We start from the raw sequence: 144,179 nt of genomic DNA, 5'->3' as shown, positions 1-144,179 counted from the left end.
AGTTTTCTAAAAGTCCTTTTATAAAACTTGAAAAATTCAACCAATAAGATTATCGGTTGCATTTGCTCAAATGTAACTTATGAGCTTTATTGGTTGAATTTTTTGAGTTCTATAAAAGGGATTTTATCAAACTTTTATAGTGTAATACCGGCCTTACAATATAATTTTCTTTTATAATATTTATTTTATGATATAAAACAAATCAGCTTCAAGTCACACAACGCGTTGATCGAGCACTCTGCTCCGGTCTGATGAGTCAAGTCATCGTGTCGCGCAGTCTTCCCACTTGGCCACTGTTGGCGACAGTCTTTGGTGAGCCGCCGCATACTCATACATTGCAACAATAAAAAAATGCGTGCTTGCATAAATTTTCCCATCATTGAAATATTATAATATCGTTGTTTTACTACTGCTATACTACTACTACTTAACCGTGCATGCACTTCGTGCACATTCCTCAACAGTGTTTCCTCTAACGAATCGGCATATGCCAGAATGTGTGTTCTGAGTCCATGTGTGGCCCTAACGTATTTATGTTGTCGAATTGCGCTTGTTCGTATTCGTGCTGCCATCTATCTTACATTTTCTGAAGTAAAGATGGAAATGCTTGAATTTTCGTGTTATGTTAGTATCGTGTTGTAGGTCTGCCTGCTGAAGAAACAGGCGGGATGTAATCGGTTTACTCAGTTGAGTTGGGAGATGCTGGGGGTCTGCCTGCTGCATGCGGGGAGACTTTCAAAAGACTTTCTTAGACAACTCTCTTTGTTATACTACTACTACTTTACCGTACATACACCTTGTACGCATTCCTCCGCGGAATTTTTAATGAATCCGTACAATCCGGAATGTGCGTTCTGAGTTTGCATGTGTGTAGGCCCTTAAGATATTTATTTTATAAAAGTTGTGCTTGTTTCTTGTTCTTGTTGGGGCTGCCATCAGTCTTCTGTACTTTGAAGTGAAGTTGATGAGGGTCCAGTACGATGCCCTCTTTATTTTATTAGTCTTCCTTTAGTAATGGCTCCTCCTCTTCCTAACCGGATCATGGCCCGCCGCTCTGTCTCAATGAAGAGAATTCCCGGGCGTGCGTGTGAGCGTTGTGAGCCTGGCATGAAGTCTGCTTCTGTGCAATGCTTGCTATGTGTAGTGCTGCCATATGCCGTCAAACTATGATTGAAGTGTAATGACTGATATCGTTGTAGGCCTGTTACTTTCTATGGCAAGACTTCCAACGGGGAGATAGGCCCCCATTCACGCCTCGAACCACAGAAAACCAACTTCAGCCGACCAACCATTGGGGCAACGGTGGGGGGTTCGAACCAGGGACTTTTTGTTTTCTTGCCCACTGGTGGTGGTCTTGTGGTGCTTAGTGCTCCGAACGTTACATCGCTCTTCCACCATGGCCCAAACCCTCTGGGTGACCAGCTTACATCCCTATGGGACGGAGCGGGGGTCATGGTTGGTTTCGGGTCCTCGCGATACGAGTCCGTCACCACCACAGCGGCTTTTAGTAATGGCTCTCTCAACAGTAGACAGGCCTTTAATATGATACTTACATATCACGGAGATTCAAGTATTCGTCATTTCACTTCCAAATATGTGAGACAGATGGCAACACTACTAGAACATAAACACTTATATGTATATGTATCTATCTATATGCCACTGTATCTGTGCGTTATGTTATTTTATTTCCTATATATTTTATGTATTATTATTGTTATTCTCGTATAACAAAGTCCACCACGGTGCAGCCTAATTGGGGATAGGCTAAAATTGCCCGACGGCGAAAGAGCATGGACCATGTTCGGTTTAAAAGAAAGAACATAAACACTCATACCATACACTTAGAATGTAACACCATGCGCTTCCGGCATGTAATAATCTGTTGGACATTCTCCAGAGGAATGTTTGCAAGTTAAATGCATGGTTAAGTAGTGGTAGTGCGCTAACTGCAGGCAGGCAATTTATTCTTTGATTATTTATGAAATAATTGCTGAATTAAAATATCATAATTTTATGCTGCTTTTCCCTCACGCACACACAGATGGTCCGTGATGTCACAGCTTTTGGTCGGCATTGGTAAGGTGACTTGATAAGGATTTGCTATTTAAAGTGGCTATAGGTATTGGTGTATGCGGCACCTCAGTACCCTCGTCTCAGTGTTCTTGAGCACGTTAAGGCCTGGCCCTGTCCACACATTTGACTTTGCGACCGGACTGCGTCTTTCGAACGTCCTTCACTGGTGCGTGTTTCTTGAATGTTGGTCTTCAGTATCTTGAGGCATGAAAGAGGCCTTGATACGACGCGAACGGCTTTCCCTTCTTCAGGAGCTTGAAGACGTCTTTCATTCGCTGTAGCACCTGATAAGGGCCTTCATACTGTGAGTCCGAGAGACTAGGTCGACACTAGGTCGATCTGCAAGAACACATGAGAGCACCTTGCGAGGTTCTTGAGGATGAAGATATATGTAGAATCGTGAAATGACACCGCGGTTTTTGGTCGGAAATCTTGAAAAACGTTCGCCTCTACCTTTACTCGTAGGTTTTCGGATCTCTCAGTTGTGTTGGAATCTCGAGGGATTCCTCCGAAAGTCGAATGGTTGAGTCATGCACCAGTTCGGATGGACTCGCCTGGATATCGTCTTTCAGGGAAGCGTGGAAGCCTAAAAGGGTTATCGACAGTGATTACCTGAAAGAACTAAGAGACTTTATCACATTTTCTAGAGGATGGTGTAAAATATTCATCAACCCGTTGGAAAGCCCGTTAAAATTATAGGCCTATATAATGCTACCCATACATCTTTGGGGGAAAACATTTGGATTTGCCAATACAAGCTGATCTTCCATTTGGAAAATCTCTCCATCATAGACGTAAAATAATTGAGAATATTGGAGTGGAGCTCCGGCAAGCACGGATCCACTCCCAAGAGCCGAATACAGTAAATATGGGGAAAATTCGTCGGCCCGTAAAATACGGGATGATCAGGTGGTCAAAACGACCAGGTTGACACTGTCTATTCACAGCTGAAAATATCTGCCCTGGCTCATTCGAGCTGAAGATGCCTGCCTCCACTCCATTCACAGCTAAAGATGTCTACTTCAGCTCCATTCGCAGCCGAAGATGTCTTTTTCTACTTTGGGCTTAAGATGTCTGCCTTCACTCAGGCGTTGATCAAGAAGACGGGGGTGGGAGTGCGATGGGAATGATCCCCCCTCCCAAGAGGCGAATAAAATGGAAAATTTTGTGTGTCCCGTAAAATACGTGACGATCAAAAGAACTTGCACAATTCACCTCTCCCATCATAATGCCCTGGATCCACGCCTGAGCTCAGGCCCAATTTCTCAGTAGATATTATGAAGATGTAGCAAATATTCGAAGGGGGGAAACTCAAGTCAATGGGGTCTAATACGAATTCCTGCCTATACTTTCAACAGACCCACAACATGATACTCGCAAAATGTAATAAGCTAAATATACAATCCAATGTGTGTTATCGTAGCAACCGTTATGCAAATATCTTATTGAATTTTCCACCTCTATATATTTTGCTCTTGAATATTTTCAGAATACATTGCAAAATTTCAGAAAAAACTCATTGCACAATCAGTTGTCGGAAGCGTTGAATCTGATTCAACCCAAAGTGATCATTCAGATCATAACTATGCAAACTTGAGCTCACCGATGTATGTCTCCAGTGACAATTTTTGTTTGGAAAATTCATCATCGCCTTCGACTAATGCAGGCTTTGCAGAATTCAATGATTCACCCATGAGTGTTGATTCACCACCTTTTAACGATTGCTTTACCAAAGAAATTGCACTTTTGACAGCATCGAATCCACTGACGCCAATATCAGTTGAAGTGGCGTCAACATCAAATCAAGTGATACCAACAGCATCAGGCAGTAAGTAAAAACATCATGAAAAATTGCTGACTCGAATTTGAAATCTGAAACATTTTTTTTTTTATACAGAGTGTTCTGTAAGTGCTTAGCACGGCCTTATCTCATCAGCCGTCCGTCGAAGAGGTGTGATTCCGATTTAAAAAAAAAAAAAATGCTCAAAATTCGTTTAAAAATCACCTGCACCAGTTTTGAGAGTGAAAATACAGTGTGTAAGAAAATTAAAAAAAAAATCTAAATTTTTATACGGTCCCCCCTGCGCTCTAACTCCCAGTTAGAAAGTTGTTGCCCTATCTCTCCTGATGCCAACAAAAAAATATTCCATGTTTTTCAAGTGCAATATTCACAGAGACATTCTAATTCGGAAAACGGAGGAAATTTGGGAAAGAACAGCGTGCTAATTGCGGGGTTTTTTTTCGGCGTGAAGAAATTTCCGAACAAGTACGGGATTTTTTTCTTCCCGCCGGCTGAGGTTGCCGGAAGCATTTTGCGGTTTGTGTCGAAAGAATACTTTTTCTATTATCTTTTACCTTATTATCTCACACTAGGTCTGGTAACCACGACACGTCGTGAGAGGTGGGCTTTATATTTCCTTTATAAAGACCCCTCCAAGAGTGGTTGGCCACGCCCACTGGCACATACGCATAGGTCTACTTCGGGGGGAAAAAATCGGATTGATTTTAAATTACTTAATCACTTGTCACTTACCAACTAAACGACGTGTAAACGGTCCTTACCATCTGCATAAATTTTAAAGTAGTATTTGACAACCTCAAATTTAGTTACCCACTTAATCACTTATCGCGTGTAAACGGGGCCTTAAATCTGCACAATGCGGCTGCATGCAACCGCAACATAATGATATCGAGATATATAATCTTTTAATCTAATTAGTACAAACTCCCAAGCTCTATTGTCGAATCCCCGCTCTCTATCACTAGTTTTTTTGTCCAATATCAAACAATATCTTTGTCATTTTCAATCGCATTCACTTTGTATAGGATCCCAGGGCAAACAATATTGCGTAAATAAATAAATAGACACACAATCTAGTTCAGTAACCCCTAAAAACTAGATTATTTATATTCCATGCTAAAACAACTCGAATAAGAGCTTTTCCGAAGAAAAAAAGAATTTAATTAAAATAAAAAAGTAATAAGTGAATCAAATTTTAAGATTTCTGAATAGGGAAATTAAGTATATACCCCTTTCTGAACTTGTCTGTTATTCCTAATCGTAGACATATGAATGAAATTGAAAAAATGAAATACCTGACATTTTTCTGCGCAGAAAAAAAATTTAAAACCCATCAGGTAATTGGTTAACCCTTGACAACTATAAACTACTAGTCTCATAGACTGCCGAGTAACACTGATTTAAGCTTATATGGGTTAAGGAAGTGAAATGGAGGAAAAAGGATACGTTTGTATTATGTCTATTGATAGCATTGCGAAAAAAATAGCATTTATTTGTTCAGGATAATCCCATGGTCACTTATATAATGTTTGAATTGGAGTAGCATGTTAGAATACTGCTGGCATGGCATTAAAAACGTAAAATAATATAGGAAGGTTGCATACAAAAGAATTTATCAAGAATTCATAGAGAATTCGCATTTAAGTAAGAAGTGAAAAACAGTAAGTTAAAATAAGCATAAAGCGTACATTAAACACAGAAATAGAAAGTTCGGAATGGATGGAGAAAAAAATTTCCAGGTCGAGGTCTTGGTGGTCTTATGGTCACGACTATTATGATTGTATTTTCATAATACTATTATGATCACATGATTATGATTTATTTACCATATCGCTCAACTTAAATATTCAAAACCTGTTTTGTGTTATTGAAGACGTTTTTCGGAAATCTTAGACTTTTCTAAGTTGTTTCCTTATGCTAGACATGAATGGATCAAAGAAAATTTCATTGATGCAGTACATGTTGAGAATTTTTGCAAGAAGCATTTCAGATACAAGTTTTTAAGGTATTTGAGGTTTCCTTGGGGTCTTATATTGGTTATGTAGTGCTGTAGTGGTGGGTTGGTAAGATACGGAGTTAGAGATGGGAAGAGTGCAGGGTACATGAGTTCAAATTCCTCCACCTCCAGGAAACTACTTTTGCCGCTGTGGTGGTCGAGTGGTTAGAGTGACGGACTCGCGATGCGAGGATCCGGGTTCGAACCCCACAGTGGTGGTCGGCTGAAGTTGGTTTTCTGTGGTTCCCAACTTCAAGGCGCAAATGCGAGCCGATCTCCCCGTTAAAAAGTCTCGCCACAGAGTGCAACAGTCCTACAACGATAAATCATTCAATCATAACACTTCACTCATAGTTAGAAAAACTGGTGGCAGATGGCAGCACTACACATAACAAGCATTACAGAGAAACAAAAAAACTTCACGTCAGGTTCCACTACACGTACACGCACATTCCCGCATGTACCGATTCGTTGGGGGCGGCGGGGGGGGGGGGTTGTGTAGCAGTAGTAGTTAGGGCCTCCAAAAAATGGCTCGGGGATCCATGATGTTCTTAAGTCAGCCACCTCGTTGGGCGATTTGCCTGTTGTGGCGTTGTATTTGTATTAATGAATCAGTTATTTTTCATCTTTTTTTTGTTCTCTTATTAGTCTCGGCAAATTCTAATATAGGCTCACCACCGCTTGCTTGCGTGTACTTCATAGAAAATGAGAATGTTTGTTGATACCAACTGGATTTGCAGTTTATTACTTTTTTTGCGTTTTCTGTTCACCTTTTTTTACTTAATTTTATAATTTGAAACTTGATCGTTTTCAAGTACTTCGGTCAAAAAGCTCTCCTTTCTTTTTTTTATTTTTTCAGAGTGAAGGACCTTGAGTTTTAAACTAAAAAAACAAGAAAAAAAAAAATCTGAAACATGTTTTGCAGTTTTTCATTTAAGGAATCACATACCTCTTAATGTGGGAGAAAAATTAAAATACCATTAAAAATACCATTTAACCATTGATTTATTAGAAATTTTTTCACATATTTTTGATTAAATATGCCATCCTATGCTGGTATAAAATTTTACATGTCTCTTATACTTGATTTTTTTTTCAATTTTCAGAAAAATACATTAAAAACAGCGTGCGTGCATGATAAAATGACATGACATCAATATAACCATACAATATTGAAATTAAAATGAAGAAAACGGTTCATTTCATAAAATGAACTAAAAGGTTTCAGATCCATCTATAAATATTTGATTTATGAAAAAAAAAAATTTTTTAATTTTTTAAAATTTAAATTTTAAATTAAATTACAAATAAGAATGAGTCAATGCAATTTCAATCTATTAGTTCATTTTATGAAATGAAACATTTTCTTCATTTTAATTTCAATATTGAATGGTTACATTAATGTCATGTCATTTTATCATGCGCGAGCTGTTTTCACTGTATTTTTTTGAAAATTTTCAAAAAATAAGGTATTGAAAATATGTAAAATTTTACACTAGCATAGGATGGCATATTCAATCAAAAATATGTGAAAATCATTTCTAATAAATCAATGGTTAAATAGTATTTTTATTGATATTTTAACTTTTCCCCATGTTATATAAGAGGTATGTGATCCCCATTACCACTTTACGGTCAAGAACGTAATATTGCGTCGAAACGCCAGTGGAATAAAATTCAAACAAGTTCTGTCTTTTTCTTTCCTCTCTCCTCATCATCGTAAAGCTTTGTTGCAACGCTATGTTTATTTTTTTATTTTTTCCCCTCTTGGTTTTCTGTATACCCTGTGTGATAGCAATTTTTTTCCACATATATTTTCCCACAGGTAGGGTGAGGGTGGAAAAGAAAAGAGAAATCTACTTTGTGCGTACCTGCATTCTCTTATCAACTTATCTATTATATTGCTTTACTCTTATTTCTTTTTTTTTCCTTCTCTTTTTCCATTTTTACTATATTTATCACCGATTCGTCAAATAGAGGAAGTAAAATTTCTTGTCGATCACTTTCAAGCGAAACGGTTAAAAGTTCTGACCAATAATCTGCCATTTTTGAAGAAGTTTTCGTATTTTCAAATCTATTCTGCGTTTGTTTACGTAAGCCTCAGCTATGGTATGTCGAAGAAAAATCGCTGCGGTAAGCTGAGTAGCAGATATTGGTAGCTAATTATTTAACTTTTTCACAAACTAAACCATACTAAAGTCTGTTAAGAAATGAATTTCACATCTAAAATTCTCTGAAGAGCTACGAAATTTCTGAACGACAGCGGTTTTGTACGAGGTTTAGATTGATGTGCGATACACACCGCTACCAGATTCACAACATTAGAGCTCCTTCTGGACAAAAACTAAGAGTTGATGAGCGAAAAAAAAACATGCGTCGAGATGCTGGGATTTATTCGCTTTTCACCTGTGAAGAAAATCGAGGTTGAACAGCAAAACATTTCTTTGGGGGGTTTTCACCACGATTTTTTGCAAAACGCACCATTTCGCACCATTTTTCAAGGCCCGTGTTCCTTCAAATACAAATACAACGCCACAACAGGCAAAATGCCCAACGAGGTGGCTTGAATATAAACATATTCAGGAAATCGAGTCTTTCTTCAAGCTCAAGCCCCGTGTTCCAACAAGATCACTCGTAGCTTTTCTCTATACCTCCTCAACCAAGTCTATGTTCCTCTGTAGATATGTGGTCTCGAAAACCTTACGGAATCCTCCAGTTCAGAACGAACTAAGCCTGAGAAAAGCGGAAGAATGACTTTAGGAAAACGCGAAGAAACAATTTCAAGAATGAAACTTTGCATTCTATTCGATTTTTTGACCACCGCTGAACAATATTCAGAAAACCTAAGCCGCTCGTCAATGAGCATTCCCAAATCGATGACCCTAGTTGAATCCAGGATAGTATTTCCATTCAATTCCTAAGTAAAACTTGAGTTGTTCGAACCAAAATGAGCGACCATGCACTTATCAACACTAGAGGTCATACTCTATTCATTAGCCCATGCTACAATCATGTTCAAGTTCACGTCTGGGGGATCTCTCTATCGCTTCGATTCTCCACTAGTCCCGTTATCTTTGCATCATCCGCGAATTTGCTAAAAATCCCATCGATACCCTGATCAAGTTTATCGATAAAAAGTGGAAAAGGTATTGGACCAAGGACACTTCCTTGAGGGACTCCACTTTTGACACTTGTCCAATCGGAAATTTCCTGTTCACCACATCCGTTGTGACCTATCTCTCAACTTTTATACAGTTTTGTTTAATATGTGCCTTTACATGTTTCACAATCTAAAAGGTGTTGGTTTAGAGCCAAATCAGAGAGCCATTTGAGTGGTCATCGAGAACATTTTCTTAATCCTGTATAGCACTTGCTTGGCATTTTGACTCACGAAACGTATAGAAATGGTATACAGAAGTATGGTACAGCTGAAGTTCTTGACTTATATTCATAAATCGATTCAACGTATTGTTTTTATTGTGAAATTGCTCTACTTGATTATTCTCACATTGTATCGTTGTATACTTTTAGCTCCGGGAAACTTCACTGGCGATTGCTTTTCAATTAGTTTAGAAGAAGGATTCGATGAATTTTGCAAAAATCTGCCTCTGGTGTGTACCTATTTCATTTCACTGCAATATATATAGGGTGGTCATGAAATAACTGCCGATTTACAAGCTTCTATCAGCCGCGAAAATCAACTAATGCGAATGAAATTCTAGGTATAGGTATTTCTCGGAGTATAAGCTCAAGAATAGCCCCCCAAGAATAGCTCTCCCCTCCCCCGTTTTGGCACCAGTGGCTCAAATTACATGTCAGCATACGATAAAAAAAAAGTAGTCATTTGCTACCTTAGGTTTTCCATCAGAGAAAATTTTTGTCTCTTGAAATTTTGTCAATCAATCCTCTCAGTTTGATGGCTTTTGGGACTCTGTTTACTTCAAGAATTAGGATAAGGGTTCTTAACCTATGGATCGCGACCCAAACTCGAGTCGCAGGGCTTCCGAGATGGGTCGTTCAAATCCATTAACAGTCATGGGCTCTTGAGCTATGGATACCGACAAAACTTGATTCGCAGGGTCCTCCGAGATGGGTCGTACAAGTTCTCTTGCAGCTAAAGATTCTTGACCTATGAGTCACAACCCGAGCTTGATTCGCAGGTCGTACAAAACCTCTTACAGCTGGGGGGGGGGGGGGGTTGAACTATTGATAATAGCCCGAGCTTGGTTCGTAGGTGTTTCCGAGATGGGTCATTCAAATCCACTAACAGCTCTTGAGCTATGAGTCCCAACTAAAACTTGATTTGCATGGGTTTCCGAGAAGGGTAGTACGAATCCTCATACAGCTAGAGATTCTTGAGCTATGGGTCACAACCCGAGCTTGATTCGCAGAGCTTCCGAAAAGAGTCTTACAAATATATTTACAGCGAGCAGGGCCGTCTTAAGAGGATCATGGGCCCCCGGGCAAAGTGGTTTTTCTGAAGCTCTACCAGGTAAATTCTAGAAAATTTCAACCAAATCTCATTTTTGTGGGGGGGCCTTTCTTCTCTTGAGGCCCGCGGGCCGTGCCCGGGTGGGCCCATGCGTTAAGACGGCACTGACAGCGAGGGATTCTTGAGCTATGGGTTACAGCCCAAACTTGATTTGCGGGGGGTTTCCGAGAAGGGCCATTCAAATCCACAGGCAGGGTCTCTTGAGCTATGAGTAGTTCCGATCAAAACTTAATTCTCAGGGGCTTCCGAGATGGGTCGTACAAATACACTAACTGCCAAGGATTCTTGAGCTGAAGGTCAGTACCCAAACTTAATTCGCAGGGAAAACCTAGATGGGTCGTTGAAGTCCACATACAGTCCAGTTATAAATGCACTTGTTGCGTCACTGGTTTCTCTAATTTCGCAAAAAAACAAGCAGTTCCATGGGTCGCGAAGCTTATCTTGCTGTTGAATTTGGGGTAGCGGCTGAAAAATGTTAGGAACCCCTGAATTAGGGTAACTGGTGATTATTGTTATGCATTTCATCCATATTTTATGGTAGAGTACATAAACGCACAGTTTCAACTATATCAAATTAGTTTTTCACGCCTGTTTTGTGTTTTTTAAATTTTACTTTCGCTCTTTTTTCCTTGCTTTCAGGTTGATGAAGGGTCTTGTGGTTGCGGTGATCTCCCTCAGATGGACCAGTTCAAATGGGGCCCAGACACCAGTAATTACGGCATTGAAGAATATATGGATTTCTACGATGTTTTGGATGAAAATCCAATGCCTGCTATCGATAATTTTCCTCACGATGAAGGAAATCGGGTAAGTTTGAAGCTTCAAAAGTGATTTTGAAGTACTTTGGTAAGTTTTTAGAACAAGGGTCTTCAACGTTTCAGACATTGCGGTCCAAATTGAACTTTCCACGAAGCACGGGGGCCAGTAATTTCATACGGTGATATTCTTAGTTGTTAAACCAGGTTCCCAAAATTTGCTGAACTTTTATTTACTATGAATTCATTTCGTTGAATTTGAATTTTTATTCATTTGCAAATAGCTTCCTTTTATTAATTTATTTATTTATTCTTTTAATAAAATTGATCCTTTTAATTAGTTAATTCTTTTTAATAAATTGTTTCTTTTATTGAACCTAAAATTTGTCCCAATTATTCTAAAATTATTTTTTCGATATATAATTTTAAAAATTTTCATTTATTACCATATTATTACTTTCAAAAATTGTTAATTTTTATTCCGAATTATTACCTTTAACCATTCTGAAATTATTCTTCACAATTCTGAAATTACACTCGATGATTCTGAAATTACACTCGATGATTCTGAAATTGCACTTTACGAATCCGAAAGTACTCTTGATGTTTCTGGAATTAATCTTGACAATACCGTAAATACAATTTACGGTCTAATTTCAATGACTTTGAAATTAGTCTTGGCGATACTGATATTATTCTCAGCAATTCGGAAATTATTTATATCAGTAATTCTGTAACTAGTTTTTCATATATTATAAATTTTTATATCAATTATAAAAACACTTTTTCAATAATTGTTTTTTCAATGTGTTTCTGTAAATTTTGTAATTATGTATACCTTTCGGATGCCGAATTTGGTCTCTCGACATATAGTCAAAAAAGAAAACTTTGGCCTCAGAAACTGTTTTGGCTCCGGGTCTCCCGAATTTGTTACAACGGCCCTTAAAATGTATTTAATGCACAGCATTAATATTGAATCTGGGAAGCATCTCACAGCTCTAAGTATAGATTTCAGTTGGCCAGAGCTCTCTCTTCAATGAATTTTTTTTTTCGAATTTAATCGTTTTTCTATGTAAAGTGACTGATTTCTGAAAATGGTTGACGGGCTACAGCAAAGGAGCTCGAAGGGCCCTATTTGGCCCATGGGACATGGGTTGAAGACCCCTGAGTTAGAATGATTCCCATAAAAAATAAACCCAGAAAATGTGTAAACACTTTAGATCGTATTACTGCCTATATTTTTTCCCATACAGTTTTGCGTTGCAACCCTGGCATACATGAGCCTGACTTTTTTTTTGTTTTCAAATACTATAGCAATGTAAAGTGTTCACCCTATCAGACCAGAAATGACCCGGGCTATCTGTCCCTTCCGGGATGTAAGCCTTTTACCCGTGTGAGTTGGATCGTGCTAGGGAGGAAAGTGTTCACCCTGGGCAGAAAGTGGAATAAAGTGTGGGGTTGCATCCTTTCTTAAATAATATACCTCACCAATTAAAGCGTCCGGTCAAATAACGGTCTATGTTGCATTTTTGCGAAATTGGTTTTCTAACATTCCATACACCTTCCATTCAGAGCCGCCCTTACCAGACGCGAAGCCCTGTGTGGGAATGATAGCTGGGCCCCAGAGGCATGTTAATGAATTTAGGGCCCTTAGCCCAGATTTTATATATTCTACGGGAAGGGGGGGGGGGAAATCCAAACAGAATACGCAGAAAATTAATACATTCAAATACAAATTAATACAAAGTATACAGGAATGCTGAAAAATTTCCGTACAAAAAATTGTAGGCACAGTTTAATTTGAATAAACAAAATAATTTAATGAAATTTTCTTACAGAACAAAATTTCAAATTGATGAACGAAATAATTTCAAAACCAATTGAAATTGAGGCCTAATGAAAGAAATTGCCTGAGAACTAATGTAAATTCAGAATAAAGAAAAAAATAATTTCTCAGACCTGATGAAAATTTAGAATTCTGGAATTGAAGAAAATTCAGAATAAATGAAAGAAGTAGTTCCACAATTGATGAAAATTCAGAATTCCAGAATTCACTAACATTTAGAATTTCCGAAAGAAATTACCATTGACGTAAGGGCTGGGGCCCGGAACGACCGCACTTGTCGCACACCTATAAGGGTGGTTCTGCATCCATCGCATGGTTCTAAAGTAAGGTCTTACAGAAACCAGCAGGCAGAGACAGAGCCGCTGTGCGGTCGTGTGGGCATCGTTTTGAACTCTCATCATGAGAATCCAAGTTCAGACCCTGTTGGAAGCACAGTGGTGGTCGGGTGAAGTTGGTGTTTTGCGGTTTCCCAACGTTGAGATGTTAATGCGAGCCGGTCTGTCATTCAAAAAATTCTCTCCGCAGAAAGCAGGCAGACCTGAGGACCTACCTAAACATGATACTTAGGCCTTCATAGCATGAAAAGAAAAAAAAAAAATCAAGCATTTATCATTTTTACTTCAAAATGTGGAACTGAGATGGCAGCACCAGTATGGCACATAGATGGCATACACGAAACCAGCACAACTCTAACAACATAAATATGTAAGGGCCATGCTTTTGCATACACTCACACAACATGTTCCAACATGTTAACGACCTATTCGTTAGAAATTCCGCAAAGAAATGTGTGCGAGGTGCATGTACAGTTAAGAAGTAGTAGTAGTAGTAGTAGAAACCAAGAAATATACAGCTAGAATCCATAGGAGGCTTGAAAAAACAACATAGACCGTTGTTCAGTCGAACGCTTCAATTAATTAAACGAATATGAATATATAAAAGAATTAGTAAGGTATGATTTCTTTTCGATCACTTCTTGTGTTTCCACCATTTTACTCAATGGAATGAACTTGTGTATTTTTTAATAAACTTCATGCTGAGATTAATACAATTAATTAACAAAATTTCATATTTTTCAGACGAATTCTATTCTCGAGAAACCCTGTGCAAGTGAAATTTCAACTCATGTGAAAGGTATGTCAGTGCATTTGACTTTTAGTGTGCTCCCTTCACGTCCTCTGAATATTACAATTAGATCCCTATAGCGCATATAATATTATAATTATATGCACTAAAAAATTACGAAATATGCTCCAAAAATATGCACTAAAAATGCCAAAATATGCACTAAAAATGCCAAAATATGCACTAAAAAAATGCCAAAATATGCACTAAAAAAATGCCAAAATATGCACTTAGAATACCAAAATATGCACTTAGAATGCCAAAATATGCACTGAAGGCAAAAATAGGCACTGAAAAAGACCAAAGCATATATTAAAGAAACCACAAATTATGCATAAAAAAACTAAAAATATACACTATAAAAAAAATCCTAAAAAATTAAAAATTCCGGAATATGCATGAAATATGAGAAAATAGCAAAAAATCACCATACAAAAAAAAAACATATATTTTCAAATGCATTATTACCCATTTCTTAGTGTATATATATTCATATTCATTTATAAAAAAAATATCTCCCACATAGTATGTATATACCGCATATATGCAAATAACTTCTACATGTGTCTTTCTGTGGCATTTTCAATTTCCAGTTTGTTGTAGCTGCTCAGCAACAAAATACAAGTAAACAAAATAATTTTGACACTTATTTCTAAGAAAATTAGTTTCTCTAGAAATAGCCTTACAATAAAACGGTTGATATATTGTTGAAAATATTGTATTACAAACATTTCTACTAAGGTTACTAATTCACTAAATCCCCCAAAAAAACCGATGTTATGAAAATATTATGAGCAATATTTATTTGAAAAATTATAAAAAAAACAGTGAGATTGAGCTTTTTAATGAACTTTCAATAATTTGCACTTATTCTGAAAATTTTTTGATTTCATTCATTTATATGCATTAATGCTAAAAAAAGACCAAAATATAAAAATCCATATCACATATGCATTTGCTGCATATGCAGTTGCATGCGACTGAGGCACTAATTATAAGCATAACAGACTTGGAATGTAATTCAGTTACAAAAATAATAGAATTGATAAAAACACTTATTTTTGAACATTTTTTTTTAAAGGTTATTAATAATCTTAAGATTATTGGAAATCATTATTAAGATTTTTAATGCGTAAAATGCGATTGGGGTTAGGCTTCTGAACTCAGTAACACAGCCCTAGAGGGTTACTGGCATAGATTGTTGCTTAAAAGTAAATGAAATCATACCTTGGCTAACGAACACCTCGGTTTACGAATTTTGCTTCTAAGGAATATTTTTTTTCGACGTCTTCCTGCCACGGCTTATGAATGCAGATTCAGCTGACGAATATTTTGGTGGATGTGGATGCACGAGCTAACACAAAACAGTCATGTCGTGAGCTAAATTATCGTACTAATAAAAAGAGTCCAATGAGTAACTGTTACTTGAGCAAAGATTAATTTATTTCCATCTCGGAATTGCTTTCCAGATACACCTCTCTTTGTCTTTTGGAAAAGTTTTGAGCCATTTCATGTAAAATTAACTATTATGCTAAAAGAAAAATGTATTAAAAAAAAATAAGAAAAATCCTCATACAGATTTGAATGGTTAGAGTATGGTAAGGACCTTAACGCCGTACTGAACAGTCTGGACATTATAGGAACTTATCTATTCCATTTTACTTGTTTAGCTGACTATACAGCGTGGTTTCATAATTCTCCATGGAGCCTTTCATTGGCAAACCGTTGGTTGGTCTTAAAGAAATACTTTTAATTAGAAAAAGTATCTGCAACTCAGATAGTTCATTGATGTTGTAAGGAATTGTATGCTATTAAAATAAAAAATTAATTTGGTGTTAATTATAAGGGTGTGGGCGGGGTGCATGTGTGGTGTAGCAGTAGTAGGTAGGGCCTCCAAAAAATGGCTCGGGGATCCATGATGTTCTTAAGTCAGCCACCTCGTTGGGCAATTTGCCTGTTGTGGCGTTGTATTTGTATTTACAGACTGAAAAATTGGAATAGGCAAAAAAAGGTATTTATGGCATTTTGTCTTACATAACTTCCTGTCTCTGTCAATAACTATGCAACCCCTTGCGATATAAATGACGTATCTGATGCAGTGTTTGCCAATACTCATCTTGGCGTGTGTGATTCACGCATCAAAGTTCAATTTTACCCTTTCAAATTTCATATAGCGGTGAAAAAATACTCTTTAAAATTTGAAGTGTGTGTATTTTTTTTAATATACAGTGAAACCTGTGTATAACGATACTGTCTATAACGATATTTTCTTCGGTCCCGGTGGAATACTCAGTGTATTTTGAATCTGCCTACAGTGACAATCTCCTTTTAGACGCACCTATAACGATAATTTTACCTCTTTAGAAAGCTAGTAGAACATTATATCCTGATTTTTTTGTGTTGAAAAATAACACCCCATGGTCCAGAATATGAGATAGCAGAGCTCATGTGCTGCTGCAATCTTTTGTTGATGCAACAGTTTTTGCAATCTTTTGTTGGTTCAACAGTCCTGTGCCCCCTTTTAAGGATGTCATATCCCTAATAAACACTCTTCAGGAGTTCGAATCAACATAAACAAACGTTTCCGATGTGCATCTGAACTCATTAGATGGGCTCAAACATGTGTATGTGTGCAAGTGTCATTTGCACCAACAAGTAAACAAACAAAATTACAAAAAAAAAATTCCTGTAATTTTATTTTATGTACAGTATACCGTTAGTAAAAAATTTAAACTACAATTTTCACTTTGAAGTTATTAAAAAAAAAGTTCAAATCATTGAAAGTAAGATCTCAAAAAATTTAAAAATACTGTTTTAAATAAGCGAGTATTTGTGAGATGAATCAAAATAAGCGCAATAAAATTAGTTAGTACTACATATATGTTGTATCACATGCACACATTATATGTACATAGACATTGGATGCTCAAACTGTCTACAACGATAACCTGTCTAACAATATATTTTCTAGATCAAAACAGTACCGTTATAGACGGGTTTTACTGTAGTATTTTACTCTGTTTTTAAAAATAAAAAAAATACCCCTCATTTCACAAAATTACTCCTTAAAATTATGGAGAGGGTACTACCACTGATTTGATGTCTACGCGTTATTTGAATACTTTTTTCATGATTGGAAGTATGCTTGCTACCAGGATTAACGGTTCGCCGCCAATAAAATGCGACGAGGGGAATTATGGGATCGCCCAGTATATATTATAGCACACCACTTCTTCTCTGCTGTGTTTCACGAATTGCAAAGCATACGTAATGTAAAACCAAATGATTTGTTCGATTCTCCATCTTCTTTTGAATTCTCCTTCATCCAGTTGTGAAGTTGTTTATGGTTTGGTTATTATTATTATTATTTGGTTACTATTATCTTGGTTTCTTGTGTTTTTTTAGTGTTTCTTTTGGTGTTTGATGAAAGTTATTTTGAAATTTAGGGCGATTTCTTTAACGAATTAAACGCTTTTCTATAGAAACATATGCAAAATCGCGTTTCGGCTGGCGGATGTGGTTTTGGAAGGAATTGTTTTCGGTATCACTGTAAATTATCTTGAATTTATTTGAAAAAAGAAATACTTATATATATAACGTGCTATTTTCTTTCGTTTTTCAGCCAGTAATTCTGATGTCCAAATCGATAAGGTGCAAGCAGTTCCTACATCGACCCTGGAACCGACAATTCCTGAGGCTCAAACTGCTGCAAATAACCAGAGGGCTATCTGTAACATATATATCATTAATATAATGCCTGGCAATGAGTGTAGGTCCTGCGGGGACCCCAGACACCGACAGTCTTAACTTAGTCTTAACACCAGCGCCGTCTTAAAAGCATAGGCCTACCAGCATTGCATGGGGCTGCCAATGCAGAGGGGAGACCTCATGCAAACTAGGTCTGATTGAAATTTTTCATAGTAAGCATATAAATTAGAAGATAGGAATTTCTAGTCAGGTATGGAGGGCCCAGAAAAAAGGGTCCACAATGCTCTTAAGATGGCTCTGGTTAACTCTTGACCACACATTTATGTGTGGTCATTATGTGTTGACCACATATTATAGAATAATTATTATTTAAAATCAAAGATCAAGCTTGTGTTTGAAGGTTTGAAGGATATCACATAGAACATTTTGATTGCTGAGGAAATAGTATGGTCAAGTATTTGCTTGATAAAAAAATCAGATATAATCTTATTTAACTAAATACATCGTATTTACGATGATTTGATCATCGATTATATGTAAAAATCGTGTGAACTTGGACTTTGCTTCGATTGATACTAGTTTGAACTCTTTGTCAATGCTATCAAGGGAAACGTGTTTTTACTGTAATTTGTTGCTTACGGAATATATATATATGTGTGTGTTTATTTCTGTGTTGCAATGTCTTGATATAGTCATATCTCGCTATAGCAGGGATGTCCAAGCTGTAGGCTCTGTATGCTGTTTTCAAACTTGAAGGCGATCTCCCATTTTAAATTTCTCATCTTCCTGCAGACAGATCTTCAACATGCTACTCACATACAGTAGAATCCCGTTTCAACGAATACCGTTATAGCGAAAATCTCGTTGTAATGAACACTTTTCCAATCCCTCAAATAAGTTTGCATACAATGCAAACAACCTGAAATTCCTTTATAACGAAATTTCGTTATAACGAAGTGATTCATCCGGTCTCTTGGAGTTCGTTATAACGGGATTCGACTGTAATATGAAAATTCGGGCATTTGACATCTTCACTTCAAAATATGCTAGGCAGATGGCAGCACCTTTAGAAACCACACGAATAACTGTGACAACATAGATACAATTAGGGTTACACATACACTTGGAACACACTTACCAGAGTGTACCAATTTGTTAGAATCTGTTCAGAGGAATGTTTACGAGTTGCATGTGCGGTTAAGTAGCAAGCAGTAGTAGTTGGCTATACGTGGCCAACACGAGGACGCAAAATTACAAAAATGGATGATCTATTAATATTTTTGAGGGTTTCAGTTTTTTGCTACCAAAGGGTACGAGAGCGATATTAGTTCGTTTCACTTGACTATTTAATGGTCAATTCGACTTTGGCGTGCTCCCATGCTGCCTGCCATCAGCTACTGTTATTCAAGGAGTGGCCCAAAATGGGTTTTTTTCTGCCCGTAAAGGATTTCCTCCCTCTCCCCTTCTATTGCGACCTGGGAAACCTATAACAAAGTTAGCAGGCCTTTCTATACTAAATAACATCCCAATATTTTGCTCCTGCCAGATTTCTTATATGCTTGGTGTAATTTTACACTGCAATAGCAAAACTCAAAGCGTATCAGATGCAGCAAGCTTTATTCTTATCTTGATTCGGTAACAATGTCCTTTGTTATAGCTGGGTTTGAGTAAAAATTTTTGTTTCTGAAGATTCATGTAATGATAGGTATGTATCGTATTGTTAACTGGTGTGAAATTCTAGAACTAATGTAGATCGATAAAAATGATTTGTTAGAAATAGTGCAATCATTATTTTCTGAAATAAAAGGGCTTATAACAAAAAAAAAAACATTATTTGAAGTGTTCTGGTATATTTCGAATTTAATGATATGTCATATAATTACTTACGTCATAAATTGAAATGTGTATATACAACCCGCTATTTAAAAAATTTCAATTTGCAAAATATTTACCCTGTAACATTTGGATGAAAATTCACCGAAATATCACGATTTTAAAATTATTTTTCTTATTTTTTTTTAAACATTTCAATGTTTATTTCAAATACCTTTAGTTATTTACACTTTAAAAAAACAGAGTTAAATTATAAACTTCGATATCCGTTATCTCTTGGTGGATTTTTATCCAAATATTACTTTTATAGCAGTACAAAAGTCGTAGACTTCACTAATTGGCGTTTTTTTTTTTTTTTTTGGGGGGGGGGGGGGCTTATAGAAAGGTATTTATTTATTTATATTTTTTTATTTTAGTTTAAGATATATGTCATAAAATTACAACATATAACATATTATTAGTCGACAAGAGGCCGGGGCCTGTATAGTCGACCTTAGACAATTTTCTATGATCAAACTGTAAATAAAAGAACAGTGCTAACTGTGTTAAAGAAGTAGCACTTTCAGTATTCAGAAAATACATTTAGCATCAATCAGTATAAATAATAATTATAAATATATACACACATTCGTAACTATATACATTTACAAATACAGTACATTAATTATATTTAAATGCAATTTTCTCATATAATACATTCAAATTAGTTTCTTATCTGATGGTGAGTTAAAATTATGGCGCACGCGCTGGCATACAAGTGATAAGAATTTCGCTATTGGATATTAAAATATACGTCAATATCATCCTATTGATAAGGTTAATTTGAAAATGGCTATTTTAAATTTTGTGTAGGTAGGTAAATTTTGAATTTCTAAAGGTAATGCATTACAAAAAATTTAGGAGCCAAGTAGTAAAAATGTTTCCAGAAATTTTTTTTCGACAGTGTGGTATAATGAAAATTTAAGTTGGTCGTCGCAAAGGTACATTATTATTTGCTATACATAATGATTTATTCCGATATAAAGTGAGAAGAATTCGGTAAATAACATTATTTACAGTATTTAGTTGGCTGCAGTTACAGTGATCTTAGTGGGCTCTAGCCCAGAGCGGCAAATTTAAGAGATGAGTGCTCAACAAAATAAATTCGCAGAACGGGAGAAGGGCGGCAAAATTTGTGTAGCCTCACAGGCGGTAAAACCAAACCCACCTCTGCCTGGAGAGCGAAAGATTATTTCAGTGAGTTTTACCTAGCGAGTTTTCAAACATGAGAATGACCGAAATAAATAGTAAGGGCCCAGATCAATGATTGACCAAAATAGTGACCCTCTAGGTCACTATTTTGGTTTAGAGAGCAAGAAACCAGGCAGGTGAGCGACGAAAAGAGTGGTCTAGGTACTCTTCGGTCTACTCTAGAGAGCGTGCAAACATGTGGGTTAGCAGAACAGTTTGCAAGCGTGTAAATGACCAAAACAGAGACCTAGAGCAGTGGTGCGCAAACTTTTTGAAGCGCGACCCCCTTTTAACCAAAAAATTTATTGGCGATCCCCTACATGGGTTGACCATATGTACCGGTTTTCTGGAACTCTGATTTTTTTTGCCAATAAATGTGCTGCCCCAAAAGCACTTTTCGGAACGATTGTTTCGATCTTAATTAGGCGATATTGACTTCCAAAGATATTCAATTATTTTTAATATCATATGAATATTTACTTTGTTTTTCGATGTACTACTAAGGTTTAAAGACATAAACTTTAAGGTTTTAAGACATGGTTTAAACTATAGTCACAATTTTTTGATAAGAGATCGACACGGATTGGTTAAATTCAGGTTTTTAACCAATCTAAGTTGATCTCCTATCCAAAAATTGTGACTACAGTTTAAACCATGTCCGTGTGAATACGGCCCTTAGTGTCCCTTATGCAAGATGCAATGGTAGCGAGGTGTATGCTCCTTCATTTTTATATTAAGAAACAATCATCCGATTTCAAAATGAATCTACTTGAAATCGACCATTAACAAAAATTGTCCATAAAACGTAAACATAATTTCCCCCGTATATTCACATATTACTTATCATTCTATTATCTGTGAATTCATTTAATTTTTAAGAAATATATAGAAAAAAATAGTTTGAAATCAGGTGATTCTCTCCAAGTCACCAGTACTAACTTGATATCGCCCATCGCCTGCCAGAAGCACAAATGTACAAATTTCCCTTTTTTTTATCAGCTGTTTTGATACCTTGTTTTGCTATCTAAGTTGTGCCTGAAACGCGAATGTGCATCGCTAATGAAACACACGCTAAAAAACATTTTAGGAAAATAACTTCCATAGAGTATAATATGAGTAGAGTAAACATTCAAGCGTCATTTCCCACGTTCTTTTTTGCCACGTTCTTTTCTTTTTTTTCACGTTCTTTTTTTTCATTGCACATTCGCGATGCTGGCACGACGGAGCTGATGTATTGATAATTGCACAATAATTTGATAAAATTACATTGGCAATAACATACATGGTAGTTAGCTCCGCTGAATAACGGCATTCTTTAGTTTTGACATATTTTTAAATAAAAATGAATTTCCTATTTGTAAGTTCTTATTTTGAGGAATCTCTCGCGACCCCCCCCCCCCCCCACGTTCATTGACGTGACCCACGGTTTGCGCACCACTGACCTGAAGAGTGAGGGGTTCAGTCATTGCCACCGTGACTCACGGTGGTAATGGTTCAGTGGGTAAGCAAAAGGGTGTACAAGCATGTGAGTGACTAAAAAACAGATCCGTATTTATAGGGGCAGGGACTGTGTGGGCTGAAAATTTGAGAAACGAATGGTCATAAAAATTAGACCTGAACGTAGAAGGATGCTGAAACTACAAATAGTTAGTTTATCCAGGGGTAGTGAATTTTTGTGAGGGAAAGGAAATTCATCACAAAAAGTGAAACGCTTTCTTTTTTCCCTAGAAACCCGTTCCATAGAATAACTGATTATGTGTGACTAAGTTCCTAGAAACAGATGGATTGTGGTTGTGGTAGTGCTGGGGTGGTGTCAGTAGACATTCGGTCGTATAGGAAAATGAAGTTGTGCGGAGAGGTTTGTTGCCTTATTGCCTTTGTTACAGCTTATTGCCTTTTCAAACCCACCGTGATGCCGCACCCCTTGCATATTTCGCACGCGAATGCAAGCTTGGTGACGTCACAGTGCGAGCTCCTGATTGGCTGCGCTGTCATAACGCAGAATACATGCAGAGCACTTCACTTTTTTTTTAGTACTCTTTATTGCAGTACTAAAGATTTTGCATCAACAAAGTTACAAAGTAACTTTTCGTTTACTTTGTTATTATACGTTGCTTAATAGTCCTATACAACAGGAAGTCCTAACTACAGGAAGATATAATCTTCCTGTAGAGTGGTAGATGAGGAAAATTTTGAAAAAAACCGCTTGAAGAGTTCATTTCTCTTGCCCCATTTTACTGGCAAACCGTTGATCTTAGAGGTATACTTCCAGTGTTTGTATATAAAAATTTTATTTCTATATTTTAGTAACTACACAATCCCTTGTAACATGAATGACGTGTCTGAGTTCTACACGTTATTCGGATACTTTTCTAATTAGAAGTATACCTCTAGGACCAACTGTTCGCCAGTAAAATGCAACAAGGGGAATTACGGAAGCAGCCCTGCATAATTTCAGATTTTTTTCTAATATTTTACATATTTAACTTTTCTTTTATGTGATAAATTTTAATCAGCTTCCGATTTGCATCGTGATGCATGATTTTACAAATTTCACACTGTAGTCATAGTTAAATTTTACCATATAATGGCAAAGTGGATATAAGTATACCCTCGGTAAAATGCCACATTTTTTTTTTCGAGAAAACATAATGACATCTCAACGCATGGACTCACCCGGGGCACTTACAAAGCCTCCTAGTTACTACTATCTAGGAGGATTTGGCACGTACCGGGGCTTCAGTCGTGGGTAGGGGTGCTCTGATAATGAGATCTGATTAGGATTTTCGAGATTAAGCATGTGAATTGGTAGACAGGCATTTCTAGTTAAGAGGGTAGGGGCGCTCGGAAAAATTCAACTTTCCCGGGGGCCCATGATGCTCTTAAGGCGGCCGTAAGAAGAAAGACCTCTCACCAATTCTGTTTAATTATTTCTTTCATTAATTCTAGAATTATTTCTTTCATTAATTCTAGAATTATTTCTTTCATTAATTCTAGAATTATTTCTTTCATTAATTCTAAAATTATTTCTTTCATTAATTCTAGAATTATTTCTTCTGCTAATTCTAGAATTTCGTCATTCAATGTTTCCAATCAATAAAAGAATGATCGGCGGGCCACGGCAAACAGCTTCGAGGGCCAAATGCGGGCCATGCGTTGAAAAAACCTCTGCTCCAGAAGAATTTTATGATAATTAACATCATTCTTCGAAAACACTTCACAAAAAAACGTTAGAAGAATTTTATTAACGATAGAAAATATAACGTGTACAGTACAATTATCGCAACCACTGAATTAGAGCATTGACGAATCAGTCTAATACAAAGCATACAATCGAGAAATCAAATACAAATCATTTCTAAATACGTATACAGTACTGTACAAAAGAACATCATGGTTTGAAAAAAACACGGTCTGCAGGTCTGGGTTCGGAATCAGAAATATAAATGTACATTTACAAGGAAAGGGTCCCGAGGGGACGTCTTCAAAAAAGTTTTGAAAAAATTACCACTGATCCTACTCATTAAAATATGCACTAAAATATTTAAAAAAAAATCTGGTGGAATTACTTTGGGTCACTCAAAAATCAAAATGTAAATATATTTTGAACGCCAATAGAGGCCAAAATTGGCACGACATTCGGATGATCTCTCTTTGACGAATAGGTGACGTATATATGGTAGCCTTGTCCTAACCTAACCGCACGTTAGAAAAGGGAAAAAAAGAGAAAAAAAAAGAAAGAAAAAAAACAAGAAAGTGTAAAACAGTATAATAGATGTGCAGGTAGGAGAGAGTAGTAGACTAAGAGAGTAGTAGTAGATAAAGTAGATTTCTCTTTTCACCCTCACCCCTACCAGTTCTGTTTCACTCTTGTGTATATAGTAGAAAGATACATCATATCACTATCAGAGTATTCAAAAAACCGAAAAGGGAAAAATATAGGGTTGCTACAAAGCTTCTAAGGAGAGAGGAAAGAATACAGAGAGAACCTGTTTGAATTTATTCCACTGGCGTTTTGACGCAGTATTACGTCCTTGATCCTAAAGTGGTTAACAACCTGCAAACCCTAGAGTGTTAGAGTGAAGTCATTCAAACAAAACACGGTCAAGTACAGCACAAAGACAGAGAAAAAGAAAGTTACTGTATGTAAACTGTTTTAGAACAGAGAAGCTGAATTAAAGAAACGAAAAGAAAGTGAAAAGATAGATATCGCCAAGCGGCACAAGAGGCAATGAGTAGCCAGCTATTATCATTTTAATAATTATTTTTGGCTTTCATAATTACATTCCGCCGCTAACTTTTTTTTCTGTTTTTATGTGTTTCTGGGTGAGATGAATGTACTTGAATTTTTTCGTAATTTTTTGAAGACGTCACCTTGTTAGTTGTACCGAACACACACACATAAATAATTACCACATTTTTTTTTTTAATTTGACAAATAATTAAAAGACTAGTAATTTTACGGAGAGTTTGCATCCTCCTGATGACAAAAAATATCTAATAAATTATAATTTCAGGCACTTCAAAAAATATACAAGCACTAGCCAATCGAAATTCTGAACGATTGTTAGCCATGATAATATAATCAGAATGTTCTCAGTTTTTGTTACGTATTCGTAACATCTCGCATTGTCCTGCGATTGGTAAGGGGTTTTTCAGGGCAAGGTTAAGCAAATCGAAGGATTCCAAAAATAGAGAGGTTTCAAAACGCATGCCCTGAATACAGCGAGTTCAAGATAAGTTGGATTTTGGGAAGCTACCAAATCGAACGAATTTTAGATGCCGGTGTTTTCCTTTATGCAATTATTTAATGAAAGTTTTTGAAGTCGGGTGTATTGTTGTTGTTGCTATTATGAGAATATAACACGTTAGAAAATACACATGAGATTAGCTTTCTCACCTAACATTCCCCAGATAAGATCAGCTTAAATCTTGGGGTTTTGTTGGGGAAAAAACATTGTGTGAAATGGAAGCAAGTGACAAAAAAATTGTCGTTATATCCGAATTAATTGCTTTTCATCGATGTTATAAGCAAGGTCAATTAACATTATTCTCTATGAGAATCAGTTAGTACAGCCGATTACGGACGTTATAGATAGCCAAGGTGTCGTTACAACCAAGGTCATTATAACCGAGTTTGACTGTAGAAGCCGGGCGGTCAGCGGTCTTGTCTGTCTGTCTGCAGATGCATTTACGGATTGGATTGGAACTCTTCAGTTCCTTTTACGAAGTTTATAAAAAATTCCACCCCCACTCCCCTTCCCTGGCCACACACGGTCTTGATCTTAATAAACGAGGTTGTATATGTTACTGCCGTTGAATATTGACCTATTATTATTATATAGTTTTTTCTCTCAAACTTCTCTTGTCACATGGAGCTAATCTAATACAGCCAGATATCACACGCTGGCGATGAAAAAAGTGGATTTAGCACTTACCGGACTATCTTACATCAGCACATCGAACTTTTTCCAGGGATCTTCGACCGCTTCGCGAATTGGCCTGCCAAAGCCCGAATAATTTCTGAAAATCAGACTTTGGCCAAACCTCTCAACCATTTCGCGAATTGACCGCCCACCATGAGCCGCACTTCGGGATTTGGCAGTAACATATATAGCATTTGGTTGAATCAACTTGGTTATCTAAATGTCTTGTGTGTGTACGGATTGTTTAACGTTGTATGAATGAAGTTATAGTGTCGAAATAATAAAACAGCTTGCTGATCCAAAAGGGGGGGGGGGGGATTGTGAACGAAACAAACTGCTGTGTGATCCCGAAGGGAGACTATGATCGAAACAAATTGCTGATCTCGAAGTACCCCCCGTTGCTACGTTGCATGGATGAGCTCGTTCGAACAGCTTGGTGATGTGGAAGGAGGATTCACATCGAACTAATTTGAAAATCTCAAACGATGGATTGTTTCAGTGGTGTCGGAGGCTGTGGGGAGCTGGAGCACCAACAATAATTTGTGGCAAGAGTTTGAGCGACCCAGAATTAATTCAGAAATCAAAATTTCCTACATAAAACTCAAAACTCAACGAAGGTTGAAACACATCCGCCGCTCCAGATTGTTTACCATTGGGTTATGATGGGTAAACTCGCTCATCAAAACAGCTTGTTTGATGTCAAAGAAAATTGCGTAATATTAAGTGGATCAACTCGCTGATAGAAACAGCTTGCAACGGAAATAATATTGAAACAGCTTACTGCTCTCGAAGAGAGAATGTGATCGAAAAAGTTTGCTGATGTCAAAAAATATATTGTGAATGAAACAATTTGCTGATTTCAAAGAAGGTTGTGTAACATCGCGTGGATCAAACGCTGATCAAAATAGCTTGTTCTTCTCAAACTCGAAGAGGGATTGTAATCGAAACAACTTAACCTACTTGATATAAAAGGAGATTGCGTAGCATTGCGTGATTCAACTAGCTGATAGAAACAGGTTGCTGATTTCAAAGGATATATGGGAATCAACACAACTTGCTGTTGTCAAAAAATATATTAAGATCGAAACAGCTCGCTGATGTCAAAAAAAATATATATATAGTGATCGAAACAGCTTGTTGATTTCAAAGGAGATCGTGTAACATTACGTGAATCAAACGCTGATCGAAACAGGTCACTGATTTAAAAGAAGATATGATGATCACACACACACACAAAACAGCTTGCTGATGTCGAAAAGATTTTGCGATCGAAACAGCTTGCTATTGCCAAAAAATATATTGTGATCGAAACAGCTTGCAGATTTCAAAGAAGATTGCGTAACATTGCGTGGATAAAAACGCTGATCGAAAAAAGTTGATCTCGAAGAGGGATTGCGATTGAAACAGCTTGATGATTTCGAAGGGGATTGTGAGCGAAACAGCTCTTGCTGAGATTTCAAACGAAGATTATTTCCCTTTAGGGATGGATAAACTTGCTGATGTCTAAGGAGATGGCGTAACGTTAAGTGAATAAACTCACTGATTGATACAGCTTGCTTGATCTAAAAGGTGATTGTGCAACATTTCGTGGATCAAGTCACTGATCGAAACAGCTTGCTCAATCTCAAAAAAGATTGTTTAATATTGTGCGGATCAAAACAGGATCGAAACAGGTCACTGATCTCAAAGGAAATTGTGTAATGGACATTGTGTAGACGAATTGACTGATCGAAATAGCTTGTTGATCTCAAACGATAGATTGTTTACCATTGACGACGGATCAACTTGGCTAATCAAAAGACTTGCTGTCTGCAATCTCTAAGGGAGGGGGGGGGGGGATTATTGTGATCAAAACATATTGCTCATTTCGAAGGTGATTGTGTAGCATCGCGTGGATGAACTCGGTGATCTAAATAGCTTGCTTATCTCCAAGAAGGTTGTGGAAGATTAATCGTATGTTATATTAGTGCATCAACTAATCGCTTATCGGAATAGCTTGTTGATAGCGGAAGATATTGTGTAACATAGATCACGCTAATCTAAGCAAGACGTCAAACAAGACCACTAGAGAGTGAATGGCCAGGGGGACCACCGAAAAAAATATTGTCAAGAATGAATTTCCCCAAACAAAGTTCATCAATGAGGAAAAACAAATTAATGTGTTCCAAAATTTCAACTTATCAAGCACTCGCTGTGAACCTGCTCAGTCTCAGATGTAATGCTGAGTGACTAGTATTGGCACGCGATGAAATACCAATATGGTAGCTTCATAAAATGTGTTTTATCTATATTGGTATACCATGCATTAGTTGATTATATGATCTGTTAAGACTGTCAGGTTTGGGATCCTGAACTTATTGTTGCAAATGCATGCAACCAGGTAAGAGCAACAGAATACTCGAAATGATGTAAAATTTGGGAGGTTGCACCATATTCATGTCGCTGCTCTGCTGTTCAGGATCGCCAACTGAAATAAAAGAAGCACATGTCACGAGAGGTAAAAAAAAATTATAGATTAAATTCATTTATGTAATATAAAAAGGAAGTCGAATGCATATCAACCGCTTCACGTACGAGCACTTGAGAACAAATTTGAACTATCTCTGTTTGACGAATCAGCGATAAATCTGGTAACCTCGTACTAACTTAACCACGTTGGAAACAACGTTAGAAAAAGGAAGGAGGAAGGAAAAGTATAATAGAGAAGGTAGATAAAGGAGTTACGTCAGTCTCTTTTCACTTTCACCATACGTGTTCTCTTTCACTCTTGCATATATATATATAGTAGAAAGATACAATATATATGTGTGCGTGGGGGGGGGGGATCATTAACAAGAATATAGAAAGAAAGGAGTGAAAGCAAAAAAAATTCAGTTGTACAGGGTTACTATAAAGCTTCATGATGGTGAAGAAAGAGCGAGGAAAGAAAACACAGAGAACTTGTTCTAATTTATTCCACTGGCGTTTGGACGCAATATTACGTCCGTGATCATGAAGGGGTTAAAAGATTAAATTAATGTTTAGTTTTAGTAACAGAAAACTACGGCCCGTGAGAGTTAGATGCGGCCCACTTAGAGGTTCTATACGGTCCGCAGCGGATTTAAAATAATTATAATAGTTGTGTATACATGCAGGGCATCCATAATTAAAATACCCGATTTTAAAGTAACCTACAGGTGAAACCAGTCATCAGAAAAGTGTGAAATTTTGTGGAGGACCTCACTAAGCGATGGGAATTTGTTTCGGGGGAAAAACATTAGTTGCACATGTCGCCACCAGAGTTCGTTTCACTTTGAATACCTGTAGTAAACATGTAAATTTATGTGATGTCACGCAGCAGCTGTTATAAAACCTAGAAACATTCGCGGAGATCTTGTTTCTCAATGTGTTTGCTGCTCACAATGACGATAAGTTTACGAAATCGCGCTTTCTCGGTCAAATTGTTTTACCAAAATAGCAGTTCCGCAGTAAGTGCTGTACGGAAATATAGGACTTGGAAGAGGATTCGAAAAGGTAAAATGAATGTTAAAAACCTTCTGAGTATGGTAACGAAATTTGAAACGACAGGATCGTTGGCTGTTCATCCCGGAAGAGGAATAAAATCCGTTTCTATAGACGCAGTACAGGAGGTTTCGCTTCAGGTGTAACAGTAAAGAGCTTCAAATTCTCGTGGTAGCACTAGTGTTAGGCGTGTAGCACAGGCGTTGGATAGGCTTCGTTAAACTTTCCACAAGATCATGCGGAATATTCACCGATATTATCCGTACAAACTCTTTCACTTGTGCAGCAGTTGCTTCCACATGATTGTGACGCTCGATTCCGGTTCTCATTGCAGTTTCTAGCTCGCGTTGAGGTCGATTCAGAATGGCCTTGGAATATCCTCTGGACAGACGAAGCGCATTTTCACTTGGATGGTGCAGTCAATACTCACAACTGCCGAATTTGGGAACCAGAAAATCCGCTCGCTTTCTTAGAGGTTCCGTTGCTTTCACCAAAAGTGACGGTATGGTGTGGATTTACTGCATCATTTATTCTCGGTCCCTACTTCCACGAGGAGTTACGTTCAACAGGTCCAGCGACATGTTCGATCACCGGGAAGCGATATGCATTGCTGTTACAGAACGAAATTGTTCCGGCTCTTGCAGGCACAATCTTTATTCAAGACAGGGCTCCTCCACACATTGCAGTGTGTTAAGAAAATGCTCTTAAAACACATTTTACAGAAGAACAGCCGGCACTTCCCTAATCTATGGCCTCCCCGATCCCCGGACCTTAACCCATGCGATTTTTGGCTTTGGGGACATTTGAAACGTCTGGTAAGTCGTGACAATCCAAGATCTTTACGTGACCTTAAGTGCAGCATTGCACGCCACGTGCTGAACATTTCTCCGCGCACACACTTCGGTCAGTTGTGGAACATGCCTTCCTGCGATTTCACATGGTATCCGAAAATGATGGCCATCATGTGCAACATGTTTTGTTGCAGTAACAATTGTAAAAGTGTATTATTGCTAAAATTGTAAACGCTTGCCTAAATGTGTCATTTCTTAATAAAACACCCTCTGGTGGCAACATGTACAACTAATCCTCTCCCCAAACAAATTCCCATCCCTTCATGAACTCATCCACAAAATTTCACAATTTCTGATGACTGGTTTCGCCTGTAGGCCACTTTAAAATAGGGTCTTTTAATTATGGGCGCCCTGTATATATATAGCAATAAAATATAATAATTATACTATAAACTTTTAAAAGAAAGAGGGAATTTTCAAAATAACATTGAGTCCAAAATTTTTTTTCATTTTTTCATCTTTTATTTTTTTGGCCCGTTCCAAAAAAGTTTGCCCATTACTGTTTTACAGTATATGCCTGCGTTGACCATTTTCCTCGAGAAAAAATACGGGATATTGGGATTCAAAACGCTGGACATCGCAAACTTATGCCAAAAATGACGCCAAAAACATAAGCAAAAGTGGCAGAATCACTGCAAAAATCGCCAATGGAAGGGAATGAAGCATTGCTTACAATTTCAGTGGATTGAAATGAATTCTACGAAATAAAACGTAACATAAACAAATGTGTGAGATTCCTCTTATATTCTTGTTTAGTCATAATTATCACAGTCGTAATTATCATAAAAAATTTATGCGTTGGGAAGATAATTTTAATCCTCGATTTCAATAAAGTATACTAGTTGGCTTCGTTGAAAATAAGCTAAAAACGAGACATTTTTACAAAAAAATGTCGGGATGACCAAAATTAGGTGAACATGGGGTAAGCGGGAGATACGAAACTTGTGATCATCCTACGTATAGTCCCCACTTAAGGAGATATTAGCGAGATGCTATGAGATTTCTTTGGGAAAATTACGGGTAATCGAGGTCCTTTTATGAGAAAATATATGCGCTTCACTTCAATGTTTGACCATACGTCCCGTTCCACGCAGTACTGTCTTAAATTTTGTCCCGAATCGATGACATGCTGTTTAGTGCGAGGACGATACGTTCGTACAAAGAATTATGCATTTACGAATAAAATAATACATACTGTATCAACTTACTGGCCCGTTTTGCATTCCGATATACAGTATATAGGAAATTATGCACTGTAAAATTACATACAGTACCAGTGTGCTGACGTGTATACGTACCTAAGACGTGTGATGCTTCACAACTACGTATTTGCCCACACGCATCTTTCATCTGGAAATTGAAATTGCGTAAAATTAATCAGTAATTTGCGTGTCTACATAAATCTTCGAAATAAATGATAGGAGCAGGTACAAGATGGATACTATCGACCGCCCAATGATTACACACGTGATTCCTTGGAAAAACTAATATAGAACAGTGTTTTCAGTTTTTCGACTTGACCAATAATTGTGAAGTTATAACACATTAAAAACTTATGACATCACTTTCGAATCCTGCTAAATTCACCAAACGTATAACTCGGCGTTTTTAAGCTGATAGCAATGTTGTAACCCTAAAATAATCAAAAAAGCAAAAGCTGTGCAAACCAGTTCCTTTTCCTTGCCCTTTCCCCTCGTCGAAAGATTTGACTTAACAGTGAAGGAAAGAAAATCACCATATTTTGGCAAGATAGTAGATCACGTTTGGCTACCACTTCACAAATCTGGCGATAAATTTGCCAATATAGTGGGGCGAACGTAACCTGTAATAGCAAGGTTAGCATCACGGTTAGCAAGAGGAGAAAGCACCAATCGTGAAAGAAAATAACTGAACTTCTAATGGGGGGGGGGGGGGGGAGTTGAATATTTCAGTCCATTTGCAATTAGCGGCAACCCGCTGCACGGGGGAAAATTTGGCGAGTTCGGTGGGTGTTTGGCGAGTTAGAAAACTGACACGTCACAAAATTTCGAAATGCTATAACTCCCTCAATATTCGTCGGATCCTAAAACGGAAAACACTTTTCCATATTAGTTTTCACAAGGAATCACGTGCATAATTATCGGGTGGTCTATAGTATATCTGTATATCTAGAGTACTACTACTAACACACACATGCACCTCGTCCATATTCCTCTACGGAACGCCTAACGAATTGGTTCATGTTGGAATGTGGGTGTACGTATAGTGAACCTTCAGTGAAGTTTGTTTCTGTGTAATGCTTGTTATGTGTAATTCTTGTTATGTGTAAAGCTGCCATCTGCAATCAAACGATGAGTTTTTTTCTCAACTCATAGTGAGTGAAGTGTAATGAATGAATAATTGTACCGTTGAAGGGCTGTTCCTCTCTGCGGCGAGGCTTTTTAACGGGGAGATGGGCTTGCATTCGCGCCTCGAAGTTGGGAACCGCAGAAAACCAACTTCAGCCGACCACCAGTGCGTACAGCGGTGCGGTTCTCAACCTTTTTTGACTGGCGGAGCCCTTTTTAGTGAAAAAAATTCTATGACGGAGCTCCGAAGGCCTGTTTTTTAATTATTCATCAAAGTTAATGATTTATTTTTATTATTTAAAAATATTTATAATTATTTTTTTTAATCTACAGCTTTTTTATTTTCCTCGAGCGGTTGCGGGGCCCCAAGGGTTCCACGGAGAACCGATTGAGAACCGCTGTCCTAGAGTAAGTACGTTTACTGGTTGGTGGGTAGTCTTTGACTGGTATGAACCCCCCCCCCCCAGAGCTTCATTTTGCCAGTAAATAGTGCTGTCTTAACGAGTTCGGACGTCCGGGGCCCCCAGAGCTCCGATTTAAAACATTTGGGAAGGAGCTGACATCCAAAAAAAGGTCTGTGAAAATTCAGAATTAATGAGTGAGATAATTTCAGAAAGAAATTAAGTATAATTTCATTAGAAAATTTTAAATTATATAAATTCGAGTTTAAAAGTGTTTCCCAAAATATAAAGATAAAATCGACCCCTATATGGGGTATGAAATGGCCAGGGGGATGGAGTAGCTGTGGATACAATACAGGATCTTATGGGTTAGATCAAATTTTGGGGGAGAAGTATTAAGAAAAAAAATTGAAGAAGGTGGGGGCGGTAGGATCAAAAAGTTTTGAACCTCTGACCTAAAACCGAGTCCACATCGGCCTCGGACTCTGAGCAAATCTGCGCAAAATCGGTTTTAGAAGAATAGCTACGCAAACTCGACCATTAAAACTGTTCGCATTGCAGTAGCCACACCTTAAAACCGATTTTTCCACTGGTTGAAGCTGCGTAGCGCTGGCTGGTGGGGATCCGGCTTTTGATTACCCGATACTTGTCACCGATTTCGTACTTATAAGAGAGAGAGGGGGTATTAGAGCGTGGGGGGGGGGGGTACCACTCCAATATGTATGGGTGCTCCGCTGGTGATGGTGGGCACAGATGGTGCTCGTGATTCGCAAAGAAGTTGAAAACTCCTTGTACTAAACGTATATTGCAGTAACAATGAATAAATGTGTGTGTGTGTATCATGTGAAATAAATGTTAAATTACATAAATCCATGGCCCCCACAGAGCATAGGGGGGGGGGGATGACAGGGCTCTAGCCCTGGGGACCGGGACGATTATCATCCTTATTTTGCTTTTTCACGCTATAAATTAACTACAGAATGGGCCCGTTAAAAGTCTGACCGAGTTGCCCGCAAAAGATCCCAGCCTAGATCCTAGGCCCCGCTATAGGATGTGGGGACCATGCAGAAATCCGTATACTTTTAGTAGTAATTTTATACAAATAGTTTTACGAGATATCGTAGAAGAAAATTAACCACAGTCGGCCACGCTTAATCGGACATCAACGATTCCAGCACACAATATCCGATTAAACGCGGTATCTTATTATGAGGGGAACAATTGAATTGCCATTTCACAACGTTGGTATAGTTTGTACATTGAAAACTGATGGAAGATCAATATTAATAAAGAGCTTTTCGAATAAATCACGGGAACCAAAAATAAAATGAAAATTATATTCAATTACAATGATCACAATACCCCTAAAAGTTTTACTTTTCGTTAAGAAAGTTAGCGCCCTCTACCGGCTCAACAAATGACAAAAATACAATAATTAAATAAACGAATTGAAGGCAACTTGAATATTTGGAGGCCTACACTGCACCTGCTCTCAAATTATATGTGTGCATTCATCTTAACTTAGTGTAACATATTTTCCCATTAATTCCAAATGTTTCATTCAATGAAAACATGTGTAGTGGTTGATGTGTATTAACAGTTGACGCGTGAAGCGTAAGGAATAAATTTTGGTTGCAGAGGATTTTATCCGTTTATCCGTTATCCGATTAAGCGGGGCCGACTGCATTATTATTCGTTGAGTTATTGAGGAAAGGTAAGAAACGTTCGAGCTCACATCAGGATTTGAATCCAATTTCTCGTCGAATGTATCCGAACTTGACACTACGTAATCGTTCATCATCTCTTCGATAGCATTATATCCATCCAGTATATCCATCTTGATACCATTATTGCTCACAGGTGAATAATGGCATAAGGGTGATATGTCCTATAAAACGATATAAAAATCCATGGATTATTTTAAGAAATAACCTTGACTTAAGTATGCAACTTGGTTCTCTCTCTTACTTCAAATACCCATAGAAATACGTAGGCGAATGCTTCTTCCACCCAAGCATTTCGAGGAGTAAAATAAGCCTCCGATGCATTTCTATAGATATGGAAGCTTTTTCTACACTTTCAGGAGCACGCACATCTACGCATCTTCTGCTCACTCTTGAAATGTGTAGGAGACTTCTATTTTCCTAAAATTTCAACGGAGGCCTGCTTGCTCCTAGAAATGCTAGGGTGTGGTTATGTTCCTTACGTTTCTCGAAATGTGTGGGAGTCTTCCATATTACTAGAAATGCGTCGGAGACTTGCTTACTCCATCATATGCGTAGGTATTGGCATTTCAAGAGTGCACACACACCTATGCATTTCTTCTGCGCACTCTAGACATGTGTAAGAGGCTACCATATTGCTAGAAATGCATCAGACACTTCCACATCCCCAGAAATAGATGGGAGACTTTCACATCCCCAGAAATAGATGGGAGACTTTCACATCCCCAGAAATAGATGGGAGACTTTCACATTCCTCGAAATGGATCGGAGGCTTGCTTACTTCTCGGAATACGCAGATGTACGCACTCTTGAAATGTGTAGAAGGCTTCCATGTCTCTAGAAATGTGTAGAAGGCTTCCATGTCTCTAGAAATGTGTAGAAGGCTTCCATGTCTATAGAAATGTGCAGAAAGCTTCCCCATGTCTCTAAAAATGTGTAGAAGGAGGTTTCCATGTCTATAGAAATATGTGTAGAAGGAGGTTTCCATGTCTATAGAAAAAATGTGTAGAAGGAGGTTTCCATGTCTATAGAAATATGTAGAAAGCTTCCCCATGTCTATAGAAATATGTAGAAAGCTTCCCCATGTCTATAGAAATATGTAGAAAGCTTCCCCATGTCTCTAAAAATGTGTAGAAGGAGGTTTCCATGTCTATAAAAATGTGTAGAAGGCTTCCCTATCCGAAATACGTCGGAGGCTTCCTTATTCTAAAAAATGCGTATATGCGGGCAATCTCGAAATGTAGAGCAGGATTTCATATCACTAGAAATGGCCAGACTTGCGTGAAAATATATCGGTTTTGCGTACCCATTAAAATGTGTAGAAGGTTTCCATATTCTTAGAAACGCGTAGGAAACTTTCTGACTCTTTCAGGCATGTGTTCGAGACTCGGTCACCCCTAGAAACGATTCAGAATCTTGCTTACTTGTCGAAAACTTCCTTATATGTACTACTAAAAACTCTTCAGGGACTTATTGACGAAGCGGATAACAGAACTATCCAGAGCTATCGGGGTAATTCTTAGGCCCTCTACACACGGAGCGATTCCTTAGCGAGCGAACCACGATCCTCTCACTCACTTCTCAACTAAATGAGTCGGAGATCGCTAACGGCGAGATTGCTTGGCAATTTTTACGCTTGGCGATTGCCGAGCGAGTGATTGGTGTTTCGAGCGACGTGAAAAGAAGTACGATTCTAATCGAATCACCCAAATCGTCAGGAAAAAAATGGAGGTTTTCAATCTGAACTTCTTCAGAGGTATCCAGAATTATATGACTACACAAGGCCCAGTTACTCCAGGAAGGATGCTGTTGAGAAAGCCTGGAGCAAAATAGGCAAGGAAGTAAATTTGCCAGGTATGTAGCATTTTTTTTTCATATAATAAACAATACTTAATCATCGCAGTGAAGCTGTTTTTTCATTGTTTACATACAGGGTGATCAGCGAATAAACCCTTATTTCAAAATTAAATATCTCTACAACAAAGATCAATAGAATTATGCGGTAAACGGTACGTTTATTAGCAAAACTGTAAGAATGTTGTACAGAAATTTCGAAAATTTAGTTTTTTTTTCAATTTTTCAAAATTTAAAAAAATAAAGCAAAACTGGAGATTGTGTTGTTCCGAAAATCCTCATTTGTGTGAAGAGAAACCACTGCATTCGCCTAAAGTTACTGCATGGGCTGCGGTATGCGCCATGTTGAGTTGCGCCTATTTATGTCGTTGAGATGAACACGAAACAGGTGCAACTCAACAACATAAATACGTTAGGGCCAAGCATACACTCAGACCACGCATTCCGGCATGTGCCGATTCGTTAGAAATTCCGAAAAGGAATGTGTACGAGGTACATGTTCGGTTAAGTAGTAGTGGTATGCGCCATGTGTGCTGACAAATTGTTCCAAAATTGTAACGTAACGTTCAGTAGTAATCGTTCCTCGCACGAAGAAGGGGCCGATAATGCCTCTGGCGCATACCGCAGCCCATGCAGTAACTCTAAGCGAATGCAGTGGTTTCTCTTCACACAAATGAGGATTTTAGGAACAACAAAATCTCCAGTTTTTTTTTTTTAAATTTCAAAAAATTTAAAAAAACTAAATTTTCGAAATTTCTGTACAACATTCTTACAGTTTTGCTAATAAACGTACCGTTTACCGCATAATTCTATTGATCTTTGTTGTAGAGATATTTAATTTTAAAATAAGGGTTTATTCGCTGATCACCCTGTATATGAACATGATGAAAACTGGACATATCTTCATGACATTCAGTCAGCATGGGATGAATTTTTATTTATTTTTTGGCTTAAGAAAGTAGGCTTTGTTTTTGATGGCAGTCCGTGAGAGAAATTCCAGCCGGGAGGGGGCCTAAAGCACGTGCTTGTATGCAATGTTATCGTCATTAAATTTTTCGCTAAAAATTTTTTAAATGTGATTTTTTACTTTAATGATTTGATAAATGAATTAGGTGGGCATAACAATTTCCTCGTTACATTTTCTTAAAATGTTTTTAGAAATCCCAGCCCTTTTTTATTATATTAATGTGTTTAAAAATAAATTCAGTAGGTCCTCGATAAGTGACTACCCTGATAACTCAATATTTGTGATGACATTCTTATAGTTGGCACAAAACTGAATTCAATGGGGAGAAACCTCTCTATATATACTCAACACAAGATGCTTAAACCCTGTTTAAGTCAACTAAACTTTGTGCTGTATTATTACCATTAATTTTTCAAATTACCTGTGCATTGGTTTCATTGTGTTTACACGCAGTGGCGTCGGAGCTGGGAGTGCTGTGGGTATTCCATCACTCACGATAATATATGGCCTGGATCCTAGCACCGACAAAATTTATTCAAAAATTAAAATTTCCTGTGTAAAGCTCAAGGCGAGCACCCACAGGTTTGAAACACTTCTGACGCCCCTGTTGTTTGCATTGATATTCTTCACACCTGGGAATAGGGTCACTTCCCACTGTTTTGAACCTGAAAAATAAACCTGTGGACTACAAGTCACAAATAAGTAGTTCGATTTTTTTTAAACACAATTATTGTCACATGCCATGTTTTTTTCACTCCAATTTCAGATTATTTGGAAACTTTTTGCAAAAAAAAATATATATCATTTTGTTTATTTGATGATGAGATAGAACTGTACACATACACATAATTATGCATGCATACATCAACGTTAGTGAGGGCGAGATGAAACAAAACCCCGCTAACTTAACATCTGCTTTGTGTCAACACGTTAATGGACACGCCAGAGTTGTGGAAGTTCCACTATTTACTGACATGAAGGCCAAATTAAAAAAATGTTTAACACTGGAAGATGACTAAAATTGAAGGAAAAACAACACCAATGCTTTTTAAAGATCAAACAAGTGTTTCTGTAGTGTTTATTTTGATTACAAACAAGGTGCAGGAATGCTCAAATCTTAACAGTAGCTTGATAATATGCATATGCCGCAAGGTTGTCACTGTTGCTTTCAATGGTTGTGAAAAATAATGAGATGCTCAAGGTTGAAGGGATTTGATTGAATCCAAACGCCCATCCTACCTGTAAGCTCAAAAACAGGGCTAACCCTGGACAGGGAAGGAACGTGCGGCCGAACCATGCCGCAAAATATTAGCGGACGTTTGATATGTGCTGCCGTTATTTGCAACTTTATTTGTGTTTGCTATCATGTGTGTAAGTCAATGGTTCTCAAATTGTGCTGCGCCAACCTTTGTCATGGGAGTTGACATGTTCAGTGCTTTGAAATAGTTTTTTTTTTTTACTATTCTGGGAAGCTGAGGGGTAAACGTTGTCGTGGCAAAGGAGCCACGGATCACAAATGTTTGAGAGCTACCGGGATACATAATGAATTAATCGAACCAAACCAATAGCTGGCAGGAGTGGCTGGTCTTATTGCGAGAGGCTTGAATTTCTGGGTTTGCCCTCTCTGGAATGGCGTAGAATCTGTGGCGTATTTGGGGCGGGGGGGGGGGGGGTTAGCGGGCTATAGCCCAAAGCGGAAAGTTCAGAGGGGTGGCAAATTTTGTATGACCTACCACAAATCCACCTTTGCCGGAGAGCGAAGGATAGGTCAGTGAGTAGCCTAGAAAGTGTGCAAGCATATAAGGGATGAGCAAAAGAGTGACCTATAGAGCATGTACACGCATGTGAATGGCGATAAGAGTGACCTAGAGTGGGGTGGGCGCAAACAAGTGAATCATCAAGTGACCTTTGACCTTGAGTATGTGTGAGCACGGAACTGACCAAAAGAGTGAAATAGAGAACAAAGGACTGGATCAGTGAGTGACCAAAAGAGTGACCTAGAGTATATGTAAGCATGTGAACGATCAATAGTGACCAAAAGAGTGACCTAGAGTATATGTAAGCATGTGAACGATCAATAGAGTGACCAAAAGAGTGTGTAAAAGCTTTTAGCTGGCCTTACCAAGCCGAGGGAAGAGATGTGGCACAACACCTGAGCTAGCCACCGCAACACGAAGGACCTCACCCGAGCCACAAGCTGAGAAGAGTAGACTTGGTCCAGGACCTGGCCATGGTAGAGGGCTCACTGGAGCCACCAAGCTGAGAGGAGAGATGTGGCCCATAACCTGGGCTGGCCACTGCGACACGAAGGGCTTACCCGAGCCACAAGCCGAGAAGAGTAGACATGGTCCGGGACCTAGCTTGGCCACGGTAGAGTCCTGTTCCCGTTAACGGAAAATTTCGACCTGGCTCCACAATACAAATATTTATTATTACTTTCCCAGTGTAAGTGCATTTCATGCCTTCTGGGGTGGTTGTAAATAACATGGAAAAAACAAATGTTATGGCAATTCAAAGTGAAAGAGAATACTAACCTTGAATGGATCATCTTCACACAGCTCCGAATCAGAGATATCCAAACCTATTGATAGACACATGTATCAGAAATCACATTTTTGATTATGATATGTTAATATACATCAATTACCTGTACCTTTAATCTGAAGTCATTATAGTGAGATCAGTGGCCCGCGGGATTTCTAGTTATAAGTTTGGTGCGGACAGCAAGATGTAGAACTGTGAGTTTAGTCGTGTGTGCCTCTCTTAAGTATTTAAGTTTGAGTTTGTTTGTTTTTTAATTTCTTTTTTTTTTTTAATCCCGTGGGATTCACTTTTTTTTAGTTTTGCGGCCCGTGGGATTTGAAATTTTGTGAGTTTGGTGGTACGCAGGATTTCAAATTCTGAGTTTTGTCGCCTGTAGGACTCATTATAATGATTTTAGTCTGAGCCCCAATTAAAGATGTACGAAAGGAGCGATGACACATGGCCTCGCAATTACGGTAATAATTGTGGAAAAAAACATACGTAGGCGCCAAGTTGGCGAATTCTCAATAATGAATTTGGCTACTTTTCATACTTTTTTTCTTTTATTCAAACACAACTCCGGTCAATTCACGGACAATTTACTACAGATTGAGTATGTGTACCTAACAGTATGAGTGCGTATATAAGAGTGTTGTGTGTGAATTTTTAGTGGTGCCATCTACATTAAAGATTCTGAGCTACTTTTTATACTACCTTATAACTACACAAGAGCTTTAGCTATGTCAACCCATTCCTATGCCCATTTATGAAAATAGCAATGGGTGTACAGCCATGTTGATTGCATTAAAAACTCAAAAGAGTTCCCAAGATGGAGAAGATGCGACGAATAGCCGGCGCTTCGAAACACTGTTCACGGTAACGGTACGTCAACCCTAAAAGGACACGGAAAAACTATATTTGAGTAGGTCTATATAAATGGTTTTCTTTGAGGCCAGATACCGAAATAAAATTTGGTTGTTGGTATCATTACATTATTCAATATGGTTAGTTTACCAAGAATTTGCTTCATCCCCCCTCTTCGTGAGAATAACTTTTTCAAAAACAAAATTCAAATACAGTCGAATCGTGTTTTAACGAATACCGTTATAGCGAAAATCTCGTTGTAATGTGAAAACTGTATTACACTATGAAAGTTTATGAAACTTCTTTTATAAAACTTGAAAAATTCAACCAATTGGTTGCTCGAATGTTGACCTAATCCAGTGATGGGCAAACTTTCTTAGAAGCGGCCGAAAACAAAACAAAAAAAATTCGACGCAAAAGAAACATTCGGACGTTGATTCATACCGTGTTCTCTCCACATTGTCCCGGCATGCCGTGAAACTCGAGGGACATCAGCTTTTCGAATGTTAGTGTCTAGTCTGTTCCCGGCATGCCGGGAAAAGCGAGGTTTGACAACTTCGCATACAAGCTGTTGGAGATAAATTTGTATTCGCCTACATGTCTGTATTAGACATGTAGGCGATAAATATGGTAGCCTTGTTCACACGTCAAAAAGAGAAAGAAAGAAAGTAGGGTAGGGAAGAACAGTACAGACAGTAGATAATGAGATGAGAAAGTTAGAGAGATAAGGAATATACAGGAACGTGCTTTTTTGCCGTCTCCTATGTGTTAAGAATTAGTTCTGAGAAAGATACATTATATGGGGGTGCCGTGAAGAACAAGGGGGGGGGGAAGCTGAGGAGAACAGAGAGGGGGAGAAAACACACACACACAACTGTTTTATAGGGTTGCAATAAAGCTCCGAGGGGAAAAAAAGAGGTGGAAGAACAGTCAACTGGATTTAATTTATTTCACAGGCATTTGGACGCAATCAATATCACGTCCCTAATCGCAAAGGGGTTAATAAGGACTATAAGCATTTAGCCAATTCAATGAATTTTTAAAATAAAGATACGGCATTTATAAAAGAATTTTTGCGTGACTCGAATATTACGGCATGCCGGAAAATACCGGTGTCCCCCTATTTAACGGCATGCCGGGCACGGCCCGGGGGCCTCAAGAGGAAAAGGGGCCTCACAAAAATGAGATCCAGTAAAAATTTTCAAGAATTTATCAGGTAAGGACTCAGAAAAACCACTTGGCCCGGGGGCCCATGATGCTCTTTAGACGGCCCTGACAGTAGTTTGTGAGTGAGTGACAGAGTCGTTAGTGTTGGTGAGTGAGCAAACTAGTGAGTAAGCGATTGGCAGAATGAGCAACTTAGAGAAAGAGTAAGTGATCTAGTGATGAGTGGGCGACCTAGTGATTCAGTGTCATAGTGAGCGACTCAGTGGTAGACTAAGTGATCTATAGAGAGTGAGCGACTCAGTGGTAGACTAAGTGATCTATAGAGAGTGAGCGAGTAACAAAATGATTAACCCAGTGAATAAGTGCGTGATCTGCTGATTGAGTGTGTGACAGAGTGAGCGACCTAGTCAAGGGAGTAACAGAGTGAGTGACGTAGTTAGTGAGTGAACGAGTGACAGAGCGAGCAACCAGATGATTGAGTGTGTAACAGAATGAGCAACCTAGTAGGTGAGCGACCTAAAAAGTAAGTGACCTAGGGTGTCAATGAGCGACCTAGTGAGTGAGTGACTGACTGACCTAGGGAGTAAATGAGCGACCAAGAGATCAAGTGAATGGCCGGCCTACTGATAGTGATCGAGTGACAGAGTGAGCGACATTGGGAGTGGCCTGGTGAATAAATGAATGACTCGGTTAGAGCGAGTGAGTGATATAATGAGCGACCTAGTGAGGGAGTGACAGGGAGCGACCCAGTGCGTGATTGATAGAATGAGCTACCTCAGTGATTGACTGAGTGACCTGGTGAATGAGCGAGGGAGGGAGATCTAGCCTAGTGAAAGGCTGGTTTCGTTCTCATTCATTCACTACTCACTCATTTACTTGCCCACTCGTTCATTCATTCACTCATGTCGAACGTGGAACTCGTGTCGAACACTGATGTCGGTGAATTGTTCGGCAGTGAATTTCTTCAGCAATGAATTTTCTATTCGGCGAATTGCTGGCGGTGAGTTTTCCAAACGAAAATTTTAAAATTGACGCACAATTTTACTTACATTCAGAGGAACCTGATGATAATGATGCCGTTGATGACGGGGTTTCAGCCCGTAAATTTCCGTTGAGGTGAACGTCATCAGGAAGGATGTCACTTTCAACAGGGGAATCCTTAAACTCAAGAGACTTGATACGCCAAAGATATTCTGTGAAAAGAAGTTGAAGAATTACTTTAAAAAATTCACATAAAGAAATGCCAGTTAACAATGCCATGTACAGGATGGGCAAAAAGTCCGTAGAAACTTTAAAAGTAAATAAAAACCTAAAAAATAACCGAAATAAAAAACGACTTGCAGGGTTAGCATCGCTTGGTCACGGGAATTTTTTTGACAGGAAAAAAAAAAACTAAAAAAACAGCCGATAAGTGGCGCTGATACGTGCGACTTCGGTGGAAATATGAAAATGAGACGGTTACAAGAACTAGCACTCCTAATCCACAACCACCGTGGTAAACCGTGTATGTGGACCTGCTGCACTCTGCCGTTGCTGGATTAGTGACTCGCCTGCAATGTGTTATCCACTGTGGTGGTGGTGGTCATGTCGAACACATACTGCTGTAATAAGGGATTTGCGGGCATTATGTTCGTTATTTGCGTATCTCTTCTTTGACTTGTGTATGTCAGTGCCACCTATCGGCTGTTTTTTTTCCTGTCTTAAAAAAATTCCCTTGACCTAGCGATGCTAACCCTGCAAGTCGTTTTTTTTTTTCTGTTATTTTTCCGGTTTTATGAATTTTTAAAGTTTCTACGTACTTCTTGCCCACCCTGTATAAACATCAACATATACAGGGTGTATACTGGCGTAGATCCAATGTGATGTGTCGGGGAGAAAGGGAAGGTGACTCGTTTCGCAGCTTCCCGTATTTCACGGGACTGACGAATTTCCCCGTATCATTCGGCTCTTGGGAAGGCGATCCTTTCGGGATCAGTGCCTAAGTGGAGGCAGACATCTCAACCTGCAAATCAAAGCTATTCAGCCAGCTTTAACTTCAAACAGAGTGGAGGCAAACTCATCTTCAGCTACGAATGAAGTGGAAGCAGGCATCTTCAGCTGTGAGTGAAAACCGTTTCAGACATCTTTAGCTGAGAATGAAGCCGAAACAGATATTTTAGCTGTGAATGGAAAAGGTTTCCGAATACACCCCCTATCCTTCGGGAACACTTCGATGTCTCACCGAGACGTGAAGCGGGTTGCGTGCGGTCCTTAAATATTCAATGTGAATGGAGTAGTTACAGTCATTTTCAGCTGAAAATGAGGCCGAGACATATATTTTTAGCTGGGAATGGAGTAGGGGCAGATACACCTTCAGCTTCGCGCAAGCAGACATCTTCAGCCTGTAATAAAGCAGAGACAAACATCTTCCACTGTGAATGGAGTGGAGGCAGACATCTTCAGCTGAAAATGACGGGGTATTTGACATCTTTAACAGTGAACGGAGTAGAGGACAAATATCTTCAGCTTCGAATAGATCGGAAGCACACGTCTTCAGCCTCGAATAGAGCGTAAGCACGCACCTTCAGCCTTGCATGAAGCAGAGGAAAATATCTTCAGCTGCGAAGGAGGCCGAATCAGACACTTTCAGCAGCGAATGAAACGGGGCATGCGTGGATCTGGGATGATGTGTCGCGAGGGAGCATTTTATTCTGTAGCTTTATTGGATTGTCCTGCATTTTACGGGACAGACAAACTTGTTCATATTATTCAGTTCTTGGAAGGGGCGATCGTCCCCCGTCGCCTCTCTCTGGATACGCGCTTAGGTGCATATCTAACTCCTCTCGCAGCAAATTACTGTCGAACCCTTGATCTTAGAGGCATACTTCCAATTAGGAAAAAAGTATCCGAATATAATATATAAATTATATGTATAAAAATTTAATAAGAGCCAAATGGTCCGCATACATCTCCAAAAAACCTGAAAAAAAACTATGAAATTTCTGCTTTGGCAGAATCATAATCACAAGCGCAGTCTACTGCATTTGCACTATTAAATATTTGGCAATACATCTATGATTTCCTCTTCGTTTAAAAACAGTTAAGTGAATTTTTTTGACAGGATTTGGTGGAAAAGTAGGGCACATTTTACCAAAATGTAGGAAAAGAAGGACCCCTGCTTCATAGTTGTTGAAAAATATAGTGAAATTTAATATAAATAAGTGTGAACATACTCTCAATATATTTTTCCTTGATTCTGTAAGATCTTTTATGTCGTTCACGAGGAAGTTTTTTTAGAAATTCTGATCCGTCTAGAGCGGCAATGAGTCGTCTTCTAGGATCGGATCTTTCATTGCCTTTTCTCTTGCACGATTTCACGTAATCCTGGAAGAACAAAAAAAACAGAAGTTGCAAAACTACAAAACTACGCTCATCCTCCATTAAAAAACTGAGAAGTTGACGATCATCAATTCATTTAATCATTCCTGATAATAAATAATCACAATCAATAAAGCTAGTTACCCGAGACCGAACAACTGGCTTGTAAATGTACCCAGCTGTTTCAGCTCGAAAGGAAATCTTAGGATTAATCATTAGGGCCACACCCTAGTCTATCCTAGCTCAATACGTTCCAGGGCAAAGTGTTCTGGAAGCAAATGTTCACCAAGGAACATTAGGCTAGTCCAGCGTGTAGCCAGCCTATGCGACTACAACGGTAAAATTTTCAAACATGAGTGAAGTGTAATGTTTGAAACTGCTTTACACAGAAACAAGCTTCATGTCAGGTTCACAGCATGGACACGCATATCCCAACATGTAGCAATTCGTTAGAAGCTCCGCAGAGGAATATGGACGAGGTACATGTGTGGTTTTATAGTAGATTCGTTAGAAATTCCGAAGTGAGTGTTGAATGTGTACGAGGTGCATGTACGGTTTAGAAGAACATTTGACGATATCGCCAATGGTAAAGCAGCCACATTACTCGACCATAACCAACCTTGGAACATATTCGGCGAATCTGGACACAAGTACGGCCTCGGCTTTAAAGATATTGTACTTTCAACCAGCTTTCTTCCATGTCTGTTCATGGGCGAGTAGTGTGGCCACTCCACCATTGGTAATGATCGTAAAATTCGTCAAATGTTAGAGGCTGGAAGCCCTGTAGAGCTAGAAAACCCCCTGAAGGGAACGACCAGCCCTTCCATCCCACACATTGGTCGAAGAATGTCAACAGTCACAGCATGCGTTAGCATATTAGTATCGGAGTATGTAAACATTCGCCAAAGAACATTTGAGACAGGCTGGACCAGTGTGTTGCCAGCTTATGCCGCTGGTGCTTCATTCCAACGGGGGGGGGGAGAACATTGGAAGCAGATATTTGTGAATGACCATTGGACCAGGCTAGACATGAATGTGGCCCTAAGTTTAGAACGGGCAATGGCTAAAAATTTATTTCGGAGGGGTGACTAGTATTTCGTAAGTGGGGGGGGGGGGGGGACCGAAGTGATAGAACAATAAATTTAACCATGTTCTTCCATAAAAATCAGTCATTTTGACATTTCTGGGAGTGGGGGTGAAAGCTCGCTACGGCCTTGCTTTAGAGATGGTTCGAATCGCAAACCATCGAGTTATCACATTGATTCATATGAAACTTACTGCCCACGAGTAGTAACGCGACATCATATATGACGGGAAAATTGGATAATTTTTGACCAAATGATGTCCATCAAAAAATATTTACGTTTCGACGTCATTTTATATCGTAAGTATGCATATCATGAAATTACGTGATTTTTCAGTCATAACATGACGTAAAATTACGTGATTTTTCGATCGTAGTATGATGTAAAAGTAAGTTGTTTATGCGCACTGTCTTAATAAAAATACACAAAACACATATCAGAAGTCGATTTATAAGGGGGGGGGGGTTCATTTTGCTATAATCTAAGCAGTTGCAATCAAAATGCAGTGGGTTACAAAATTGTAATAATCATTCTTGCAGCTAGCTATATACTGAAGGGTCATGGTCAAACAGAATTTTGAGAACACGGATTTAAATACCTTCATTAAAAAAGAAGAGGCAGGACAAAGCTGAGTCTAGCCGTTGTATTGGGTTTTTATGGGTCATTATTTTGGAACGAATTATATATATTCAACGAACTGGTCGCATTAATGCGTAGCCATTATAACTATTATGTAACTTATACCTATTTTTACTGTACGGTGCGTGAGTTCATGGCATGTGAGAAGGAATGATAACGAAAAGCACTGACATACCGTGAAGATTCTTTCATGTTCTTCAGTGAACGATCTGTTATTTTTTGGTAAGCAGTCGATCTCGAATATCCCTTGATTTCTGTCTAACCAACGAAAATTGATGTAATTCTTTGAATGGGCCAGAGAAATGAAATGAAGTAAAATAGACTCCCGCACAGGCATCGCTGATACCTAGGATTAAAAAAAACATAGATAAATAATTACATAGAGATACATACTACATGCAAGCGTGTCAGCTCTTACAGCTGTCCCATAGTTTGTTAAACGGTGCTCAGTCTTTTGGAGTAGGAAGTGCGCAACCTTTTCAGTCCGAGAGCCACTCATGCGGTATTGTTAGATTCGGGGCACGTATAAACAAACTTTACATTCCTAGATACGTTATGACGAATTTAGCTCCTCGCATGATTGGTCGTGTTTCTTTCCTCTCTCTTCATCATTGCGAAGCTTTCTTGCAACCCTATAATTTTCTTTCTTGGTTTTTTGTATATCCTGATAGTGATTTTTCTTCTACATATGATGTATCTTTCTTATGAGTGAAAAGGTAGGCCCTACCTTTCACTTTGACAGTGCTCGTGGGACCACTCAGGGGAGAGTGAAAAATAGGCCCTACCGTTTACTTTGACAGTACCGTCTTAACGCACGGGACCACACGAGCATGGCCCGGGGCCCTCAAGAGAAGAGGGGCTTCCCACAAAAATGAGACCTGCTTGAAATTTTCTAGAATTTACCAGGTAAGGCCTCAGAAAAATCGCTTGGCCCGGGGGGCTCATCATGCCTTTAAGATGACCCTGAGGGTGAAAAGAAAAACCTACTTTGTGTACCTACATTCTCTTTTCAACTTATCTGTTATATTGTTTTACTCTTTCATATGTTATTTTTCCTCTTCCTTTTCTAGCGTGCGGTTAGGTTAGCACAAGGTTACTATATTTACCGATTCGTCAAATAAAGAGCCTCCGAATTTCTTGCCAATCGCTTGCAAGTGAAGAGGTTAAAATGGATCTGGCGAGTTTTTGGGCGTAATCCAGTTTCACCAAAAGCTTCGCCCCTCGTGACGTCTTGCTATCTTTCTTGCTCGTAGTAACCAATCAATTCGTACTAATGCCTCATGTTATTCTAAGAGTGAAAGGATTGTAATCACGCATCCGAGACCAGAGACTGGAATATAAAAAGTGACCATATGATACTGCGCACAATCTGGGACTGTGCCGGGGATCACTTAAAATGATCTGGTAATCTTTCTGGGGTCACTTAATTGGTTTAGTAACCGGTATATATATGTGGTCATCCAAGATATGCATATATCGTGTTGTGTATACTTATGATGCCTTTCTACAGGAACACCTTTCTGTGGCCGAATGGGGACCCTTGGCGTGCCTAATTTTTCCCCGGAACGGAAGTTGTGCATCTTTACTTTAGAGAGTGTGGGTCATTTTTCATAAGCTTGGAAACGTACCGGGGGCCGCTTAAGTGACCTGCAAATGGGCCATGGGTCACTTAAGCCAGTGGTTCTCATCCTTTTTTTCGTCCATGGCCCCCCCCTTCAACCATTTCTCATTCCTATGGCACCCCCTCTTGCGAACACGAATAATTTTCTACCACCCCCCCCCCCTCACCCGTTTTTCCATTAATAGCCTGAAGTATATAAATATGTTTGAATTTAATTTGATTAATTTTTAATTTATGAAAATAACGAAAGAGCAAAATGAACGTAATAGAATACAGTAAAAAAAAAAATAGAATAAATTATTTTCAATCAATGATAAATTCTGCGCTTGAAGACGACACAATGTCATCAAGTTACTGTAAATACAAATACAACGCCACAACAGACAAAATGTCCAACGAGGTGGCTGAGAAAAAGATGCCCATAAAAAATATGGATGTCATATATTTCAAGAATACAGCAACAAAATTAAAAATGCAATTATAAACAATATATGCTAAAATACTATACAATGCCCATAAAGAATACTTATGGTTGTCTTATTCTAAGTATGGATAGATTCTCGATTTACCCCAACATGCTTATCGTATTTCTTTTTAAACGTGTCAATTGTGTTACAATTTACTACCTCCGGGGGGTAAGCTATTCCATTTATTAACAACCCTATTAGAGAAAAATTCCCTGCGACACCATAACCTTGCATTGTCCCTCACCAATCGATACTGGTGTCCCCTTGTAAAAGCAGTCGATTGGCGGTGTACTAAAAGTTCATGGTCCATCCTATCCATCCCACTGAAAATTTTGAACACTTCGATCATATCTCATCGACACCTGCGTTCATCCAATATAAACATATTCAAAAAATGAAGTCTCTCTTCATAACTTAAGCCCCGTGTGCCAATAAGGACACGCGTAGCTGTTCTCTGCACCCCTTCAACCAATCTATGTCCCTCTGTAGATATGGTCCCCAAAACCTTACAGCATACTCCAGTCCAGGACGAACTTAGCCTCGAAAAAGCGGAAGAATGACTTTAGGTGAATGCGAAGAGACCTTCTTTGCAATGAAACCTAGTATTCTGTTCGATTTTTTGACCACCGCTGAACAATGTTCAGAAAACCTAAGCCGCTCGTCAATGAGAATTCCCAGATCGGTGACTTCATTCATTTGCCCATTCTGCAATCCTGTTTAAGTTGGTCTGGAGCAACTCCCTATCGTATTGATTTCCGATTACTCCCATTAGCTTCACAGCATTTGTGAATTTGCTAGTAATCTTATCGATAAAAAGTGAAAAAAGTATGGGGCCAAGGACACTTCCTAGAGGAACTCCACTTGTGACGTGTGTCCAACCAGAGAATTCCCCGTTCACCATAACTCGTTGCGACCTATCTCTTAACCATGATTCTATCCAATTCAGCAAGTTGCCCCCAATTCCAATCTCGTGTAAACGCTTCAATAGTTTACCACGTTGGACCCGATCGAATGCCTTCTGGAAATCAAGGTAAACAACATCTACATTTTTGCTCTTACCCAAAGCCTTAGTCACGTGATCATAGAAGCAAACGAGGTTAGTTACACATGACTTCCCCCTTCCTGAACCCATGCCGATTTTCCGACAATACATTCTCGTATATCCACTTCACAAACTGCCTTTTGATGATAATTTCCAAAATTTTCGAGATGAAGCTCATCAAACTCACTGGACGATAATTGGACACCGCTTCTCTACTATCCTTCTTAAATATCGGAACAACATTAGCAAGTTTCCAATCCCTTGGGACGATACCCTCAGCAACAATGCTCCTATATATCTGTGCGACTGGCCCCAACAATTTATTAACACATTCCCTGAGAACCCTGGGATAGATATCATCTGGTCCTGGTGCTTTGCTTGCACATACATTTCTTTGAAGATTTAGGACATCCACGTCTTCTACTTGAATATCGTTGAGGGTTTTATTACCCCAGGCAACACCCGTATATCGAATATCATTATTTCCATTAAAAACCGACGCGAAAAAGTCATTGAAAACACTAAACATGCAACCATTGATCTCTAACCTAGAGAATCCTATCGAGAGGGGCCAACCGTCCCCTTACATCCATTATTGATGTATCGAAAAAATTATTTTGGGTCAAAGACAATGTTATCTGCCAACCTAGATTCAACTTCCTTTTTACTATCCCTTATCACTCTCTTCAACACTCTTCTTTTATCAGTAAACAATGATAGGTCACCTCGTCCACTTTTATACTCTCTGAATGCTCTTTTCTTTTCAAGATAAAGGTTACGCACGCTATCCGTGAACCATAGAGGGTGCGATGTACAAATACGCTTTTTTCGAACAAAGGGTATGACGTCGTGCAAAACAGGGGACAGCTTCGTACTAAATTCTTCCCATTGACTTACCACCCCTACTGATTCCAACCGGTCTTTGAAAACTTCCTCTCAAAACATCAAAGTTGGTTCTTCGAAAACAAGGAACCAGTCTTTTGTTATCAACCTTACCCAAGGAAAAGTTAGGGAAATCTGATTATACGATGATCTTCCCCCACCGAGCATGTTCGAGAAAACTCTTCCCCCACCGAAACATGTTCTTCAAGATCCTCAGAACTAGTAAGAACTAAATTCAAAATAGCAGTACCCCTAGTGGCTTCTGATACATGCTGATACAAAAAATTTTCGAGCACCAACTTAAGAAAGTATCTTCCATACTGATCTCTAGATGAAAGGTTCACCCAATCAATACCTGGGTAATTGAAAACCCTAGTATGAGAACCCTCTTACGCTTACACATGTAGGAGAATTCATCATGGATGAAATTTGTATTACTTCAAATTAATTTATTTTTGTGTAAATGATTATGGTTTCGTTGACAAAATGTCAGTTGTAGCTTCCAAAATACGCATTCTTGTAGTGATAAAAATCGCAAAAAGTGGTAGCAAGCAGTTTTATCAATTTTATTCTCTTCATGTGGATAAAAGTAGTATATAATGAGGGAGTAGCCACACAGAAATGAATCACAATTGAAAAGTTCAACCTTTCACATCGTTTTAAATAATGTATCAAGGATATAGGTTCATGTTGAAGCCCTACTATAAACTTAAAAAAATGAACCAAAATACGTGTGAAAAGTTTTTAAATATTTGTTTGAAACATTCATATTCCAGAGAAATCATGTGCGCAGTCACAAGGCCGGATTAACCATTAAGCAAAATAAGTACGTGCTTAGGGCATCAGTACTAAAGGGGCACCACCAAAAAGATATCATATGGTATTTTCTTTTTAATGCACGGATTTTTTGTTCAATATCGATCATCCGATAGGAGATCCTAAAATTGTAAGAACACTTGATTGTATAGTTGAAGATCATTATCACAAGAATGGCACGAAAGATGAGAATCTAATAATATTGCAAACTAGACTTCACATTATTGCCAAGTTTTTCGATTAGCTTTTCGCAATTTTCATAAAGTACGCCCAGCGCTGTCTCTTAACATTATCACACGCCCACATATAAAGCGACTTTTCTGGAAGAGGCACTACTACCTACAGCTAAAAATTCCTACCTACCTACCTATTTGCATATTTACTCTTGAAAATCGGAACCAGATCTAATTGTCACTTGGTTGCCAGAAGTGACCAGATGGGCCCCATGCAGTAAACCAAGTTCTACAGAATAAGGACATGATTTTTGTGGGTCATTAGTGGATCAACTGTGCAGTTTGATCTATATAAGTAAAAGAAATGCTACCATGTGTAAATTAGGAACTTGAGAATGTATCTAAAAAGAAAGAATACCCAATATATATATAACGGTGATTCGTCAGAAATAAGATACCTACTGGCAGGGCCGCAACTAGATACTTGGTTAGCCGGGGCAACCACTCACTTAGGCACCCCCCCCCCCCCATAATGCTGAAGGATAGGTTGAATGGTTAAATCTGCGCCCCCCTTTTTGATGCGCGCGGGGCATCCAGACTCGCCTGCCCCCCCCCCCCCAACTACTTGCGGCCCTGCCTATTGGTAATATTATGGCCGTTCTAAGATTCAATGGTTTCTCCTTGGAGTGTTGTTACATCCTTTATCTCATCAACCGTTCGTCGTAGTGGTATGGTTCTAATTTTAAAAATTCTCAAAATACGACCAGAAATCACCCTGTATGAGTTTTTAGGATGAAATTACAGTGTACACAAAATAAAAAAATGAAATTTTTATACGATCCCTCCCCCCGCCCCCGTCCTCTAACTTCCAATCAGACAGTTGTTGCTCTGTCTCTTCTGGGCCCAACAAACAAATTACATGTTTTTAACTGCTTTATACCCTGAGATATTTAAATTCAAAAATCGGAGACAAGTCCGGGCTTAAGAGAATTTCACGACTAAATGCAAAAAAAGAAAAAGTGCGGCCTCCTCTAAATTTTTATGTAGTTGCTCCCCGACTTACAAACTTTTCGAGTTACGAACATAAATCTTGAAGGGGAAATTTTGTTTTCACGAAAATAACGAATTCTATCACACTCATTTTTTTTTTCATTATTTCAGGAACGCGTTGATGGTCTGGATCGTAATCAAGCACGATCCGTTGAGAGAGAACGACATTTAAATTAAATTTACAAAATTCATAGATTATTAATAATAATTAGCACGTGGTCCACCTGCTGACACTTCATCGTGGCTCGAATCGTATTGAACAGACATGAAGTTTTGTCATACTTTTAAAGCGCTTCATCATCATCCCTTTATCAAATATACGTTGCAATTCGATAACTTTGATCATTTTTCGAATTTTTTATTGCTATTTTTGCGTAATTAATGTAAATTAATAGAAGTAAAGGAATCAAGTACTGGAATTCCATGACCCTCACAAGAGTGGGGCTGACAGGCAGGATCGTCGTAATAGCATCATAGGCCCTACCTGAAAAATTATCGAAAAATTCGTAAATTTAATCTAGTAACCCTATCTGAAGACCACATAATCCGTGTTTTCACTTATTTGTTCGATCATCCATATTGTCCGAATGTTTTTGTGGAAAGAAATAATTATTTTTTCTACATAAAATCGATTATTGCAAATGTACGAATTTTGTTACCGAAATTTTCGTCCCATAAAAAAATTTCATGCCAAAAAATGACAAAAATAACTCTTCCCTATCTCTCTTTCATCATCTCATGAGTTGCCTGAAATTTCGAGATTAAATGGCAGCACCAACAGTATATAAATCAAGCCTCTGGAGAGAGTATGACGTCAGCGGTCTCCGCCTTGGCATAAGACGACTTCATATACGTATTAAAGCCGGGTTTTCCTAAGAATAGGTTTGTTGCGCAGCGTGAACCGAATTAGACTATTTCGCGCCGACGGAAACGAGTTACATAATCACGCTACGCGTTTGTGTTTTCCTAGCGAGGCGCATCAGATCAGGGCGACTATATAAAGTATATGACTTTGGCATCGGTTACTCTGTCGTCTGCATGCTCCGGTTTGAAGGGGAGGAAAAGAAAACACAGAAGAGTGAAGAGAATATCGGCAAAAGCGCGGCGAACGACGCATTTGACTCCTCCAGAAGCAGTCGGCCAATCACGCCCGAAGTCGGCCAATCACGCCCAAAGCGCTGTCGTCAGGCGTATTGCGCTCTGTAGGAAAACAGCCGTGCTGATTTTCTTACTGGTGAGTGGACGGCGTGTCGCGCTGGGCGAATCACGTTGCGCACGCCACAGCTCCTAGGAAAACCCGGCTTAAGGAGTTCTCTACCTTGGCAGTGCTGAGAACTGCCCTCCCCAACATCTTTCGTCGGAACATCACGTGACTCGGCGAAAACAAACACGACCCCCCACTGTTATTTTCTTATGGCACAAATAAGAGTTTAAAACAATAAATTAAAATATAATTTCGGCATGAAAGAAAGATAATTTCAGCATTAATGGAAAAAAATATTCTAGCATTAATGTAAGAGATAATTACAGCATTGACAAAAGTGATAATTCCAAAATTAGTGAAAGAATTAATGAAAGAGATAATAATAAAATTAATGAAAGATAATTTCAGAATGAAGGAAAGAGATAATTCCAAAATTAATGAAAAAGAGAAAATTCCAGAACTAATGAAAGAATATTCAAGTAATAATGAAGGAAAATTCCAGAATTAATGAGATATAATTTCAGAATCAATGACAGAAATAATTCCAGCATTAATAAAAGAAATAACTTCAGCATTAATGAAAGAATATTTAAGAAATAATGAAAGAATATTCAAGAAATAATGGAGGAAAATTCAAGAAATAATGAAAGTAATGGGATTCCGGTATTGAATGAAAATAATTTAATCTTTTTTCATCTCTCTTTAGATGAGTTCTTCTCTCTATCCTTTTTTTAAATCTTTAAAACCCAATATTTAGAGACCGAACTGTACATTTCTATGTGCAAATTGCCAGGCGGGAAGTTTGTTTTCACCGAGTCCCGTAATTTCTTTGCATTTGATGTCGCTGCAGTCGCGGTGGCTGGATGCTCCCTCCAGTAATATATAATCTCCGTCGTCTGCTTCTCTACAGGTTACTTGTTTTGGGCGTCTCCTTGTGTCCTGAAAAAATTACTGAACTGGCAGTTTGAACTTCCAGTTCTGTTTGTGAGCTTTAGCTTGTAGGGAACCGACTTCTTGTCTGTCGTCTGCTCATTAAGAGGCTCTTTGTTTTGGACGTCTCCTTATGCTCAAATAAAATAACCGAAATTATAGTTTGAATTTCCAGTTCAGTTCACGAGCTTCGTTTATAAGGAACTGAGCGGAATAAAGAATATAGTTAGTTTTTTTTACTTTAAACTTCATCATCACCACATGAGTCGCTTTTAAATTCGACATTAGATGGCAGCACATTATAGTAATGTGCTGCCATAGTAAAGTGCAGCGTAGAAAAATTCACTTTTTACGATCTTACCTGTCGTTTGCTTGTGTGGAGGACCTTTATTTTGGATGTCTCTTTGGGTCTTGAAAAAATTACTGAACTGGAATTTTGATCTTTCAGGCCAGTTTATAACCTTTGTTTATAAGGAGCGTAGCTGAATGAAGAATTTAGTTTTTTATACCAGAGCTTCGTCATCACCACATAAGGCACTTCTGATTTTGAAAGTAGGTAGCAGCACCAACAATATTTTTAAACTGAATGTCTTGTAGTGTATTCTATAGTATTAAATATTAATTTTAATTCCCTTTTAAAATTGTTAGTGCCATTGTGAATTCGCGGCAAATGCTACAAGGCAAAAAAAAAACTGCTATTGGCGGACGGCGTAACAGTTCGAGTTTTAGCCGGTATATACGGTTTTTGTCATTGCGTAACGCAGTGACAAAACTGTTCATGTGAATATAATGATGATTCATTATCAGGATTTCAAGCCCATCGGGAAATATAAATGTATTAATATTTAGAAGGGGCCATTCAAGTATTACGTAAGCAGATTTTCAGCCATTTTTGACGCCCTTCCCCCGTCCCCGTCAACAAAACACTGATCGCCCTCCCTCCCCTGTCAGCAAAATTTTGTCAGCAGCTTAGAATATTTCATATCTTCAAAAATGGGGGGGGGGGGGGTTTGATGACATAAGCAACCTTCAACCCCCCCCCCCCCCCCACCTTGTCATCAAAAGTCAGCAAATCCGAAACCCGCCCTTGCCCTTAGCAGTTTGTTGACTTCAATTTTTCGATACGGTGAAAATCTGATATTTCGTTGGATGACAAGTTACCTTCAAGTGGCTTTTTGGTTCGTAATGTGGCCGCTCTCTCGCAGGCGAACGAAGCAACGTGCGAGTTGGCTTAAAAACACAACACAATATTTTTCACATAATAGTCTGTACTATATTTAATATACAGGGCGCATAGGTAACGGGGCATATGGCATTTTAATGGAGAACCATTGGTCCTAGAGGCATACTTCCAGTTGGAAAAAGTAACCAAACTCAGATATTTGATTCATGTTAGCAGGGGTTACATAGTTATTAAAATGAAAATATCAACTTTTCATGTTCAAATTCTAAAATGGCGTATGACCGCATTTAAAGCAATTTAAATCCGTTTATTTGAGACTCACTGCATCTGCTGATTTCTCAGAAACGTGTAATAAATTCTCACGTAATTTAATTAACACACCCTGTGGCCCAAAAACCCAATTGGAAAGTTGTTTCTTGGTCTCCAACAAAAAAATTCATCGTTTCTAAGTGAGATATTCACTGAGATATTCGAAGAAGGTTGGAAAAAAACCATTAAATGCGAGGAAACCATTTTACCCGCATTAAATGCTGTTTTTTGTCCCGAATTTCCTCAATTTTTCGAATTAGCATATCTCGGTGAATATTGCTCTTAGAAACGTGAAATTATTTTAGTTGCCATCGGGAAAGACAGAGCAACAACTTGTTAATTGGGTTCTTTGGCACACGGGGATGGTATAAAAAGTTTTTTATTTTTATTTTATAACTATACAACCCCTTACAACATGAATGACATATCTGAGTTGGGCACGTGATTCGGGTACTTTTTCTAGTTGGGTAATACCCAATGGGTATGTCTCAATGACTAACGGCTCGCCAGTAAAGTGCCATACGCGCTGTTACCCATTCAGTCTGCATATGCACGTCAAAAAATAGTTTGAGACGAAATACAGTCGACTCTCGTTTTAACGAATACCGTTATAACGGAAAAAAATATTATACAAAGATACGCATTGAGCGGGTTGTGGACATTTCAAAGTGAAGACGTGAGAATTTATTGAACTTTTCTGTGAAATCAGCAGATGCATTGAGTCTCAAATAAACGGATTTTAAATTGCTTTAAATGTCGTCATACGCTATTTTAGATTTTTTTTTTCTAATGACCACAACATTGTTCTTGCAGGATAGGAAAATGTCCGGGCCGCTTGAGTGCTCTGGAAATGTGCCACGCATCACTTAAATAATCTGAGAATGTGCCGCGGGTAACTTGAGTGATGTAGAACCGCACTGGGGGCCACTTAAGTGCTCTAAAACTACGTCACATGTCACTCAAGGGATCTCTGAATGTGTCACGGATCGCTTAAATGTTCTGGAACTGTGTCTCGGGTCGTTTAAGTGATCTGAAAATATGCCACGGGCGGCTTAAATGTTCTGGAATTGTACCACGGGACACTTAAGTGATCTGTAAACGTGCCGCTTAGTTCATTTTTACAAAATTAGGTTTGAAGAGGGCAGGCCGCATCAAGTAACTCCCAGGGCCGCAGGCCAAGGAACTTTATGTGATTTATCATTATATGGCTTAGAGGGTGGGTCGCAATGAATTTATTAAAGATAAATTTTGAGTTCATAGCCTTCAAATAACATTGAAATTAAACGAAATTGATTGTAATAACATATAAAGGTATTTTCTTCTGAAATTTCAATTACAAAAAAAATTATTATTTTTTCTTTAAAAAAATAAATTTTTGATCTTGGGAAGGGGGCACGAGAGAGCGCCCCCCCCCCCCGTATACGTCTCTGATCCCACCAATATGCGTTAGGTTTCAGAGGAGCAGAGCTGATAACGAAATTTTGCTGACAAGGTGGGGGGGGGGACAAAAATGGCTAAAAATTTTCTTACGTAATACTTGAACGGCCCTTTACGGTTTCTTGAGTTATACAGCAATGTAGTTTTAAAAAATTTAATTTCGTGGTATTTTTCCTCATGTATGATTTGGTCTCTTGGATGGAGTTCGTTATAACTGAATTCGACTTTATTTCTTTTAAGTGGGGCGCAATGGGTTGGCACACCCCTCCCCAAAAATTCATAAAAAAATACCCCAGAGCAATCGTTCTTTATTCAATTTTTATAAATATATTCCCCATCAGACCACTCAAGTTTAGAGTTGCCGCGAGTTCGATACCCGGTTCGTCCTTGTCAGAAAACTTTCCTGACATACAGAGTACAACAAAAAATGGCGACTTGACCGCAGCGAAAAATTGCTACCGCAGGGAGTCCCCCATCGAGAGACGCAAGTTCACCATATCTACACACAAAATGTTCGAGAGTCCAGATTCTGCGCCCTGATTGGGCGAAACGAAGGCTGCCGGAGCGCTGTCTGTTTGGCTACTTTCCCTTTGCTTAGCTAGTTTTTCTTCCCATGTCGTGTCATTCTTTATCAGTGATGGTAACTCGTGGGAAATTTCCCATATTCGTGGGAAAAATTGGCCAAAATTTGGCCAAGTGGGAAATTTCTTAGCATTTGTGGGAAATTTTGAGAGTTCATCAAGCAAAAGAATTTTTTGAAAAAAAAAAATATTAATGCAGTGCAATATTTTTCTATTGTAAAATATTTGACTAATTTTCACCGGTAGATGGCAGCACAGTTTTTTGGAATGAGTGGGAAAAATTTAGTCAAAAGGGAAATTTTTGCGAGAAATTTTGCTGGGAGAGGTTACCATCACGTTCTTTATACATTTCTCTCGGAAAATTTTCTCGCTTTATTTTTCCCCTTTTCGATTTTTATCTTTTAAATTTTTAATCTTACGCTTAATTTTATTAATTTAACAAAAGGCGCTTCTCAGGACCAAATCACATTGATCGCAATGGAGGAGCTTCCTAGTAATTACTGTTATAAAGTAATTAGAAATGACGAGGAGAGAAAAATCGTTGGTTTTAGAGTAAAAGATGTGACAAACAAAGAAACCGCTATGGAATTGACTTTATAGCCTTTCCGTTATACCAGGGGTCTTCAACGTGTGGTCAACGCTGATCATTTTCTGAAAATAGTTGGAAACATTGAAAAACGATTTATTCCAGAGAATTAATTGAAGAAATAATTTCGAAATCAATGAAAAAAGTAATTTCAGAATTTATGCAAGAAGAAATAAATACTGTAATTTCGGAATTTATAAAAGAAATAATTCTAGAATAAATGAAGGAAATAATTCTAGAATAAATGAAGGAAATAATTCTAGCAATGAATTGAAGAAATCTAATATTTAGTTAAGAAATTATTCCAAAACTAATCGAAAATTCAGAATTAATGATAGAGATAATTCCAAAATTGATGAGAATCCTGAATTATTAGAATAAATAATTCCAGAATCGATTCAGAAACAAAAAATGTCCTATGTGAAGCTCAAGACATGTTGAAACACTTCTGACACCATGGGGTCGAAGGCTGTAACGAGATGCCTTTGAATTTCTCTATAGATTAATAATTTAAAACTCATCTCGCCTATTGCTTGCTAGCACCCGAGCATGGGCGGAGATACGGGGTTTGGGGGGCATGGGGGTCATTGCCCCCCAGCATTAAAGATGAAGTCGACTGATCTAATCCATATATGTATAGATTAATTGACACATCATCATCATCGTGCCCCCCCCCCCCCCCCAGACTTCCAAGTCTATCTCCAGCTATGATGCCGAGTGCGCTTTGCCCACTGATCCACCTCTCCACGCATTGAGCCCATGATGACCCCACACCCCTCTGGAAATGTCGGGACCCTAACTAATGGCCTTGAATACAAGTGAACCTAAACCTGGATGAAATGAGTAATTTTGTGAGAAGCGAAATGATCTTCTATAGCAAAAGAAATGAAATTTCAAATTTATGGATTCATTATTTATTATTTCGTGAAGGGTTCGTTTTTCGGATACGGAATTTTGTGAAGGGTCCGGAAAGCGGACCCAAATTTTGGATGAACAGTAAATTTTTGTGCGCCACATTCGGCTAGGAGACCTGGGACAGTGCCCCGATTGCCTCCGCCTAGTTATAGGTTCTTGCGTATTTTTTTTTTTCAACAATAAATATGATAGAAAATCAAGTTGTTTTTTTTTAATCCAAGAAATGCACACGGAAAAGAATCTTTTTTTCTCCCCAGAGAAGGGAGTGACAAGTCAGAGGAGAAGGTAACGTAGCAACAGGGCCGCAAATAGGGGGTAGCAGGCGGGTCTGGTGTCCCGGGCGCTGAACCAGAAGGGGGTGCCGAATTCACCCTTTAACTGCTTCTACATTACAAGGAGCGCCAAAATGCCGACTTGCCCCTATCTAGTTGCGGCCCTGCGTAGAAATAACAGGTTTTTGAAGAGTTAATACGTCACAGTGCAGGATAGGAAGTGCATCAGCATAACTTTTTTATCAAACATTGATGAGGAGGCATTATTTGATAAAAGATTTCCCACCTGATATTGGTTTACTGTCAAGTATCTCAGATGATAATGAAATAAATGTATCATCAATATGAACCAACAAATCCAGTGATGTGTCAGTCGAGCCCGGATATAGCGAAGTGCCACGTGAAAAAAATTCGACAGATCCGATATTCGTAAAAACCGATACAACTTAAATATTCGAGTTTAATGAAGAAAACTGAGTCCTCAACCTATTCGCGATGATGGAAGAGGTGGTCCTCGAACAGAGTTAAAAATTCTTAAAAATTAAAATTATTTACTTATGTATCACAAACATTAAAGATGTTCACGTAGCTTTTGAATAAAATGTTAATACCCGTGTACTGCAAGTCAGTTGTTCTCAAAGTGTGAGTCGCAGCTTCTATGGGTGAGTCACCAGCCTTTATCAGAGCCAAGCTATCTATATTGATGTGTAACTGTTCAGTAATTTGAAGTAGTACTTAAAGTATTAAGAGAGCCGTGGGTAAACCGTTGACTGAGACAAGGGAGCCATGGAATCATGGCTGTAAGAATTGAATTGTTATCAATATTTCAATGGTTCTAACGTTTACAAAGACTTTCTTTCAAACCTAGCAAAACTGCGGTCTATCGTCATGGGCAAGTTACTACCGAATGAGTTGTGCCGGAAATGTGGGAGTGTACCTAACAGTCTGATTGCTTATCTAGTGTTGTCTGATTTTCCAGTGCTGCCATCGATATTTTAAATTGTGAGTGAAGCGTAATGATTGAATATCTGTACTGTTGTAGGACTGTTGCTCTCAGTGGCGCGACTTTTTAACGTGAGATCGACTAGCCTTCAGGGCTCAAAGTTGAAAATCAACCAACGCTGTGGCGCATTGGCTTACGAAGAGTGAGGAACTCTGACACAAATCTGTAGTTACGTCGATCCTTCTTTGAGTGGTTATATGGGAATGAACAGAATCAGAGCGTTATCTAAAGCTAGAGATCGCCATCTAGCTATCGCGTTGACAAAACACACCTGAAGTCGATTCTCGCAATAGTACGGTAGTGCTTCAGAGAGATATTCGGGCTTTTTTCTTGAAATACAACTTTCGATTTTATGGAACTTAATCCATTGAAAAAAAAATCGATCCTCCAGTGTGGCTCCCCTAAGAAAAACTTGGAAACAACCCCGCCCCCTAAAATTTGCGGACTCGTAGATTGTCACCCACGACATGTAACATTCATTGACCCATCCAACCCCAATCTTGCTATAACCCATGTCTGTAAAACTTAAGATCATCATAAGGCCCCGGGCATGGCCCTCACATCCTGAAGCAGGGCCCCTAGGCTGGGATCTTTCACGTTCCCCTTTATGATGAATTTATAGTTGAAAAAACAAAAAAATGATGAAAATCATCCCGGGCCCCAGGGCTGGAGCCTTGTCAGCCTACCCCTTGTGGGGGCCACGGCCCCAGACCAAGCGATATTATAGGGCTCCCACTACCTGATTGCATGTACCAGAAGTATAGGGCCTAATTTACATATAAATACTTTACTTTCGGAAATATATCATTACCATTTCATATTACCATTTCATATATACCAACCAAATACCATAACCCAATTTCATATTTTCTTACCCCTCTATTTCTCAAACAATCATCACTCGAACTCCCCCCCCCCCCACCTTGTCATTAAAGTTAGCAAACGCGAACCCCCACCACCACCACCACGAGTGGTGATATTACTTGAAAATATGGGACCCCTTGTATTCCATATATATAAATATGACCATTCGTTATAACGATATATTCCACATTATTTTAGTATTGCATTGCAGGTTCACTAGGACGGAATTGAATTCGTTATAACCGATAAGCATCCAATTGTTTGTTTCTGTTTTTGTAGGCTGATGTTCACATATACGGCATTAAGATATTTGTAGCTCCCACTGACTACCTTACAACTCATTTTCTAATTCCTTTATGAAATCATAAAGTACAGCCTATACATAAACTTCAGCAATTGAAACTGCAGTATAGAAAGCATCAGCATTAATCTTTTTTCAAATATAGGACGAGGAGGCTAACTTTGATAAAATACAACTTGATAAAGAGCGACTTTTATCGAAGTTGCCCATTACACTATGAAATTTTTTGTCAAACGTATTTTATAAATGATCTTTGACAAAGAACTTTCATAGTGTAATACCGGCCTAAGACACGCATTGCGAAGGTTGTGGGTTCGAATCCCACTAACTCGACTGAGGTTTTTTTTGTTTTTCTCATTACAATCTTCGTTTTTTTAATGTATGATTAAATGTGATTCATTCATATCACCAGTATCCAATCAAAATAAACATGCTTTTATAAATAAATGTTCTATTTATATTATGTCTGACATGATAGAATCAAAACAGGATGAATCTTACTTGTTTCTTTAAAAATCATATTAAGTTATTGTCAATAGTACACGCAGCCCAAGAAATTTTAAGGATCAAACCCCCGTTAAAGCAGAAAAAATACAAATAGAAAAAACATAAAACTTAATTGTTTCAATATTTAAATTGCAAAGGTGATTAATAAACTAAAAAAGTAAGGGTTTTAACGCAGATCTTGCATGAATAGCGAGTATGAAATCCATGTTTATAATTTTTTTGAAAGAAAACTCATTTATTCTTGATGTATTATATCCTCGTAACAGAAATGTTATGTTAAGTTTACGTAACAGAATGCACTTCTTTCAAATGTTCTCTGTAATCACAAAATGTTCTAAACTTTGCACACAGAACAGTTCTCTTCAAAGCAAGAAATGGAACCTTCACATAAAATTTTGTGGACATTTCTCACGTGTTTCCTTAATGGGGGGGGGGGGGGGGGGGATTTACTTTTGAAATCCTTTTTTACAGACGCCACAAATTTCTCTCGCCAACATGACATACAAGTCCTTTATATATTCTAGAAACCTTGATACAAGTCGCCAAGCAGGACAAGTCACCGCTAAGCGAGGAAGGGAGGGGGATCTCCCTTTTTGGTGACGTCAAAATGATGCTTTTTGATTGGTTGCTGGTTTTGGGTCTACCGCAGGCTGCAGACGCACGTCCCATCGAGGGGGTTATGCACCAACCTCTCGATGAGTATAAGAAACAAGCCTGCCGTTCGGAATCGGCAATAAATTGTAGGTCCCGGTCTAATTAGCCCTCGTGTGCAGAAAATGACCGCGGTGCGACAAAAATTATCAATGATCAGACCAGTCCATCAGACCACCACAGTGAAGGTTGAAGATAGCTTTGTGCTAAACTAGATGGCTATCCGTCTGTAATTGCATGAAAACGATGGGGTTTTTTTACAAACAAGCTTTCATTTTTCACCCATCTACTTCTTGGATTGCATTTACTACCAGCACTCAAAAGAATGTCAATGAATGGTCAACAAATTTTATGGCAGCCCTCTTTGAATGAAAAGTCTTCGAACACACACAACTTTCTGTCTTTACAGTTACTCCGTTTTGCTTTAAACCTCTTCTATAGTTTGTGTCAGGGCCTACTGTCACACACCCCCCCAAGTCGTAAACCTACCGAGATTACATGCAACGCTTTTTTTTATTTCCTTCCTCACGTTAATGGTACTTGAATAGCGGAAAAATTGCGAAAAATATATTCTATGCATTTTTTGTTTGAAATTAAATTTTTTTCAGTCAGAGTGACTAAAAAAAATTTAATTCCACAAACTTCTTCGTGGCTCCCGTATCAGTAGTCGTGGCTCCCCTTTTGCCAGATTTTCATCCGTGGCTCCCTGGAATATCCTAGGGGGGCTCCCTGAGGCCATATGGCACCGGTTGACAACCACTGACTTAAGCGATCTGTACATGAGCCGCAAGCTGCTTTAAATCATTTGGAACTGTAGAGGGGATCACTTAAATGATCTGTGAAGCTGCTCCGCGGATCGCTCAAGTGAAATGCAAATATAAAGTGGGTCACTTGAGTGTCACTTAATCTGGAGTTGTGTCGCGGGCCGCTTAAGTGATCTGCAGACACGCCACTGGTCACCGAAGTTATCAGGAACTAAGACGCAGGTCACTTAAACGATCTGCAGATGTGTTCCTGGTCACTTCGAATCAGAGGTCTTCAACCTTTTCCTAGTCGCGAGCACTGTCAGTATCCATCATCAAAAGAAAAGCACCCTCAGTGTAAGTTAGAAATACGTAAGCCTGAAACTCAATATGATTTTAATCTTATAATGCAATTTGTACAATTTTTAATTGGTATGGTAGTACCAATTTTTAATTGGTATGTTAACGAGGTAAGTGATCGTGATCACGAAATCGGGGACGAACATCGAGCACTATGGGTATTTCAGGAAGCACCATGGTTCTCGGAGCGAGAGATTGAAGATGTCTGCTTTAAATAATCTGCAAATATAGTCCTGGTCACTTAAGTGATCTGAACCGTAACGCGGCCACTTTTGTGATCAGGAGTTGCTCCGTGTGTCACTTGAGTGATCTGTAAACATTTCGCGGATCACTCAAGTCATCTGGTAATCTTTCGTGGAGCTACTTAAGTGGTTTGGTAGACAGTCGCCGGCTCACAATCGAATTTTTCACGATTTTCGATTTCTTATACTCTCTTCTATACATCAATTTTGAAAATTTTGAAAAACGGGATAATCTTTTTACATGGGACTACTCAGTACCTCCTGGTTCTAGAAGGCCTCCGTACAGGTTGCCATTAACGCAATTCAGACTACCTAGCAAGTTTGCCACATTTTGAAACACAGCATCCTATTTCGTTTCTTCTTATTTTAGCGTAAAATCTTCCTGGTTGGCTCACAAATACCGCATAGTGATTTGATATTTGACATAGAAATCACCAATTGTGAGGCCGATAAGTTCTTTTCCGCACAACGATGATACTGTCACGAGCATGGAATATTTTCCCCCGAATATTCTGAGGGAAAATGGACTACTTACCGACTTCACAAGCAGCGTGCGGAGGCCTTCTATCTCTAGTAGGTGCTGTACTACTAGGCTGAAATTTAATATCATTTCAAGTGTCATTTCAAAATATCCACAAGCACGTTGACATTCACAGCGAAATAGCGCCAATGTGGGATAAACGCGTTTCGACCGAATAATACTTGTATGAACAATGATTTAGTGTTCATTTTTACAAAATTAGGTTTGAGGGGGCAAGAGTTCCTCCGAGCGCCACATTTGGCTCGCTGGAGCATGGGTTGAGCATGTATTTTTTCACTCGACAGTGTCAGGGCCACCAGACGCGGGACCCGGTGAGAAAATAATTTCGGGGCTCCTTTGCCCCTATTTTATATATTTAGGGGGAGGGAATCGGCATCCAAAAATTCGTGCATCAACACAGAATTGACAAGAATGCTGAAAAATATCTACTCATCAATAAAAAAATCTCAGAATTTAGATAAAAATTCAGAATCAATGAAAGAAAATGTTCCAGAATTGATGTATATTCAAAATTAATGAGGAAAAAATCCCAAGAAATGTGAGGAAAATTCAGAATTGATGAGAGGAAAATGGCAGAAATAAGATGAAAATTCAGAATTAATAAGAGAGAAATCCTGAATTAATGAAATCTCAATGAGAGAAAAATCCCCAAATTTAAAATATATTTCATCTAGGGCCTATATGTTTGGTTTTTTTTTTTCAATTCTGCTACCGTAATCTACTACCTTCTGGGGGCCCGTGCGACCGCACCTGTCGCACACCCCTTGGGTGGGACACACCCCTCTGCACATGGTGCATAGCTAACATCTAGCAGTGAATTTTACCGTAGATTCGTTGATCCTAGAAGCATACTTCCAATTAGAAAAAAGTATCCAAATAACGTGTGCACCCTCAGATACATCATTTTTACCGCAAGGGGGTTGTATAGTTATTGAAATAAAAAAAAATTAACTTTTCATACGGACTGGCAAGGGTTAAATTAAAAGAACACGATATAATATGAATGATATACATATTTTACCTCAATTTTAGATGGATACACCTAAGCAACAATTCCTTCCTGGGAAAGATGACGATCACCTCTTGCTTAGATAGATGTCAAAACTAAAGTTATACGGTTCTTATCATAGCCTCAAACTGTGCACGTGTGACACGTACTCTGACACTTATTTATCGATATTCATTGCAATGGTTTAGTTTTAGTTTCAGTTTTGATAATTTTTTATTGGCTGTTCTCAAAACAAAATAGAATGTTTGAAAATTTTTCATGTGGCGAGGGGATATTCGTCGATCGATTTTGGCTGATAATATCGTCAAAAATAACAATTGAGTGCAGTTCAATGCGATAAGAAACGATAAGTGGCAAGAAAAATATGCGTCGTATTATTTTAGTGAAATGATCTTCTTTTATGATCTTTTTTTATGCTCTCGTATCAGTCATAGAAAAAGAATGCAAGACAAAACTTTCTTCCGTCTTAGGCCCAGCGGGTCTTGGCCTATGGATCGCGACCTGAATTTGGGCCGGAGAGCTTCTGAGATGGGTCGTATAAATCAGGGCCGCTCTTACCAGACGTGGGGGGCCCGGTGAGAAAATATTAGCGTGGCCAGGTGCGTCTCAACAATTTCGGGCACCAAAAATGATATGTTGTTATATTTTATATACTACATATTAACATATAAATATAATTATATGAACCACAGTCACAAAAATAATTAGTTACCGTATTCCCCCTCATTACCCGGCATCCCGCATGCACACCAGCTTTTTGAACGTTGGGAGTCTGATCCGTTCCCAACGTGCCGGAAAAAGCGAGGTTCAACAAGGTTCACGGAGAATGCATTCAAAAGACTGATACTAATTTAATATTAAGCACTGTAAGTACAGTCTCTTACAGTACTTAATATTAAGTACTGTATAAGAGAATAAGAAGAAATATATATATATAAAATACTTTATCACAGTACGAGTACGTATATTTAATTTTCATATCTTTTTTACAAAAAGTCACAAATATTCCAAAGCATAACATTGATATTTATGCCCTTAAAAACATTTCTAACAAAAGTTCCCTCAACCCTTTTAAGCGGCATTCATCTCACTTCCTCGGAAGCCTCTTATTTTAGAGCTGACGAGCCTAAATATTTTGTAGCCCTGGAGCATGGTAAAGATGCTCCAGTAAAAGACCCGCAAAGCATTAAAACTATCCAGACGGTTCGGGAACAATTTATTATAAGTAGAGCCCGGATTATATGCAAGTGCATATGTATTTGCATATTTTGGACTTTTTGCATTAATGCACAAGGGCGGCTCGAGCTTACCCGCCGCCCGGGCGGGAAGCCTCATATGCCGCCCCTAATGGAGAAACTGGCGGGATGCTCGCAGGACACGGGTGAAGGTGGCATCGAGATAAACCTGACTTTTTTTCAGAAGAAAGCTGCACACCATTGTTTACCGTGCAAAATGTGCGTGATTATACGTCCCCCTTTCGAAGTAGTTTTTTTTTTTTTTTTTCTTTGTTCCAGAATTATTTTACCATTCTTAATAATGCCCGATAACTTAATCCTTGAAACAGCACTTATTTTTGTAAGCCATCATTACTTATCCGCTATAGATGATATATAACGAAGTTATTTTTGAGTGAGGACAAGTGAGAAGCCCAATTTTCTCTTTGCTGTCATTTGACTATTCCGGAACAAATTCTGGGTGAAGGAACCAAAATCCACACTTGCCCCTTGTGATAGAGTACAGGGGCGACACTTGGCCATGCGACCCATTGCGGCCGTAAGGGGCGCCGCTCGAGAGGATGCTAAATCCGAGGTGAATAGGTAGAAAAACCGTTCCATTAGCCGAAAAAAAAATCAAAGAAAATGTTTTCTGTTTATACTCTAGAGGAGCTCAAAATCCGAGATGAAATGACGAAAAAAAATTTTTTTTGTTAGGAATTGTTTGGGTTAGTCCCCCAAGGGTAGGGCTGACAGGGCTCCAGCTTGGGGACCCTAATTCCTTATAATTTCCGGGACTCTAAATCCTTATAAACTTTTTTTTTCACACTGTAAATTAACTGTAGAAATGGAAAATCTGGCTTGTGTTCCGCGAAAGATTCCAGCCTAGGGGGAGAATAGGCACGAGACGGAAAAAATGAGTCCCGCACGGGTACAGATTTGGTCTCGAGCCACCCTATAGCTTACATTCTTGTTTCTGGTATTACGATCAAAGGCTCTATTTTCTCAACGTTTCCCATTGTCGAGGTATGACTCAAAAGTTTGATTAAGATCTCAAAATTCAACACAGTAAAAATTCACATGACATCAAAGTCCTCGCTGCCGCCCCTTGCAACCTGCCACCCGGGTGCCCCGCATCTCTTGCACCCTCGCTCAAGCCGCCCCCGTTAATGCATATAAATACATAACATAAAAGAATTTTCAGAATAACTGCATATTTTTGAAGGTTTATTTGATAAGCTCAATCACCTTTTCATAGAGCAAATAAATATTGCTCATAAAATTTTCATAACATTAGTTTTTTCTCCCCGCAGGTGGGATTGATTGAATTAATAGAGATGTTTGTCATACAGTATTTTCCAAATATCAACCGTTTTATTACAATGCTATTTCAGAGACATGTCTAAAATGCTCAATTTTTTTTAGAAAGAGAGTCAATTTTTTTTTGTTACTGGTTTTTCGTTACTGTGAGCCGCTACAACAAGCTAGAAATTTCATAGTAATTTTTTTAATGCAGATTTTCTCATTTTTGGTACACTTTTTGGAATTTTTAATTATTTCAGGCTTTTTAAGTGCAGATTTTGGCATTTTAAAATGCATATTCCCATATTTTCAGATCGTATTTCGCCATTTTTTAGTGCATATAATCCGGGCTCTAATTATAAGCAAAGGGAGATGAATCAGCGTGTATTAAATTTCCATTTTTAAATTTTTTTTAAGCGGTTCTGGTTTAATTGAGAAAAGTTATTGTGTGTGCCTTGGCTGGTTTTTTGACGGAATAGTAGCGCCATCTGTTGTGAAAATTAGAAGCGCCGCCACCAAGGGTGCGTGCGCAGACATCGTCCTTTCTCAGTTTCGAAACTGCTAACCCAGTCACCGTATTTTCAACCTTGGGTAATTTCTAACCTATTCGCTATTCAAGAAGCTATAACCTATAGTCTGTTTCAGGTGGGAAGCAATGCCCCAAAAAGCGTGGAATTGATCCCCCTGAATGCTGCAATTGTGGTGAAAACCATCCAAGCACCTCACGGAAGTGCCAAGTGTTCAAAAGTGAACTTGCAAAAATGAAGGGGAATCTTGAACACCAGGAAAATTCCACATCAGACGCTGAGACCATACATCCCGCGATTTTTCGAAGATCAGGGAAAAATTTCAAAAATCCTAAATATATCCCGAGAAAAGTTTGGGAAAGCTTCCTGAACCACAAGAACTCGAACTTTCAGAAAAAAGCTGCCACAGGCAACTCGAACCTTCCCGCGGACAGCAGTGATGTCAAGCCACCTGCATCTACGGACTTGGTGAAGGAACCCAGCGGAGCAAAAAAACACAAGTCCCAGCCTACGGACTTTAGCCACCTCATCGAGAAGGAAGACCACTCGAGGCTCCAAGGCGAGAAGGAAAAGACTCCGCCCCGACCCAGAACCGATGGCACTGGGCATGAGCGCTCCCCGGGCCCAACCGGACCTAGTGACGGCGGCGCAAGTGCCACCACCTCCGACCAAGTAGAAGCTGACGAAGCTCGTAAGCCCGCCTCCCCGGCCTCTGTCTACTCGTCCTCGGCGTCATCAACGTCTTCGGACTCTGACTCTGAATCGTCAGCCAGCCCTGATTCAGCACGGGACTTGTTCGACTTTGCCAAGGCATGCATTCAGGACTCTGTCCAGCAATGCTCAAAGAAAGAGAGACGAGCAACCCTGCAGAAATTTCTGAAAGAGGCAGGTCGCATTCTCGGCAGATAACTGAAGAGAATAAAGGAGCCGAGAAGCAGCTCCCATATTTAGCAACATTAGCGTTGCACATTCTATCTTTTTCTTCATTTCATCTACCCATCTTTTTCGAGAATATTTTCTAAAAAATCCCATAAAAATTTTAAAAAACTATCAAAAAAAAAAATATATATTTTGTTTTTTCTCTTCTCCATCTATCGCTACGAACTTTTTAAAAAGACTAACTCTATTCTTCTTTTTCTTCACCTTCAAATTAATAATTTTTTAATAAATTGTATTTTTGTGTATTTTTCTTCATTTCAGCCAATCCCTGACAAGCTACTCTTCCGACCAATGAGGAAGAGGCACGACGAACCAAGATGGCGTCGCTGAAGCAGTTCACTTTTCCTGCCGAAAATATTAATAAGTAATATGACTAACAAGTTCTGAAAGACATGTTGATTTTTTCCTGGTTAATTAATTTAAATTAATTGACGTAGACAGGCTCCCTAATTCTGACATACCACATGCACTTCACAATCCACATACATTAGCACCCTTGCCCTTCCCTTCATAGTGGCCCCCCGCGGGCCGGTTTAGAAGGCAGCTAATGCCCGCAAACGGGTAGGCACTGCCAAAAATCCTTTCCGAGTTTCGAGTTTGTTTCAGGTTAACTTGGCAGTGAAGAGAAAGGTAGATAGTGTATTCCTTCGCCGCAAAATATAGTTCTCATATATCGGTATATCGGAGGTTTACGATGATCCTCTATACAGAATATTTCAAATTTTTCTATGATTTTGAAAAAAATACTGAAAAAAATATCGTTTTGAACCGATGTTTATTTGTTCAAAATTTTTAAATTATAAAAAATATTGGTTACCATTATCAAAAATCCATATCAACGGAAACAACATTCTGGCGCGATATTCTAGAAATTTTCCTCGCCAATATCATTGTCGTGTTTTTTTCGTTATACAATTATGTACTGTATATATATTTTTCTATATCGTTATTTTTTTAGTTGAATTTTCCATAACGATACAGCCCACCTGTTTTTCCAGATGCCCCTTGCCTTTAGTGTCTCTTCAGATAAAATAAAAATGAGGGGGGGGGGGGGTCCACAGTGGTTTTTGGCCTTCATCTTCTATGTGACAGTTGCATCTTTATTTTCACCAGAGATAGCCACGCTAAGGTTCTCTGCTCTTCCATTCCTAAATAATATATTTTTGGTGTTTGAATACCCGCTATAAACAAATCTCGATAAGAATCATCCGTAATAACTAGGCTGACCATATTTCCTAGAGAGAAATACGGGGACATCGGGATTCCAAATACGGGAAAATACGGGACATCGCCAATTATCGCCAAAAATGACGCCAAAACCGAACAAAGTCGCCAAATATTGTTGAAATAACGGAGAAATCACAATGGCGGGAAATGCAGCATTACAGCTAATTGCAGTGGATTAAAATGAATTCCACGAAAAAAAATTTTTACTAAGACAAATGTGGGGGATTCATATACTCATTTATAATTGTAGTTATCATAATATAATTTATAAGTCAAAATAATTTCAATCTTTGACTTCAATAAAGAATAAAAATTCAAGTAGGCTTCGTGCAAAATACGGGAAAAACCGGGACACTTTTGCTAAAAAGTCGGGACAGCCAAAAAAGCCGAAAATACCGGGACTGTCCCGGGACGTATGGTCACCGTAATCGTAACAAAGTCTAAAACTGTCATGAAAACAAGTGTCATCTGTGTATACCGTTCGGGGAAGGGCAGGCTGACCATATTTCCTCGAGAGAAATACGGGACATTGAGATTCCAAATACGGGAAAATACGGGACATCGCCAATTATCGCCAAAAATGACGCCAAAACTGGGCAAAGTTGCCAAATATTGTTAAAATTACGGTAAAATCACAATGGCGGGAAATGAAGCGTTACTGCAAATTGCAGTGGATTAAAATGAATTTCACGAAAAAAACGTTCACCAAGACAAATGTGGGAGATAAATATTCTCATTTATAGTTGTAATTATCATAATATAGTTTATTAGTTGAGAAATGATTTCAATTTTTGACTTGAATAAAGAATAAAACTTCAAGTAAGCGTCGTGAAAAATACGGGAAAAACCGGGACACTTTTGCGAAAAAGTCGGGACGACCAAAAATACAGAAAATACCGGGACTGTCCCGGGAAATACGGGACGTATGGTCACCCTAGGGAAGGGGGAGGTCGAGCGACGGAAATTTCGGCAAGAAAAGTGAGTAAAAAAATTCTAAACTTTTCCATATCATTATTATTATTTGGTGCTATTCCTGCATTTACACGTGAAAACAGAGTTAATCTGCTTAATTTTTTTTGGAATGGAAAGACTGCCATCATCACTCGTGAAATGAAAAAAAAAACCATCAAGCAAGCGTTACAAAAAGTCAGTGTTCTTCAAAAATTGACGGTGTTTTCCTTCATCTTCCGATGATTTTGGGGTCATTCGCGCAGAATGTTTGTTCACAGCGTTTCTGATTGAACACAATATTTATTTTTATATTATTGAAGTTTTGGCCTCCAATTTCTTGTTTTTTGCGTAGGAATTTTATTCCCAAGGGTTTAACTTCCATGTGTGTAAAATCCCTATTTTAATTTGACTTCAGTTTTTGAGTAGGGATTTTATTCCCTACGCTTTAACTTTTATGTTTGGAAAATCCCTATTTTATTTGGAAAAATCCCTATTGTATTTATTAGGGAGTGGTTTTAGCATAAAATGCGGGTTTGCGCGAAAATCTCCCGAATTTTCATTTTCAAAAGTTGGCAGCTATGATATATATATATATATATAATGTGTATATGTGTGTGTGTGTGTGTATATATATATATGTATCAATGAAGAAATATGTGTTTTAAAGTGGAGAAAAAAATTTCTCCAGAAAAAAAGAATAATTCCGGAAACCTGAAAAGAGGACAAAAGGGTGAACTTTCCGGAACGTAGGAGCAAAGGTGGAGATAGACTTGGAAGTCTGGGGGGGGGGGATGATGATGATGTCAATTGATATATACATTAGATCAGTCGACTCCACTTTTGACGCTGGGGGAGGTGCCACCCCTCCCTCCCGTAACTCCATGCGTAGGAGGACGCTTGAAATGACATCGAAAAGAAAGACGTGTCTTCTAAAAGAGGACGGTTGGTAACCCTACTCCTGTTATTCAACTATTCAAATCCGACCGCCGTTGTGTGCTGCCATCTATGATGATATTTAAAAACTAGACCAAAAAATATTTCGAGAGAATTAAAGAAAATTGATCATATTTTCAGAATAGGCCTTTCTTAACAATTGAAAAATTGCCTTGCAACAGGCAGGGACGTCGTAACGCATGGGCCGAGCACGGTAGGCCCGGTGGGACTCTTGGAACATGGAGGTATTATCATGGACGTATTATCCCCATAATACCTCCATGTCTTGGAAGCATGCATTTATTTGAATATAAGAGCCTTTATTTTTACTGTAAAAGGGCATCAGTGTTACTAACAGTCAAAAACTTTTCCAACTAGATTCCTTCATAAAAAAAACTGAATTTCCGTATTTTCACGCAATTTTAACGACTGCCGAAAAATACATTTTTTTGCAAAAGAACAGAAAAACAACTAGCAACTATTTTTTTTATAGATGGATATTTTTCCAACTAAATGATCGGGGAAAAATACCAGATTTAATTGGAAAACAACTAAGTTGGCAACACTGCTAGAGGGCCTAGGTTTAGACCCCGTATTCAACATAAACTCGAAAACCAGACGACACAGTGCACGACCTCCTATATAACCTTTATCTAGGTGGTCGTGCACAATGGTGGTGAGCTGAAGACGCAAATGTGAGAGCCGTTCCAGTACAGTGGAACTTCGGTTAACGAGCTTAATTCGTTAAGCCAACGTTCTCGTTATCCAAATCACTCGTACATCGAATCAAACTTCCCTGTAGCAAATAATGAAAACTCGGATAATCCGTTCCACAAAAACAACTTCAATCAGTAACATAATAAATAACACAATAAAATATATATAATATAATAACGACATAAGATAAACAAATATACAATACGATAATATTTACAAATTACTCGAAACGACGATAGAGAGGTGGACTATCGTTTAGGACGATTTACGGATTCTTTGTTTGCAAACTTTATTCTTTTTCCGTGCCTGAAAACGATCCTTATCTAATGACACTTGTTTATGCCACCTTTTTAGGATTTCTCAGAAATGGGAAATTGCATTGTTGTTGCCAGATTTATTGCTCGCTTTGTTAGTTTTATGTGATTGGTTATTTTCTACAAAATTTTGCATGAATTTCCACAATTTCCACATGTTTCCAATCTCATTTGAAAGTGACATTTTGACGTACAATAAGCACAAATAAATCAAAAAAAAAAAAAATTTTAATAGTCAGTTTTGGCTCAGGTTTGAGCTGGATAGAAAAGAAAACAAAATTTCAACATAACGGACACTTGCTACGAATTATAATACAAATTGTTTCTTGCGCAGTAAAAATTGAGAATTTAAGCCAGCTTTGTCAAAAAAAAAGAAAAAAGGTGTTCAAAATATAGATGTTGAAACATGCAACATAATTTGAAGTTATTTTTTGACGATATGATCAAAAAAAAAACCCCACTTTTTTGCCAAGTTGAAAACTTGATTCGTCGGCTAACGCTTCTACGAAGTGTTTTGTATATGTACATCGGCCCGCAAAGTCGTCAACCACCCATTTTGGAACCGGTCTGAACCATTTTGCGAGTTGCTCAGAGAAATTTTTTCGTAGATGCAGGTTTCTAGACCGTAGAGATTCCTCTATCAATTCCCGCCCACATTCGGACAGTAGAAGATCGCGTTTGAACTTCTTGATTTCACTCCTGTCAGAGTAGAAACACCAAGTTAAAACTTCATCCGCAAAGTCCAGAATTTCTTCCAAGTTTCTGCTTTTTAATATGATATCGCAGATCACTTCCTTGGTCCCGATGACGGCTCTTAAATGTTTCATCTCGTCAAGGTAAGATGCGAAACAATCACGTAGGAAAGACTCGAACGATTTCCAATCGTAGAAACCTTTCACGAACGAACTTGGATCGCTTATGGCGTAGTATCGCATTATCTCATACTTATTTTCTTCGAAATTATCGAAGTACCAGTCCAGAAATTTACGCGTGCATCCATAATGCCTCCCGATATCGATACTGTCCACGTGACATTCATGTCTCGAATGTTCCGCAGCATCTTCGGAATCGCTGTACACACATTTAGCATATAAAGCTACTTTCTTAATGATACAGTCTGTTTCTATTTCTGATTTGAATGTGTCTATGTCGTCGTCTTGGTTCCCGAAGCTCCAGCTGAGCAGTTCCAGCGATTTCAGCCACGATCGTTCCGTAGGGTGACAGCAGCTCCATCCCGAGCAATTTTCGTCGACGGAGACAGTGAACGCTGCCGCTGCTAATTTTTTATGTCCCGTGACATCAGTTGCCGATCGCAATGTTTCCACCATGAGTTCCTCCAGAAGCTGCAGCTTGTCGAGTTTGAGTATTCTGCAAATGGATGACGTATCCGATAGGGTTTTTCGTATGCCTTTCCCTTTCAAATCGTCGCTAGCATCGCGCAATATCAGACACGGAATGGTGATGTCGTTGACATTCAAAAGAAAATTCGATATCCATTCTTCTCCGTCGATGAAAGATTCTTTCAATTTAGCAGAACTCGCGCTCCAAATATCGACTAGTATGGAAGTGGTGAAAGAATTGCTGCAATTTATTTCGTCGTGGATCGTCACCATGAAATGACGGTACTGATAGTTACTCATCATGTCGCGAACGACTTGGAACATCGGCACGAAGAAAGATCGTAAATGCCAGCTGTGGAACAAAGATGCTAATTTGTGGCAGTGTTGCCATTCAAATAATTTACTTTCGAGGAACAAATTGGTTACCGTAGTCATTTTCTGATTTGCGCTCAATTTCGAAAACAAGAAAAGAAACAAGCACGTTGCCTCGTTGCTTATGCCATCGTGCATGTTTCTTTCGAATATCAGGCGTTTTTCGGCTTTGTGTATCCAGTCCTTCAGTCCCCGACTTATCTCTTCGTTTTCCATTTTCGACCAGAAATATACCACCGAGTGGAAAACACCTTCGTCAATAGACAATGCCATCATATGAGAGTATGCAGCAGTTCCGAAATCGTTACATTCCTCGCCCGTGAATGTACGACGCCGACTATCCAACGAACGTGTCCAATACCTAACGAAATCGTTGCCCGGTGTCGCTCGTATTTTCGACCTCAGTTCATTTGATAGATGCTTTTTCCACAGCAAATCTGCTACAGGCTCTCGACTGTATGTACACGCTAACTCGTACGCGTCTTCAATGAACTTATCCGTTTTCTCTGGACACTCTTCCACCAGCAGCAACTCGAGCACTTTCGATACATTTACTAATCCCCTCTTATCGAGATTTACAGATCCTATGAGCTGCACGCGTTGTTCAAGTGTAAGATACTTCTGGAGGAACGAGTGAAGATGAGAGGTAATCGTATCCGTGCATGCCGCCAATTTCAAAACGTCTCGACCTAAACATATCGAAGCATTTCCAACTTCAACGTGCAGAGACTTTGGTAACTGCAGGAGGGACAGTTTCTCGACAACTTTCTTGTGCAGTTCGTCAGAACGATAAAATTCGCGTCCTTTCTTTTTCACGTGACGTTCTATCACGTCCCTCAGATCAGATGCTTTCCATATTTTGGCGGCTAGATTTATTATGGCTATATCCCGTAAGCGAGGTACTGCATTTGTATTACGAGCAACCGGATCTCCGTTTTCGTACATACTGCTAGGATTGAATTCGATACACACTCAGTAATTGTACTTACTGCTTTAACTTGTCTAACAAAATGCTCAAATTTTCAGTTTTTAATGTTTTTGTTTTTATCAACGCCAATGTAAGTATAAAATCCTGCATAGATGAGCTGATGACGAACGTTTCCCAAGTACAATCTTCCAAAAGATTCAGCGTTTGATTCCTCAGCTGCTGCAACTCAGCGGATTCAAAATGCCTAGAAAACAAAAATAAAAGAAATGCACTATATTAATCGTAAAAACTTTGCCTTTATTAGTTGGACCCACAGAATCGATTAGTAAATTCTATCGAAAGTTCGGGAACGTTCCAGGTAGTCTATAGTCCGTATCACTGTAGTGGTCGAGTGGTCATAATGACAAACTCGTGTCGCTCGGACCCGGGTTCAAACCCCACCGCTGACACAGTGGTGGTAGGCCAAAGTTGGATTTTCTGTGCTTCCCAACTTCGAGCTGATCTCTCCGTCGAAAAGGCCCGCTACAGCGAGCAAAAGGCCTACAATTATTCAATCATTACACTTCGCTCATAGCTTTGAAAATTTCCGGCAGTTGGCAGTATTACACATAACAAGCATTACATAGAAACAGATTCACAATACATGCACGCACAGCTCTCTCTCTCTCTCTCTTTCTTTCAGTACTACCCAAGTCTTCTTCTACAACCTGCTAAAATCTCTTCGTTGAGACAGAGCGGCGGGCCATGATCTGTTTAGGAGGAGGTATACTCGGTGAAGTTCTGCTGGATATACAGTACAGGTGCCCTTCGCATAGTTCCGTAAACTAGTCGCGTAAAATGAGTTGAATTTGACATGGGAAAGATTGGGATAGGGAGTTGGTTTTCTTTAGAATGACTAAAAAATTAAGCCAACAGCAAAGGAACTTTTTTAATGAATTAATTATTCAAACTTATGAATAGATCCCGCGAATTTAGCCAATATTAATGAATTGAGTTAATACTTTTTCGGTCTGCACTACCTTTGACTGATTCTAGAGAGTGTGGATGTTTTCTCTCGCGAAGAGTCTGTGCTTTGATATATAGGCTAACTCTTCTTAATGAAACAGTCTAGAATCGGTTGACAAATAGCATTTTTCGTCTTTTTATAAAAGCTTGAATAATTCCGCATATTTATCGCAAATTGATTTGAATAGTCTCACAAAAACCTCTTTTCAGCAGGCATAGGAGGAAATGTACTAAACTGGTTTAAAACATACTATTATGATAAGCACAATAAGCTGTTATGATAAACGGTGAAATAAGCACATTCCAAAAGGTAATGAAAGGTGGTCCCGCAAGGATCGTTCCTGAGGGCCATCATTATTTCTTGTTTATATCAATGATTTATGTAAAATGAGTTTAAATGGTAAATCAATATCATTCGCAGATAACACTATCCTTTATGTTGAAGAATCAGAAATGATGTCTAAAAGAAAAAGTTGAAGAGGACCTATTTAAGATAAATATATGGCTAAATATTGACAAACTAAAACTGAATGCTCGAAAAACAAAATACATTTGCTTAAAAACTAAAACTATCAACCATGAAACTGATATACACATAAAGATACACAATTACTGCTTGTACCAATTGAGCTTGCAATGCAATTGTCAAGAAATTGAGTCATGACTATAGCTATTTAGGAATAGTAATACAGGATGATCTTAAATGGAATCTGCAGAGTGAAAAAATAGTTTTAAAAAATTAGGATCTATGCAGCAATCCTATATATACTCAAAAACACGATTGATAAAAACTTTCTAAAAGTCATCTTTTATGCGTGGATTTATTCAATAATAATATATGGAATTTGTGCCTGGGGTGGGGCATATGTGCATGATACAAATATTCAAGGATTAAATAGCACTTACAATAAAATTACATCACCAATAACAAGTACTAACTCTAACAACAATATAACAATGCCACACACTAAACATAAAAGGCAAATCTATATATACAGAATTGTAAAATACGTAACAGCAAATAATATAAGGCTAACCATGAAAAGCAATAGAACATCTACTCGATATAGGAATATTTATCAAGTAACACGAGTCAATAAAACATAATTTAAAAAGAGTTTCTGTTAAATTGTCCTTAAAATACTAAATCTTTTTCATACAATGAACCGTACGAATATAAGCTCAAATTTCAATATTTACTCATTTGCAAAAGATATAAACTATGAAGAAATCATGCAATAAATGCAGATAATTGATAACAGTAATAAAATGCTTAACAATTGATGGATAACAGTAACCTTATGCAATACCGACTCGCAAATAAGATGGAAAGTGGAGGTACACACAACTTAATATTAAATAATTCTTTGTGCTACTTTAAAATTTTTTATCCTATTTATATTAAAATATAAATAAGATATAAGATGTAAAAAAGATAAAAAAAATTATTTTAAAAATAATATAAATTATAAAAAATCGTAAAAAAATGTCTTAAAAATCATTAAAAAATTAATGACGGTTGCCATGTGCCAACAGACAATAGATTATTTTTGTAGACCTACTGGAAGGGCACCTTGGCTCCTTGGGGTCACAGAGTGAATGTTCCTAATCTATGTATTCATATGTGTTTTTTTGTTTGTGTTTTTGTATCAGATTGTATTTGTAGTGTTATTGTCAAATAAAAAAAATAAAATAATAAAAATTCTAGTTTCGCTTAAACCATATTTTCTTCAATTAAATTTCGCATGGCATCGTCAATGTGTTACGAAACGTTGTTCATCAGTGACAACTGGTGAGTTGTATCTCAGAATTTCTCACGTTATTTGTCTCGGCTTACGTCATCAAATACAACGTATTTCGGCGTCAAAGGGTTTTACTATGTTGTATTATATATCTTCAATTTGCAAGCCCATTTCCAGGATCAAAGCTGAATTTTGCAGATTGGAAATCGTAAAATCAACTTTTAAAAATCACATTATAGCGAAATCTCCTTTATCGTGGGGGTACTTGCACTTCTAGACACAGGGATGGCCCATACGCGACCCGCGTGCCACATGCGGTACATCATGGTAGAGAAACCTATAAAAGAGAGGGCGTATAAGTGAGAGATCACTGTACTGTACAATTTCATGCCCAATGAAATTTTGATTTGCAGCAACCATCATTTTCAGCGATTGACAATTTTTCAGCAATTTCAGCGATAGTTGGCAACTTTACTTGACTTTGACAATTTATTTTATATTAATTTAGATACACAAAATTGCAGAGAACTGATCATCCAGTATGTAACATTGTCACATACTAGACGATGAGTTTTTCATTAAAAATATTACAATATGAAGGGAGAAAAAAAGAATAGTACACTGTTTTTTTTTTTTATTTCTTTCATTTATTCTAAATTTTCATCAATTCTAGAATCATTTCTTCCATTAATTCTGGATTATTTTTTTATTTATTATCATTTCCCGTCACCCACAGAATATTTAAAATCACAGGCATTGAAATTATTAAGATGCCTCTGTGCCAGCTATTATTTTTGCACCGGGCGCCGGGTCTGGTAAGGGAAGCTCTGAACACGACAAATACGTGAGAATATTTTTATTCATAATCGTAATAATCATAACATAATTTATGAGTTGTGCAGATAATTTTATCGTTTGATTTGAATGAAGAATAAAAATTCAAGTTGGCTTCGTTAAAAATGCGTGGAAAAAACTGGCTGTTTTTACAAAAATTGCCAGAATTACGCGGGATTGTTCAATACGGGACGTATGGTCATCATAATACACCTCAGCTGTGGCGGCACGTGATGATGACTCGTGCCTCTCGATAATACGATCCTTCTTCTATGAATGGTATCGCTCTCTATAAGGATTTCATTTTAACATTGTGTACTATACAAAATATTAGCTATACAAAATATGAAAATAAGAAAGAACTCACCAAATTTTCTTGACAAAATCCTTCCTGTTTGTGTATTATGAAGAAAAATATGTGTGTGAACTTTCCCCAGCTCTTTCTTGCATTTATTTGAGCGGACTTGTCTTGTTTATTATCAATGTGATGACGTAATATGTCCTTGGAAATGATTTTTCACTCGCGCGAGCGCCCTCTCTTGCTCCCTACGCTGTCTGGACGGAAATGCCCGCACAATTATGGAAAATGAAAAAAAGAGCTTGTTTATATACCAACATTCTTCAAACTTTTTTACGACCGCGGATCTGTGAAAAAAAGTGGGAAATTTCCGTGTACCGGTGATAATGGAAGAAATCATTTTGCTGACCGGCAAAAAAAAATAAATAAATATTGCTGTTGAAAAATTTAGCGGGCCGGTAGAAATGCGGGGAATTATAATTCGTGAGCCGGCGAAAATAAATAAGTGCAAGAAGTAATTTGCAGGCAGGTGAAAAATTATTATGAGAAATAATTTGAGAACCGGTGAAAAAATACATAAATAGGTGAAATAATAATTATTTCCGTTAACAATGATTCACGAACCAACAAAAAAAAATTATTGTCAGAGGAATAATTTTCCGATAATTGATAAATTAGTGGGGGAAATAATTTGCGGACCAGCAAAAAATGCATAAATTGGATAAATAGATTGAGATTAAATAAATAGGAGACCCAGAATAATAAAATTAAGAACCAGAAAATTATTTATAAATGGGCGAAATAAAAAATTGGAGAGACAGAAAAAGTAAATGGGGGGGGGGGGGGAATACAGTCGAATCCCGTTGTAACGAACTCCAAGAGATCGGAGAAATCACTTCGTTATAACGAAATTTTGTTATAAAGGAATTCCAGGTTTTTGCATTCCTCTTATATAAACTTAAAAGGACGATTACAAAAGTAGGATTACTATAACGGTATTCGTTAAAACGGGATTCGACTGTATATATATATATATAGAGAGAGAGAGAGAAAGAGAGTTTTTGCGAACAGGCCAACAACAAATAGAAATATTTTACGGACAGCCAAAAAATGCATAAATAGGAGAAATAATTTGAGAACCAGTAAAAAAATAAATAGAAGAAACATACAAAAATACATATGGCGATATGACCGGTGTTGCTATGCGTAAAGTAGCAAAAAGTACATAAATAGGGGAAGTAATTCGAGATCCAGCAAAAAAAATACATAAATAGGAGAAACATTTAGTGGACCAGCAAAAAATAAATAAATGAAATATAAAAGGAATAATTTTCGGACAGGAGGAAAAATTAGTAGAAGAAATAATTTGAGAACTGGCAAAAAATTAATAAATACGAGAAATAATTTGCGGGCAGGTAAAAAAAGGAATGAAAAGGGGAAGTAATTTGCGGACAGATGAAAAACTAGTTGGAGAAATAATTTACGGACCGGCAAAAAATGTTTAATTAGAAGAAATTACTTGCGGACCAGCAGAAAATGCATAAATCGGAGAAATAGATTGGGAATAAATAAATAGGAGAAATTATTTGCTGGCTGGTGGAAGAGAGAAAAATAAACAAATGAGAACAACTTGAGAACCAGCAAAAAAATACATAAATGGGAGAAAAATTAGCGGACTGGCGAAAAAGGAATAAATGGGAGAGATGATCTGCGGACAGATGAAAAATTAGTAAAAGAAATAATTTGCAGACACGAAAAAAATAAATAAATAGGAGGAATAATTTGCAGATTAACAAAAAAATACATAAACCGTAGAAACAGGTTGTGATTGACGATAAATAGAGAGGGGGGGAAGAAATAATTTGTGAACCAGAAAAAAATACATAAATATGAGAAAAAATTAGCGGACTGGCAAAAAAAAAAGCTCTTACAAAAGGGCTTAATGAGCCCTGGGCGACAAATTTTAGTATATAATGACGGAATTTCAAGAACATTTGTAAGATGGGACATGGGCGGAAAAGTTTGTGCAAACCCGCAGGCGGTAAATCGCGGTATCTGCCTTTACCTATAGAGTGAGAGACTACATAAATGAGTGACCCAGATGGTGTATGGGCATGTGAGGACTTCAAGAGCAAAAGATCAAGAGTGTGAGTGAGCAAAACAGTGACCAAGAGTGTTTGCAAGCATAATAAGTAGCCAAAACAGTGTGCAAGCATGTAAATCACCAAATGAGGGCCTTATAAAGCATGGAACCATGTTAGTGAGTGACTAAGAGAGTGAAATTGAAGAGTGTGTGTGAATAATGGGAGTAACCAAAGTAGTGACATAGAGAGCGAGGGACCAGGTCAGTGAGTGACCAAAAGGGTGACACAAATAGCGTGTGGGCATGGGAATGACCATAAGAGTCACCTGAAGGGCGAGGGCCATGTCAGTGAAAGTCCAAAAGAGGGATTTAGAGCAATGTATTGGGCCGGTGATTGATCTAGATAGTGTATGGGCATGCCGCTGTGGTGGTCGAGTGGTCATAGTGACGGACTCGTATCGCGGGGATCCGGGTTCGAACCCCACCGTCACCGCAGTGGTGGTCGGCTGATGTTGGTTTCCTGTGGTTCCCAACTTCGAGGCGCAAATGCGAGCTGATCTCCCCATTGAGAAATCTCACCACAGAGGGCAACAGGCCTACGACGATGCAATTATTCAATCATTACACTTCACTCATAGTTAGAAAAAACTGGTGGCAGATGGCAGCACTACACATAACAAGCACTATACAGAAACAAACTTCACGTTAGGTTTCACCACACGTACACGCACATTCCAACACGTACCAATTCGTTACAGGTTCCACAGAGAAATATTTACGAGGTACATGCATGGTTTAGTAGTGTATGAGCATATGTGTGTGTGTGGTAGTGACCTACAGCGTCAGGGTCAGAAGAAGAAAAGAGTGACCAACAAAGTGTGCAAGCATGTGTGAGACAAAGAAGTGCGGCTTAGAATATGGAGCGGGGGGGTCGGGGGAGTAGACGGGTCTGGTGCCCGTTTCGCCGAACCAGAGGGGGTCGCAAGTTTCAACCATTAACCTTTGTTTCAACATCACGAGGGAGCGCCAAAATGCGTGTTTGTCCCAGCTGACCAAGCTGAGCTCGTTGCGGCCCCGAGTTGGATCGTCCCTTATTTTACGGGGCAGATAAATTTTCCTATATTATTCGGCTCTTTGGAAGAGCGATTGCCCCATCGCCCTCTCTTCTTATGTATCCACACCTGAGCGGAAGCAAGCATCTTCAGCTTCAAATGGAGTGGAGGCAGGCAAATTCAGCTACTAATTAAGCTGCGAATGAAGCCGAGGAGGACAACTGAAGTTGAGAATGAAGTCGAAGTAGTGCTCAGCTGCAAAAATAACGGAAGCAGTGACGGATCCAGAGCGATGTTTCAAAACAAATTTTTCCATATTATTTGGCTCTTGGGAGGAGCGATCTTTCCCATCGCTCCCGCGTCTGGAATCGCTACTGAAAACCTGACCGAAAGGAGAGGAAATGACTGATTTTGGATGACTGATATGGGATAACTTTTGGTCAATTTTATTGCTCTATCACCCCCTCGCCCCCTCCCCGATATACCAGTCCTCCCCTTTCAAAGAAAATTTCTGGCTACGGCCCTGGATGACGAAAGCCTACCAGTCAAAATGTTCATAAAGGACGGGATTGGACCAACGAAAATGCCACAATATGTTGAAGTCATTGTTTCAACGAAGGCCCTTTTCGGCAAGGGATGGCACCGACTTCAGGAATCCTGGGTAAAAAAAAAATTGCGGGCACCCCTCTTTGAGCTACATGGAAGATTAAATTTTCTAGAAGGAAAAAGGTCCGTTTCTCATAAGTTCAAACTGAGAGCAAATATGAATTTTTATGGACCTTCACATGTAGTTATTTTTGGGGCAGAGACGTATTCACGGGGAGAGGGGGGCTTAGAGGGCTATGAACCCGCTAATGCGCCTTGTAAAAGGAAAATAAGTGCGCAGGACAGCATATAGTATATTACGGTAGCGTCTCGTTTAACAGGCCTTCGCTTACCCGACGGGAGAAAAAATTTCTGAAGGGGGCGAGAGATGGGGCGAAAAAGGTTGGGAAACTATGCTTTAAATCAGTGTTTCCCAAAGTGGGCAATACCGCTCCCTAGTGGGCGATGGAATGGTCCAAGGGGGCGATAGAACCTACTGATTTAACATAGGATCCTATGGGTTTACTTGAGTTCAAGGGCGATGAGAGGAAAAAATTTCTGAATCATCACAGGACTGAACTTTTAAGTATACAATATTTAACTTCAGAATTCTGTAACTGTTAATTTTCTGTAATCAGTCAATTTTTCTGCTATTTTGTTTTAAACCATGAGTATTAGGTTCGTTGTAAAATTGTAACACACGGTTCGACGTTTATAATAAGCTTTTTCCTCTCTTAACCTCCCTATTATCCTACATTCTCGCTTATCCGACGTTCTACCGGCCCGTTTATGTCGGATAAGCGGGACTACTGTACACATGTAAACATCATTAAACTGGCACTACTGCTGTCACCTATCAAATAAAAAAAGAACAATCGATGCGATTCTCTTCGATTGAAATTGATGACCGAATTTTGATTAATATGTCGCATAGAAAAAATCAATATAATATGATATTGATAAATATTTTATAGGTAATATTTGTTAAAATATCAAGTTTGCTTCAAAATTTTAACAGTTGCTTTTTGTATACGGTAAACTAACGTTAGTAAGATGCGCAAGACTAATTATAACCGGAAGGAATCGTAATATACACCATGATGAAACGGTGGCAGCAGTAATTCCAGTTCAATGATGTTTACATGGAATACACTACATACCGTCCTGCGTACTTATTTTCGAGAAGGCGCATTTTTACTAATAAAATTTTATTTTTAAATTTATTTGTTTTAAACTTTTAAATAAAATTTTAATTTCATTTTCTGAGGATGACTAAGAATGCTTCCGTTTACACAGAGTTTTTCGCTAAGCAAAAAAGAGAAAAATCCCCTGTATTTATCATATGAGGTAGCATGTTATTTTGTCACAAGTATGAAAAGTCTGCGAGCAGAGAAACAACACGTCAGTGCAGGTGAAATAAAAGAGCATGTATACCCTTCATATGGAGAAAAAAATGATCCCTCGTATACCACCGTAATTATTATTTTATACAGGGTGAGCAAAAAGTCTGTAGAAACTTCAAAAATTCATAAAAACCGGAAAAATAACCGAAATAAAAAACGGTTTGCAGGGTTAGCATCGCTAGGTCACGGGAATTTTTTTAAGACAGTAAAAAAAATAACTAAAAAAAACAGCCGATTGGTGGCGCTGACGTACACAAGTCAAAGAAAAGATACGCAAATAACGAACAGAATGCCTCCAAATCGTTCATTAGGGGCCGTTCAAGTATTACGTAAGTAAATTTTTAGCCATTTTTGACCCCCCCCCCCCCCCCTGCTAGCAAAATTTCGTCATCAGCTCTGCCCCTCTGAATATTTTCGGATTGTCTCACGATAACTTTGTGCGCGACTTCTGATAGACAATGAAGTTCCTTGATTCCCGTTGCTGTCAATGGACAATGTCGCCCGTCTTGTATATATTATATATATGAGTGTTTATATGTTTGTGTGTACATATATACATGTTTATATCTCTCTCTTAACATATATATGTCTATAATAGTTATTTGTGGACCCCCCCCCCCTTCGTGGCCTGCTGAAGACGTGCGTATGTACCTGCCCATGTAACCTCAGCTTTTTGTCTTCTTAGGGGTCATTCAAGTATTACGTCAGCATCAAGGGAGGAGTTTCGGATTTGCTGACTTTTGATGACAAGGGGGGGGGGTGGGGTTTGAATGATAGATTACGTCATCAACCACCCCTTTTTGAAGATATGAAATATTCTAGGTTGCTGACGAAATTTTGCTGACGGGGGGAGGAGGGGTCAGTGCTTTGCTGACTTTTGCTGACAAGCGGGGGGAAGGGGAAGGGTCAAAAATGACTGAAAATATGCTTACGTAATACTTGAATGGGCCTTTACCCGCTGGTGGTCTTTCGGTGCTTAGTGCCCCGGACGTTGCATCGCTCTTCCACCATGGCCCAACCAATACGATCAGCGGTTGCATTTGCTTGAAAGCAACCAATGCGCTTATTGGTTGAATTTTTCAAGTTTCATAAAAGATCTTTTATCAAGCTTTTATCGTGTAATCCCAGCCTTAGGCGTACGCCTCTGCGTCAAAAAACATTATAAAGGGTGTCCTGTAAGTACTAGCGTAGCCTTTACCTCATCAACCATTCGTCATAGAGGTATGATATTCCAGTTTAAAAAGTGCTCAAAAGGTGCTCAATTTACCCTGTACCAGTTTTGAGAGTGAAAATACAGCGTTAAATGCGGGTAAAACAGTTTTTCCGCATTTAACGTTGTTCTTTCCCTAATTTCCGCCGTTTTTCGAATTCCAATATCTCTGTGAATCACTTCGAAACATGAAATTTCTTTAGTTGACCTCAGGAGATACAGGGCAAGAACTTACTAATTGGAAGTTAGGTTACGGGGAGGACCGTATAAAATTTTCAATTTTTTATTTTTATTTTGTCACACACTGTATTTTCGCTCTCAAAGCTGGCACAGGGTAATTTTTGAATGCCTGTTGAGCATTTTTTTAATTGGAATCACACCTCTACGATGGACGGGTGATGAGAGGCCGTGTTAGCACTTACAGGACACCCTGTATGTGAGGGTCTCTTAAAAACCCAGGGCCTGAACTTATGGTAAACAGGCCCTGGCTCCAGCCCGGGGCGGTTGTTATCATTTTTTGTTTTTACACACTATAAATTCAATACAGACTTAGGGGCCCCCACCAAAGATCTCAGCCATGGGTTCCTGCTGGTACAGGATTTAGGGGGGGGGTGATGAATTTATAATGTGAATAAACAAAAAAGAAGATAAAAGTTTTACAGGGCTGGAGCCCTGTCAGCCCCCATTCTTGAGGGCAGAGGCACCGACATGAAGAAAAAATTGTTATGTACATAATAAGTTACCAGCCGTACCGTGTATACGGGACTAAAACCTATACGAAGGGGTGCATATTGGAGCACGGGCCCCCAGGCTGAGATGTTTGGCTTTCCCTTAGTCAGACTTTTCATAGGCTCTTGTATAGTGAATTTATAGCATGAAAAAAAAAATGAAAGTGATTGTTTTTTTTCCGGACCCCGTTAGCTCCATCCTTGTGGGGGAGGGCCAAAGATAGGTCCGTCTTAAGAGCATCATGGGCACCGCAGAGGCAGATTTGATGGTACGCACCCGTGGCCCCGCCTTCTCAACGCATGGGCTCACCCGGGCACGGCCCGGGAGCCTCAAGAGAAGAGGGGCTTCACAAAAATTAAATTCGAAATTTTCTACAATTTACTAGGTAGGGCCTCAGAAAAACCACCATGATGCTCTTAAGACGGCACTGCTTCTGAAGTGTTCCGGAAAAAAAACCCGAGAGAACTTTACCCTTTTTTCTAATTTAATTTCCAATGTTTTGGGAACAAACGCTCTTGCGCTCGGCCTCAACTGACTAAAATCCACTTCATCGTTGTCCCGCTTCATCCCGGGGCAAGCGATGTTTCTAAGGCCCTACCTGTGGAAAATTCTCGAAAATTTCAACCAGTATTCATTTTTGTGCACCCCCCCCCCCTTCTCTCGAAGCCCCGGTGGACTCGTGCTCTAAGATGGCACTGGCTATTGGGTGGAGTGCCTTGCATTCATGACTTCCACATGTTAGATCCGTGTCCGTACCCTTGACGGGGCCCCTTTATAGTGAATTCATATTATTAAAAAAATAACATTTCTTTTGGGGTGGCAACGGAGAAATCCCCCCCCTCCCCCAGGATGAAACTCTGTCAGCCTTGAACTTCTGGGAGCCATTCTTCCATTGTACATTCATTAGTTTTTCAGCTGCGTTTAAAATTTATTGGGGGGGATGACTGAGGCCCAAATAGCCCCAGTCCCCCCCAACATTGCTCCAGCCCTAGGGTCCGGGGCAATTACCATCAGTTTTTATTTTTTCACGCTATAAATTCACTATAGAAAGGCCCGCTAAAAATTCTGGTTTCACGGGGGGCTCCTAAAGATCCCTGCCTAGGGCAGGGCCGTCTTAAGAGCATTGTGGACCTCCCGAGCCAAGAGATTTTCCTGAGGCCCCAAATGGCAAGTTCTTAAGAATTTCAACCACATCCTGAGGCCCCCAGGTGGTCCCATGTGTTTAGATGGCACTGGCCTAGTCGCCCTGCTCCAGGATATGAGGGGCCAACCTTTTCAAGGGAGCACCAAAGTATAAGTCTCCCCGGGGCACCCCGAAAAAACACGCTACGGCTCTGATCCAAACCGCTCTACAAACACTAAGGGCTACTACGGAGAGTAAAGGAGCCTTCCTATAAAAAACAGGGCCGCAACTAGATGCTTCGTCACCCGGGACAAGCGCGCATTTCGACGCCCCCTTGTAATGTTGAAGGAGAAGTTTCAGAATGAAATTTGCGCCTCCCTCGGGTCTAGCACCCACCCACCCCCTCCCCTTGTTGCGGCCCTGGATAAAAATGGCGTTTTCCCGCCAAAAAACAAAAACAATAGCCGTTGGGGGGGGGTTAAATAGCAGAGAATCGCAAAAAATAGCATTATATTTGTGATAAAAATTTCATTTTCGCTGCAATAATTTTTTTTCAAATTCACTTTTTTTTTAAATTTTATTACACACAATTTTTTTTTTTTTTTTTAATATGTTTTCAAAATTGTTTTATATGTGTCGTCTGCAAAAAATAGAGAAATATACCTCCTGGAAAATGATAGCAGAAGTGTGGGGGGGGGGGGAGAGAGGAGACCCAGAAACCATTTTCCCGCCGGTACAGATTAAAGGCGAAGTAAGCCGTTCATTGGCTGAAAGACAGGAGAAATTCTGTCATTTAATGGAACTCGGGGACGTGATTGGTAAATTTTTGCGGTTCATCCAAAATCCACCAATGAGCTGCGAGCAGAGCGAGCGCCCTTTGATTTCAACGGCGGAACAAGTCTTTTTGGACGCCGTTTGCTGCTTACGAGGTAGACGAAGGAAAGCCGTGCATTTTTAAAATCGGTAAGTAATGATTTTTCCGTGCGGAAATTACAATTTTTCACATTATTTCATATTGCGAAAATTATTAATTAGTTCGCGAGCTTCATTTTGATACGTAATACGTGTCGGATCGTCAATTTTTCGCCGAGAAATCGAATTTTTAACATTCGCTCAGTATGTCGTCAATGCATTACTGAAGCTCGTTCCATAGGCACAAAGGAGGACTATCGCCGCCATAGTAATTCTATGGGAGGAATTTATGGGAAGGAAGCTACTTTTATAAACGGTGTTTTCTCTATAATAAAAACTCGAAATTTCATTATAACCGTTATAAAAGGTGAGTTTAGAATCTAAATTAACTTTTTCAAATTGGTTTTAATTAGATCCGTGTTGAGACTGGATCGCAATTTAGGTTTAAATCGGGGCGTCCGTTCAAATAGGTCGTAGCCATTGGATTTCCAATGCTTTATAATACAAACGTTGTAAAAGCCCCGTTCCCTGTGTTATAACATAGGATAGCAATGTTAGTCTATGGCACGGGTCGGTGTTTAGTATTAGTAGCTATGGGGGATGCCCGATGTTGGTATTTCGAAAATGGTGATATTCTATAAGATTAGCGTCACCTACGTCGGATGTCAGCCATTTTCTTCCTTCAAGGACTTAATTCAACGGGGTTTTCATTCATGAAAACATGGATCTTCATTTTCAAAAGCTTTGTTTTTTTGTTTGAAAAATTGCGTTCGTGGCTTTCCTATTGAGGTGTTGGCTTTGCGTGTTGAGCACTGGAAAGTGGTGGGATTACTCGGTTTTTGCGTAGTATTTAATGTGTTATATTATTTAATTGGTTTTTCGCGAGAGTTCTGAACGTTTCGAATGCTAGACAGAAAACGTTAATTGTTTCTTTATCCGGAAATAGTTCATTGTCCTCAGGAGGGGGTGTACGTGACTGGCCATTGGTATTAGCCACATTTAGGTTGGTTTTAAAATTGAATTTTCGATTTTTTTTTCTTCGACGACTTGGTGATAGTTAAGCTTTTGTTTGAAAAATTAATTTTAATAATTTTTTTTTTTTAATTTCCAATTTTTTTTGTTATACTGTAAAATTTTTTTTTTTGCTTGTATTAGATTGCATTTTCATCATGAAATGAGGTTTATACTTTTTGTTGTAAATTATGTATTCAATGGCAGTTGAGAATTGATTAGTTTGTTTAATAAACTTTGCTTATTGATTGCTTTGGTACATTACATGTACAGAGCTTGGTAAGTCGTAAATTAGGTGTGGACTGGATATTAGGTGATTTTTTTTTTTTTCTTTTACGTCCAACATTATAAAGGTGCTCCTAAGAGCTACACAAGACCCATGACCAAGTGCTTTTAATGAGGTGCTACCTGGTAAATTCTAGAAAAGCTAAATCAGATTTTTCTGTGAGGTGCATGGGTGGGCCCATGTTATAACTCTCACTGTCTTGACCTTTTTTTAGTCTCTTCCTGGAGACAATTTTTTTTTTTTATTTTTTTTTTGTGTTGGTGGATGCACAGATAGATTTTTGAAATTGTGTCCTAATACCTAAATTTGGTGATCACAATTTCTTGAATTGTCAAATGGTCCAGGGGTCGGACTTTTTTTATGCCTAAGGTTTTTTTTCCACAAAAAACTCAAATATTTTGACTTTTCCGAAACTTGGTGACTACCTTTGGTAGTAATGGGTAATACTGGTATAAATTCCAAAAAATTTATATTGCCCTCTATCTGCAGTTTCATAATCTGAAATAGAAAATTTTAGTTCCTGACACTGGTTTCTTAGGCACAGGTGGATTTCACTGCAGGCGCTCATCTGGGGTCTCGGCCCACTTTGATCTTCCTCTGCTTTGTCAACCTAGTGCTTGTCGTGGCCTGATGGTCATTCTTGTATCTTGGTAAATTTTCTTGTTTTTCAGGAGGAAAACCACGCAAAAAAATGCACCAGTTCGATGTCAAATTTGTGATATGGTTTTTATGGAAAAGTACCACCTAGGATTTAATAAGACCTGTCACAAGATGTGGAATTAGATGTTATGACAAATGTCTTTTTTTTCCAATGTATTTATATTGTAATCTTTATTTCAGCTCTTGTGGTTGTCGAGTAGCAGTGGAAATGGGTAAAGGTGATAACAAGCCACGCGGACGAATGTCCGCTTATGCATTTTTTGTTCAGACATGTCGGGAAGAGCATAAGAAAAAGCATCCCAACGAGAATGTAGTCTTTGCTGAGTTTTCACGTAGGTGCGCTGATCGCTGGAAGGTATGTTGGTTTGTTTTGTTTTTTTTTCCAGAAAAACAGGATCTTATAAAATCTGGGCAGCCTCTGAGGGTAATTTCTCTATTTTCCCCAACAGTTGTTTTTGTGATGAAATATTTGGCAGGCAATCACAAATAATAAATACTGTTTTGTGAGAATTTGAGGGGAGGGTTGATTTTAGTAGGAATCAATCAAATTGTACCTTCAAAAAAGGGGGGAAAACACTTTACATTGAGCACCCGATATGTAATGTATGAAAAGTCAATAGCAAGCTACTCTGCATTAACTGTTGCTGTGGTTAAATTTTAATTGTTTTAGTTCACTGAGAGTTATAAGTGCTATATTAACCTTGAGTAGTTAAATATGTATTACGTGATGTTTATTTATGTAATTTATTTAATGGGTTATAGACCATGTCAGATAAAGAGAAACAACGTTTTCATCAAATGGCAGAGAAGGACAAGAAGCGTTACGAATCCGAGATGGCAAATTACAAGCCTCCAAAGAATGAAAAGGGAAAGAAGAGGAAACGTACCAAGGATCCCAATGCCCCAAAACGATCTCTGTGAGTAAATATCAAAATGTTTTGTTTGTTTTTTTTTTACCTTTTTATTTTGGCTTGATTTCTTTTTTTCATTAAATATTTTTATAATCTTTGTATTGGGTATTTTACTACTGGTCTGGAAAGAGTTTTCAGTCGGTTTTATAGAGAAAAGTGTATTAAACCTTGCGTTGAAATTCACAAGACCATTAATCAAAATTTGATTCGCCATGTTCAATCAGAAAATATGGATTATATTGCACAAATTGTTGTAAAATATAAGCCTAGTTTCAATTATCCCAAAAGGCATTCTTTTTTTCTGTATAGTGTTAAGAGGTGGTTGTAATTGTATTTATATGTACATTTTGTGTTCTTACTTTCAGCCCATTGTTAATGCATGCATTAAACTAAATGAAGCTATTTATAAAATATTGAGAAAAGTGACCACGTAATTTTTAAGAGGCTCTATTGTTTTGAGATTTTCTCCTTTAAAATGGGATTCCAGATGCTTTGGGTTGTAAGGCACAACTAAAGTTACTGCATCTTTTTTAAGTTTTGTATTTTAAAAAAAATTGATTTGGAAATTGATACTTTTTTTCTGAATTGTAATTCAATCGAGTGTTTGTTCATTGCTTTCCATTTTGTCTTCCAGTTCTGCTTTCTTTTGGTTTTCTAATGATGAGCGTTCCAAAGTGAAAGAAAGTATGCCAGATGCTACCGTTGGTGAAATTGCTAAGGAACTTGGACGTCGTTGGAATGATGTATCACCTGAAACTCGTTCAAAGTATGAAGCTCTTGCTGCGAAGGATAAAGCTCGTTACATGAAGGTGAGTTTTTGTTTTAAAAAAATTTCTTACATTCTGGTCATATTGATTTTCGCTGTTGTACTTTGCAACATGATCTTCATTCATTTTACTAAATTGTATGTAAATAAAAATCAACTCCAGGTTCTGCCCTGGAAAAAGCCAGGTTATACAGATATTTATATAGCATGGATGCCAATGCTTGATTTATTTTTTTACCTTATTGAAATGTCCAAAACCACAAATTTTTTATATTTTACAATTTTTATGTACAAATTCTTCATATTCTATAATAAAGATAGAAAAAAATTTAATGTCCCCGAAAATCCTGCTTTGCAATCCTAGGGTAATCGTGTTTTCTCGACAAAAAGATATGTGAAATTGGTATTTTAAATTGATTGGCAAATGAGCAAAGTTCACATTAAAGTGGAAATACAAGTTACAAAATAATTTAATCCTTTATTTTAGTAAAAGGATAGAAATTAAAATGGGTGTTATTGTGAAAATACCAGGAAAACTGCAACAAAAAATTATGCATATTAGATGGCTATAGTTAAGAGAAATACTGGGATGCTAGAGGTCAGCCTATTGCAGTACCTCAAAAAATCGCTTTTTTTTTTTCTTTTGTCAGCTAAATATTTTCTCACTTGACAGACTAAAGATTTTTTCAAGTGTGGAAATTGGCACCAAAATAACATAGGTGCACCTTGGCATGTTTAGATAAGATCACATCAAGAAAATTACAAAAACGTTTGACACCTACCAGATTCATGACATGATATTCAATCATTTTCAAGGAAGAGAATTAGTAAAAAGAAATCAGTTCAATAAGCAATGTTACATGCACAAGAACTCGACAAAATAGGTCTCTTGAGCAGCTATTTTGATAGTCTTTTCAAAAAATATAATGAAAACAATCTTTACAGAGTAGTTGTGTGTGTCTTCCCCCCCCCCCCCCCCCCCCACCTCCAAGAGAACTTTAATGGTGCCTAAGCTATAGCCTAATGACAAATCTATACAAGCATTTGACAGAATGAGAAGATATAAACATCTAGATTCTGTGGTGAAATTTATGTATTTGTCATTTTAAGATTTTTGTGATAATATTTGGGTAGAATTTGAGGAATATGGTGACAAGCTGACGATCCAGGCAGGCATTATAACAAATAACAATCTTCTAATATTGGGACTTTATTGCTGAAAAACCTTATGGGTATGTGTGAAATCTGTATGTGAAAAAGTGGTGTGGTTGTTTTAGCAATGGTTCGCACACCTTAAAAAGGTGGTTCTGAATCCACGAAATCAGAAATGACTGATTTCAGAACCGATCAAGAGTGATGTGTGAGGCATAAGTTTTAGTTCCCTGTTTTTAATGTTTATTTTGTCTAGATGCCACCAAAGCATTGAAAGTTATTATAAAAGAAAGTAGTATAAAACAATGTTTCCCTTAAATTTTTATTTTATCTGCACAAAATGTTTTTTCAGTGTGCATTTATAGACAATTTTGCATTTGTTTTCAAGGATGACAGCTTGTTCTAGAGAGACAATTTTGTAGTTGAGGATGCTACAGAAGCTCTAATGCAAAAAAAACCATTGGGGGGGGGGGGAGTCTTAAGTATTGCATTTCATAATCATGGATTACTGAGGAATCGACCTTGCAATGTTTCTGGTGAGAAGGCTCTCAGTGTCTGAGGTGGTATATTTGGGAATTTCAAATTTAATTTTAAAAATATATATATTAAAAAATCAAATTTAAGCAACTGGCAGAAACATGACTGTTTATGTAACGTTTATCAGCAATCATTTATCATGGGCATGACTTTGGTTGCCGAAATTCCTGTATAATCGTTATTGTATTCCATTAACAGCTGTGTTGTAAACACAAGTTTTTTTCGTCAGTGACTTTGTATTTTGAAATTTTTTAAATTGTTTCCTCTGATGAAAATGTCTAGAAAGGAAATATAAAACTTTAAGCTATATAAAGCTTTTAAGAGTTCATATACTCAAGGTAATCAATGATAGCATCCATGGAAGGAAACTTATGTTTTATGAACAGTATGTAGATGTGATTTCTCTATTCTGCATGGTATTATATTCTGCTCAGGGGCAATGCAGGACCCAGTTTGGGGGGGGTGAAACTTTTTCTTGATTAATTTTTTTTAAAAAAAACCAATTTTTTGTGGTTTTTTTCCGATCGAGACTGAGTGCCAGAGGGGGCTCTATCCCCCCCCCCCCCCCCCCCCTCCCGGAGAATCTCTGGATTCCAAAAGTTGGCACGTCTAACTATTATGGCTATAAAATTTTTCATAGTGTTATGCAATTTAAATTTTTTTCCCCCAAATGTTATGCATCAGCTAGATGCTCTTGAAGAGTCTGTGCACTTGTTTAATGAGCTTTTTGGCTTGATGTGGTTCAAATAATGGTTGCTTTAATCTTAATGGTCTCCCTCACTAGGAAGTAAATGCCTACAAGGGTGGCAAGAAACCCAAAGCTTCTGGAGCAAAGGCTAAGAAAGAGGAATCTGATGAGGAGTCTGGTGAGGAAGAAGAGCCAGAAGAAGAAAATGAAGAAGCTGAGGATGAAGAAGAGGAAGATGACGAGGATGATTAGACATGGGGGGGGAAAGGAACTTTTAAAAACCGTGGAACCTGTGGATTTTGACCCGCAGATGATTTAGACTGTTTATAGGTTTCATTGTAGGTTTTTTCTTTTCTTTTTTCAGCATATACATGTTTGTACACATGCATCATATTTGTCACCTTAGGACAGAAAGGATCATGTGAGGTTCATTGAGGCCACTCGATAAAAATTTTCTGTCATGAGAGTATTCTGTTAAGGTAATGCCCAGTGGTTGGGAAACTTCTTTCTGTTCTAGGGTTTATTTTTTTTATCATTCGTCATTTTGTTTACCTCATTTATTGTACAAGTACTTATAATATGGGATGAAATATATATATATATATATATATATATATATTTAAAAAGGACGTGTTGAGCCATTTGCTGCTATTAAACATTATTTAATTTGCCCTCTTTTAAATACAATACCCAAGTTGGTTTTATTTCCCCCCCCCCCCTTTACACTAGGATTTTTTGCTACCTCTTAACTCAGGGATACTGTAGCATTTTTGGGTTTCTTAAATTTCTGCTTTTTATTTGAAGATTGCATTACTTAAAAAGTTAACGTTTATATATAATATTCAAACATGCAGTAAATTGGCTGAGCATCTTCTATGTCGATTTTTTTTTTTTGTCTTATCCTTTGAAAAGAAATATTTATGCTCATTTTTCATGACTTTTTTTTTTATTGTTTGTAACAAACTACACATTAAACGTTTTCCATTCAGATATTTTGCAAAAAAAAAAAGTTCAACCATGTGGTCAACTGTAGAATTTTGTTTTTTGTCAATGTAAATTTTTAATAAATATCGTTCAGTGAATTCTGTTTTCCATTGTGTTGGTGAAAATCAGATATCTTTATGCAAATGTAGAATTTAGATAGAGATGTGTGAACATTAATTTAATATACTTCAGTGTAACAAAAAAAATAATGGTTATAAACAATCTCATTATTTCAAGTGGGTTTGACAGTGAATTTGAAATCAAATTAATGTTGAAGATGCTCATTAGAGTCGAGGTTATGCAAACTAATATTCTCTTCCCTTTGTATTTTGTCAGTTTTTTAATAGTGTCTGGACAAAAGGCCAATACACTTCCCCAGCGAGGAATAGTGCCTACAGGTCTGAAACGTAACTTGACCCTCAACTGTCATGAAGACTTTTTTTTTTAAATGCATTCATACAGACCTGCTGGGATCAAAATAACACCACGACGCCGGTTACGGGTTAAATATCTGAGCAGCATTTCTCAACATATCCATTGATGGAAAAGGTTTGCAGGCTGACTTGAGAATTTAATTGCAACTAACACAATCATATTTTGCGATAAGTTGAAATCCAGCCGTAATGTAGCCTGCTTATACCCACTTTTGTCTGTCATTCTAGGCGATACGAAGAGCTGCTTGGAATATTAGATTGACTCAATCGTGAGCAAAAGTGTGGTGTTACTACAGTCACTGTTCCCTATACCAGCGGTTCTCAACCTTCTTGACTCCCGGAGTCCTTTTAAGTACATAATCTTAATATCGGAGCCCTGTAGGCCTCTTTTCATTCATCAAATTATTTCCCTTGCGTCGCCCTATACTATTTTGACGATTGAATGCCGCTTGGAGCGGAAAGGCAGTTTTTCAGAGGTGGTATGGTGATCGGCAGTAGAATTTGGGAATCTCGGCTGCTGATATACACCTAATCTCTACATTCAGCCAATTCGATGGATTTTTATAATATATTTAAGAATTTTTCAGAACCTTGTGTAAGTTGAATTTCCCACCATGCCTGTGAACGAGAGGGGATAGTCCCGGTTTTTGGTTTTTCTGTGGTTATCCTGACTATTTTATTTTGCATTCAAACCGGATTATAATTATCTTCCCAACTCATCTCACATTTTGTCTTTTTTTTTTTAATTCGCTGCAATTTGCAGTAGCACTTCATTTCCCCACCTTATGATCTTTTGTATAGTGCAATAAATTTTGGAAATATGTAGGCTGTTTATTTCCAGCTAAGCATGGGACTGCCATTGCATCACTTTGCCTAGGGGCCCCATGATGGTGAGACGGTCCTGAATAAAACTCGGACTATTGGGGAGCTTAAATTCTAGGCCAGGTGGTCTGTGGAGGCCAATCTTCTTTGCAAAATTTCCGTTCAGTATATTCACTAAAAAAATCTATTCAATACATATAAAGGATCTTGCTTCTAGATGAGTGTGGGTAAGACGGGAGCCACGAGGGAAAAAAAATGGTTCAAAGAGGGGCCACGGGCAAAAAAAAGATTGAGAAGCACTGCTATAGTATTATGACCTTGGCATCAGCCAAGTCGTCTGCATGCTCCCGTTTAGAAAGAAAAGAGTAAAGAGAATATCGGCAAAACCGCAGCGCACGACGCATTTGACTCCTTCAGAAGCAGTACGCCCGACGTAAAGCGCTGTCGGGAGGCTCTCTATAGGAAAAGTCGTACTGTTTTTTTTTTTTATTGGCGAGTGGCCGGCATGTCGCGCTGGGTTGTCCACGTTGCGCGAGGCTTGGAAAACCCGGTTTCAGAATGAGTTAAGCCGGCCGCGTGAACCGAACGGTATAATTTTGGTCGGCGGCAACGAGTAACATAATTACGCGTTTGTGTTTTCCTAGCGGGGCGCATCAGATCAGGACGGCTATATTGTATAGTCTACGGCGTTGGCATCAGTTACTGTCGTCTGCATTTTCCGATTTGAAGGGAAAGAAAACACACAAGAGTGAAGAGAACATCGGCAAAGGCACGACGCATTTGACATCTCCAGAAGCAGTCGCAAGGCGTAATGGGAAAACAGTCGTGTTGCTTTTCTTATTGGTGAGTGGATGGCGTGTCGCGCGGGGTGAAACGCGTTGCGCGCGGCACAGGAAACCTGCTCCTAGGAAAACCCGGCTTCAACAACTTTGCTCATTTTTGGCGATAATTGGGAATGTCCCGTATTTCGAAGCTCAATGTTTTTGTGGTGCAAATATGGTCAGTTTAGTAATTTAGCTTTCTTAGCACGGTTAAATGCATTTGTTGCGGATTACGATGGAAATCAAACAGTATATTTCGAATAAAAAAATCATTTTTTGCTGAAATTAATCGGTTTTTTTCTCAAAAATTTCATATCCGTTGATTTTTTTCCCAATATATGAGACATGTTGGAATAAGGCCGATAAATATCTTTATTAGTTGGTTACCTGCCAAGAATTAAACAACTCTCCAGTGTTCGTGGCTGCAGTAAGCGGTGGCGGCGTATTTTCTATTTTGTGTTTCTGCATGACGAGATTCAGCAGTTCATAAGTTATTATTATTTCAATATTCCGTGATATATTGTCTTCTGCGCTGATTCAGGCCGACACTTCGAGCCGTTACGTCTTTGTAATTGGTCACATTCACTATCAACAAAAATGAGTGCTATGCAAGGTGCCATATCCGCCGCCGAGCGTTCCATGAGATCAGTATTTGGTGAGTGTAATATCAATAAAGTTAAATTACTTTATACATATTGCCCATGTTTTCATATTAGCCACGTGTAATCTCATTGATTAGAGTTCATGGGGAAATTGAACTATTCCGTGGCAATACTCGTTGTTGTTAATTTCTTAAATTACACTGTTCAATCTGAGCCGTCTTAAGAGCATCATGCCCTTATCCGGGAGAGGTAAGGGGTAGGCTGACAGGGCCTCGGGACGATTTTCACCATTTTGTTTTTTACGCTTTAAATCCATAAAGGCGGGGGGGGGGGCCCCGTGGAAGTCTCGTCGGCGGCTTCGCAAAAGATCACAGCCTGGGGGCCATGGGCACCCCCCCCCCCCCCCACTTGGCTAAAAATTCCTAACCACGAATTTTCATGCTTGCTCTTGAAATTTTTAAACAGATCTTATTTTCATGCGGCTTCCGCCCTTCATTTTTACACGTGAGGCTATGGTCGAGCCCGTGCGTTTCTCTAGGAGTAGTTTTTTATGCACAGCGTGAATCGAATTGGAGAATTTCGCGTCGGCAGAAACGTGTTACATATTCACGCTACGCTTTTGTGTTTTCCTAGCCTGGCGCATCAGCTCATTGTAAAAAACCCAACAAAAATGGAGAGACCAGCGAAACACGTGATGCATTTAGTTCCTCCAGAAGCAGTCCACTAATCACGGCAGACGTAAAGCGCTGGTTTTCTTATATTGGTGAGGGGACAGCGTGTCATGTCGGTGATTCAAGTTGGATGCGGCGCAGATAAACCTGCTCCTAGAACAACCCAGCTTAATAGGTTTTCGGTGCAGCTTGAAAACGTTGATTGGTTAAAAAAAGATACCTGAATTTTGAGAATTCAACCAATCTCCTTCCTCATAGTGCAGTCCCCCATACTTCTAGGACCAGGTTTCTTTGCGCAGCGTGAACTGAATAGGACCATTTCGTGTCGTCAGAAAAATCAAACTTTATCATGCACTATATGCACTGCGTTTTTCCTAGCACGGTGCATCATCTTTTCTGCATATACATGTATTTTTGCCATTTTGCATAATTAAAAAAGGGAGACAGGAAAGGCAAAGAAAACAACAAAGGGGAAGATAAAATCGATAAAAAGTGCTGTGCTTGTTGCATTTGACTCCTCCAGAAGCAGTTGGCCAATCACGCCTGATGTAAAGCGCTCTGTAGGAAAGCAGTCGTACTGCTTTTCTTTTTGGTGAGTGGACGCTGTGTCACGCTGGATGATCCACATCACATGTGGTTTAGAAAACCTCCTAGGAATATCCCACTGTAGAGTAAGTTTTCTGTGCAGTGTGAAAGCTCTGATTGATTGCCCTGAAATATTCAGATATTTCAGCAATCCCCTCTCATATTACATATTGCACAGAAATCCTACGCCACGAAAATCTGGCTTTAAAATGATGCCATATTTCTAGATTGACAAGAAGTCCAAGGGGTCTCGAATTCGAACAATATGGTTAATATTCGTTAATCAAGCATTGTTGCTTACAGTTGTGGGATAGGTTTTCTGATGTTTCTTTTGCCCAGGACCCACTTCTACTACTACTTCACCAAGCACCAACTCTGGCCATTGCAATTTACTGCCATTAACGAGATGGGTTGGAAATGAAGGTGGTGTCTATCGGTGATCATCTCAAGTTCATTAGGGAAAATATCTATATCCTCCCTTGGGTTCGAACCCAGGACAGTGGCAGCAACCTTCAAGGTGGTAGATGAGCATCTCACCACCACGCCACTCAGGTGTGAAAGTTGGGCACTGAGCACACAATACCTGAAAGGGAAACAACCCAAAAGATTAAAAAAATTGAGACTAATATACGACACCAAAAAAATATAGGCTCACCTATGAAATGTGATAGTACTCTAGTTTCTAGTCGTGCCAATAAATTTTGTTTATTCTGTCAGATTTTTCGTAACAGTATGTTTCTCCTGTCTCTTGAGTATCATAAAAGTTTAGAACAACAATAGTTTTATCCCTTTTTGGTGCAATTTTGGAGATTTTATTCTTTGGTTAGAGAAATGTTTGAAAGAATGACGAGAAGTCGCCAAGAGACCAGATAGAGTCATGGTTTTGGACGTTTTCCTTACCAATGTAAAAAATCAGCACAGTTTGTTTTGGTAGTTTTTTTCTTTTGCAAGGAAAGCATTCATGAGCATGACAAAAAGTTCGAAAAGAGTAAAACGAGTCTTTTTTTTTTGTACGTCTTAGAAACAAAAAATCTCTACTGGGAACAGCTGTAGTATAATCCTTTTAGGCAAGAAAAACATTTAAAAGTATGACGAGAAATTGCCAAGTGTGAAATGGAGCGATGCTTTCAGTCTTTTTTTGCCAAAGATAAAAATTATGAATAAGGAATAAGTATTATAGCTGTATTAAAAACGCAAAAATGATGATGGAAAACTACAAAAACAAAGCATTGTTAGACTAAGGAATACAGGGGGTGTACCACCATCTAATTCTTAATAACAAATCATCCATACGTAAGAATCGAGCTCCGAATGCAACCACGGTGTGATTGTTAAAAGTTATTCTTAAGGTTACGTGACGATGGACAGGCTGAAAAATTTCCCTTTTGGGGAATTTTGCCATTGATCAATCAGCACCCAGCTAAAAATTAACAACTTGTTGTTGACAAGATGGGGAGAGGAAAAGGAATTTTTGAGCGACGCTAGCCTGTAAAAATGGCGGAGATTATTTCAGCAAATGTGAATGTGGTTGAGAAGAAATGATAAATACATATTTTTTTAACATGTTGCAGCAAAAAACTATATCCATACTTAATCATCCGATACGATTCGAATCAAAATATTCATCCAACGTTCACTGGGATGGATTCCTGCCACCCTCCATGAAGAGGGGCTATGCTATATATGTTACGGTGAAAGTGATAAAGAGCTGTTATATGAATAATCACCTGCCATTTCGGTAAGTTTGATAAATTTTGCTAATATACCGTGAATCTATCACATTTGTAGGTCATTATGCATAATCATCAAACCATGGTTAATGTGATGAATGAGTCATTGTTGTGTTTTCATTATGTATGTAAGTGAAGCGAACATTACAAGACTAACAATAATTTAATAATATGCTTTATGTTTCTTTAAATTAATTGTCATGGCGAAATGAACGTGGTACTGTACATGTATTGCATAGCTGCTTCGTGGTGAAATAAAAATTATAGTGGTTGGATGATACATCAATATTAAAAATGGTAATCGCTTCTGTAATGTTAGCTTTTTTACGTACACAGAAGCATGTAAAAAAAAAAAAACCGCAGCAGCATGTTAATAATGATTTTTAATTTATGTAGAATTATATTTCGGCTGATTAGAGCTTTATCTTACACATTTTGGGGAAGAAATTCAATTTTCTCAAGTTTTAAACTAATAAAAAATTGCAAATCTACAAGTTTCCATAATATGAAAAAAATTGTATTTACGACTCATCAATCATGATAGTTATGGATTGAAAATTTGAGGATTATGCATAATCACTGGTAAATGTGATAAATGTAGCAAACTTTATCGAAATAATCCGATATTTTACCACTATTATCAACGTATATGTGATGTATATAGACTCCAACACTGTTTTCAATTCTTCCACACAACCTTCAGATAACTTTTCGATATAACTTAAAACTTCTATTGAAGAAAGAATTTAAGGTATCTCACATGGAAGAAAAAATTGTTTACTAAGAATCGAGCTAAGAAGTGGGCAGCTTCGGTTCTTAACTCCGGAACAAAAACGATTCTTAGTTAAGAATGTGGTAGCAAAATTCCCTCTCGATTCTTAACTAAGGATGAAATCTATAGTTAAGAAGCAGATTCTTATTAAGAATCAGAAAGTGGTACATCCTCAGATTAAAAATATGACACACATCCTGGACCAGATACGGGATCCAGATTGATAATGAAGGAGCATACATTATGAAATGAACAATGGGCTATAAATAACATAATTTAGAAAAAACGAACTAATGGAAAAACTGGCAGACCAGGAAGAAAAGTGCGAACAGGCTAGAAAAAATTGAAACTGTAGCTGTTCCAGAAGTTTTACTGAAAAAAATATTATAATGTTAAATTGATTCAATTACAATCACCAATACCAATTTAGATTCTGCAATAATTTGCTGATTTTCTCGAATATCATTCAGATTGTTAATTTCAATTCTGTGATGCACGCTGTTCTCACTGACCCAAACAGCAAGATTGTAGTGAGTTTGACTTTTTTTGTTGCCAATAGATTACCTTGATGTTTTGGCTTTTTCATTGGTGACAAGAATGTTTTTCAAGCAATGTGCTATCCTCATCTATTTTTGCACCATCTTGAATTCTTTTTCTCACCAATTACGTGAATTTTTTTTTTTCTTCTAAAATGATCTTTCTTCATTCAGACAAAAAAAAACCTATTTCAATATTGACAGAAGTCTTGTGTGATATGAACAAAATAGAATTTCTTGCCTGAAATGTGCCACTAAAATGGTTTCGAACAACAATCAGTGTAAAAAATTAGGTTGCTGTTGGGTTTGCTGGAACATGTACTCCCTATCCAAATCTAATGAATCCAGTGGCGAACACTTTCTTTGGTTGTTCCCGTATTCCTCTTCATGATGTTATTGCTATTGTTCTTGCATTCGCCATGAAATCATCCATAATTTTTGGCAACTATCTTGAATTTTTACGATGTTATATGTTTGGCAAACAAAAAAAATCGGTCGCCAAACGGCACAGAACTTTCGACAAAATCAGAAATAGACAATTTAACAAAACTTTGCTTACAAAATCGACCAGGAATTCCCCCATCTCCCCCCCCCCCCTACATTTCTGTGAATGTGCTGGTAAAAAATATTAAGAATGTATCCCATCAATATTTGGTTTAGAGGTATTATTGAAGCTAAGGGTTTCTCTGGGTGCTTGAGTGTCAATATTATTGTGTATGGGTCTTTCCCAAAAAAAGTGTACATTCCAAATTTTTGAGATGAAAAATTCAAAGTGGAATTTTCGAAATAAAACTTATCTGAAATCATAGCCAGTGACTTGAAGTTTAATATTTCATAAATATTTTTCACTTTTATTTTGTAATATTTTATTTTTTGGACAAAATCGGTTGATAAAGAAAATACTATGGGGAGTACCTACAGCACTCTTCTTTGACGTCACTGGTGGTAAATGCAACAAAGGCGTTTACGAATTATTTGGCCTTAAGAATAAAATAACCTTCCTCTTCTTTCTTCAAGCAAAATTGGACTTGATGGAGAACAGTAAAAAAAAAAAGAAGCTTTTACAATAACTAACCAAAAAACGCACCAATAGAATGTCTTCCAAGGAAAAAACTGAACATTTTCATCTGTAACTAAGCATTTTGGAAAGGTAAATTTTTAGATAAGAATATAATGTAATTCTCGAACATTCTTATTTGAAACTGGTTGAAAATTTGTTATAGGCGTACTTTGCTGAAATCGGTGTTCTTTATAATCAATCAAAATTACAGATAAACAATGCAAAATTCAAGGGACATGGAAAAACTTTGTTATATGTGAAAATTTGTAATATCTGTGTTCGTTATAACCTGGTCTGACTGTATTACTAAATATTGCATCTACAAACCTAGTATCATGCCGAAGACATGCAGAAAGAATCAAGTCAAAATATGTCTATTTGATGTCAAAAAAATGTGTGGATAATTATCATTGTTGTTTATTATGTTGCATTTTTTTTATTTTTTCAATGAACACTTTCTGCGAACCAGAGGTTGTGCAGGCTTCCAACTAAATTTAATGGAATTTATTACTGATTCCTTGTATTCTTAGGCAAAGTGCAGTATTACATTTTTGTAGAAAAAAACACAAAATTAGCCAATCAGCAAGCGTCAATCCGGCCTTTTGAAATCCAAAATTGGCACGATCGCATGTATCTGCTTTATCCATATGTCCTGTTTCAGGCTTGATGGAGACTTTTTAGTTTGCAAGATTTGATTTTTGAGAGGTAAATTAACCAAAGGACTTTAACCTAATGGTTGGCAATGGCTTCCACGGTGCCGCGGTTTTTGCAACAGGAAAATATTCTGAAAATGTTTTAAAACATCCTTTTTACATTAATTTTTGTTTGGAATTTGGATCTGTGCGAAAACCTTCCCGAATTCTCGCTCCAAAGTGGGTGGCTATGTTATTGTCATTTTGCCTCTGGTCTGTCGCTTGATAATGGCTCAAAATTCAAAATTTATTTTATTACTTATTACTTATTTTATTACCAGGTCTTGATAACTCCATAAAAAAATTGTGGAATCACAAAAGCAGAATCTGAATAATTTTCGGGAATTATATCATAGTGTCTTTGTTTCTCATTTGTCAAATCCAGCCTTAATCGGAAACTTCTCTGAGACATTACTCATTTGCTGGCAGCACATTACTGCGAAAATGAGTAGTATGTTCAGATGCCACTAAGAAATAGATATTGCATTTGGGTACAGTAAAAGGCTAGTATTGAGTATAACTTATAACAAGAATTTAGTTATACGGGAGGTTTCCATTTTGTAAAGGTGCACACAAAAATGTGTATGCAGTGATTTATTTCTATTGTTTTGCGAACTTGAATTTTGATAACAGCAGTCTAACTACTGTACACCGCGGTTGGGTTTTTGACATGACAAGCATCAAAAACTGGTTTAAATTGTCAAAAACCTAAATCAATGCTTTTGGATACTGTTTTGAACACAATAGGTGCATATGTGTAACATGATGAAAAACTTACTTTTTTTGCATGTTTTATTTTTAAACATTAATTTAAAAAATATATATTAATTATAATTTGCAATTTTGAATCTTTTGACATAAAAGGAGTCTAGAACAGATAACATAGAATTTCATGGTTTTTTTATCTAAACTACTCATTACCTGTGTTCAATGTCTTAAGCAAAATAGAGCTGTTTATTCAAAATATGTGTGAGATAGGGGATTAGGGTTAGGTTTTTGAACTCGAAACCAACTCTGTATTAAAACAGAAGAAAACTTATTGTCAAAATTCTATCAAATAGCTTTTTTCAACGTGATAGATATGATAAATAACAAAACACTTTTATGTAGATTAAAATGTGTTTTATGTTTTGAATTATAATTACTGAATATGAAATATATATTTTAATTCCGTAGATTCAAAAATTTTATTCCGTAGTAAAATTTCCCACGCAGCATCTGTTAATGCACTAATTAAACTCATTTATTCTCACCTAAAAATTTCTGTGCCCAGGTTGTACAAATCCAGAGTTTTAAAGAGTTATTTTAAATCAAAGCCGAGCTGGCAAGACTTGATACTCCATCAAAGAAGAGGGTGTCAGGGCTTGACAGTGCAAGAAAAAAACCATGTGCCAACCAAGTATTTTAGAGGTCAAGCACATTTCTTTTGCCTGAGCTAGTGATCACGCATTGAAAATTTACTCCAATCTTGCACGTGTAAACAGGGCTAATGAGGGGTTTGTGATTTCACCATGAATGAGTTGGTTTTAACATTTACCCTGTTCTGTGAGCCTCATGGAAAAGGGAATGTGTTAAAGGTACAAAACAAATAGGAAATATTAGGTGCCAATGGAGATTTTCTTGTCATGTCTACACCTTGGATTTATCAACCCATTTTACAAATGTCTGATTTGTTTTCACAATTCTAACTTTCTTGCAGATTGGGGGGAGGGGGGGGGGAATTATTACATTTTTCTATAAATTAAGATTAGAATAAGTGTGTGGTTCATTTGTTTTTTAAACACTCCCGCATTTTGATTTATGACAATGTATTCAGTTATCACTTTAGTCTGTGATTTATGTATGCTATGTGGAAACTATCCAAAAGTAATAATACATCATAAGTAGGGTATGTGTGGGTCCAGATATGGAAGTGTATATAATCTGGATCCGTTTGAGATCTTGTTTGTGTATGCAATTAGTAATGGTAAGTGCCCTCTTTATTCTGTGTTTTCAATTTCTTGTTTTATTCCCCATAGCAGAATATTTGCATTGTTCTGCAACAAGTCCTCTGCAGACTGGAAATGTTCTGTGGTAAAAATTCCCATAATGTTTTTCTACATTTTTCTTAAAATTCTTCCAGATTGTTCTGCGTATGTCACAGATTTCGGCATACTTTTGGGTTTCATCTGTATTTTAAGCATGCCAATTTAAAAAATTCAGTCATCAATTTTTTTTTTTTCAAATTCAAATTTTCTTTATTTAAGATTTTTAAACACAGTTACAAAACATTTAGGGGCTAAGCAAGCTTGTGAGCCCACAAAACAATATCTGATACATATCTGTCGGCATAAATAATAACGAGAGAGAAAAAGAAAGAAAAAAAACACACATATATATAACACCAAGAAATAAGTGGCAACAGGAATGGAATTGATAAACAAAAAAATTTGGCATTTAGCAGCGTATGCAAGATAGAAGGTTACATTACAATATCAAACAGATAATTTAAATCTTCTTGAGTTAACAACCAAGATTTTAAATTGACGAAAAAAGATGTACATGAAGATTGTTCTTTTATTAACTGAGGAAGTAAATTAAATATTTTGGGAGCTAAATAAAGGAAAAATTTTTGGAAACGAGTTTTATTTGGCCTTGGTACCTGTATAGTATGACGTCTAATTTTCAATCAATAGGTCTGCAGGAGTGTACCATGTGAGACACTGAGTTGAAAAAAATAGTATTAAAGTGTCCATAGAGATGATTAGGGCAACTAGTACAAATCACCTAAAGGCAGTCTGCATTTATGAAATAATTTAATTTGAAATAGTAGCCTTTCTCTCTCTCTCTTCTCAAAAGTTAAAATTATTCTGTATTTCTGAAAAATATAAGAATCAAATAGGTCCGTGTGTTTTTTACATACCTGTCACTGAAAGTATCATGGCCATTCATAGAGTTTGATTGTCAATTTTTAATCGGTAGTGTATGGATTACTTATGTTTTTGCTGTGTAATTGCAGTGGGTAATATACCTTACGAAGCTACTGAAGAACAGTTAAAGGATATATTTTCTGAAGTTGGTCCAGTTGTAAGCTTCAGGTAATGATTTCACACTTTGTATTGTTCAAAAACGTTATGATTTAGTTTTAAGTGTATTTATATAGAAAGCAAAAGAATGTACAACATGCCTATGTTAAAAAAAAGTGACTAGATGCCTGATGAGTTATAGGAATATGCCAAGTATAGACTGGTCGTTTGCATGGCTCGTAGCTGGCATAAATGTCAAAAAATAATTCAGGCAATCTGGGTCTACTGAAAATGTTCCTGTTTTACCGTCTGTGTGGTGGAGCCATACTGATTTGAACATCATAGTCTGCCTTTTATATTAGGTTGGTTTTTTAGCTGTGGTAAAATATATTTAGTCTGCTCAAAGTTAGTTCTGACCTCTTATCTGATAGAGGCTCTTTGGAATGAACAGAAATGCCAATTGAGATCCTTGCAGATATGCCTGACTAGCCAACTAGCTTCCAAGTAGTAATAGTTTAAGCTTTTGTCCGAATATTATCACAAACTGATCGAAAGTATGTTCATGGATAGGGAGTCTAATTGGAGCAAAAAGTGACCCAATGGCACATTGATTTTTTAATTTAAGCAAAGTTTTCTCAAACAGAAGTATGAGACTTTTTTCAACATATGGTATGATATTGCCATGCATAATCATTCACTTTACTGCTGAAGTTATGTTGGTGTAAGACATCAGCTATCAGCTCTTTCAATCGTTTGGTAGAGGATCTGTTCTCTTCTGCATAGGTACAAAACTGGTAAAATACCTTGAGGAAAGAAAAAAATCCTTCATTTTTCTGAGATGAACACCTGCAAAACTAATCTGAGCTTGTTATATACCAGGGTTTGAGCCGAATAAAAAATTCCTTTCGTAAAAAAGCGAAAAGGGGGGAAAAAGCTTTAGCAAACTGCTGCAATGCTAATGTAATGATTGATGGTTGGATGTCTACTCGTTTCATACCACCTGTACGCATTTTTGTGAAAGTGGATGCTACAACTTTCGCATTTTACGATTTTCTTTTGCATTTTGTGAAAAATGGGACTGTAGCTTAACCCCTGTTATATACCATTTTTAATTATTTTTAAAGTAAGCATTGAAGTGGGGGGGGGGGTGAAAACAATGGTTCTCATGTCGTAATTTCCCATCCCTTTAAATATTGCATCATTTGAAGTAGTTTATTTTTGGCAATTGTCCTTAGAGAAGAGAAATCTATGTGTCTCAATTTTTTTGAATAATACTCCAACACATATTTGTATCAAAGAATCTCATTCACACATCTAATTCTCTATCATTCACAGTCTAAGCTATATATATATATATAAGGTAGATCCCTTCCCTGCTTATGTAAATCAGATTTAAAAAAAAACATGAAATCGTAGTGAATCTCATGAGAATGGCCTTGATTCCATATCAATGTAGTCTGACTGGTCTTAGGTTGAAATCATAGTTTTTGAGATTGAGGTTTCGTTCCAATTGTTACATTATATTTTTTGCAAGATATTGGGGTTTTTGTTTTATAGACTGGTTTATTTTGAGAGAGTAATAAAAAGGCAGTCCAGTGATAGTCTTTTCCCAACAGTTAACAAATTAATATTGAAAAAAAGAAATTTGAGATTTATATATCCTACACAAATAATTCCTTAAGATAAGTTTTAACAAAACTGATTAAAAATGATGAATAAGGTTTTTTTTCAGCTATCCTTTTGTTCGTTTCACTCGGTAGTGATTATTTTTTTATATATTTGCTGCATAGTGGGAGATGTGCAAGTGGAGTGTTGCTCCTCCTCCTGCTGATTCGCTGCACTTTAGAAAACATCAGCCGCTGAAAATTTTCTTCTCAAGTTCTGTCTTTGTCATTTAAAAAAAATTATTTAGAACATCATAAAAGAAAATTTGTTTCGTATAATAATCTTTCTATGACCGTTTCCCCCATTTATTCTTGATAACATTGTACTGGTGCCATAAATAAATATATTTATATAAATGACTGACCATTTCATTGTGTGCAGTTTCATTTCTTCAGCTCAAAATTCTTCCTTAAGGGTTAAGAGAAACAAGTTATTTCTAGTTTCCGCTTAGTTTAAACTATATTTACCAGTCCTTATGTTGTGCAGTGCATTTAGTAATAAAGCTGATTTTCAAGTTTTGCGTAAGTTCTTTGTGATATTTTTCTGAGTTTGTGTGAGTGATGTAATCCCTGTGTGTGATTGAAATAAAGGTAGTGATTGATGAATAAACGAAATTAATCCTGGTTGTTTCTGTGGTTGATTGAAGAGTGTTGTGATGCATGCATGGTTGTGTGAGAAATATGCAGTGTAAGAAAGGCAACTGAAAAAAATATGTATATGGTTTGCATCGACATGTGCTACTTTCATACAAAAAAATAGTGCAAAAAAAATTTTGTTTTTAGATAAATAAATGAGTCAAAAAATCTCTTTTCAAAGTCTCTCATCACTTAACACTGATACTGTTTTAGTCAGCCTAAGCCATTTGGGTTGTGTCTGATTATTTTAAAAGCTTTGTTCAAAATTTGGCAAAATTTTTTCATGACAGTTCACAGAAGAAATCTTAAAGTAATCTTCTTTATATGTGAGGTTTTCTTTTGTGGAGAAATTGAAACCTAGTAGTGCCATTGTATAATTTGTAAATTAAAATTAGGTTTGTACTTAATTTATATAAAGTAAATTAATGTACAGAAAGCAGAGTAGTTAGCATACCTATTTCCAATTCGGCAGATTTAGTTTTAAAACCAGTCCTTAGCAAGAATGAATCTTCATAGTTGTTTGAAGTCACTTCAATCAAAGTAACAAGCTTGTTATGCATAGCATATATTGACTAGACCTCTTGGTTTGTTTGACTTATTCAGGCTTATTTCTGAGTTAATATAATTTGGTCGCATATAAGCATTTGGGTGGATATCTCAGTTTAGTCTGAAATCTGATCTCCCAGATATTTTTTTTTTAACACTTAAAAAGTCTAGACAAAATTACTTTATGGAAAGCCATATTCTCATGAAAGATGTTCTCTTATGACTTATTGCCATCTCATATATTTGTATGATCTTAGCTATGACTTGAAAATTTTCATAACTGATTTAGTTCACAGACAAAACTTCAGATTAAGGTGTTGAGTGAGCATGTATTTCAAAAATAGTCTTATGTTGGCCAGTATCATTCTTAAATGATTGCTAGATTATATTGCATTTCCCAGAGTTTAAAATTATGGGCCTGAGGTCAAATTTTTAAAAGTAGTAAATTAAGATAACACTCCTTAAGAATAATCTGCCCTGCAGTCACACAAGTTTGAACAATCGCTATGTGAAAGGAATTGCTAAAGAGTGTGGTTTGAAATAAAATTCATCCATGTTGATGTGCATTGAGAATTTTCTCTGTGAATTTATGAATAAAACATTTTATACCATACGCTTGCAAAAAACAAGCTCGCCTTTCTTGCATACGACCTGAGGTGTTTGAAAGTGTATGCATGTGTGGTTTCAAAAGAGGGATTAACCTTTATCATATTATTTTGGAGTAATTTTATTGTTTTGGAAATGGTTTTTTTTTTTTTTTGCTGAAAATAAAATTCGAATGACTAAGTTTCTTGTTTTTATTTCTATCTTTTGTGTGAGTTTGTTTGATACTGAGGTTTTTTTTCTGTCTAACTTAGTTATGTTCATTTTAAATTAACAAGCACATGTTTCTGTAAAAGATTTCGGTCGATGTTAAATTTTAAATGAGGGTTTTCTTTCCTGTAATAAACTAATCCTTAAATAAGTTTATAATTCAGTTTAAAAAAAGAAATATGCTAAATAAATAGATGAAATAAATGAAAATAGACGGATGAAAATTAATGTTCTGCTTTAGTAAATTATGTTACAATTTAAAAGAAAAAGGAAGATATTGCTTTAAAACATTACAAAAAAACTTCTACATCCTGAAGGGTATTTTCAAAAACGCAATTCACAAACATTTTAAGACATAATTCAGTTTTCACATTTCTCTAATGTGTGTTTTTTGTATTCATCATAATAAAACACTGAGTTCTATATTACTTTAACACAGTTGTGTTCAATGCAGGTCAGAATTTCATATTTTATTTTTAAAATATGTGTGGGAAGGTAATAGAGGTAAGTATTGCAATAAGGGTGTTCCAAAAAGTAATTATTTAAATCTCAGATTTTTACTTCCATTTCATTGCATTCCCACTTTTAAAGTAACACAGTTTAAAATAGAATTAATCTAGTGATGGGGTACTGTTTGTTTCTAAACGTGCATTTCATAAAAAAAACTAGCTTATAATGCGTAGAACAACTATAGCTGGGTCTATACAGTTTTTCTTTATGTTAATGGAAATGCATATGTTAAAGCCATGAGCTGTATCATATCACTAGATCAATTCTATTTTAGATGATCATCACTCTATAAGCCAGAGTGCAATATGTAAGCTGATATTTTAATTCACACATTACGTATATCTCTTTCCTCTAACTCAAATGGCCATTGTAAAGATATCGGCCCAAATTAATTATATATAATTAATTTATAAAAAACAATTTTTCTTAAGGGTTTTTTTTCACATACAATATACATTAATAAATAATAAAAATTAATGATCAATTTTAAATCAGGTGTGAAGAAGATAATCCACTCTTTGATATAGAATTGCCTATAATAAATAGTGTACCCATGCAGAACTTGAGAAAAAAAAATCAAATTTGAAATGTTATATTTCCATCTCCTACAGACAAGGTTTTTAATCCTAGTTATGGTGCAGCACTTCAGAATTTTAGATTCCGATGTGATCATTCTTTGCATGGAGATGAGTATTATGTGTTAACAATCAAAATAATCGAACTCAGTGAAATTTGTTAGGAAGTCATAAAAAAAATTTAGGCATTCTATAACTTACTAATTTATGAATAAATCGCACAATTTCCCCTTTTTAAATTAAGCCTTTATGTATCGTGGTATCTATCTAATAATAGTTTTGCATACAAGTATTCCATTTTGTTAGGTTCTTTGATATAGGAAATTGTAAATTTTCAATCTTTTACCATTTTTTATACACATAAAAAATGGCCCCAAGAAAAAAATAAATTTGTTTGCTCTCATTTCATAAAATATGTGGAATACAGTCGAATCCCGTTTTAACGAAGACCGTTATAGCAAAAATCTCATTTTAGCAAACACTTTTATAATCCCCTAGATAAGTTTACATAGGAACAATGCAGGAAAACCAGGAATTCATTTATAATGAAATTTCGTTATAGCCAAGTCTCGGATTATTTCTCCAGTCTCTGAGTTCATTATAACAGGATTCTACTGTATTATGTAGCTTTGGGTCTGATAATGACGTCTTGGTTGGCTTTATATGGATCATCTAAAAGTGGATAGGTTCAATAGCGGTATATATATTTTTTTAGGGATTTTTTTTTTATTCATTCTTCTCAAGATTTTATAGCATTTATCAATCTATTGTCTTTTTTGAACCATGTTTGCAGGCTGGTATATGACAGAGAAACTGGCAAACCCAAAGGATATGGATTTTGTGAATATAAAGACCAGGAGATGGCTCTCAGCGCTATGCGGAACTTGAACGCTTATGAACTAAATGGAAGAGCTTTGAGGGTCGATAATGCTGCCAGTGAAAAGAGCAAAGAAGAATTGAAAAGTGAGTGCTTTCATGATTAACTCGAAATTATTGTCTTAATTGTTTCTGCTTCAGTAACAATCTCATTTTTCTACGCTTGCTTCACTAACGTCTCCAAATGATTGGAATCTCTTACGATATGAATTCAGTTTTACGATTTTTAAATTTAGCTGTGTTATTGAATTTGTACTTTTAATTCACGTTTTCTCTAATGAACATCTTTTTGTTTTCAGATTTACAAGCATCTCTTGGTGGCCCGCCAGTTGAAGTAAGTTTTACTTCATTTTAGTTTATTTAAATTTTGATCTTTCTTGAAAAAAAAATATATATTCATTATGAATCCAGAGATTGTTTTATAAAATACAAAACCTCACCAGTATTTGAACACTAACTACATGTGACGGGACCAAAGCACAAACGGTATAAGTGTGCAATGTTTAGAATATTTGTTCCATACCACTTTTTTTTTTTCACCTATGATGTTTTGAAGAAATATGCTGCCACACATGCATACACTTTTGTATTACACCATCATGTGTCTTGCAATTCTTTTTTTTTTTTTTTGAATTTTTCTCTGCTTATTCCAATCTTTTACATACGATTATGGAACAAAAGTACTTATCAATCTACTTATGTTTCCATCTAACTCATTGAATCTATGTAAATAAATATACTTGGTATCCAACATCTTTAATAAATCATGATGTAGTGGTAGAATCGAACATGGAGCTTGAACTGTGTAAACATAGTTTGTATAACAGAAAAGATCCTAAAATGACCCCTAAACAGACCAGGTACGAACTGCCAATTGAATAGATTCTTAAGAGTTTGATATTTAAGTATTATCCAGAATGTGGTTCAAATTTCCCAGCATGCTGTGAAAGCTCATTTTCTAGCATGCTATGAAAGCTCATTTTCTAGCATGCTATGAAAGCTCATTTTCTAGCATGCTATGAAAGCTCATTTTCTAGCATGCTAGTCTACCTCAATGTTTCCTAGTGATATTAGTATGTGAAATAAATTGCATATACTTTTTATTTCTTCATAGTAAATGTCCAATTGTTTTTTTCTTATACTCAAGGCACGAGTTTGTTTTTTTCTTATATTCAAGGTACGAGTTGATTCATTAAGAAATATACTTATTCATTACTAGATATGGGAATATTAATCCTTTCCTTTCATTCTTCCAGAGTCCTTATGGTCCTGAAGTCGATCCAGAGAAGGCACCTGAAGAAATTTCTAAAGCAGTAGCTAGTTTGCCACCTGAGCAAATGTTCGAACTGATGAAACAGATGAAGGTAAGACATTTTACAAGTTTATATAGCCTATAGCAACCGGGTTGGCTTTATGTTGTGTCTTTCAAACAATCTTGAATGATTCTTGAGTGTTATAATTATTAGCATTTATTGTTTTTCTTACAAACAGAAAATATGTGTGCCCAAAAAGCATACAAATACAAAAGCCTAAACAGACAAATTGCCCATCGAGGTGGCTAAAAAAATACCGTGAAAATATGGATGTCAAATATAACCAAAATACAGCAACACAATATAATAGCCCATATCACGAAAGAAAAAAAAACTAATCAATGAATATATAATGCACTGCATATAGAAATGTCCTCTCCACTTGTCAATACAAGATTCATTGAAGGACTGGTTATTTGTGGAGATGAAGATTACAAGGTGAAGCTCGAACTGTGGATTGAGAGGAGAGATTGTGCGATTATTAAGATCTATTATTATATTATTTAAGATCATTAAGATTGAGAGGAAAGATAACTGTGGATTTATTTAAGAGATCCCGGGGTCTCGCAAGCGAGAGACCGGGGTTAGAGTCCCTGTGGAGGCAGTGATGAATTATGCCCTTAAAAAAGATTATGGTTGTCTTATCTAAGTATGGATAGTTTATTGATTTATCCCACTATGTCTATTGTACTTTTTTTAAGCATATCTGTTCTGCTCAAATTCACAACCTCGGGGGTAAGCTATTCCATTTATTAACAGCTCTATTGGTGAAAAACTCCCTGCAACACCACAACCTGGAGTTGTTCCTTATCGACAAGGGGAACACTGTACTGGTGCTCCAGTATTTCCCAGTTGATTGACGTATTAACACATGTCCATCCTATCCATCCCGTTGAAAAATTTTTAACACTTCGACCCTATCCACTGACACCTGCGTACCTCCAATGTATTCAAGAAATCGAGTCATTCTTCATAGCTCAAGCTCACACAATTACCAATCCTTTTCAATAACACCTTTTGATTTGAGTGATCTTTCACTATTTCTTTCACTTATTTCTTTGCTTTTTCACATCCATGTTTATTTCTCAGTTTTGACCATATACTAGTCCAAAAGTAGAAAAATACACTCAATTGATGCAGATGTAATTGAATGCAGGTCTTTTAAAATTTTTCAAAAATCTGCATTTTTAAAATCTTATTTTTTTCTGCCTTGCAATGCATGATTTTCCGCCACATTTTTGCTTCAACTGACTCCATCATGTTTTGTGAAAACGTTGTTCCTTAATATAACTCTGCATCTTCTACTTGAAAAATCTGTAGTGCAATAACAAATTCTGTATTCAGTTTTTCGATCCATTGTTCAGCGGAAGCTTCTAGTTCCTTTTTCCTCTCAAAACAGGATCAGTCATATTTTCAAGGAAATGAAATGGAGTTAGTGCTTTTTCAAAGTGATGTGTAACATATTCCTTATACAAAGATAATTATTTACTTTCCAATACATCTCTAGCCATATTTCTACTGTCTGTCCAAGAGTACAGCTATCTCTTTGTAAATTATCTCTAAGACTTTACCAATACTCGATAACTGCATTTGTTGACACATTCTTTATATAATCCTTTGTTATCTACATCACAATACTTTTTTTCAATTTCTTTGTTCAATGGATATTTCTATGCATTTTTGGTAATTATGGATGAATGGAGATTCATAAAATAGGCTTAACAGCCAAAAACAAGGACATGTAGATGATTTTGGACAATTGTGTCATGAAATTTTTTCATTTTGTTCTCGTTATCGCAAAAATCAGCAAAAAAACTTTTATTATTATACTATAGTATCCATAGCCCTTTCAGCTATTTCCGCACAGAATTATGCTGTTTTCTTGTGTGAGCCACATTCTACAGTCTCTATTAAGTGGGTGCTCTAGCTAGTGTGGATACTCACTGCGATGATGGAGTCAGCATTTGCATTTGACCAACCATCCAACATCAGAGTGATAGTTGAATTTTTCAATTTCTGTGTCATTAATGAATCACTATCGGCTATGTTAAAAGGTATATTATCAGTATAAAAAAATTTGGATACTTTTCAAGAACTAACCTCTACCAGTCACATGTTTTCACAATAAATTGTCCTATTGGCCTTTGGTTTTTGATATGTTCCAGCATCCACAATAATATTTAAACTTCTGCATGTAGAAACATCATCGTCAAGAGGTTGCTTTCTTTTCAATGAAGTAGATGTCTCTTCACTGCATGAAGGTTCATTATCATCGTTTTTGATGAACACGAAAACAAGGAATAAGCTTCCGATTTCTTGCATTTATTCACATGAGCATGGATTCTTTCCACTAACTATGGTATTGCAAAACTTACATAAGTCACTTGCCATTTGTTATCAGTTTTATTCACTATAGTCCATTCAATGGACTAATTTCTTCCAGTACTTGCAGTTCTTGGCATTTCACTGATTAAATTTTACCACCGAAACTTAAACTTCTCTCAAAGTAAAATTTTAGAACTTGACAGTTTATACACATAACTTGTCTAGCTAAACAGCAGAAAGAAATGGTGAGATACTGTATCCAGGAGGGAAAACATCCATTATTCAGTCCAGTCGGATGATAATGGAAATGCAGATAAACCACGTCAGTAGCTTACTTTGCTGGTGTTATAAGCCTGATGTGCTGGGAACAGATTCTGTCATGTTAAATATTTAGAAAATTACGTCGGCATTGAAAAAAAGGTTAAAATTATCTCCAGAAATGGTACATAAAAATTTTACGTCGAATGTAGTCAAAAATTAATTTTCGAAAATCGATTCATATGTACGGAAGATAAGAAAATAGATTGTGAACAAAAAACAGTGCTTGTCAAGGGAACTGTTTGAGCAACACTGCGAATGCACTCATTACGATAAGTAACTCCCACTCCTATCCTTCGAGTTTCGTAGTGCAGGGATAAGAAGAAAAAAAGATCTTGTTTACGCAGCAAAATTTTGTTGTTTAGTTATAAATAGGCACCTAATGAAACACAGCTGCAAATAATATTTCAACTGGCTTGTCGAAACCAGACACGCACATATATGTTGGCAAAGCAAGATCTCTTGAAGTGTGTACAGTTTTATGATTATAGCGAGGAAACGTTCTGTTGACAGCCAAAGCAGCAGTGGAGAGAGAAGGGTGTATCCTTCTGACACCCACCGTAAAGTCACAAGGGCAAAAATGCTTTGACCTATCTTTAACAAATTTATTTTTTTCCTTCCTCCAGATTACGTCTAACTAGAGATGTGAGGTGAGGATATTCTCGGAGAATGAGAATATTCTCCTGGATGTAAAAATTGTAGAATAATCGATGATATTCATTTTTCTTTTAAATAATTTAAATTTTTTTACTAATTTTGTTTATATTGTGAAATATAAATCAGTTTTCATTGCCTGAGACATTTACAACACAACAATTTTTGGTATAATCACCCCCCCCCCCCCCAATGACAACTTTTAGTTCGAGAATATTTGCAGAATATTCTCCAGGTCATGATGAGAGGTTTTGAAAGTTGGGTTATAAAGAGTTCAGAAATCTTTAGATTAAAATCTTAAAAAATTATTTTAAAATTAGATAAATTTTCAGAAATAAGTTCAAAACAAAAGAAATTAAACCAAAGGTGATTGATAAAGAAAGCTATTATTATACAATCACCTTGATTCCAAGATACAGAACTGTTGTTTTCTTCAATGCACATACACTTAATTCTGTATCACTCACATTTCCTTAAAAGTTGTGCAAATCAGCTCTGTTGGTTTAATTTTCTTGCTTTCAAACTTTAATATTGTGGTCTACAAACTTCAATATTCCCATCTTCTTGACGGGAAGAGAGACGGGGACAGAGAATATTCTTATTGCAAATAATTATTCTCAAGTTATTTATCGAGATTATTTATAATACATGTTATTACATATATTCTGGATAATACTCTCTGGAAAGATTTTGGTAACTGAAGAATATTCTCATCGAGGAGAATATTTGAGAATATTCTCTGGAAGGACTATTATATTAATAATTTCAGAATAATTCTTATTTTCTATAAGAATATTCCCCAGTAATTTATGAAAGTAGTCCTTCCAAAGAATATTTTCAAGGATATTATATGTAACTGTATTATAAATAACAGGAGAATATCCTCATCAAAAGTTATTTATAATAGTATCAGAGAATATTCTCTTTGATGAGAATATTTTCTGAAAGATTATTCTTGAGAATTTTACATCTCTACGTCTAACTAACACGAAAAAAAAAAAAAAAATTATGAGGTATTTTATGAAATGAGGGACAAACAACAAAGGACTGTATTTTTGGCAGTATTGTGCTGTGAGAAAGGTGAAATGTTCTTCAACCAATCCTTTTGAGAGTATCGCACACATGCTTTTATTTACATTCAGATCGGACCAAAGTTAGAATGAACAGACAGTTGAATCTATTGTGGGGGGGGGGGGGACATTTCATAGAATTTTTTTTACTTTTGAATTATTACTTAAAATTTGGCAGAAAAATTATCTTTCATGTAAAATAGCATAGGTAGCATCCATATAATTTTTTTCACTGATTTTGAGACACTTTCTATCAAAAAAATGTTCATTCCATTATTTTATAGAAAAGTGACAAGAAAGGTAGTCAGATACCTTAAAATAACCATTTCACAAAGTAGCATGTGTGTATACACTATTCAAATGTTAGTATAAATCTGAATCGCGTCCAGATTTTGCAAAGTGAATGTTTAAAGTCATAAATTGCAAAAAAAAGTTAAACTGATGTTTTTCATTGACCCCCCCCCCTCCCCCTATATATTAGGCTTATTAAGATTTCAACTGTGTATTGATTTATGTATCATATTTATTATTGGAAAAATAAATAATAGTTTTGATATGTAAAGGTGCAGAAACAGTTTATATATATGAGAGAAGTATTGTGTGACTTTATTGAAGCGAAAGGCTTATCTTTTATGTGCTGATGGAATATTTTTTTTAATCTCTAGATGTGCATTCAAAATAATCCAAATGAAGCTCGAAATCTTCTACTTCAAAATCCACAGTTGGCATATGCTTTGTTGCAAGCACAAGTTGTTATGAGAATTGTTGATCCGCAAGTGGCAATGGTTAGTTGTTTTTTTTTACTTATCAGTTGTCAGTATTTGGTCATTTCATTTTTACTTCGGAAAAATGACTGGAGTGACTTGGAAAAAGACTTTTTTCTGGATATTTAAATGCCAAGGTGAACTAGGGGAGAAAAATCTATTGGTCTCTGTTAGGAATTGAACCCCTCTTGCAGTCCAGGCAAGCGTGCTATCCATATGCGGGGCATCCATAATTAAAAGACCCTACTTTAAAGTAGCCTACAGACGAAACCAGTCATCAGAAAATTGTGAAATTTTGTGGAGAGTTTCATGAAGTCATGGGCACATGTTGCCGCCAGAAGTTGTTTTGTTAAGAAATGATACATTTAGGCAAACGTTTACAATTTTAACAATTATTAAACACTTTCACAATTGTTACTGCAAAACAAAACATGTTCCACATGATGGTCATCATTTTCAGAGACCATGTGAAATCACAAGATAGCATGTCCCACAACTGACTGAAGTGTGTGCAGGGAAATGTTCATCACGTGGTGGGAAATGCTGCCTTTAAGGGTCAGGTGAAGTTCTTACATTGTCATGACATACCAGATGTTTCAAATGCCCCCAAAGCCAAAAATCTCATGGATTAAGGTCCGGGGATCGGAGAGGCTATAGATTAGGGACGTGCCGGCTGTGACACGTTTTTCTGTAAAATGGGTTTTAAGAACATTCTTAACACACGCTGCAATGTGTGGAGAAGCTCTGTCTTGCATAATGATGGTGTCTGTAAGGCAGTGTAAATATGATTAAAAAAAAAAAAACTCTTGCTGAGGAAATTTTTTCCATAGTTTTTACCGCAGTTTTTTCCATTATGGAAAACATCACTTTTTAAAGTGAAAAATGACATTAATCTTGTCAGAGTTTTTGTGATCTGATACATATGTTCCAGAATTTTAAGAATTGATGAAATCAAATATTCTTGTTAGATATTTGACTGTCAGATATTTTAGCCTAGAACAAACTTGACGTGCTGACAATTTATTTTTAGATTATGTCAAATGCAAATCAAAAAATATTATGGATAGAGACGGATAATAAATGATTTATATATATACGTTATTTTTTTTTCTATTTCAGAGTATACTTCATCGTCCAGCTCCTCCAATAACTCAGCAGCATCCCCCTTCTGATGCTGAACCCATGATTAATCAACTACAACAATCTGGAAAAATACCTCCGGTAACTAATTATAAAATTCTTGTTGTCATTAAAGAGGAAATTCTAAGAGTATTATACAGTGCAATTTAATTGAAAGATTCCTGGAAACGGGTTCTGCTCTTCTAAGTACCAGTATTTCATTACTTATAATGTGTAATTGACGATTGTGTAATGTGTTTGTGTGTGAATCATGAGTTGATATCCCTGGTATTTTTAGCGAAGAGTCTGCTGAACTTTTCTTCAGTTCAGTTATATGTTTGAAAGACTCATTATTGACAAGATGATGAATGTTTATATATTTAATATAAAAATTGACTTGAGAGTTCTAGTTCCATTTTCAACTTGTAATTTGAATTACTTTTGAAAAGTGAACTTTTGTTCTCATAAATGTGTTAATTGACCTTATTTTCTTACAGTATTTTGCATTCGTAAGTAGAAACAACATTCTTATCTTAGAATTATATCTATATGCGAGAAAAGAGAAATTAGCATTTTAATATTTTTGTCCTTGTTTGGTGTTGTAACCCAGTTTTACTAATCCTTGTCTGAACCTTTCTTGACACTAGAAACAACAGATACGGCGAAAAATTAGCCACAGAGCACATTGTTACAGTGGGAAACTAGAAATGTTAACACACCAACCTCTTGGTTAGATATATGGAAAAACCAAGCTGAACACCACTTTCAAAATCAGCAATAAACTGTAGATCTCAGTATAATTAGCCTCTTGTGTGTGCAGCAAGTAATTGTGGTGGGACAAAATTGATCGATGGTCAATTTGACGTTTCTTTTTTCAATACTGTGATACCTCAACTTATGTCAGTAGTAATTGGTTCCAAAATTGACAATGTAAGCTGAGGTAAACTTTCAAGTAATGATGATGTCCCTCCCTCCTTGAGAAGAAACATGAATTAAATTTGCAGATTTTTCTTCTTTTTGATCTATTTGGCTTTTTCATTCAATTCTCTAGGGGGAAACATTTTTCTATAAGAATTTGATGTCAAAATGCGTAGAATTGAAAATTTGTTTTTTTAAGATGAGACAAGCTGGAGTATCATGTATTTGAAAAGTATTTGTAAAAAAAACACAAGTTAACAACGAAAATGACACCAATCTAAGATACACTGTATCACACAGAAAATCTGTCTTAAACTGAATTAAAATATAGCCTGTTCAATGATTAGTGCTTTGATTTTACACCTTTATAAAATAGAATATTATTTCTCTCTTGATGTTCCGTTTCATACGGGTTTCACTGTATATGAAATAAACAGAAGAGCCAAAAAAACTGGTACAGGCATGCGTATGCAAATAAAGAGATATGGAACCAATCAGAGTACAACGCTGCTGTCAGCAACGCCTATATAACACAACAAGTATCTGGCATAGTTGTTAGATCGGTTAGTGCTGCTATGATGGCAGGTTATCAAGATTTAAGTGAGTTTGAACGTGGTGTTATAGTTGGCGCACGAGAGATGGGACATAGCATCTCCGAGGTAGCGATGAAATTTGGATTTTCACGTACGACCATTTCACGAGTGTACCGTGAATATCGGGAATCCGGTAAAAAATTGAATCTACAACATTGCTTCGGCCTGAAAAAGATCATGCAAGAACGGGACCAACGACGACTGACAAGAATCATTAAACAGACGTGCAACCCTTCCGCAAATTACTGCAGATTTCAATGCTGGGCCATCAACAAGTGTCAGCGTGCAAACCATTCAACGAAACATCATCAATATAGGCTTTCAGAGCCGAAGGCCCACTCGTGTACCCTTAATGACTGCACGACACAAAGCTTTACGCCTCGCCTGGGCCCGACAACACCGACATTGGACTGTTGAGGACTGGAAACACGTTGCCTGGTCTGACGAGTCTCGGTTCCAATTGCTTCAAGCTGATGGATGTATACGGGTATGGAGACAACCTCATGAATCCATGGACCCTACATGTCAACAGGGGACTGTTCAAGCTGGTGGGGACTCTGTGATGGTATGGGGCGTGTGCAGTTGGCATGATATGGGACCCCTGATACGTCTAGATACGACTCTGGCAGGTGACAGGTACGTAAGCATCCTGTCTGATCACCTGCACCCATTCATGTCCATTGTGCATTCCGACGGACTTGGACAATTCCAGCATGACAATGCGACACCCCACACGTCCAGAATTGCTACAAAGTGGCTCCAGGAACACTCTTCTGACTTTAGACACTTCCGCTGGCCACCTATATCCCCAGACATGAACATTATTGAACATATCTGGGATGCCTTGCAACGTGCTATTCAGAAGAGATCTCCACCCCCCACCCCCCTTACTCCTACGGATTTATGGACAGCCCTGCAGGATTCATGGCGCCAATTACCTCCAGCACTACTTCAAACATTAGTCGAGTCCATGCCACGTCGTGTTGCGGCACTTCTGCGGGCTCGCAGGGGCCCTACACGATATTAGGCAGGTTAACCAGTTTTTTTTGGCTCTTCAGTGTATATTATAATTATATAATGTATTAGAAATATCAAATTTTATAGAATAAAACCTCCTCTAATGGCCAGCTCTGAACAACAGTAATCTCAGCACAATGGCCACATTTTGTTGGAACTGAACACATACCATAGACTTAACATTACAGCTATCTTTTGAACAGAGTTCCAAATAATGGAGAATAATTATTCTGAATAATAACTTTGGACATGGAGTCAGGAAAATGAAAAAAAAAAAACTCCTATAGCTATGAGAAAAATAACTTTCAAGCTGATTTTGAAGGGAAATTTTTCCCCCAAACTGTATAAGGGAGGGAGAATTATGTATCCCTTCTTTTCATGGGTACATTGAAAACAGTTAAGTGCCCCCTCTTAAGTGATCTAGAACAGCTCCCTGGGTCACTTAAGTGATCTGTGAATGTGCTGCATGTGTCACTTATGTGATATGAGAATGTTGCCCTTAGTTCATTCTTATAAAATTAGGTTTGATATCACGAGTCACATCAGCTGACTCAGAGGGTCACATTTGGCCCAACCGTCATGGGTAGTCTAGTTGATCGTGGGTAAGGAATAAATAGTATTTAGGGGTTGTTAGTACACAGTCTTGGTCCATGTCAGTTTTTCTCGCCAATTTGTTTCCTGTTGGATTTTATCTCAGCACTGCAAGCATAAATTTTAGGGTGCCAAAATAGTGCTGTAGATCGATTTACAAGACTGCACAACTAGATGCTTGGTCGGCCAGGGCAAGCACACATTTTTGTTCTTCCTTGTTGAAAGAGAGTTTAAAGAGAGTGAAATTTGCTCTCCCTTTTATCCAGTGTTCAATTAATCAGACCAGCCTGATTCCCCTCTAATTACAGCCCTGTAGATTAATTATTACAATGTTACAGTAACAATTAAATCATATTTTAATGAATTATATAATTATCATAATCAATTACAGAATGGATTAGCATTTTAAATGTCATAGATCTCAAATATAAGTAGCTTTTTAGTTTTTCTTTTTTTCAGAAATAAAACGGTCACTTCCTAGTAGTAGCCACATTTTCACTGTCCCATTAGTGGCCATTGTTGGGAGGTTTTACTGTACATGTAATGAATAATCTGTTCAGCACACTAGTATTTGCTCCAAGAATGCATTGTCAGTTATATACAAAAAAAATGTGGAATCTATCTTCTTATGATCCCAATGTGCACTTACCAATTATGTAAGTTACACAATGGGTCACTGCACTTTGGGATCAGTCATAGATAACATTTCTGTGTCAAGCCACCTCTATGGATGATATGATGGTCACTTTTTTGTATAGTTGCAGTCGAATCTTGATTAGTCATGTGCATTGGCTGATGAAAATTTTTGAGTAATTAGTTTGACTTATCAAACCTATTCTATAAAATTGCTATATCACAGTGTTAATTTGGTTTTGTTTAATCATTTAATGGCTCAATTATATACCTTTGTTTATTAAATTCTCTTAGAATCCTGCAGTTGCAGGTAGTGCTGGACCATATGGAGCTATGCCAGTTAATGAGATGGGTTCTTTACCTGCTCTGACACCTGCTGGTGAGATGAAAGTGCTGTGTGCACCATTTTAATTCTAATTATTTTTATTTTGAATCTGTTATATCAAAACGTGGGATTCGAAACAGAAGGCTGGTTCAGAAAAAATCTTTTTTTTTCTTTGAAGTAAATTAAATATAAAAAAAAATGCTTCATTTCTAGATTTTGGACTAAGGAGCCGTGGTCCAACTTTTTTTGCAGGGATACACACTACGGCTGCGATGTCTATGCCTCTTCAGTCTAATCCTGGAGCTGTCAACCAAAGGATCCCCGTACCAATGGTTCGACCGTCTCTACTTGGCGATAGGCCTCCGGTCATGGACCCTACTCGACTTGCGGGACCTGTTGGCCAGTTCCCAGAGAGAGGTATAATTTTTTTTTTTACACTGACTTCAAGCATTTTCTCATTGTTTAAATTTAAAAAATAATAGTAAGAGCAACTTCAATTGCTTTATTACATTTAGTTAATGAGTATTTTACACTAAGTTCATTCATTAAGAACAATTTTTTACGTTAAAGTAATCTATATTCCAAGGTTTGTATTAATATAGAAGTAGATGGGTCTCACCATTGGAAGTCCATATCCATTTAGACAAATATCACCTTTCTGCTCGCCGACTAGGTTGGTGTCTTTTAGTCGCGACCATGGTGCAGGTCCATTCACCCCGTTAGAACCAACCAAAGAGTAGAGTTCCATGTTTCAAGACAAGCCACCAGAAGCCAATTTCAGGTAGAAGATCTCTCCACACGATCATAGATGAAAGTCCATCAGAGTTTGGCTAGGTCAACATCAGAAGATGGATTAAATATTGGACATCTTCACTGGCACCAAGTTAGAAGCTTCATCAAGAACAAACCGCTTGAGGTTTCATCACCTAGTGAGGGCAGCTAATCACCAATCTCAAAACTGCAAGACTTGTTATAAAACTATTCGATTTTCATTAAAACATTTTCACCGGACCCACCGGGAACAAGAGAATTAGTTATATGTTATCAGAACACTCTGTTAATTAAAATTTCACGACTGAAGCTGAGTTCAACTAATTTGAGCTACTCAAGTAGTCAAAGCAAGAAGTAAATAATTGTAGTACCCACAGATTAAAAACATTGTCATAGGCACAGAAGAGCAGGTGGACATTTGTCCTCCCCTCCCTGTTCAAGAAACAACCTGTAGCCACATATGCTTTTGCGGGGGTGGCTTATATGGCAGCCATTAGGGTCCAGTTCCTATGGTGTGTTGTATTTAAAGCTTTTAAATTTAAAGAGCTTTGTTGAGCTTCACCCCCCCATCCACCCAGTGAAGCTCAACATTCAGCACTGAGAGGCTTTATGCCAATGTTGGCAGGCCTGTATGTGTGTATATGCATTGGCATCATGCTCTGCGGAAAGTTTCGAAGGATTAAAATAATTGATTTCTTATCCAAGTGATTCTATTTTGTAAATTCTCTTGCGTTACCCCTTTCATTAAGACCCGTCTATTTTATTAAACCCCCCCCCCCCCCCAAGGTTGGTTACTACTCACAGTTTAAAACCACTGATATAAGAAAGCAGTCCAGCATGATTAATTTTATCAAATGAGAAAAAGTCCCAGAGAAGTCACAGAATTTTGCTTTTTTTGTTTGGTAGACACCCCTGAAGTGGGATTCACTGTAAATGTGAACAAGTATAAGTGCCTAAGAGACAGTTATCCGACAAAACAGTGTTGTCAGGCATAAGAAGTGACAAAATTTTTCATCTTTGGTATGCATAGTTTTCAGCTAGCAATCGAGATACCATCAAACTCACAGTGATATCAGTTCTAATTAAAACGTAATTATAATTATTTACTATTTATTGTTCTTTAATTTTGCATTTTACTTAATTATGTATTTAATATTCGATTAAATCGCCTCCAACCTAACCTTGAAGGATTACAAACACTTCTTTTTGGCGTGCTACTATTAACTTGGCTTGACTAATAATGCAGTTATTTAGCAATAGGCAGAGTAACAGTAGCCAATTTTTAGTCTCATAATATTTTAGTCTTTGGGTATTTTTCTTTTATCCATGAATTATAAATGCCCTTTTTTTAATGCCCATTTTTAAACATTTTCAGTGCCTTTTTTGCCTGTCTATTTTTGCAATTTTTAGTGCCTAAACATCTGGTCTTTCATCATGATTATAAAGATCCCCCCCCCCCCTTTTGAAAATGCGGGAGGAAAACAAGAGCGAGTCTTGTATGCTAGCACAGGAATGGCTGACCTCTTCCTTACCCTTTTGAATATGGGTTACCTTTAGTGAAAATCTAATGTGTGCTACTTTTACTTTCCAATATATCAATTATTCCGTGTGCCACTCATTTTTTTTAATCAATAGTGTTGTTTAGGGTTTCCAGATGCTCTGGTTATACGGAATTGTACATATTTTAAAGATGTGTTGCAAAATAACTAATTAAATGTTTTAAAAAGTCAACTGTGTGTATTTTATTTTCTCTTTGAAATTTTTGTGATGAATCTGTGCCTGCCAATCTTAGTACCATTATTACCAAAAATTAGTGCCATGAAATTTTAATCACTGCACCCTTCTGCTAGCTCATACAGTAGCCATCTTCATCCTGTTGCTCGCAAGCACGACTGTGCTTCCTGAAGCATCAATAGTGCTCAGTGCTCATGTCCTATTTAGTGCTTGCAGGCACTTGAATTAATCACCCTTTAAAAATTCATTCAAGAATTATGCAGATTTTTCATATGTCATTCATATATGCCAACCTTGGCATAAGGGCGCTTTTTTTTTAATGATAAGCATAGGCAGTGCTTGCAACTTAAAATAGGCAGAAAACGCCTGGTATACAGTGATCATAGATTTTGATAAAACATAACTTTATTAGGAAAAAAAAATTTCCAGCAGAAGGATTGGGCATGAATTTTGAACAATGGTTCTTAATGATTTCACTTAACATTCTTGTACTCATGTGCATAGTAAATGGGCTTGTTATTATTATACATGAATTTATGGGAAAAAATATCATAGGATGGAATCAAAATTCCTTCTGTGTAGGAATTCATTGTGATCTTTGTGTGATTCAAAATTGTGATCTTTGTGTGCAGGTATGGAAATGATGGAATCATATCCTTCAGACCCTCGTGTAATGGTTGGAGATAGAGATCTGCGAGGAGCACCTGACCGTATGCCTCAGATCGGTGGCGAGAAGGACGTCAGACAAGCTGCTCTGGCAGATCAGGACATGCGACACTTACCCAGTGCTACTCCAGCATCAGATGGACGGCCGTTTGACCCAAGATTTCGTGCTTTGCAAGGCGTAGATCCTGCGGCACGTGGTGCTACCACTGGCTTTGATAGGCAGAGACCACCTTTTGATCCGCGAACTGCTTATGAAGGCCGTGGGCCACCAACCACAGCTGCAAGAGTCGAAGATCCGAGAAATGGTCCTCAGGTATGATTACAAGATTAGATTTATTTTATGCATATACAGTGGTATCTTGACTAATGAAGATGATACATTCCGAAATTATGGTTAGCCGAAACGCACTTGCTCATAGGTGTCTATGTAAAATCGTTTAATTTATTTTGGATTCCATTTAAAATTTGAAGGTAGGTTTTTATAAAACCGTAAGAAGCATTATAAAAAAAATAAAATAACCAACCAAAGGCTGAGAGGAACAGCTTTATAAATGAATGAGGAAAAATTTAGGGGGGGGGGGTAAAAACTGGAAATCTTTTTACTTCATGCAATTTACACAACGTTACTTCGAACTTATACAGCTTAGTCCTCTTCCACACTGTCTATGTCTATTCAAGATAAGCTTGCCAGAAACTGAATCTTCATAAGAAGCTGGCCTTTGTCTCTCTGCTGGAGGAGAATTTTAAAAATCTATCAATTAAACTTCTCTATTTTTTTTTCTTTTTGGAGTTGTGCACTTGTTTTCAACCAAAGCACACAGTTTGCTCATTTCATTGAGCCTTTTCAGGCAGGTTTTTTCTTCTCTAAAATATGTTTTCACTGTAGGCCTGAACATAGCCCCACATACTGCAGCAGGGCTTCTATACTAGGATCTTTGGTAAGACAATGATCTGATTTTTAACAGGCACAAAATTTTCTCAATAGGAATTTGTAGTGTGGAAAAAAAGATAAATTGTCCTATGGGGCTTCGTTCACCTGAAGCTCTTGTTAGTGCCATGGGTCCGAATACTTCCATGACCAGACTGGTCATCAGTTATCAAGGCAAGATCAGTTATCAATGCTTTTATCATGAAACCGATGCCAAAAGCCTTGCCACTGCAATGAAAACTCAAGTCTGGGCGTTTAAAAAACATTTTCTCAGTGCATTCATTCCTGCGACAGTACCCAATTGTTCGAGGAAAATATGTAAAAATTTTGTATGTTTTTTGACACCAAATAAAGTGTTCCGGACTCTGCCACGAAGATGGGCTTTAAGAGATCTCTGCAACGGGATAAGTCCAGTGGCAAAGTTCTGACGTTCATTCATTCAGTGCATTCATTCCGCATGAAATGGCTGAAATGCTTTTTGAAAGAAAAAATACAGGTTCTCCAGTTTCACATAAATTCATGTCATGAATGATATTAATTTTGTAGAACTTGCCTGAAAATATGTCATGTTTGATTATATTAACTGAATAGAAATAGTGTTTGGGTTTGAAAAATCATGACAAAAAATTTCTTTAGCTGAGGCAGGAAAAACCCCCAAAAAAAAAATCTTCGTTCACCAAAAATTTTGCAAGCCAAGGCGTTCATTAGCCCAGGTATTACTGTATATACAGACATGATTTTAAAGTCATCAGAAAAGCTTTTGGAAGTAGTAGAGCGCACTTAAACATTTTGCATTAAAGAATTCCCCCCATAATGTTAGGTGATTAGGGCACAAGAGTAGTGGGTTAATAATTTCTGTGTCAAAGGAGCCACACGGGGCCTAAACATTTGAGAATTACTGGAATATGCCTATAAAGATGGCAGCTTCCATTTGTGATATGGTATGAAGAGTTGTTTGTTAGTAATTGATGAGAACAAAAAAATGCCTTCTAAATGTGCAAAGGGTAACTCAACCAAGTTTGAGAAAACCTGAGAGTCAAAACCTAAAAATTTGGTTTGATTTTTTTTTTTCTAGGTGAGACCATCAATGCAGTCAGGAAACACACCAGCTGTTCCACAGTCTCTTCCAGGAACTGGTCCTCCAGTAAGACCTCCTTCTTCAATGGCAGCTGCAGCAGCACTAGTCGCACCTCATGATCATGAAAAGGTAATTCCTTTTTTTTTCCTTCTCTTTTGCAGGAGAAAAAAACAAATGATATGAAAACATAAATTTTTAATGATTAGCAAGATTTGTTTTTAATTAATAAGCAGGTCAGTTGATTTTTTTTAAATCATGATTTTTCATACCTTGAATGTGCTTATGTTGTCAGAATTATTATGGTTTCATGTTATAGTGCAGGGTACCTAGTGACCTTGAAAGTCAGAGAATCAGAAATGAAAAATGGTCAGGGGAAATGTAAAATATTTGGCAAAAGTTAGGGAAATGGGTAAATATTTAATAAAAGTCGGGAAAATTCTGTGAAGGGGAAGAAAAACTCGAAAAACGAAAATTAACTTATATTTCTTTCTTCCAGAGTTTTGATCGGGGAAATGATCAAGCAGATTTGGGTGGGAGTCCTGTTATTGAGTTAGATATATGTATGTGTGTCTCTCCGGTCTTAGTCCTTCTTCCGGTTGAAAAACAAATAATTTAAAACCATTAAAAATGAGGTACACGTATGAGTACCTGTGGAGCGAAGAGGCTATTGGCGCAGTAACCAAAAGCTTCTCTAATTATTTAGAGCATGTAAAAAATGTATTAAGAGTGAAATTTATTGAGAAAAATATGTGATAGGTGGGAAATGTTGAATTTTTTTTTTTTTTTTTGTTTCTTCCTCAGGCTCAATTGATCATGCAAGTACTTCAACTATCTGACCAACAGATAGCGTTGTTGCCACCGGAGCAGAGACAGAGCATCATGATCCTAAAAGAACAAATCGCTCGTAGCGGCCAGGGTCAGTAACAAGGCCATCAATAGTGCATCAAAAACACACCTGTAATGCATTTAGTTGTATTAATTCCATTTTCGTCTGTTTTCTCATAACTTGTGGACATAACTATTTCTTTTCTTTCTAATTTTGAGAAGTTTGATTCAATATGTAGAATCGGAATAGCTTAAAATGTCAAGCTAGTTATACCAGTATGATTTTTTAAAAAAATATGGGAAAGGTATAAAACTATTCAGAATGTGGTTTCTGTTAATTTGATGTCGAAACGTCTGCTTTATTTTGATACGAATAAAAGTTTTACACACAAATTCTGTGTGTACAATTGTTTTTTTGTAGACTGGTTTGTGAGTGGTCCAAATTTTAAGTTTAATTTTTTTATTTCGAAAAAAAGATTAGATACATGGAATGAAAATAAATCTGATCAAATCTATGGATAACATTCTTTTTTACAGGTGAATTTTTTTTTTTGGAAAATATAAATAAATGACTGGATACCAAGCAAAGATGATTTCCAGAAAGAAAGTTCACATTCCTCTGTGGGGAAGTGAACCACCAACCTCTCGGGAATGAGTGGTTGTTAAGCTACAGAGGACAGAGCGTGTGTCTAGTTGGTTTGCAGAAACTTTGCCCCGACATTCCATCCCAGACAATTTCGTCCACAGAAATTTTCCTTGTGCTGACTGCATGAATGACCAAGCGGCTATATGAGTGATCAAGTGAGTTTGCAGTAAAAAAAATGTGTCCCTCAGAAGAAAAACACAATGACTTCTCCCCCACAAGAAAATTATGCATATGCCTATGCACTTCAGGACTTTTACTTCAAATTATGTTGAAAAATTTTTAAGTACCGTAAAGGTAGAAAAAAAATATTTTATGCTTCACCGCAAACTCTTAGGGTGCTTATTAAAGTAGTACGTAACCGCCTATAAGGGAGGGATGAGAGGGTTCATCTTTGTGGAGACTCACTCACTTGATCATTCACTCAACCATAGTCACTCACACACACACTCGGTTGTTCATAAGGTCACTTTGAACAACTCACTTAGTCATTTATATGGTTACTCACTCATACAGTCAATTGCTTTCACTTGGCCACTCGTCTACTCATACTGTCACTCACCCAATCCCTTGGCCATTCATGCAATCAGTCACTCATAGTCAGGCCAGGCAAGATTTCCGGGGCGAAACATCAGACGTGAAATTTATAGATTCCCTTTCCGTTGGTTTGTTATTCAGTCACTTGTACTTTGTGTAATTAGCAGAAAGAGACAGTTTCTGTGAATTTTTTTTGGAAAATTGTGTTAGAAGATATACTTTAGTTTAAGGATGCACAATGTTTTCACAGTCTGCATACCAGATATGTGAGACGGCAATGTTTTTTTGCACATGAATTGGTGTAATTGTTGCATTACAGAATTGTTACTTATTTTTATAGGAGTAAATGTAAAATACTTTGCAAAAATCACGCACAGAAAAATTCTGTGGACCGAAACTCAAAAAAAAAATTAATGGCAGTCAAAATTTTTAATTATAGTAAAACCTGTCTATAACGATAACAGTGGGGACCTAGAAAGACCTCTTTTGGGGTTGAGGTTTGGACGGAAGACCGGCCAATCCAGGAATTCTGACTGCTGGTTTTTTTAGAATGCCAATGAGGTCTGTCCATCATAACCCAATGCTGCTCATTCCATCACTGAACTTCCACCTTGCTACATATTGAATAAAGTTCTTGGTGCACCTGATTATGGTAATGTTTCGAGAAGGATGCACAAACCATGTTGCTCTTTTGCAAATAGCAGACTTTGTGAATTCATCTATGAAAAGTTTCTCTTGAAATATTCAATTTCGTTATGTTTTATTTTGTTAGTAGAGTTTTTTTTTGAGAGCCCATTTTCATATTTTTCCCTCTCATCATGTTAACTGGTCACTCAGGGTCTTTCAGGTCTCAATTTTGGTTCATATTGCTCACCACGTAATCTATTCAATTAACTGAATAGAAATTTGAGAAACAGATTCACCTTGTAACCTTAGTACCCATATCCACAATACTTCCTTGTTCGAGGACTGTGTGGATTTTGGCGCGGTGCTTGACTTACAAAAATATTCAAGGTTCATGTAGCAAGGATAAGAAGCACCTTTATATGGCGTAGATACACGTGGCATATTGAAATTCACCTAAATTTGAAGGCATGTAATCATATGGATTTTTAAATTTTTTTCTTTGAGGATTAAATTTTTTATAAAACCTTCGCCTCACACATGCATTCTAGAATATATATATGTTAAAGTAAATGTGATAAATGCAGTTATATACATAATCAGTTATTATGCATTCTTACAAGCATTTTTCATAAATTTAAGTTTGATAAATTTCCCTAAATTTATTATTTTCACTAGCGATTATGCATAGTACCAACACCATTTATAGCAGAAAACCTCTAGCGAAGCTCATGGTGTCACGTTATCTCACCTATCGCCATTGAATGTAACAGGCCAACACATGTCATCTTTATTTTTTTTGTAGTATAGTGGGCTAATGGCTATAGGGGAGATGACCTTCAGTGACGTCACAAGCTTCATTCGTAGGCCTTCTGCTATAGATGGTGTTGATAGTGTACCTAAGCGTTGTTGGTAAATATAATAACTAGAGTGAAACCTCTCCACAACGATACTCCATATAACAATAAATCCCTCTACAATGATATTTTCTTCAAATCTTGGTTGGAAATGTCTATACTCTAAGGTTAAACTGCTACCTCTCGATATGCCAATAATATTTATAACGTTACTTTACCCTGGTCCACAGAGTATTGTTATATCGAGGTTCACCGATAATTTTTGTATTTATCAAATTTACCAATGATGCATGGGTAATATGCATAATCGCCAATAAAAGTGATAAATTAAGTGAAATATATTTATCAAACTCACCAAAATGCTTGGTAAATATCTATAATCTGTTATGTATAATGATCACATTTATCACAACATATCTATTGCAGGCTATATTTGACCTGTAATTAAATGACAGACTTCCTGAACTGTTCAGACGTGGCCTTAATGAATACTTTCCTCACTGCTGTGGCACAAATTTTCAGAGGGCGTAGTGGGTCTGGGTCAGTGCCTGCTGTCCTGGGAGCCGCGGGAAGCTGTGAAGAGCTTTCAAGTGAAATATGGTGAGAAAAAATGAGACTACTTTCTCAATCTAGTAGAGCTGGCCATATTAACCCACGGGCCTCTGTGCACGATGAGATCTGGTACCTACTTGGATTTTCGAATGTAAATACGTAAGCTGCTACTTCTAGCTAAGTATGGGGAGGGCCCCATGGGATTGAAACGGCCATACATACACCCCCCTTCCCCGCCCCCCACCAGAAGAAAGTTCATTGGACTCTAGCCCAGGGTAGGCACTGACCCAAGTTAATGTGTCAGGAGAGGCCACGCATCGTCCCACCCTAGGTTCGTTGGATTGTCCCGTATTTTTTATACAGATCTATTTCTGCTGTATAATTTGGTTCTTGGGAGGAGGAATGATCATACACCCTTCTGAATCAATGCTTGTTTCGGGGTTCTCCATCTTAGGGGTCATTCACGTCATCATCGATGTGGGGGGGGGGGGGGTACGATCGATTTACTGAATTTTGATGACGTGGGAGGTTGGATGATGCTTACGTCATCAACTACCTTTTATATTAATGGCATCGTACTCGGTGCGCCAAAAATGAGAAAAACCTTTCGCTATAGTTTGTGGACACCTGAACTAACATTCTCCCTATTGATAAGTCCCCCTAGACCCATTTGAGTGATCTATAAATGTTTCGCAGATCCAAGTGACTAGAAGTGTGTCCGGGCCCCGTTTAAGTGCTCTGGAACTGTGATACGCATCACTCAAGTGATCCCTAATTATGCCGCGGATCACTTAAGTAATCTGGAAATGTGCCGCGGATAACTTGAGTGATGTAGAACCACACTAGGGGGGGGGGGGCATCTTAAGTGCTTTTAAACCGTGCCACGGACCGCTTAAGTGTTCCGGAACTGTGCCGCGGATAGCTTAAGTCATCTGTCAATTGCCGCTTAGTTCATTTTTACAAAATTCCGTTTGAGGAAACACTGGTCGAGGTCGATTTGTCATTTGCCTGCTTCGCCGTTGGATGTCCAAGGGTTTTGTGAGTGTTTGTCTATAGTGGCTGTTAATGGTTCTGCCATTATTGGCTGCTATCAGCAGTATAAAGGCGGGTTCCTTCCGATATCCCGGAATAGTCTCTCTATGATGAATTTATAGTGTAAAGATAATTAGGTTGTGATTTCTGGGGCTTTGAGCGTAGGATCTCACCAGCATTTTCCATGGCACATGCATCGTCTGGATTTCCAACTGCATACTCTGTATTTCAGAGAGAATTGTTAGTGTCTAATGCTTAATGTTTCCTCGCGGAACCCTTGATTTTGAGTCTTCAGCGAAATTATAATGAGGCTGTTCTTATACGGAATTCAAACCAATTTTTGAATGTTTATCCAAAAATGTGTCCCTACTCTGCTGTCTCAACAGCATCGCAGCCCCAAGAGCAAAACGAAAGGGCTTCGTTACCACCTTCTCTCCTATAATATGTGCATATTTATTATCATTAACCATTGTTCCAGATCTTATCGTGGAACCCCTTTTCAACTGAGATCCCATCCTGGCCACCACAACGGCTGGCAGGATTCCTCCATGGCGGCCCGAGATGACTCATCATTTTTGCTTTTCACTATAAATTCATAATAGAGCCCCGTGACGTCTGACTAGAGGGGGCAATTACCTCGGCCGGCAAATTTTAGGGGGGGAGGGGAGTAACTCAAAACACCGTTATAAAATTATCGAGTTTTAAAGTTGTTGGGGCCACAAAATAATGTTTGCCCCGGGTGGCAAAAATTTTAGTTACGGTCCTGCTTGAGGTCCCACCAGAGATCTCTCAGCTTAGGTGCTGCATGATGTGCGGAGCCATGTGTCTCCGTGCCATGCCCGATTGAACTCACGGTTGTTGCGACTCACGAGGTAGAAGTCCAGTGATCCTATATGGAGGCATATTAGCGAATCGACAGCTTTGATTATAACCATCACCAGAATGAGAGCTCCCGAAAGAGAACTTTTGACACGTGCTTTAACTGACTGACGTGCTTAATCTGAATTGTCGGTGAATATCTTCTGTGTACGAAATCAAGCATCTATCCTCAATCGTTTTAAGTGAGCACCATGACCCCCCCCCCCCCACAAGAGTGGGGGCCAAAAGAAGAGTATGCCTAATCCTAAATGTAGAAGGCAAAACATTCTGCTTTGGGGGGGGGGGGGGTGTTAAGTCTCTAGTACGGGGTTCCGAAACAAATCTCATTTTTGTATATACATATTTTTTTACATTATGAATTCACTACAGAGGAGCCGCAGCCCTCCACCCCCACCTGAGATCAGTCTGATGGGGGCGGGGGGCAGCGTGTGTGTGTTTGTGTGGATGATGATCTCGATTAAACTCCATACGAAATATGCCCTCTAACTTTGTTTTCTTCCAGATGGGGGCGTATTGGCGTACGCAAGGTGGGGGGGTTGCGGTTTTAACCCCCCCCCCCCGAGAAGAAGAAAAAAATTGAAACCCCCAGAGAAAATTCTGCGTACGCCTATGTCTCCTGCACTGACCTTTTTCTATGCTCACAGAATTTTGATATCTGTGCGGAATGACAAAATGACATGCAACACCTTGTAGCAATATAGGAAATTTTTTCCAGGGGAGCAAAAACCTCTATGTCCACGGAAGCATTCTCAGTCAAACTCTACACGTCCATGTTTTGTAAACTTATTCACCAAGAAAAAAAAATGGTTCCTTTATCCGTTACTTCTGTTCATAATCAGCCAAACGGGTAAAAATAAATTTTATCAGCCCAATATGACTTTTAAGAAATACCTTTACAGTATATGATGTTATTATAATGAGAAACGTAATTAAACTGGAATCCCTTCTGCCACCTATCAAATAAAAACACAACTGTTATGATTCTTTTATCGGAACTGGGGTGAACGGTTTTTGGTTAATGTGCCGCATGAAGAGAAGCAACACAATATGATATTATTAAATATTTTTTGAGCAATAATATGTATTGAGTTATCAAGTTTACCGCAAATTTTTAACAGTTGATGTTTGTGTGCAGTAGAATAACGTTAGTAACACGTAAAGTGTGGCCATCCTGGGCTTCTTGCCATTGTAATGGAAAAGCATATGAACGGAAAGTGTTTTATATGCTTATTGATTGCAATCACAGGCAGCCAATCTTTGCGAAGGGTACTAACGTCATTCTACTACATACAAACATCAACTGTTAAAAATTTGTGGTAAACTTACTTAATTAAATATATATTATTACTCAAAAAATATTTATTAATATCATACCGTGTTGCTTCTCTTCATGCGGCACATTAATCAAAAACCGGTCACTCCAGTTCGGATAAAATAATCATAGCAGTTGTGTTTTTTATTTGATAGGTGACAGAAGGGGTTCCAGTTTAATGATGATTTCTTATCCTGTACTGTGTAGTTATTTTCTAAAAGGCATATTTTGGCTGATAAAATTTATTTTTACCCGGATCCTTGGTATCACTGAAATAAAAAATTTTATTCAGCTCAGCAGGACTTTCCAAGCCTACAGGGGCTCCAATATGCAACGATATTATTTACGTTCTCAATATGCGAGAGCATTGGCGTACACAAAGAGGGGGGCGCGGGTTGTTTGGGGTTCTAACAAAGCCTCCTAGGTAATATCTAGGAGGCTCCCTCTAGGAAGCTTTGGTTCTAACCCCCCACCCAACCCGAGATTATAGTGCAATTTTTCAGGAGAAAAAGTAAACCCCCCCTCCCTTTGAGAAAAAAAAAATTGAAATTCCCCCCCCCCCCCAAGAAAATTCCGCGTACGCCTATGTGCGAGAGAAAGCGTTGAAGTAGTTACCCGAAATTCTCTCTCCTAAATAGACGCATACGCGTTCATCTTTTTGCTATGCTCCTTACATATGTTTACAAGAGATGGCGCCACTCCACTGACAATGGTTTTCCAACCGTAACAGAACCACACCTCCGATGCTTTCCAACGGAGGGTACTTATTTATAATCAGGCATTGAGTGTTGTCCCACTCATTTTTTTTGTTTTTTTGTTTCTGAATAGAGGAAGGAAGATAATGCCTGATTCCTTAATAAACTACCTCAGGGGCGGAATCCATGGCTCTAGTGCAGTGGTTCCCAACATCAGTAACTAGACGAAGTGCAGGAACACCTTGCCAATAAGAGGAAGGCTAGTGAAGAAACAAAAATCAGTAAATGAGATTTTTCCGCGATCTTCTTTATGGGGAGGGGGCACCTTTCGCGTAAATTTACAGTAAAAAAAATTGAGCATGCATTAAAACCCTTCTTAATGGGCACCCCCTCAGATGTGGTCACCTCCCTCTTTTACGGCTAAGAGGGCCGTTCAAGTATTACGTAAGCAAATTTTTAGCCATTTTTGACCCCTCCCCCCCCCCCCTTGTCAGCAAAATTTCGTCATCAACTCTGCCCCTCTGAATCCAACTCATATTTTCATAAAGGGTGGCTGATGACGTAAGCATTATCCAAACCCCCCCCCTCCCCCCCTTGTCATCAAAAGTCAGCAAATCGGAAACCTCCATCGATGATGACGTAATACTTGAACGGCCCCTAAATAATAGTTTGCCGTGTATAATAAAAGTGTGCCTTTCAAACCCCTTTCTGATTAACGGTCACCCCTCTTATACGGATGAATTTTTTTTTTTTTTGCCAAACTGGTGTCTGCAAAAGAGAGGTTTTATTGTAGTACGATTTCCCATATAAGGGGCATGCGTGGATCCAAAGGGGGGGGGGTCGTTCTTCACAAGAGCCAAAAAATTGAGGAAAAATTTATCTGTCCCGTAAAATACGGGAAGGTTCAACGAACTAATGGTGTCTGCCTCCACATCCATTCGCAGCTGATGATGTGACTGAACCTCCACTCAACTCGAAGCTGAGTATGTCTGCCTCAGATAATTCTGCCTCGGCTTAATTCGCAGGTGATGGTGTGTGCCTCTGCTTCATTCCCAGCTAATGATGTCTGCCTCCGCTCCATCATCACCTTCTAGATACATGTATCTCTAGGTGGTAATGGCTCCATTCGCAGATGGAGATGTCTGCCTGCTTTCTAGGCTGAAAATGTCTACCTAGGCTACATTCGCAGCTGGAGATGCCTGCCTAGGCTACATTCTAGTCTGAAGATGTCTGCCTCTACTCCATTCTCCACAGCTAAAAGATGTCCAATTCCGCTTCATTTGTAGTCGGAGATATCGGCTCCGCTTTATTTGGCCAACGATGGCGTCTGCCTCGACTCCGTTCGTAGCTGAAAATATCTGCCTAGGCTTTATTCGCAGCTGGATATGCTTGGATCCAGAGGCGGGCGATCAGAGCAATCGCCCCGCTTAAGAGCCAAAAATGAAGTACAAATTTATCAAAGCCTCAACTCCATTCACCACTGCATAGGGTTGCATCCCACCCATCATTGAGCGACCCCCCTCCCCCACAGAAAAAGAAAATCAGTATACAAGATTCCCGCGAGCTCCTGCATAGTAGGCCACGGCTTTCCCACATGCACAACACGAATACAACAAATAAAACCGAAATAAATATGGACCGACACAATGCATTTTCTTCAAAGTCAAAGTGTATTTTTCTAGGAATATATATTTTTTCCCGGGATTAAAAAAAAAAAACCAGGAAATGATAACAAAACGGGATTCCCTCCCTCTAATGTTATTTTCATATTTTTACACAAAAAGAGGAAGCCGCTATACACGTGTTCATGCAATTTCTTTCTATGTGACCGCAGAAGATTGATATTTTTTTTTCGGATGATATCTTGCGGGAGGCCCTTTCAGTGACTGTCAAAAAGTCAAAGAGATGTTGCATGATGAAATATATCAGGGGAAATGAAGTTATAGGTTTTTGTATGGGGTATACCGTATATATACGTCCGGGTATTCGTATGATTTGATTGGCGCACATGCTTTCTAAAAATACATCGAGAGAGAGTATTTGTACAAAATTGTATTCGAGTTTCCGAAAAAAGGGGGGACGACGGACGTCTGAACCTATGATATCTATCAATTTTTTTTATGGATACGACGAACGGTATTACGGTCGTAATTCGGTTATAACGTCGTCGAAAAGTCTTTTTTTTCTATCGTTTAATTTAAACCAGCGTTTCCCAACCTATCGTCCGCGGACCAGTGGACCAGTCCACAGGCAGACTTGATAATTTAACTGTAAAGCCAGGTTTTACTAGCAGGTTACTACAGCGCGTGCAGCGTGAAAACGCTGATTGTTCAAAAAAAAAAAAACCTGAATTTCAGGCTTTTTTAATCAATCAGCATTTTCACGCTGTAGAAACCTGCTTCTAGGAAAACCTCGCTTAACCGAATGAAAAATTTTTCAAGTCTTGTAATTGATATTAGTCGGAGGGAGGGAGAGAGAGAGTGTGAAAAAAAAATCGAAATTTCGATCCTGAACACGTGGTATCGCTGATTATTACAAAAAGGAAAAAAACTGCTATTAACTACAAATAAGTTAATTACCGCCAAAATCACATTTATTCATTCAAACCGAGCACAACTCCGGTCTATCGCTATAGGCAATTTACTACCTATTGAGTTGTGCTGGAAGTATGAGTGGGCCCCCACAAGGGGTGGGCTGGCAAGGCTTCAGCCCTGGGGCCCGGGACGATTTTCATTATTTTTTGTTTTTTCACGCTATAAATCCATCATAAAGGGGCCCGTGAAAGTCTGGTCTGGGGGTCCGCAAAACATTCCAGCCAAGGCGCCCTACTCCAGGATGTGGGGGAAATGGAGCTCCTCCTCAAATCCCCTGGGCCACGAAAGCGATTGTATACAAAGTGTACATTACGCAAAATTACACTCAACTGCCTCACGACATTTGACCAGTTGCCGCCCAGCCCTCAAAGTCCAGCCGCCTCGCGAGTAGTTGCCTTATTGGCATGGGTCTAAATGGCCTCCTTATACGGAGTAGCTTTTGCCCTTATTTTATCAGAGTCCGATTCTTGCCTTCCTCCTTCTTCGCCTCGTCCTCGTTTGAAGTCGGAGTCCGAGCCTGGGTCGTCTGCATCTTGATCGTTGTTTTCCTCCTCACTCCATTATTCGAGGTCCTGTCTCCTGATCCTCTCACTCCTTCTCCTGGGTGCAGGTGGACTCGTCCCTTTTTATGGAGCCACTCTTTGTTCTCTTCCAAAAAAGCCGACCAGTTCCTTGATGTTTCTGAGTGCTTTCTCATCCTTGGCCATTCTTTTTAAACCACTCGTTCTCCAATTCCGGCAATGCCGTCTTAACGCATGGGCCCACCCGGGCACGGCCCAGGAGCCTCAGGAGAAGAGGGGACTTCACAAAAATGAGATCCGGTTGAAATTTTCTAGAATTTACAAGGTAAGGCGTCAGAAAAACCACTTGGCCCGGGGGCCCATGATGCTCTTTAGACGGCCCTGAATTCCGGCCGTGGCTTTACTAAGTGGAAGCGACTGGTGTGGACACATTCCGTGGAAAAGTGGAGTGGACTTCCCACTCCTCCGCATATACACTGCTCGTTGTCGGAAATTTTGAAACGCTTGAAGTTGGTGGGAAACGGTCCATGGCCCGAGAAGAAGATTGTCTTCTCCCTACTCCAGTAACGTTCTCTCCACTGGACTTTTTGGATGACTCGATGAATAAGGCGTCCGTTTGTTTCTGGATCATTCCATTGTTTCTGCCATTCCACTATTGTCTGCTCTTTAATTGTTCTTTTGCCCGTTGCCGCCGGGATCTTCTTCTCCTGGGACGTTGTCTCCAGTTTCGTCGCTTCCTTCGCGAACTGATCTGTCTCCTCGTTTTCACGTTCGCCCATTTGGCCTCTCACCCACATCAGTGCTTACATTTCCCCCTCTCCTTCAATATTCTTCCTATGGCTATAGCGTCTTCGTGCCTTGTTAAACGGATCCTTGATGGCTTCCACAAGCTTGATTTAATGTCTGAATATATGGCCATCTTCTCTTCTCCTGAATGTCCTCCAGTGCTTTTCGGATCGCCCACAGCTC

General features: G+C 37.8%; 3 protein-coding genes across 7 annotated transcripts; 2 read left to right on the top strand and 1 right to left on the bottom strand.

The window, feature by feature from the left end:
* Positions 1–75,583: 75,583 nt before the first annotated feature.
* On the bottom strand, positions 75,584–82,063 carry LOC149079576 (uncharacterized). The gene is made up of 2 exons (XM_089240186.1): positions 81,950–82,063; positions 75,584–78,245 (listed from the first exon to the last, which is right to left on the bottom strand). The coding sequence occupies exon 2, from the start codon at positions 78,016–78,018 to the stop codon at positions 75,805–75,807; it is 2,214 nt and encodes a 737-aa protein (XP_089096312.1). The 5' UTR covers positions 78,019–78,245; positions 81,950–82,063; the 3' UTR covers positions 75,584–75,804.
* An 8,712-nt stretch (positions 82,064–90,775) lies between these two features.
* Positions 90,776–98,070, top strand: Dsp1 (Dorsal switch protein 1). 2 transcript variants are annotated; one of them, XM_089240184.1, is made up of 5 exons: positions 90,776–91,028; positions 93,115–93,289; positions 93,697–93,851; positions 94,480–94,654; positions 97,085–98,070. In XM_089240184.1, the coding sequence occupies exons 2-5, from the start codon at positions 93,143–93,145 to the stop codon at positions 97,238–97,240; spliced, it is 633 nt and encodes a 210-aa protein (XP_089096310.1). In that variant the 5' UTR covers positions 90,776–91,028; positions 93,115–93,142; the 3' UTR covers positions 97,241–98,070. The 2 variants fall into 2 exon arrangements, with proteins under 2 accessions (XP_089096310.1, XP_089096311.1); XM_089240185.1 differs by lacking the exon at positions 90,776–91,028 and adding an exon at positions 91,374–91,980.
* A 2,382-nt stretch (positions 98,071–100,452) lies between these two features.
* Positions 100,453–133,479, top strand: CstF64 (cleavage stimulation factor subunit 2 CstF64). Of its 4 annotated transcripts, none has more exons than XM_089240179.1 (12): positions 100,453–100,704; positions 109,696–109,774; positions 115,240–115,409; positions 115,622–115,656; positions 116,579–116,686; positions 121,668–121,787; positions 122,886–122,987; positions 126,932–127,016; positions 127,176–127,379; positions 130,100–130,446; positions 132,137–132,268; positions 132,941–133,371. In XM_089240179.1, exons 1-12 carry the CDS (start codon positions 100,647–100,649, stop codon positions 133,061–133,063), a joined length of 1,563 nt encoding a protein of 520 aa, XP_089096305.1. In that variant the 5' UTR covers positions 100,453–100,646; the 3' UTR covers positions 133,064–133,371. The 4 variants fall into 4 exon arrangements, with proteins under 4 accessions (XP_089096305.1, XP_089096306.1, XP_089096307.1 ...); XM_089240180.1 differs by having other exon boundaries at positions 100,461–100,704; positions 127,215–127,379; positions 132,941–133,479; XM_089240181.1 differs by lacking the exon at positions 109,696–109,774 and having other exon boundaries at positions 100,461–100,704; positions 132,941–133,479.
* Positions 133,480–144,179: the final 10,700 nt, after the last annotated feature.

Source organism: Pholcus phalangioides, unplaced genomic scaffold (genome assembly GCF_987345545.1).
Source record: "Pholcus phalangioides strain wild (caught in Gottingen) unplaced genomic scaffold, Ppha-v1.0 ptg000012l_1, whole genome shotgun sequence".
NCBI classification, from domain to species: domain Eukaryota; kingdom Metazoa; phylum Arthropoda; class Arachnida; order Araneae; family Pholcidae; genus Pholcus; species Pholcus phalangioides.
This window is presented reverse-complemented; position numbering and strand designations above follow the sequence as displayed.

Bases quoted from the DNA above. Each gene is read 5' to 3' on its own strand.
- Dsp1 (XM_089240184.1), top strand. From the start codon at position 93,143: ATGGGTAAAGGTGATAACAAGCCACGCGGACGAATGTCCGCTTATGCA. The intron at 93,852-94,479 runs GTGAGTAAATAT...TTTGTCTTCCAG, and splicing joins AATGCCCCAAAACGATCTCT to TTCTGCTTTCTTTTGGTTTT. The intron at 94,655-97,084 runs GTGAGTTTTTGT...CTCCCTCACTAG, and splicing joins ATAAAGCTCGTTACATGAAG to GAAGTAAATGCCTACAAGGG.
- CstF64 (XM_089240179.1), top strand. From the start codon at position 100,647: ATGAGTGCTATGCAAGGTGCCATATCCGCCGCCGAGCGTTCCATGAGA. The intron at 109,775-115,239 runs GTAATGATTTCA...CCATGTTTGCAG, and splicing joins GGTCCAGTTGTAAGCTTCAG to GCTGGTATATGACAGAGAAA. The intron at 127,017-127,175 runs GTGAGATGAAAG...CTTCATTTCTAG, and splicing joins ACCTGCTCTGACACCTGCTG to ATTTTGGACTAAGGAGCCGT.
- LOC149079576 (XM_089240186.1), bottom strand. From the start codon at position 78,018: ATGTACGAAAACGGAGATCCGGTTGCTCGTAATACAAATGCAGTACCT.